This window comes from Fringilla coelebs, assembly GCF_963513975.1.
Source record: "Fringilla coelebs genome assembly, chromosome: 8".
Taxonomy (NCBI): domain Eukaryota; kingdom Metazoa; phylum Chordata; class Aves; order Passeriformes; family Fringillidae; genus Fringilla; species Fringilla coelebs.
In genome coordinates this window covers 4,046,318-4,166,163 of record NC_140066.1, presented here as the reverse complement: position 1 = coordinate 4,166,163, position 119,846 = coordinate 4,046,318, and the positions used below count along the sequence as shown (strand labels likewise).

Here is a 119,846-nt window from a genome sequence, read left to right as displayed (position 1 = left end):
AGACACATGTGTGAGAGCCATTGAGAGGAAGTGAAAAGTTCACCCTGTACAGTACTACGAATGCAAAAACATGTTGTTGGCCGTTCCCTCCTCCCGCTCAGTAAACACTTTATGTAAGGCAGGGAGAACTGGAGGGATCTGTACGGGCAAAAGCCTTCCACGCTCCCCCTCCTCCAAACGCAGGTTTTCCCTGGCAGCTGGAAATTCCCAAACCAACCTATTTCCTGCTTTGCAGATCGGTGGGGCCGCGCCAGCGGTGGATATTTCTCCTTGGGGGTGTGGAAGCCCCACGTCCCCCTCGCCCCGGGGTCCCGGGAGCTCGGGGGGCCGCAGGGGGGAGGGAGCCCGGCCGCTGCCAGAAGAAGTTGACGCGGGGAGGGGAGGGAAAATAAAAAAAAGAGCCGAACAAAGAGCCTCGTTCAGAGCTGCTGTTGGTTTTCCTGTGGGTGCTCGCGGCAGAACGTTATGTACCGGCACAAGGCCCGCTCACACCTCCCCTCCCCGGCTCCTCTCGCCGCTGGCCGGGGCCCCACCGCCGGCCGCGGCGCCAAGGCACGCGCTCGCCTCGCTGCCCGGGCGGAACGCCACCGGGAACGGCCTCTCCCCACGCCGAAGATGCAGCACCCCCAGAAACACCCTCTGCCATCTTTTCCCCCAGAAGCACCCAAGGCCAGACGAGTTTCGCAGCCCACACCCTGCCAAGGACGCGGTGCCGACCCGGCACTCGACCCGGCGCTCGGCATCCCGGCTGCCAAAACCCGGCCGCCGCCCTCGGGGATGCACGTTCCCTGTTCCCTGTTCCTCCGCGCCCGGCTCCTGCAGCTGCTTGTCCCAGGGCCGAGAGACGGGCCCGCAAGGTTTGGCTGTGGCACAGACCTGCCCGGCCAGCAGCACGCCGGGACCTGCCACCGCGTCCCACGCAGCCAAAGCTCACCTGTCAGAGCTGGCTCGGAGGATGCAGGGTCACCCCTCGTGTGCCTGCCACCCCCACCCCACCAGGCACAGGAAAAGCCGTGGCCTCAACCCCTCTGTTACTTGGACACAGAGGATCCCAGCGGTGTGTAAATTTACCTAAGAGCTACTTTTTTGGGAAAAAACATGAACCCGGGGACTCCTCCATAGCAGTAGCCCACGGGGCAGGAATTTGCTCCCCACCGTGCAGGGGCACAGTGCGCACCCGACGTGAGCCAGAGCACTCGCTGAGCCCCTCAGTACATCCCCTCCCTTCCTCCTCCTCCTCTTCCTCCTCCTCCTTCTTCCCAGCCCCCTCCCCCTGCAGCCTGCAAAAGCGCTGAGCTCAGCACATCGCGGGCAGGGGCCCGGCCAAGGACCCTCCCCAGTGCCAGCCGCTCCCCCGGCTCCCGCTTAACCCTTTGCAAAGCCGGGCTGGAAATCAGAACGATGGAGTAAATCTCAGTCCCAGCCGGGGGCAGGCACAGCTGGCTGGGAACAGACTGTCCAGAAAGCCTCAATCTCTGCTCTCCCAGAAAGGACAGCAGGTCAGGGGAAAAGACACGCTGCTCCTCCTCAGAAACCACGCCGGGTTTACTGCCAGCAGCAGGGCCAGGGGAGGGGAAGTGCAGGGATTACCAACACTAAAACTTTGCTTTCCAGCCCAAAACCATTCCTAGAGGCCCTGCTGCAGAGGAGTGGCCTGGATCTCAGCTTCTTTTGGGAAGCAGAAGGAGCTGCCAGCCCCACATTGCCTGCCCTCCCCTCCCCTCCCAGCTGGGTTATTTTATTGCAGGGATCAAAAATTACATTTCCCTTTAAAACTTGCCATCGCACCAGAGCTGCTTGCTCTGCTGCCTACCAGGAGATGTTATGGCAAAGAAAGAAAAATATTTATGCTTGGCTCTAGAATTCCAGCTTATTTTTAGCAAGGCGTCTTCCCTGTGGTCCTTTACCTCTTTTTTTGTTTATTTGCTGCTTCCCCCGTTTTGACCCCCCAAACCAGCAGATCCTCATCTATTTTCAGCCTCAGCCAGACGACGTTCGTACCAATGACTTGGTGGCTGTGGGAAGAAATAACCCACGGGATGCGTTTTGTGAAAAACAGGATCCCAAGCACCATCCCGCTGAGTGTGCAAATATTGGGGTGTGTTTTCAACAGCTGGGGGTTGGGGGATTGTTCATTCTTTTTGTCCCAAAACCCGAAGGAGTATCTCTGCAAGCTGCAGGCGCAAGCCAGGACTTGTTCCCAACTCCCCACACCTCTCCTCTGCTCCCTGGGATGCTACCCACTCCCCCAGGCCGGACTTCCACGCCCAAAATGCAGATGGGTTCAAGCTGTGACCCCTAAAAAGCAGCTGCAGCTGCCGGTGGGGTGCCCAGAGCCCTTTCTGCCCCCTTTGGGTGGCAGGTCACAGGCAGCGGGTGGGGGACCCGTGCCCCGTGCGCTCCGCACCGTGTTTATCGCCGGGCTCTTATCCCTGCGGGCTCGGGAAGGACAGGAGCCAAGATAGGGCCCGGGGTGGCTTCACAGCGTGCTCAGCCCCTCTGATAAAGCCGCAGGCAGCGCAGCGGGAGGACAAACAAAGCCCTTTATCTCCCACTGGGCTCCTTGCGCTCCTCAGGGTCTGCCTTTGGAAAGGTCACGTACGTGGGGACCGGCACGGCCGCGGGGGACACTGCCACACCGGGGGCTCGGCCGTGTCCCGGGCGGGAGCTAGAGACACCAGGGAAGGCAGATGGGGTACCCCAGCCTGGCACTGGGCAGAACCCCATCCCAGATTTAGGGGACCCCAGGGAAGGCAGATGGGGAACCCCAGCCTGGGAGTGAGCAAAACCCCATCCCAGATTTAGGGGACCCCAGGGAAGGCAGATGGGGGTACCCCAGGCTGGCACTCGGCAGAACCCCATCCCAGATTTAGGGGACCCCAGGGAAGGCAGATGGGGAACCCCAGGCTGGCACTCGGCAGAACCCCATCCCAGATTTAGGGGACCCCAGGGAAGGCAGATGGGGAACCCCAGGCTGGCACTCGGCAGAACCCCATCCCAGATTTAGGGGACCCCAGGGAAGGCAGATGGGGGTACCCCAGCCTGGCATTGGGCAGAACCCCATCCCAGCCTGGCAGTGCCCTGCCCCCGCACCCCTTGATCTCCAACAAGTTTCACTCCACCATCCGTTCCTGCCTTAGGGAGCGGGACAAGGCCGGCGAACGGGACCCCGGCACCCCGGTGGGGTTTGTCCCGGAGCGGGGCTGCAGGGCTCCATCCCGGGCCAGGGCAGCAGCATCCTGCCGCGCCGGTGCCACGGCGCAAACAGCCCCTGGAAGCCGGGGCGGATCGAACCCCAATAACCCATGGGGGGACCCTCATCGTTTTCCCGGCCCACGGAGGGCCGGGGACCGCGGGGACACGGCGGGTGTCCCCTTCCCCACCGGAACGTGATGGTATGCCCGAGCGATGGGCTGGCCCCGGGGGTGCGGGGGTGAGCCCGGGCTCGGGAGCGTGCCGGGGGTGCTGTGCGGGGCCGGGGGGTGCGGGGCAGCCCCGGGAGCCCGGGCCGGCCCTGACGCAACCGCGGCTCCCGTTTGCAGCGCCCGGGGCCGCGCCGGCCGCCAGGGGGCGTGGCCCAAGGAGGGGGCGTGGCCTCCCCGCTGTCACCGGGCAGGAGAGACGCCGCGGACGTGCCCCGCGCTCCCATTGGCGGGCGCGGGGAGGGGGGCGTGGCCCGGCGTGCCGCGGCTATATAAGGGCGGGGCGCGGGCGGCGCGGGCAGAGCGGCGGCGGAGCCGGGCCCAAGCGGGTGCTGCTGTGTCCGGAGCCATGCCCGGGCTGTGGGAGCGGCTGGCGGGCGGCGAGCGGGGCCGCCTGGAGACCTCCGACTGCGAGTCTCTGGGCAGCGCCTCCGGCTCGGAGGGAGGTGAGTGCGGGCCCCTCAAGGGCTGGAGGATGGATGAGGGTCCCTGGGCGGAGGGGGTGGCGGTGCCGTGCCAAGCCCCCAAAGCCCTGGATCGGTGTGTCCGGAGCCACCGGCGCACCCCCGGTACACCCCCGAACCCCTACGATCGGAGTCTCGCACCCCGGCGCTGACCCGCCTCTGTCCCCTCCGCAGATGCCGAGTACGCCGAGGGTGTCTCCCTGCCGGACATGGACCTGGAGCTGCTGCACGACCCCGAGGACGAGCTGCTGTGCGCCAGCCTGATGGACGTGGTGCAGGCCACGCTGGGCCGGGCCCCGCTGGGCGCCAAGCGCTGCTGGCGGCTCCTGATGCCGGCCCAGCTGCAGGCGCAGGTGCGGGCGGAGCTGCTGCGCCTGGCGTGCAGCGAACCCTGCGGGCTGCGCGGGGCCCTCCTGGACCTGTGCGTGGAGCACGGCAAGGCCTGCCACGACGTGGGGCACATCGCCGCCGACCCCGGCGTGGTGCCCACCTTCCAGCTCACCCTGGTGCTCCGGCTGGACTCCCGCCTCTGGCCCAAGATCCAGGGACTCTTCGCCTCGGGGCCGGCCTTCGCGCCGCTGAAGCTGAGCACGGGCTTCAGGGTGATGAAGAAGAAGCTGTACAGCTCCGAGCAGCTGCTCATCGAGGAGTGCTGATGAAGAGCCACTTCCCAAGTGCTTCGGAAGAGCCGGGCAGAGCGTGGCGGCTCCTGGCAGCCGCTGTAGTTTAGGTTAGGCTGGAGTAGGGCTGTAGGTGGAAGTAATTGGGGCAGGCCGAGGTCCCCTGGGGCCTGCCCGAGCCGGGACATCCCTGGCGTGGAGCAGCCGGGACATCCCGGGTGGAGGTCGCTTCACGCCGCCGGTGATTGTGGGGTGATCCCGGCGCTCCCGGAGGCGGCAGCGGGGCTGCTGGAGGGGTGCCGGTCTCCCGATGGCTGATCAATCATGCGGGGTTTTTTTGTAAACCAAGATTGTAATCAATGGGGTCTCGGGGGAGGGGGAGTGGCGGCCGAGGGGGGCTGGATCAAAGGCCGAGCCCAGCTGGAATTGCGTCTTTGATCGGGAGAGGGGCCGGAGGGCAGGACCCTGGCCCCGACACTCTGGGGGCACTTCGTTGGTTACAGTTTACACTCATACACTTGATGTTCAAGTGCGAGAATTCCTATGCAATCGTGTCGGGTGGTTTTTTACTTTTCTAATAAAACTTGTCTTGATTGATAAGCTGCCGTCTGTCTCCCTGTTGTCACCTCTGCTGGGGGAGGGATGATGCAACCACTGAAATTCCCAGCTGGCACCCTCGGGAAGCCTTTCCCTGGCAGAGCAGCCCCTGCGGTGGGAGCTGGATGTTTTGGGAATGGTGGGGAGTCCCACTGCACCCACTCCTAATGGGAGCCACGGGGCTGTGACTCAGGGGGCTGAGTCAGGACCCCGAGCCTGCTCCTGCCCTGCCAGGAGCACCCCAACACCCAGCGAGGGGCTGCTGCTCCTCCCTGGGCAGCCCCAGCGGGGAATTGGGGTACAAACCCAGGAGAACGGGCTCAAACCGGGACTGGGGGAGGAGAGGAGGAGGAGGAGGGTCACACCTGCCGGGGGGAGCACGGCCCGGCCCCAAACACACTCTGCAACACCGAGGCCAATTACCCAAACCTGCAATTAGAGGCCTCGGGGAAGAGGCTTTCACTCCAGGATAATTAAGCTGCTTGGCAAGTGAGGAGCCCGTGGAAGGTGTGGGGGGATAAAACCAGCCTGAAAAGCCATTTCCATTCACATGTGAGCTCCTTCTGGCTCAGCCTTGGCTTGTTTGATTTTATTTTTTTTTTTTTAATACCCCTGTGGAGAAACTGTATCACTGTGGACAGACAAACAGCGACTTGTTGATGAGAATCTTTGCCATAAAAACCTTGTTTTTGACATGAATGACCCCATACCTGGAGTGTTGGGAGCAGAGATGCTCACTGGTGTAAATATCACCTGGCAGCAGTCAGGGCTAAGAGCAATGCCTGGCTCGCACAGCTGGAAATGCATGTGTGCAAAGAGGGGAGGATTTCCCCTAAAAAGTTGGGGTTTGGAGCATTTCTCAAAGGATCACATGCTAGAGCATCACCCCTTCACGTGAGGGGCATCCCCTGTGGGTCATCCAGCACAAAGCCACCCCTGGAGCCACGGAGAGGGGTGGAAAGGGAGCTCCAAAGCCCGAGTGAGTTCCCGGGGCAGCCCGGGCTGGAGGCAGAGCTGATCCCAGGGAGGGCGCAGCCGGAGCTTGGTGCTGACAGCAGCAGTGCCGGCCCTGCCGGGGCATCCTGACTCTGGCAGTGTATTTACAGCTCCAGAAACACGTGGGGTTTTAAATAGCCGGCTCCTAAAGGGGTGGCCCTGCTCCTGTGCTGCCAGCAGCAGCGTGACCCCTGCTCGTCACCGCCTCTGGTCACTCTCAGGGAAGGCGAGGGGAGCCTCATCTGATTTTTTAAAAATTATCACACCAAGAAAACAAAAAGAAAACCCCAGCAAAACTCCCAAAAGCCAACACAGAGCAATGGCACAGCCTCTGTGCTGGGGGTGCCAAGCAAATCCTTCTGTGTGGGACCACCCAGTCACAGCCCCAGCTATGAAGGTGAAACTTTGCTTTTATTTATAGCAAAATGGCCTTTCCGTGAGAAATTTGGGGGAGTCTCAAGGTCCCCGGGGTTTGGCAGCTCCCTGGAAGGTGCAGAAGCTTCCAGCCAGGCTGGATCAAATGTCTCCCAAGGCAGGGGTCATGCAGAGGGATATTTTGGGACCTGGGAAGAGCTGGGCTATTTGTGGCACCAGCATCAGCCCAGGGATCCCGGGTGCCAGCAGAGGAAAGGGAGATTTGTGGGGGCATCAGCAGCAATAATGCAAATGAGGGTTTGAATCCCAGGATAGTGCTAAACCCTTATGGTTTTTGCTACCAATAACAATGACTGGGGAAAGAGGAGGGTCTCCTTGGCTCCCTACCTGCCAGAGGAGGATGTTCCTGGAGCACCTGCCCTCCTTTGATGGCTCCCTGCCTTTGGCAGCTGCTCCAATTAAAAGCTTGGGCTAACGAGCTAATGGGCAGCTCAAGCCACCCACACCTGTGGTGAGTGGGCAGGGACCAGCACACCCTGAAATTCAAGAGTGTCTCCCATTGCTCCGGGCTGGGAATGACCCAAAATGCAGCAAAACCACCCCAAAACCCGGGCTGGGGGTGTGCCCTGTGCCGGGAGGGCTGACTCACTGCCAGAGGGGAAATGGCAGGGATGTGACCCTTGGCCTCTGAGAGGAGGGGAACAAAAGGGAAAGGGGAGAAATTCCCACTCTTACCCTCTGAGAGAAGGGGCAAAAGGGGGAAATTCCCACCTAAAGCTTCCAGCACTTTGGTGCATGGGCTGGGGAGGGAAAGAGACCCATCCCAAATCCACCCTGAGGCTGTGGGGCCAGCAGCTGGCAATTTCCAAGCACTGCCAGCAGGAAGGGCACCCAAGGCAGTGTCTCTGCCCAGAACAAAGGCAGCCCAAGTCTTCCTGCCCACCTGATGGGGATGGTGCCCACAGGGCACCTTCCAATGCCAGGATACTGCTGCCAGGCTGGTGGCATCCTAGGCTGAGAATAAGGCTCAGCCAGAGGATGTGGGGCTATGGGGAGGAAGGCCCTTCTGGGACCACCCCAGAACGTGGCTGAAGCAAAGGTGCCCTGCTGGGTGTTCACTGTCACCTTGCCAGGGGCACCACGTCCTCTCCATCCCCTCCCTGTCCTTCCCTCTGCCACCTCAGGGCAGCCCCCACAGGGCCATTGGGATGGCAAAGACCCCAATTCCATCCACCACCGAGGAGCTGCAATACCAGAGCTGGCTGGAGCAGGGAATCCACAGGACACCAACCCAGCTGGAGCCTTTCACATTATAAACATTTATTTATAGATGTACAATTGTATAATTAACTAAATCGAGAGATACAGCCTCTGTGAGCATCCACTGGGATTGATGCCTTCTCCCTCCTTGTGATCCGTGGGTATCTACCAGAAAAAAGAACCTGAAGGTTTTGGCAGGCAGGCTCCAGGCAGGGAATGGCACTGGGCAACACATCCAGCTCCTTCTGTGAGCAGGATTTTGGTTTAACCCCGTCCCCATCATCCCTGTGCCTCTATCGAGCGCCATTTCCAATCCTGAAATTCCACCCAATTTCTTCTGAAGGTGGAAGAACCATTAAAAAAAAAAAGAAATAATAAAACCCCTTAAAATCAGGTCCAAGCCATGGTGGCTGTGGGATAACAGGGCCTGCAGCCAACGGGAGGCTGAGATTCCACAAAATAAATAAACAGCCAAGACAGAGCGCATGGATTCCTAAGGACAACGGGATAAAACCTCCTCTGCCGTGCTCCCAGTTCACTCCCCTGACTGTGCCAGGGGATGGTCTGCACTGGAAATGTCTTTAGACACAAATGAGCTGCAGAGCAGCAAAAAAAAAAAAAATTAAAAAAAAAAATTAAATAATCCAGTTTATTCCATGGGAAGTGGCTCTGCTCAGGCTGGCTTCGCTTCCAAGAGATCGGGAAGAGATCCTCACCTGGAGCAGCCTCACGCTGGTCCTGCCCCTGGTGGGGCAGGCAGGGGGCAGATCAGACCCCCCCTGATCTCCCCCAGCAGAACTTCTTCCAACAGAACACTTGGTTCCTTATGGATCTGTGGCATTTTCCAGCTGTCCTGCAGGAAACACGAGGCGGGGTGTGAGGGCAGGGCCAGGCTGGGTGCCTGGGGGGAGGTGAGGAACCCGAGCACAAATCCTCCCAACAAAGGGCTGTTGGAAAGCCCTCTCTGCACGGAGCACGCTGATTACCAGGCAGAATTCCAGCAGACTCGGCAGAAAAAGGAGTTACATGCACAAATCAACCAAAGACTGACGAGCAAAATCCATCCAGGACAATCCTTCCCCTGGTGAGCGGCTCAGCTGACCCCGGCTCCCGCCGACGCTGCAAATCCCCGGCTCTGCACGGGCTCCCCCCTTCTCTGGGACCCCTGCACCTTTGGGGTTTGGTCTTATCAGAACCCCAAGAGCAGGTGCATGGACGTCTCCATCCACAGAATGTCCTCCCAGGAGCAAAGGACAGCAACTGCAAAGGGATTCCTGTCTTCCAGGCAGGAAAGTGCTGTGGATAGAGACACCCTGAGAAGAGGCCTCCTGCTGCCCTGCTCCCCAGAATGGGCAGAAACCAAAATAATTTAATCATCCAACCCCTGCATAGTTTAAAAGTACAACATATATACAGCTATAAATTAATGTTAAATAGATTATATTTTCTTTTCTTTTTCTTTAGTGTCTTCTTTTATCAACAAAATCCCACTTCTCTCTCCATTGGCAGCAGCAAAGGGTCTCCTTCTGCTTCACGGCTTCTGCAGTTAGTTTGGGTTATTTTACACTCTGTGTGTCTGTTCCAGGGGCTGTGAGATCCTTGTGGGATCCTGGGAGCACGCCAGCAGTGTTGGGAGGGGAGGAGGAAGACAGAGAGCTGGATTTCCTGTCCCAAGCGCTGCCTGTGTCGTCAGAGAGAGGCAGAGAGAAGAAAGAGGGGCAGTTGTGCGTTGCTAATTCTCCAATTCCATTTTTAAGATAAGGTTTGATTCTTTTTGGAATAGCAAAGTCTGTCACCTCGGCCCAGTGCACTTCCCCAAAAGTCTTCGGGCGTTTCAACGCTCTGGGAACAGAAGCGGCAGTGGTGTCAGTCTCCGGCCAGTCTGTGACTCCCCCTGGCTTCCCCACCCCACAGCACAGGCAGCAGCTTTTCCAGGCTCTTTCCAGACCACGGGTGCAGGGAGGGAATTAAAGAAAAGCAGGTAATTAACACCAGAAGAGGCGCAGTCATCCGAAGGAGAGAGCGGGAGGATCATGGTAAGAACGGATCCAAAACCAGGATACACCCAAAGAAAAGCCCAATGTGCCCCAGAGGATTTGCTTTAAAGGCCAAACGTTCAGATGCCGAGGAAAACAACCCCCAAAAGTGCAAATCAAGCAGCTCAACAGCCAGCATCCTCAAGGAGTCCCTGTGAGCCGGAACAGAGTCCATACAACATCTGGAACAAACTTCACCCAGGAGTTTTTCTATAGAAATCCTGTGCTCAAACAATTCTGGGGTAGCGGGATCTGCACATTTCACAGGCAGTACCTGGTAGGCAAAACCAGCCCAAAAATTGATGCAGAAAAAGGACTCCAAACCCTGTGGCAATTTTTTTTCAGTATTTTGGTGCAGTTCTCCCAGCACATCCGCTCTCACATGTGTTATCCGGGCTCTCCTTAGTCCAAGCTCTCCAACCCCCAAATCTTCCAGCCCTCCCCCCCAGCTGCTCTTACTTTGATTGCCAGTTTAACCCAGTCAGTTACTTCTACAACCTGCTGGGAACATTTGCTTTGTTCTCCTTGAATGGGAAGGCAGCAGGAGGGGGGGAACAAGGAACATCTGTTGGGTGGGACTCCATTCCCTGTCACCGCGCTGCTTCACGTGCCAGGGCTAACAGCTTTCCCAGCAAAACAGACAACAAAGCAACCAAAACCAGGGGCTCATTAAAATGTGGGGGCTGGATGCCACAGCGCCTAAGAAACTTCCAACCTCACCAAGGGAATCTGCCCTGTTCCTAGAGGCCAGAGAAAACAGGGAGCCTGGAGAGAGCCGAGGGTGCCGACATGCAAACTAAACCCAATCAATTCCTGATTAAGGAGGGAGCGCCGTCGGAGGGGAGGCTGCGCGCGGGCACCCCGAGGACACTCCTGGAGGGCTGTGTCTCAATCAGGGCTTTCAGTGATAAAAGCACTGGGGTTCCCTGCTCCCGGCTCGTACTTGGGCTGGCACTATCCGTGCAGGGAGGCCTGGACGTCTGACAGTCTGCTACAGCTGGGGGTGCCCATCTTCTGTGCCCGCTGGTACAGGTCCGAGTCCCCGAAGTAGCGTGCCCGGTACAACAAGCCTTCCTCTGCAAAGGGAAAAGCTCAGCGTCAGGAATGCCCTCTGGAAGAGACTCCCCTGCCAGGCCCTGCTCCCCCACAGGCTCTGCTGGGAACGGGAGGCACCTCCAGCTGTCCGAGGTGGAGCAAAGGATGAGGATGAGGATGAGGAAATGCCCCGCGCCCTTCGGGACAGGATGGGCGTAAGAGCTGCTGACAGCTCATCCATCCTGGGAAAAGCCAAGGGAACCCAGTTCCAGTCCCAGGACGTGCACGGGCAGCCCACACAAAGGTTACCCCAGCAGGGCTCGTGAGTTTGGCACTGCCCAGGGATGATCACAGCCCCTCTGGCATTCCAGAGCTGAAATCCTAGCCCAGGCACTGCTCCAAGTGCCGTGACCACCACAGCAGCCAGAGCACACAGGCTGCCCCTGGGCTGCCCTGCTGCCCTCACCCCCCTCTGCTGCCAGGATACCTGACTGGATCATCTGCCTGGGCAGCCCCTGCAGCCCTGGGAGCAGGGGTGGGATGTGGGACCATGACACCATGGGCAGCAGACGTTCCAGCACCGTGCTTGACCGACTGAAATATGACACAGGGCTAGCAGGGATCCCAGAGGTTCTACCTTCCCCCTCCACTGGAAATCAGAGGTATCCTGCTGACATGGCAGAGGAACCTCTGGGGCACAGCTCCTGTCTGACCAGTTCTGCAGCAGCATTAAAAAGCAAAACAAAACAAAAAACCCCCACATACCAGGCCTGTCATGAAGTCATAGACTGGAAAAAACAAAGCCAACGACACAGGAAATGTGCTGGCACCGTGTTAAAGTATAACTTCAGCACAACTTAGTCCTCAGTCATAGACCTTCCAAAGCCAGCCCATGGAGCAGCTGCTGACCCCTCACTACTCACTCTGCTGCTTCTCTCTCCAGCAGTTGTTCCTAAGGTTTGCTATGTAGTCGTCCTCCACGCTCCGCTCCACGTTCTTCAGGTTCGTGCCCGTGTACTCCTCGGCAAAGCTCTCGGACACGTAGTAGGGGACCTTCAAGTGCTCTGTGACCCTCCTGTGTGTGTGACCCACAGACCTGGTGCAGGGACAAGAGCACAGCAGTGTGGAACACGTTTCAAGGGCACAGCAAAGCCCCCAGCTTGGGTGGTGTGATTCCAAAGAGCAGGAAATATCCCTCACCAGCTACCAGCTTGGAGGGCTGGAAGGGAGCAGCATTTCTGGATGAAACCAACCACCAACACGGGGAGAGAGAAGCTGCCAGGCCTCCAGCAAGATGGGCAGAGCTCTGAATACAGACATGACTCCAAGACACATTGTCCAGGGCCTAAACCCACTGAAAATAAAATGTTCCCTGGAATTTTTGTTAAATCATTAAATCTGTGATTTCCTCCATTCGCAAGATGGGACCCGCTCTGTGCCCCGGCCTGCATCAACCAGCACAGAAAGCACTTTCCAGAAGGAAATCTCTTCCTCTCCTGGCCCTGTGGATTTGCATTTCAGACAAAGCCCTGCTCTTGCTCCCCCTGACAGCCCAGCAAACCTAGAGACCCTCCCTAGGGCGTGTGTGTGAGCTGTGACACAGGAGCTGGGCCCAAACGCTGGATTTGCCAGAACGGCTCCACCTGGAGATGTGCCCAAAGTTCCCAATGTGATAAATACCAGCTGCTGCTGCACTGAGAGCCAGCCTGATTCTTGAGCCAGCTATAAACATGAACTCATCCAGCTCACCCTTCAGTCTGTTATCAGAGGATACAGGTGGGATCCCAGGGCTCCTGCATGTTTCACCAAGGCCCAGTGCTGGGTAATTGAATGGAATGAACAGGAGCACAGAGCTCTGCTGGGATTTCTCAAGGCAGAGGTGCAGCCTGGGAAAAGCCAAGTTCACTATTTTCTCTGTCAAGACAGAGCCCTGAGCTCTCCCAAAGCTCATATTCCTCTCCTGGACAAAGAGGGACTACAGAGTGTGCCCCCACAGGGGTGTGAAGCATGAAAATCAGGGCACAAGAAACCTGTCGCCTGCAGTCAGACATGCAATTAAGTCAGGCCAATTCCATGAGGTGTTACTGAACAATAACAATCAGGCCCACAGCCAGGCAGCTCTCCCAGCAGGAAGATCCTTTTTGGAAGAGATTTACAGAGCTAACAGTGGTTCTTTAGGACACCTTCACTATGGAGGAGTGCCATTTAAATCTGTGGGTTCAAAGCTTCTGCTCCCCTGCTCCTGAGCTGAGGCACAGCTTTCCCTTCCCTGCTGGCAGAGGAGCTGGCAGTGAGTGATGCAGCAGCTCCTCCTGCCGGCCCTGCAGCACCTCAAACCAGCTCAAACACCCTGCCTGCTCGGGAGGCCTCTGGCAGGGCTGGATGAGCTCACTTCCCACCCTTGTCCAAATCCAGCCTTGGAAATCGGGTTGCTTGCTGTTACCTGAGTGTGCAGAGACAGGGACAGCACAGGGAGCAGGGAATGGGGCAGCAGAGAAACATCTGGGGCTCAGGGATGGCTTCCTCTGGCAGCTGACAAGGCTGGAAGCAAATCCCTGCCCACTTAAATGCTCCCTCCCTTGTGTGTCTTCTCACCCCACAGATCTTCACCAGTATAAACCCAACTGGTGCATGTGGATAATTCTTAGTTTTACAATGCTAATGCCAGCTGTGGAAATCACAGCTCAACAGCCTTCACCTTCTCAGAAAAACCCTTAACTGTGCCAAAACCATCCCATCTTTGGTCCCAAACCCCAATGCCACAGTCTTTACTCTGAATCTGAAAGCCAAGCTGGGTTTTATAGGATTTAACATCATGCCCCTCCCCTGGAATTGTTCAAGGCCAGGTTAGATGGGGCTTGGAGCAGCCTGGTCTAGTGGGAGGTGTCCATGGCCATGGCAGGGGGTGGAACAGAGTAATTTTAAGGTCCCTTCCAATCCAAAGCCTTCTGGGATTCTGTGATCAATGGCAAACATTGCTACCTGTGAAAACAGGCAGGGACACCAGGCTGCAACCAGGTCTGCCCTCTCTAAATGCACACAAGAACTCACACTGAACATGCACTAAGCCTTTGCCAAGAATGATGCAAGCAGACAGAAATCAAGCCTGTTTTCCCACTCTTTGTTAGCACTGCACAGTGACTAAGAATGAGGACACATTCCATTAGTCACCAGAGGGAGCAGATGGGGGCATTTCCACGGGATCTAGAACAGAACAGTTTCACTTTCACATCCTTGTATCTCACACCTGTTAGAGAACCACAAAGACTTCACTGGCAGCAGGAGCAACAGGGTCAGGAGACAAAGCAAAAAATCCCAAAGGAAGAACAGAGGCAAGATCCCTGCCCCACCACACCCTTCCACAGCCCACCCCCTCCCCATGTGGGTAAGTTGTAGAGGAATGGGTACTAACAGCCTGTGGCTCAAACTGTAGGGTGGGCTGGAGACCATCATCTGGCTGAGAGCTGACACGATGATCAGGATGAGGATGGGCATCAGCTGCACAAACAGCCCCAGGCCGCCCTGAGGGAACAGAAACACACAGTGCAGTGCCACCTGTACAGCTGGACAAGGATCCCATGGCTCCTCCCATCCTCCTTCCCTCCCAGGGCTCCAACACAACCTCCTCTCCTGCTTTTCACAGGAAATGACCCAAACTAGCTGGGGGGAGCCCAGCAGCCCACAGGACAGTGTGACTCTGAAGGTCCAAACTCCCTGGCCCTTCTCTGGATGAGACAAGGGCAGAGGGCACTGCCAGGGAATTCCAAAAGCCTCAACCCCACAGCTCCTTTTTCTAGAGCAAACTAGACTGGTTTCATGGATGGCCTTCTCCCCTTTTCAGTGCTGGACAGATGAAGGTAATTCTCCCTCTCCCTCACCTCCCGAGCTCCCTTCAGTCCCACCTTCAAGCTCTAGATAAAAATATTCAGGAAGTTCTTGTTTGTTATTTTACAATAAAACTGGCTCTGCCCAGACAACAGCCATAATAACCCCGACTCCACCTTTCTGTTTGGGAGGGTGGCAACAACCAGGACTGTTTCACAAGCCAGGCCCAGGAACCAGCTCCCAATGATATGCTGGGAAAACCTCCAGCCTCCCAGATCCCAGGTGTTTTCCACTTACATCCCCCTGGTGCTCCCGCCGGTCCTGCCTCTGGTGGTAGGTGTACCTCATCCTGCCATTGCTGTACACGTGGACATTGCCTGGAGGAAGAAGAAAACTCTTACTCCAAAGTCACAGTGTGGAGGGTGCTGCTGGCTGGCCAAGGAGGGACCACAAAAGGTGGCCATGATCCATGTTTAATCTGTTTACAGGCTGAAACAGGATATTCCTGAGGTGGTTTGAGCCCAGAGTGGGCACAGAGCTCCTCCTGTAAGATTTTGTAGAATTGTATGAAAATTCAGCTTAGAAGTGACCTCAGGAAGTTCAACAACCTCCTGCCCAAAGCAGGGTCAGCTACAGAGAGACAATACCCTGCACAGGCCTTCTCCCTTCTGATGGAATAGATTAAAAGCAGTTACAAACAGAAATAATTCTGGGTTTTTTCCCTGCCAACAAAGCTCTTCCATGTCTTGTTTTAAATGTCAAAGCTGCAGCTGCAAAGGGAGCCAGGCTGAGAGAGCAGCCCTCAATTCTCTCGGGACGGCGAGGAAAGGGAAAAGAGACTGAGCTGAAATAGCAACATGCTGTTTTTGCAGGAGTAGCTTCTTGGCCTCTCTGCCAGGCAGAGTACAAATGCTGCAAAAGGCTTCCAGATGCTTTTGAGCCACTGGTGTTGGTGCTCAGATTCAGACAGGAAAGAGCTACCAGAGTGAATTTTCTTAACTGAAACCAATTTGTTTTTTTTCAAGTTGGTCCACAGGGGTCAAGAAGCCCTGTGTCCACTTCCAGTCAGATATGAATAGAACAAATACAAAGGAGTCTTCCAAAATACCCTTCTCCTGACATGGAATCTGTGTCTTTGGAGCAAGTAAAGGAACATTATTCTTTCCTGCTCCCCAAGCCATGATCAGCACTGTGGACAGACAGGAAACAGATTTATTTTTCAATTCACAAGGTCTAAACTATGCTGTAGAAATACTATTTTCCTTTTTTTTATGGGGCACAGGGGAGAGAAGGAAGTGGCCACTGATCTTGGAGAGCCTGTTCCAGCTGCGTGGTGGAGCAGACAGAGATCAAGAACAAGGCCCAGGTGTTACCACAGCTTGCTCCGATAAGAAGATTTAAATTCCAAAACCACCAGGCAGAAAAGCTTTCCTCAAAACAGGATTATTTTCACAACAACCCTTAAAACAAGTAACTTTTTGTTCTAGCATTTCACCCAACCTAACAGCAGCTGATGTTGCCAGCATGCAAACAAACACCTGAGGCTGGGAAGAAGCCCAGCTCTGATGGCTGCTGAGCTCTCCAAAGATGAACCACTTAAGAAACTCGAGGCCACACCAAACCCAGCTCAGCCTCAAGAACCCCAACTGCACCAAAAGGACGAGCAGGACCACAAGGCAGAAGGTGCTTACTGGAAGGAAAGCCACCCCCAAAGAACATGTTGAAGAGGTCCTCGGGGGAGATGTCGGCCTCGAAGCCGCGGTGGAAGTCGGCGTGGCCGTGGCCGTGGCGGGAGGGGTTGAGCTTCTCGTCGCCGAACTGGTCGTACTGCTTCCTCTTCTCGGGGCTGCTCAGCACGGCATACGCGTTCCCGATGGCTGCGACACACACAGGGAGGAAGCATCAGCTCAGCCTGCTCCTTCCTCCCACCTGCAGCCCTGAAAAGTGCCAGCATTTCCCTTTTTCATCGTGCAGAACAACCCACTCGGCCGCCCCCAGCAACAGGCACCTGGCACGGGGCAAATCCAGGCAGGAGGAAACCACACTGAGTGAAAAATTCCTTAATTCATTCAAATGAGGAAGTGGTGGTATGACTGATAAGGGTTTGGTGCATGGCCCCAGAGAAACCCTTCAGCTGTGTAGGGAAATCAAATTTTAGTTGACAAATTTTATTCAAAAGTGGCATTAAGGGAATTTATTGTCCGAGCCTACAACTGAAACTGCAAAGAATTTAAATACAGGCTAATTCCCTGAAAGGGACTTTAAAACTTTCCATAAAAGCTGCTAAGGAAACATTAGCCAGAAGTTGCATCCATCAGCTAAGAGTTTCAGCACTTCCAGATGCCACATGCAAGGTGCATAATTACAAGGACTGTTAACCAGTGTCTGTGAGGCTGGAAATGTACTGGAACTAAACCCCTGCCAGGTCCCTGGGTCCCTCTCCTTCCAGCCTCAGGAGTTTGAGCCCTTTTCCCAGGACGACTGCCTGCCACCCTCCAGTTTCTGTACTCACCTCTCACCACTGCCCCCTGTACCAAGCCACCCCAGACCTCCCTGTGTCACAAGGACCCAAAATGCCCATGGCAGCAGGTGCCTGGTGTGTAAAAGGCAGGGGCAGAAGGGATGGAAAAGGGGGATAATGTGCCCATTTGGAGGAGATCAGCTCCAAGATTCAACATTTCCCCATGGTCAGATGGAGGTGTACGGTTTCTTCTTGGAGTGGAGATGTGGAGGGCAGAGGATGTAATGTCAATACACCCCTTCTCCTTCTTGGTTATAATTAGTGCACCCAGAGCAAACATTTCTAGAGCCAAGCAGGGAAGCTGGTGGACAAGGAGTGACTCAGAGTGTATCAACCACACAGCTGGAAAGAACAAGGGAAGCAACGACAAGGCAGCGATTCAGGGTTTCTTCACTGTCTGACTTTGTGCTGACAAAGCCCAAGAAATGCCTCATTCCAAAGCAGGATTTTAGCTCCAAGTAGCCAGGCTCAAGGCTTTTTCCAGGAGCAGACAGGCAGTGATGCAGATCTGCCACCAGACAGCCTGCAGCCAGCTGGAACTGTACACTGAGACACGGGCTCAGCACAGCGCCTTATCAGCGGTCACTGGGAAGGCGAATGCCAAGACTTCAGCTAATCCATCAGCATAAGGAAAAATTAACTCATATCCTCACAGCAGGGCACGTTTCCCCCTTCACCCTCTGCAACCAAGCAGGTGGACTTCAGCTCAGCTCAGGGGCTGAAGGACAGGAAGCCATGGAGGCAAGGCCTGGAGGAGATAACCTCGCAGCGGGGGATAAAGGGCACTTTGCTTAACGCTCCACTTCAGGCACGTAACTCCTGCCAAAGCCTTGGGCAAACATCATTATTCAAGATTACAGGTGAGGAAACCTGCCTTTGGCCACTGAGGGATCCAAGGATGAGGTGATAGCTGTGTGCAGATGCCCTTCCATCTGCCCCCCACACCAGCACAGGCTCTCCCAGGTAGCTGGGGGTCAGTCACTATTTGCTAACACTTATCAGGGAAGGATTTAAGTCTTGAAAGGCTTGAACAAACCTTACCCAAGACTTTTACTGCTGAATTTGCGTCTGTGAGGAGCTCACCTGAATACTGTACCAGTGCACTCACAGCAGGCCAACCCTGCTCCCTGCTCCAGCAAAGGGCTCATGCATTTCACTCCCCAAATCAGGCTGCTTTGGGGTGGAAGGTGCCTTGGACAGGGACACCTTCCAATATCCCAGGTTGCTCCAAGCCCTGTCCAACCTGGCCTAGAACACTTCCAGGGAATCCAGGGGCAGCCACAGCTCCTCTGGGCAGCCTGTACCAGAGCCTCAACACTGTCTTGAGTAAAGAATTTCTTTCTAAAAAGTGGCCAGAATCAGATTATTTTTGTGGCTTCCAAACCAGTGCTGTACGACTGGCACCAAGGAGTTCTGTGTTTAGCTCAATGATAATAATCAAACTTCCACAGCTTGCAGGGAAAAATGGGATTATATGTTCCAAGCAATAGCATCTCTCTTGGAAAATTACTCCAATCTTAAGGTATCTCATTACCCAGGAAACATCCCTGCTGCATTTATAGAGAGGATTTGAGAATTGGGCTCTTTGCAGCAGAACCAGAGCTCCCTTTCTGAGTTCTGGCTGGGCTCACTTGTATGGCTGCTGCAGGTCCACCCTAGAAACTTCCACCTGGGATTTCTATCCACCAGTTCCACCCAGAAATGGCTGGGTGTTTCCCAAAATGTTTCTCCTGAGGGGTCTGTGAGCCCTGTGTCTGCCTCTGGTGCTGCACCAGTTAACTGGGTAAATCCTGACAGAAGTCCCTCCTGAGCAGCAAGACAGGAGCTTGGAACAACACACAGGGAAGAGCTGCTGGGAGAAAGAGAAGGAAGGCTTCTCCTTACCCAGCCAACAGAGCTGAGTCCTACCATGCCAACCTGTGCTTATTATTTCAAGCTCATACTTTGGTCATGACACGACCAGCTCTGAAGGGAGACAGCTTCACAAAGAGCAGCTTCATTTCACTCTGCCTGACTCGTGGGGCTGTTTTTAAGAGTTCTCTCAGTGAGAGTTGGGGGCAAACCACAAATCTGGAGCTGGCTTTACCTTTGAATGCCTCTGTGGCCCCTGGTGCATGGTTCTTGTCTGGATGGAACTTCAGGGCCAGTTTCCTGTAGGCCTTTTTCAGATCCTCATCAGAAGCTTCTCTGTTGACTCCCAGAATTTCATAATAATCTTTGCACTGCTTTACCCTGCCAGGGGAGAGGGGAGCAAACAGTGAGTTCCAGGAGTAAAAACCTCTTTGTCCTGAACACTTGTCAGCTCAGAGAGTTTTCAGGCAGCACAGTTTCGGGGTGTTGCTCAGGGATCTGTGGATTACTCAGCCCCTGCTCTCAGAGGGTGACCCAGCACAGAACGAGTCGGGCCAGTGGAGGAGGAAGAGCCTCCCCTCAGACCCACACAGGAATGTGACTGGCAAATAAACTTCACATTCATCACCTCCACGTGTTGGAGGCTGTTTGGGAAGGACTACAGCACCTGAAGGATATTGGCCTTTCCCTCCCCACCTCACTCTCTCCTCAGCTAATTCCCAGATGTAAAACTTGCATCAGCTGAATTCCAGAGAAGGAAGGAGGGAGCAGCCCAGGATGTGCAGCCCATTCTGCCTGGGCACACTCAGCCCAGCCAAGGCTTCAGCTTCTCACATGATGAGACAGAAGCCAGCAGGCTGGGTTTTTGGAGAAGTGGATGACGTAACAAACATTCCTGCAAGTCCCTTGAAGTGGTTCTTGGACAATTCAGGCCGTGCCCATAACCTTAAACAAAGTTTACCCAGTGACTGCACCTGCAGTTCAGTCCTTCAGCTTCCAGGATGGGCAAATGGGAGAAAGGAATGCAGGGAAGCTTGAAACAGGGTTTGGAAAACCAGCAGACCCAGGCCAGCTGCCTACCAGGGTTGCTGGAGCTATAAATCCTCCTGGGCATGCTCTTAACACTATTCCAAATGGTTCAAAGCTGAAATCTTTAAAATACTGTGAAAAGCAGACGGGTACCACGTGATAAAGTCAAACAAATGGCCCAGAGAGCTGTGCACAAACCTCTTCACTGCATCCAGCTGGTCCTGAGTGTAGCCCTTGGGGGCCTCCCCCCCAGCCTCTCCGTTGGCTGATGGGAAATCTCCACTCATTCTCCTGAACTGAGGGTTTGTGGATTCCCTGGGCTGGGACTGGCCATTGGCTGACTGCTCGTTCTTGCTCAGTGACTCAAGCAGAACTGAAACGAGAGAAACCAAAACATAGAGAAGAAAGCACCAAGCTCAAGCTGCCCTTCCAGCTCTCCCATGAAGAGATTCCTCTTCACCTCTGCCACCTTCCCAAGACCCCCCCATCCTTCCCCAGGAAGACCCTCACCTTTCCTCCCATGTAATCTCTCAGCTCCTGTTGCTTCTCACCCAGGTGTGAGGGCCACTCCTGAAGATATTCTGCTTCTCCCAACACACACAAGCTCCATAAAAACCCCAGGACCACCCAGACAGACAGACAGACAGTCCAGGAGCCACAGCAGATCTGCAAAGCAGTGTATCCCTGTCCTTTTCCCCCTTCCATCTCTCCTTGATGGCAGAGCATGTCCAAATTCACCTTCCCTCTTCTTCTCCTCCTTGCAAGGCTCAGGCACTCTCTTCCACCCTCTCCAACACCCAGGCCTGGCCTAACCACCCAGGTGACACAATGGAGGGAGACTCCAAGCATCCTTCCAAGGTGCATTTCCCTGGCAGCTGCACAGCACCATCTTTTAAAATTGCTTTTTAAACCAAGCACCAGACTGATTTCTTCACCCCCATTCGAAAGAACAGGCACACACACTCCAGTGAAACCCAGCCAAGGATATTTACACAGGCCCCACTATCCTGAGCTTGCAGTCCTTTATCCAGAGCCTAGAACTGGGAAGGACGTTCCACCTCCTCCCATGGATTGCACACCACAGACCTTGCACTATGGGCTATCACCTTCTTTAGGCAAGTGCAAACAACACTTGCAGGCCAAGAGATGAGCCAAGATATCCTATCTGGCCCCAGTGCTCAGAGGGGGCAGAAAAATCCACTCAGGAATCCAAAAGCCAATAGAGGATGAGGAATGAAAAGGACAGTGGGCTAAGCAACAGTAACTCTGAGAGTGATGAGCTTTTGGGCCTGGGGGCTTCACAAATTTTAAATTTATTTATTTTAGAAAAGTAAATTCTTCCCTCATTTACATTCCCAATGCTTCAGTGTTCACTGAATTACAGGCTTTGGTTTTGCTCCTTCCAAACCTGGAGCAACCTGCCAGGTGATTTTAAATTTCCCCTCACAAGGATGTTTCCCCACCTACCCCCTTCCTGCTGCTTTGGGCTTTGTTCCCTACAGCTTACCAGGAGATTTTGATCCTAGAACACTTTGGGTGGGAAGAGATCTCAAAGCCCATCCATTCCCACCCCTGCCATGGGCAGGGACTCCTTCCACCATTCCAGGATCTCCAAGCCCCAAAGTCCAGCCTGGCCTTGGGCACTGCCAGGGATCCAGGGGCAGCCCCAGCTGCTCTGGGCACCCTGTGCCAGCGCCTGCCCACCCTGCCAGGGAACAATTCCTAATTCCCAATATCCCATCCAGCCCTGCCCTCTGGCACTGGGAAGCCATTCCCCTTGTCCTGCCACTCCACTCCTGATGAAATCCCTCTCCAATTTTCTCGTAGCCCCTTCAGGCCCTGGAAGGAGCTGTGATGTCTCCACACACCCTTCTCTGCCAACTCAGTTCCACCCCAGCACGTGGATGGAGCACTTTTCCTCCCTTATTAGCCAACATTTGCCCAACTTCCCATAAATCTCCCCCAACTCCCCCTGAAGGGTGACCAGAGTGTGACAGTGCCTCAGCCAACGTGCCCTGACACAGGAGATTTTTGCTGCAATCCCCTTGCAAAACCCTTCCCTGATCCCAGAAAGCCCAGCCAGGGTCAGCTTGCTGAGCATTGCCAAACCCTGGGGAACTCCTGGGGAAGAGATTTAGAGATTTCCCAGGAGCTCCTCAGAGGCTGGGGGACCACCAGAGGATCTCTGGCAGCATTTCCCAACCCACAGCCAGCAGGACACGGAGCAAAGGGTCCTTGGATGAGAAACCTGGTTGGGACTGGCCACAAATGAGCACGCTGTGTTTAACATTAACCCTCCCTGCTGGCTCTGCCTTCCTCCAAAAGTCACTTTTCCTACCCAGTCATTTCACCAGAGCAGAAATTCCAGAGGAAAGGGAGGGGAGGAAAACCACAGCACAGCACAGGCTGTGTTTGAGGCAGAGGGAAGAGGCCTGGAGCAACCAAAAAGAGGATTACAGGAAGCCTTGGGGCAAACAAGCTGCAAAGCTCAGCCAAAGAATCCAAACCCAGATGAGGTCAAAGAAAAAAAAAAAAAAAGAAAAATTAAAGCTACAGCTCTTTATATAATATTCTGCCATGTAAGAACATTCAGGGAAAGAACTGAATTTGGCTGCTTTCACCAACCACTTCCCATATGACTTAGAGCTTCCAGGAAATGATGGAAACAAACGAAAACCTGGCAGAAAGTCTCGGGGAGGATTGTTTTGTTACACGTGTGAGAGCGTGGGCTCAGCCACAGCCTGTCTGTCTGTCTGTCTGCAAACAGCAGGAACAGGACAGGGAGAGGAGGAATATGATGGAAACAGGAGGAACAGCAAGAGGAGAGGAGGAGGAATGAAGGGAGGAAAGGAGGAAGGATGAAGAAGAGAGGATGGGGAGGAATGAGGAGGAATAGGAGGAGAGAAGGAACACGAGGGGGAATGCAGGAACAGGGAGGAGAGGAAAGGGAGAGGGAGGGGAGGAATGAGAGGAGGAGGAGAAAAACAGGAAGAGGAGAGGAACAGGAGGAGGAAGAAAAGAACAGAAGGAGGAGAGGGACAGAAACAGGAGGAGAGGAGGAATAGGAAAGGAGGAATATAAGGAGAGACAAACAGGCAAAGTGTAATAGGAAAAGGAGTAGAGGAATAGGAAAGGAGGAATCGGAGGAGGAAAACGGCTTTTCACAGCTCCCCGAGAACTTCTCCCTCTCCTTGCCAAGCTCCTTCCCTCCCCTCAGCGGGTGTTGTGCCCGGCTCAGGGGTCCCACGGCAGCGCGGAGCCGGTCCCCCTTCCCAGCACCCTCCTCACTGGGGGCCCCCGCTAAAGACAGAGGCCGCGGCCCGTCGGTACCCGGTCCCGGCCCAGCAGTACCCGGTCCCGGCCGGTACCGCAGCCCGAGACCCCCGGACGCGCCCCGGGCCCCCCGATGAACTCGCTTTCCCGGCGTGCCCCGCGCGCACCGCGCAGGCGCCGTGAGGGTGAGAGGTCAGGCCCGGCGGCGGCCGCGCAGGCCGCGCTCCCCCGGGCCCCCCGCCGCGCCCCCGGCCCGGCGCTCACCGCGGACCCGCTGCGAGGGGTACAAGCGCTGCGCCTTCTCCAGGAAGCGGCGGGCCTTGTCGGGCTGGTTGGCTTTGATGGCGGCCAGCGCAATACCAATGCACCGCTCCGCCTCGTCCCGGTTCGACTCCATGGCGGCGGCGGCCGGGCGGGGGGGCGGAGGGGCGGGGCCGGGCGCGGACGGATGACGTCACGGAGCCCTGCCCTCAGGCGGGCGGGCCCGGCGGAGGCTCCGGGACTCCGGGGGGACAGGCGGGGATTCACCGGCGGGCGAGAGCTGGGGGGCCCCAGGCGGCCCCCAGCAGGGCAGGAGGCGTCAGAGGGCACCCCGGGACCCTGCTCGCGGAGGGGGTTGGGAAGGGGAGGGTTATTAAGAAGCCCTCGAGGAATTCTCTCAGGTGAGAGCCTCCTCCTCCTGCTCGAGTTCTGCCCTTGGAACAGGTCCTGGCTGCAGGCCCGGCACGGGCTGAGGGGCGCCCTGAGGAGGGATGAGGCTGTTCGGGTGTGGGAACACAGGACATCCCTCTGGCTGCCCTGGGGGAATCCAGACCCTGGCGAGGGGCTCAGAGACCTTGGCACGGGGTCAAAGACACCTGTGCCTTCCATTTTAGCCCATGGAAACAATTCCCAACTCTGTGTGAGGAGTTACAAGCCACAAGGGTTTGAGTAGAATGATAGTGAATTTGTCACAGGGTGAAAAAGTAGAATTTTGGGGATTTAGAATGGGGGTTCAAAAGGCAAGGTGGAGGAATCTGGGTGTGTCCTGTCCTTCTCCTTGTCCTCCATCTTCTGCTGGGATGGTGACACTTCTGGATTGGTTTAGGGTAGAGACAGACTGTCTAACATAGGTGATGGGTATTGGAAAACCATTGTAAATAAAGTACAGGTTGTTTGTAGTATAAAAAACTAACACCATCCCAAGGGCAGGCAGTGTGCCAGAACCCAACCTGCTGGACAGACCTCAGCAGGTCAGAGAAAGAATGTGATAGATAAGAGAAAATAAACAACCTTGAAAAGCAGAGCTGAGCAATCTCAACTTCTTTTTTAGTCGCGGGGCTGGGAAAAAAGACTTTTTAATACCTCAGGAGCCATTTCAGCAACACAAACCCCGAGATTCGGGGCTGTGTCACATTGTTTCACATTCAGTCACAGCAGGGATGGCAGGAACAACCTTGGTTCCAAAGAATAATTCAGAGACAGGTGACAGATCGCTGGAGGCTGGCCGTGGGGAGCAGGCAGGAGAGAGGGAGGAAGGGCCAGACCAGCACTCCCACCTTGGACTGCGGGTGTGAGGTGTGTGACAGCACGGGGAGCCACACCCAAACCACCCCAAAACAGCCCGGGAAACGAGGGGGAGAGGAAGAGAGCTCTGGCTGATCAGGATCAATATCCCTGTATGAACCACAGAGTCCCACAATGGTTTGGGTGGGAAGGGACCTTAAAGCCCATCCAGTGCCACCCCCTGCCATGGGCAGGGACACCTTCCACTGTCCCAGGCTGCTCCAAGCCCCAAAGTGCAGCCTGGCCTTGGGCACTGCCAGGGATCCAGGGGCAGCCACAGCTGCTCTGGGCACCCTGTGCCAGGGCCTGCCCACCCTGCCAGGGAACAATTCCTCATTCCCAATATCCCATCCCTCCCTGCCCTCTGGCACTGGGAACCCATTTTCCCTTGTCCTGGCACATGAGGCCTTTGTCAATATTCCCTCTCTGTTTCTTGCCACCTCCTTCAGGCACTGGAAGGCCACAGTGGGGTCACCCTGGAGTTTCCCTCCAGGCTGAACAATCCCAGCTCTCCCAGCCTTTCCTCACAGCAGAGCTGCTCCATCCCTCTGATCACCTTGGTGGCTTCCCCCGGACTCTCCAGCAGCTCCACGTTCTTCCTGTGCTGGGGACAGAAAACACTCCAGGAGCGACTGATCCCCTTTGTCTTTCCAGCTCTGGAAATTCATGGAGGTTCCCCCCCCTCCCAAACCACCCCATGTTCAGTGCCTCAGCCCCAGCCCTGGGGGAGGATGTGGAGCAATGGACAGACAGAGCCAGGCTGCAGGGAGGAACATCTTTACAAGGTATTTTACAGGGGACAGCACCCAGCAAACCACACCTGCCAGCCCTTCCCAGTACAATTCCCCCATTCAGGAAACCAGTTAGGGAGCTCCTGTGCAAGGCAGGAAGGGCAGGAGAGCAGCACTGCTTCCAGCTGCCCTTCTGCAGCAGGTGCAGCACGGGGCTTTTGGCTGGCTGAAATCCTGGCCTGGGATCCAGGAAATCCAGGAATTGCCTGGCGTTTCTGAGGAGCAGTCTGAGAATCAAAAGACCCCCACCATGCCATTTTCCATAGCATTAAATAAAGGTGATTTGGGGCCCAGCTCTGGAGCAGGGCACATCATGCCACAGAGGTGGTGCCAGTAAAAGTCCTTTCCTTGTTCCTGAGAGAGAGGAAGATGAAGGAGCCAGCAGCAAGCAAATTCAGCAGGTGTGGATTTTTAACTTGGATTGACAAAACCCTCTTGGCACAGCCAGCCTGGCCTCTCCAGAGCCTTCTGCCCCCTTGCTGTGCCCAGGGGCTGATCCAGGGAATGGGGGTGCTCCTTCCCAACCCCACTACTGCTGCTTGGGAGCTGTGAAGTCCCAGGCTGTCTCCTGGGCACACTTCCACATGGCCCTCATGAGCCGTGTGAAGCCCATGTCCTTGGGCTTCTCCAGGCCTCGCATCAGGCGCTGCTTCATGATGGCAACAAACTCCTTGTTGCTCAGCTCCCCATTCCCTGCAAAAAGGAGGAAAATTAATCAGAGACCCACCAGCAACTTCCTTGAAACGATAGCTTTAAAGGGTAGCAGCCATGAGTGTTCTTTCCTGCAGAAACACAGCTCACATCTGGCTCCCACCTCCCAAAATATCCTGCTGAGCAAAGGTTCCCGAGCCACAGAGTTTAAATCCCAACCCCATGGATGCTTGCAGGAGGCAGAAAAGCAAATGCAAACTAAATGTCCCTGTCCCCCCAGGAAACACTGCTTTAAGTGGTTTAGGAAATTGTGGGTGCACAAATTATTCTAATGGAGTAGAAGGGAAGATTTGTTGATCTGATGAATGAGGTTATGCATAATGCAGCCACTGGGCAGAAAAATTCCAGCCAACTATCAAAGGTTGAGCAAAATTCCCTCCAGTGCTGCAGGTTTTTAATGTCTGTAAACACTGATGGAGTGAAAACAACAAAATAATAATAATAAAAAGACATCTGTGCCTGCTTTCTCACTTGTTTTCTTCCTTGTGGGACTCCTCTGGCAACCAGAGTCTTTCCCCCTAAAGATTTGCTATCAAAATATTTAGGAGATTCTCCTCTGAGAGAAGGCAAACAGGGAATATTTGGTTACACTTCAGCTCACTCTAATCTCCAGCCTGATCATCTGGCATGAAGATTGTATCACAACAGTGGTACTGAAGCACAGGGGAATATAAAACAGGAGATGTGACCTTAGGGAGGTGCAAAGGAGCAGGCAGGGCTGAAACCAAGAGGGACAACAAGGAATAAACGAATTAAATACATTTTTAAATGTTCATACTTATGCAGCAGTGCTGCCACTCAGAGCTGCCAGATGCTGGTGACTGTGCTGGAGAAGCAGGGTGCCAGCCAGCACTCTGATTTTGGCTTGGCAGTTTTGGGCAAATGCAGAATTTCCTTCTTTCCAAGTCAGAATTGCTGTCACCTGGCAAAGACTCCAGTAACTCCCGTTAAATCAAGCCAGGAGTGCTTCAGTGTGACAACAACTACCCTGGGGCACTCCCAGCCTCTGCAAAGCCAGCTTCCCAGCAGGGCACAGAGTTGCTATTAATTAATTAAAAATTAAGCTGACATTTGTCTAGGACTTTGGAGATAAAGCCCCAGCCCGGCTCATTTCCAACACTGGAGCACAACAGTTCATCCTGTCAGACCAACTGGAGTTCTCTGGGTGGGGGAAAAGGAGCAAAGTGTGCACACCAATCTGTGCTCCAACATCCACATCTCACAGGGTGGCTACCATTGGATACCCTTCCCAAAAGGGCAGGGGCAATGTGGGAAATGGATTTGTGGAGAATTCTCAAAGCCTGACAGAAGGTTTACATAATGTGTGCATCTGTATGCAAACTGAGATAAGAAATGCTGACTTAGAAATGCCACGGAGCAGGACAGACATTGTGGAGAGAGAAATGGAACCAGAAACAAGTTTCAAAGGATGGCTTTGCAAAAAAGACTGGATACTTTGGAGAATTAGAGCTATGAAAGATGCATTGTAGTGGGAATCATGAGGGGTAATTTTAGATGATTTAAGGCATGTCACAGTCATATTTTCTGGAAAAATCCTTTCACCCAGGATTTTGCTCCTGGGAAGCTGAGAAGCCTCAGAGAAGAAGGAAAACAATAATTATCTGATTTGCTTCTTCTGTGTTTTGCTGCTTTGGAATGTGTTTGGACATTGTTTATCAACAGGTGGTTGTTTCATTGGTTCATGTGAATTGTTTTGATTTATTGGCCAATCAGTGCCAAGCTGTGTTGAGGCTCTGGAAAGAGTCAGGAGTTTTCATTATTATCTTTTTAGCCTTCTGTCTGTATCCTTTCTGTATTCTTTAGTATAGGTTAGTATAGCATTCTTTAATATAATATAGTATCATAAAATAATAAATTGTCCTTCTAAGAACATGGAGTCAGGTTCCTCATTCCTCCCTGCCACGGGGCACCCCACAAATACAATAAAGGCATTTACAGCATGGTGTGGCTAAAGCTGATAGGCCAAGAAACACTTATCATGTAATTAGGAAATAGTTGGCTTCTGACTGTGGTGGTGTGAATTATAACATCGGTACTGTCTCACCCTACCCATGAGACTGAAAATGGAGTAAAAGTTTTTAAATCACCTCTCAGCTGGGGAAGAAAAGGGGCAGAAAAGGCATAATCTGACAGGGGATCACCCCAGCCCCATGGGCACAGAGCCCTGTCCCAGGTTTCCCCCTGGGCTCTCTCCCAGCCTGGCTGAGCTGCCGCTCACTCACCGTCGCAGTCGAAGAGCGCGAACACCACGTCGCACACGTGGTCTGACAGCTCCACCTTGGCCACTGTCCTGGCCACCTGCTGCATGGTCACTGCAACACAGGGAGGGCACAGGGTCACACAGGGGCACAGCATGTGCCAACCACAGCAGGACACTCCTGCTCCTCCCTGGAAACCGGCCTTTGTGTCTTCAGAGAGGCTGCACTGAGCTTGATCAGCGGGGCAGCTCCTCCTGACAGCATTCCAAGGAATGCTATCCTGTCACAGATATATTTCATGAAAAATCTTTTTGCTAGGAACTTTTCTCCTAAGAAGCTGAGAAGCTTCAGTTTCTCCATGTTTTGCTGCCTTAGAATGTGATTTGGAGAACTGCTCACCCAGCATGTGAAATTGTTTCTACTTGATGACCAATCACAGTCCAGCTGTGTTGAGACTCTAGTCAGTCACAAGACTTTATTATCATTCCACTCCTTTCTTTGCTAACCTTCTGATGAAATCCTTTCTTCTTTCTTTAGTATAGTTTTATTATATCATTTTATTTTAATATAATATGTATCATAAAATAATAAATCATGGAGTCAAGATTCTCATCTCTCACATCATCCTGAGACCCCTGTGAACACCACCACATTATCCAGCATTCAATTCTATCAAGCAGGGAATTCCAAAAACTGCTTTTCCTTTGCAACCCAGTAACTACACAACAAACTCCCCCACCCTCCTGCAGGGAGCAGACCAGATTAACCTTGCAATAAAATAAAGAGTTGTAAGGAATTATTTCCCTTTTCTCCCCAGACTGGCAGCAGAGAAGCGAGCAGGAGTTTTATTCCCCACTTTTAGAAAAGGGCAATCCATGCAGCTATCAATCTGGCAGGGTGAGGCAGTTGATTCTGCTGCACAAATGGGAAAGAAAAAGCCTCCTCACTAGATGTGAGTGTATTTGAAGTTAAATTGCTTCTCTACAAAGCCTGACCCAAGGAAATGCCATCCACAGCAACTGGGATCAATGTTTAGCTGTGGAGCAAGGGAAAAGAGGGAAGTGGTGCATCACAAAACCAGACTGAAACCACAAACAGTCTCTGCTTTCCTCCACAGCATCCTTCTGGGCTTCTGTACCCCCAGTCCTTCAGGAATTTTGGAGAGTAAAGTGTGTCAGAAAGGAAGAAATAATCATCCAATACATACTGTAACTGGATTAATTACAAATGGCATAAAATATTTCTAATGGGATTTTTTCATTGATGCTTACATTACTGGTACCTTCCACCCTGTTTCTGCTCCCCTGAGTGCAATGTGGGGTTTTCTGAGAGGAATTCACAGCCACCATCGGGTCCTTTTCCCCATAAAACCTCTCCTTTTACTAAATAATGCAGGAGAAAATTGAAATGATGCATTGTATATATGTAAAATATACATAATCTCAAGTAGGACCCCGCTTTTCCTACATAATTATTCTTTTTGAGTGAAATTCCTTTTCTCCATGAGTGATGTAGCTCCCAGTCAGCAATTATTACTTTGTACTTCCTCAGACACCAAATTTCATTTAATTTGTGTTGCAAAACTTCTCTTGAGGTGCTTCACCTTGATGCCATCCTCCCCTCCTGGTGCCCTATGGCTGTAGCCTTACATGTAAACAAAAAAAAAGTTGGAATGATTTCTTCATCACAGAGTTCCAGAAAGGTTTGGGTGGGAAGGGGCCTTAGAGCTCATCCAGTGCCACCCCTGCCATGGCAGGGACACCTTCCACTGTCCCAGGCTGCTCCAAGCCCCAGAGTCCAGCCTGGCCTTGGGCACTGCCAGGGATCCAGGGGCAGCCCCAGCTGCTCTGGGCACCCTGTGCCAGGGCCTGCCCACCCTACCAGGGAACAATTCCTCCCTAACACCAAATCAAAATCTCCCCTTTCAATTTAAAACCATTGCCCCCTGTCCTAATTCCTTTAATTACAAGTCATGTTTTTCTGCTGAGATTTCCCCACTCCTTCCATCCCTGCAGGGAGTCTCCTGATCCCTCCCCCTCCTGTTTATTTTTCACAGCCACAGTTTTCCCAGCTGGAACTTGTACTCATGGCCAGCAGTTCCTGCTTCCTCTCTTATTGATCCAACTGCACAAGTGTCAGCTCCATCCCATTGTCCTTGCTTGATGCCAGAATACTCCACAGGGGCTGCATGACTGTGCTGTGCTGGTTTTTAAGGGATCAAAAGGAAGAGGGAAAGAGGCTCTGCTTTCACATCCACACACATGCTCCAGAGCACAAGGTAGCTCAGGAAGGCAAATAAAATTGAAGCAAATCTGCTGGAATAATTTCTTTACCATGAAATGAAATAGGTGCTGTCTGGGGAGCATCTCTTAAAGCCTGTCCAGGTTTGGAGTTCTGGGATAAAAATTCTCCTGGATTGCATATCAACAAAAATGAATTCTACATTTCTATCTTGAAAAGCTTCTAAAATTTCATGCACTGGTATCTCCCACAGGTTCCTTTAATGAGCCATCTGAGTGATTTTATGCAAGTTTAGAGTCTGACACAGTTATCCTTTTTTTCCACTCTGATTCCCAGAAGTGCACCATGAGCAATGCCTCACCGAGTGTTGCAAACGGGACTCCAGGCCAGGGCCTCACCAGATGGCAAACTTCAATTTTTCCCTCCAACTTGGGATTAATCACACATGTGGCCAAAAGAATGGACAGCTGGGCAGCTGCCTTTGTTTTCCAAATGGCACTTGGGGTGATGGGAGCAGAGCTCCCTGCCCTGGGCCATTCCAGGATGTTTGGGCTCCCAGAAATCAGCCTCACGTTGGTGCCCACGTTTCATTTCAGGGCTCCCAGTTGGGAAATGTTGGATGCTCTCACTGGCAGCATAGCTACCAAAATCTATTTAGCTTTTTACAAATCATTTGTATGAGTACCTGCTGGAACAGCCATCCAGAAAGAGATGGATAAACCTTGTGCAATCCTGTGTGCACAGCACATTTTCCTTGCTCTTCTCAAACTGCAGCCCTGCAGAAGCTGGTTTGACATCAAAGGCAGCATGACACAAAGTCATGGAGATCAGGGAGAAAAAAGCAGAGCTGTTGGTGCAATACCCACAGCCAGAAATAAGGAAAGAAAGGAGATTCCTTGGAGACACCCCAAAGCTGACTGCAGGGGGCCCAGGGTGAGCAGCTGCAGGGGATCCTGTTGGACACCAGGGTCCCAGAGCCCCCTCCCAGCTCCCAGCACTGCCCTTACTGCAGGGGAGCACTCCAGGCTGTGCTTCCAGGGGGGCTGACTTCTGCCACCCCTCTCCAAGGCAGAAGGAAGCAAGCAGCAATTCCATGGCTGCATTCCAGCTCACCTCTGCCCCTTCCTGACTCCCTGGCCACTCTGCAGCCATTTCAAGCAGCATTATTTTAATCAAGTGATTTTCCAGGGGCTCTCTGGGGCTCCAGCCCTGCTCCAAGCCATGGATCAGCAGTGGGCTCAGCTGTCTGGCTGTGCTTTGGCCCATCCATGCCTTGCCCCAAAGCCCACAGGAGTTATCCCACAGCTTTCTGCTGGCTGCACACAGTGCCAGGAAAAGTGCAATTCACACCCTCCTAAAAGGGGAATAAGCTCCAAATTCAGGTCCTGTCCTGCTTCCAGCTGTGAGCCCAGGCTGGGGGAAGTGTCCTAAGGAATGCTTGTGATTTAGGAGAATGACAGCTATTATGGTGCTGGGAAAATGAAAGATGGGCTAACAAATAATCTGGGTGTTTTTAAATGGGTCATTAAAATACAGGTTTATGATCCTTTTTAGAAGAAGTAGCAACTTTAATTCAGCACAGAAAACAGGCTGTCAGGCTCTGGCTGTTTGGTAGCAGCCATTTTTTCCCCTCTGAAATTTTAAACAGCCCTTTAAAAATCATAATAATGTTTGCTGCATTGTTAACAGCAAATTATTGCACATTCCAACATCTTCCAAGTCCCCATCCCAGTGTAATTTTTAGTTTGTTAGTTTGTAAGCAGCAACCTTGTGTGACAGCTTCACTTTTGGGAGGGCACACCCCATTTATGGTTTATTTAAATCTGATCCCTGCCCAAGGAAGGTTCCCTTAGCCCAGCCAAGCACTCCCAGCTCAGTGGCTGCACAAGCTCATTAATGGCACATAATTAAACAGCAATCACACTGATTTACCAACTGCACACAGACCTAAATTCTGTGAAGATGTATATTCCATGACAGGATAAATGGTAATTTCCTGTAGCACGGAGTAAATTTGATTTGCTGGGCTGTCACCTCCCCTGGGGTGCTACAGAAAGGGCTCAGAGCAGCAGCAGCAGCACACCCAGACTTGGTATTTTACTTTTAAATAAAAGGAAATCCTATCAGGTTTTTTGAAGTCTTAAGGTAATGATGATCTAAACCAAAGAGTACAGATGATTTCCCTCCAAAAAAATTTAAGATGAGAAGGGCTGCTGACACACACAAGAAGAGATGTGACACGTTTTGTTTCCCTCTGTAATTCCACTGTCCCCAAACCTATTAATGCCTTAATATTCCCACAACAGCAGCAGTTGGAAGAGCTGACTTCCAAAATGTTTAATTCTGCAGCTGCCTACATGAATCAGCTTTACCTTTGTAGCAGACAAGAGTTTCCACTTAGCCTAAAAATCTTTTAATGAGTTTGCCATCTTTATTTTATATCCTCGGTCTGTCTAAAAAAAAAAAAATCCCTCTTAAAAAAACCCAAAGACCAAAGCACTTGTGACAGATCCTGGCAGCAGAGTAGGACTTTGGTTTGAAACATATTTTGGGGATTTTTTGCCTCTTTTTTTTTTAATCAGTGTGTCAGATCTAAGAACAAACCTGAGACAGACCAGCTGAGAAAAGGAAACAGGATGAGAAGGAGAAGGATATGGATTGGTCTGATCAATAACCCACATTATTACCAAGGTCCCCAGGCAACACCAGCTCTGAGGTTTGTTCAGCCCACTCCTCTGGACTGTGGCTTATCTGAAATAGAGCCTCTGCACAGAGCTCTGAAGGTGTCTGCCATTGCTTGGCTTCCCAATCAGAAATGCAGCATCCAGCCCTTATTTCTAGGCAAAGTCTATGATTTTTGAGCAAAGCTGAAACAAAACAAGGGTGGAGCAGTTCCTACCCCCAGTCCCACTGCTGCTGTGCCTCTGCCATGGGATCAGAGAGCTCCACAGAAGATAACTCTGCCAGAATTCTTTTACACTCATTTGTATAAGGAGGAAAAAAGGTCACTTCAGAAGATGGGGATGAAGAAGAAACAGTGGTGTCCCTGTGGCACACTCATTAGGTCACCTTGGAAAGGTCCCTCTGAAGGTACCACCACGAAATCCACTGCCTTCTCATCCATTCAGGCTACACATGCCAGCCTTTCTTCTCCCTGTGCCTAAAACTGTGGGAGTACAAAACCTGAAATCCCTCTTTATCCATGGATGTAGTGAGCTAATCACCTCATTCCAGGGAGGAACTGCAATTTGGGTACATTTTTAACCTGTCAGCCTGGCCTTGTCTGACATCTTCCCAACTCCAAAGCCACAGCATGAGTTGTGCTGCCTCAGGCTTTCAGCACCTGAACACCCCACAGGTTTCAGTACCTTTATCAAGAGAAGCTCCAGCCATGTGGTAGAAGCTCAAAGCTGTGTCCACATCATTTATGTTCTTCAGAAAGGTGAAGAAGTTCTCCACCTCCTCAAAAGTCAGCCCCTAGGACAGAGAAAAGACACTCACATGGTGATGGGAAAAGGAGTCATGGACACTCCTGGAAATGACACAGTGACTCACTGGCCCAAAGCTGCAGCCAGAAGAGAATTCATCTGCACACTCCAAAACCTCAGCCTTGGCACCTGAGGATGTTCTGGTTGTGATCTGTACTTTTGTTCCCCTCCTGGCCCCACCAGTCCCACAAAGGGAAGGCACTGAAAACCATTTCCCAGGTGAGCAGACCTCAGATGCAGGAGACCACTGCAAACATTGATACATTGAATAAATTGATAAATTTATTTGAAGCCTGCACACTTGGACTGTTTGATATTGCCACTGCATGTTGGAACCCTGGTTACTGAGAATTTCAGCCTTTCTGTGCTGACAGACACTGACCCCCAAGAAAACACTACATTTAACTTGAAGCCATAGAAAAGGCTTCCAAAATTAAATGATAAAACTAAGATTATAGGTGTGCAGTTTGAATAAAAGTGTGTAATATCACATAGCAAAAACTTACAGTTGAAGATTTTAAAATAGAGTAATATATATAAAGCAAGATAAAAATTTTAGAGCAGAAGCTAGTCCTTTTTCTTCACCTTCTTCTTCATGAGTTTAAGTAATATTGTGCAATTAGATAAAAAAGTCTGCATTGCAAGTCACAAGTAGTTAGTTATTGAGTTGAAAGTAAAAACAATTTCAGTGTCATTTCTTAATTAAACAGTTTATCCTTAAAAGACCTTGTAGAGAGAGCTACATCTCCATTTTGCAATTTGTTAGTGAAGTGCTGTAGAACTCAGGGTTTATGAGACTGTAACATAAATAAGAACTAATAAACATCTGAATCCAAACAAGAAATACCATCTCATACATTTAATCCCAACCCTAACAAAAAAAAAAGATAAAAATTCAACAAGCCCATGCACTGTAAGGTCTCTCCCAAGAGATCCAGGGATGCCTGGGGGAATCCAGGTCTTCCCCAGTGTGGCAGAAGGTGACACTAAAGCACAGAAGTGTCCCAGTTTGCTTTGCTGCTGGTGCAGGATCCCTGTCTGCTCCACCTACCTGGGCCAGGTGAGCATGTGCTCAGTGAGAGCTGGCAGCCACACTCTGGGACAGCCATGGAAAAACATCCTGAGATCTCCAGGAGAAGAACTGCTGATGAGCACAGCTCTGAACCACACCTGGTGACACTGACTGAATCACCCTGTGCAGCTCCAGCACCACCACAGCACTGCTGGGGATGCCTTGGGAAGGCTGAGCTAGACCAGAGGCCAGACAGAGTTAAAGAATAAAGCAGGGATTTATTAAAAGGATCTCCTCCATGGATCCACCTTGGGCAGCACAAGAGCCCAGCCAGGGCTGCACCCAGGATGGACCAAAATGGTCCCAAAATGCACAACCAGTCATGGGGTCTGTCCTGGAGTTAATTGTCCAATTCCAGCTTTAGGTTATGAAGTCCCATCCTTGTTTTTCTCTCCCCAGCCCACGGGGTTTGTGCTCTTGGGGCTGAGATTTGGGTCATTTGTCCTTGGTGCCCAGCTGGAGCAGGAATTGTTTTGTCTCCCTGCTCTGTACAGAGAGCTCACCATCCCTTCATGTGAAGCTCAGACCCACACACTAAAGCAGCACAGAATGTGAAAAATAGAAAAGCTCAAACCTGAGGCATCACTGGGACAAGAGCTGGAGCCTCCAACTCCAGCAGAGCCATGGCAGAGAGCCAAGGGAGGAGGTGAATCATCACCACAGTAAAAACCACTCAGACTCCCTCTGTGGGACACATAAATCAGCTTGTCAAGAGAGTTCAGCTTCAGGCTCCTCCTATCCTGCCTGGCACGACAGATTAATAGAGCAAGATATTAAAAATCCAAACTGCAGAACACAGCCCAGCTCTACAACCTGGATGTGTTCAGCAGGTACTGTCAAATATAAATTTAAATAATCTGCTGTAAGTCTGCTCAAACAACTTCTAATCAGGGAAGAAGGCACCAATCTTTCAAAAGAAAAAGAACCTTTTTAAGGTCTTTCCAAACAGACATTTGCTGCTTGTTCCTGTCTTTGCTGTAAGGGAGTATGTGGGCCTGCACTGATGATCTGTGTGTGCACTGACACATGCAACAGCAGCTTTGTCAGCCCTGGACTCAGGGATCTGGGCCAAAAAGGATGAGATGGCAAAATGGGAGAGCACATGTGGACAACAGAGCTGCCTAAAGAGAGAAATCCCTGGTGACTCTGCAGGGAGCTTTCCTTGAACGTCTGCCTGCTCCTCTTCCTGAGGGGAACACTAAGATGCACAACAGAATTAAATTAAATACTGTCCTAGGGAAAAAAATAATCCAATAAATCAGGTACTTCTGCAGGAAGCAATGCAAAGATCCCCCTGTTTTGTACAATGGTTCTACAAGAGAAAACATCTTTGCAATTATCATGATGCCCAGAGCAGGGCACTGGGAGTGTGGAAAACCTGGAGGAACCATGAGGTGGTTCCAGCCAGCAGAAGACATTGTCCTGTGACCTGCCTGTGTTAGGAGCAAAGAGCCATAAACCTGGTATTTTCCTGGAATTCCCAAAATGTGGGAACTCAGCGCACTTCTCCTGAGGGCCAGAGCTACCGAGAGAACCCTTGGGGAGCTCGGGAGCCTTGGGATGTTGCAAAAAGTACCTGGTGGCTCAACTTTGACCCTGCAAGAGATGTTCCACCTATATGTGGGGACATAAGAATCACTGGCGTGTAAAAGATATAGAAATAGAACATTTATAAGCTTAAGCACAGTTTTTAAGATTTGGTACAGGGGGGTTGGAAAAGAACAAGATGGAGGGAGTTAGGGCCTGCCACATGGCTTTTCCTCCTTCTTCTTGTCTTCCATTTTCCGGGTGACGTAGGTATTTTTGATAGGTTTATAGTAAAGGTACACTTAGTAATAAAAATTATAAGTATTGGAGACAAAAGATAAATATAGTCTACGTAAACTTTGTTATAAAAGGAGGTGGCCGCCCTGTGGGCGGTCAGAGTGCCTTTGGCTGCCTTGCTGGTCAGACCCCGGCTGGGCAGAAAGAAAATTTTTGTAGATAAGAAATAATAAACAACCTTGAAGACCGAACCTGAGAGTCCAGCCTTGTTTTTTGGAGCCCGAAAAGCGAGCCCATCTCACCCTTGTCTGGGCAGAGACAAATAACAGCCCGAACCCGGACACCAAAATGGCATTTGCCAAGGCCAAGCAGCACTGCTGTCTGTGCATAATGGAGCCCTGTTTGGAATCCTGGAATGGCTTGGGTGGGAAGGGACCTCAGAGCCCATCCCATGGGCAGGGACACCTTCCACTATCCCAGGATGCCCCCAGCCCCACCCAACCTGGCCTTTGTGCTCCTTTCCCCAGCTGAAAACACAAAGCCAGTGACACAAGTGTACCCTACAAATCGTGGCTTTCACATGGACAAAACCCCTGTAGCAAGAATACCATCAGTGAAATTTCCTATTTGTTTGAGGAATCCTATAGGTGAGGCTGGCATCAACATTAACTCTGCTATCAAAATAAAATAAAAATCAGAGACTGGGACAGCCTCAGGCAAGCCAACAGATGAATGATCACATCCTTCAAGGCATTTGTAGCTCCAGCTGTTAATTGACAATCAGCTGAATCCCTTCATCACCCAAGTAATCCTCACAAAACATAAACAGGGAGATTCCAGAAGCACTTAACCTGCTTGTAACACAACATCTCCTGCAAAAATGAGGGCTTTTCACCTGGGAAGCCAGGTTCAGCCAGGAATCCCACCTCACTGCCACCCCCTGCTAACACCCCAGGCAGCACATGTGGGAGATGACATGAATCACTGCTTTCTGAAGAGACAGCTTGGTTTTCCAGCAGTTAGGGGGGCATAAACCAAATAATACATTGTGAATATTGCTGATGACTCAGGTCCTTCTTAGCAGGAGAAAAGCAGCTGTGTAAGTACAACTTGGGGAGGACACTCATAAGCAATGTTAGACAAAACAGAGTGTGGCAGCTCTGCTGAACAGGCAAAGTTCACCTACCCAGGGTAAGATGGGATTTCTCCTCAAGAAAAAGAAAAATAATGAAAGCAGATTAGCAGTTAATAGAAGAAAACTTATCACTCTCAAAAGCAGGAATGCAGAATAACAGCCTTGGAAAACAGCTGAAGATTAGATTAAACTCAGAGGTTTATTGTTTTGGAGGCTGCCAGGGTTGCCTTGTGCAGTCAAGGTAATTGCATCAGACAAAGAAGACAAGGTTTGGCAGATTCCATAAGAAAGCTCTCTCAAAAGAACTGCACTTCCAAGGGAAAGCCTTGCTGGGTGAGTCTGGGACAGTTTCTGGGCATTTCATCCTCACCAGTGTAAGCAATCATGAATTTTTCACTAATTCTATTCCTTACAAATAAAATATTTTCTTTTTTTTGTCCTATTGCCCATTTTCTCTCCTTGAAAGTCCTTGCAATAAAGGAAGATAAAGATTTGCTCTGAATCTGGCTGGCTGTAAATAGAAAGACAATCTGGCTGATTTGGGGATGAGGAATAAGGTAAGAACAAGAAGTTCTTCCTCTGGCACAGATGTCAGTGTCTTGGCTTACACATGAAAGGAAGAAAACATCTGCTGTAGGAAACCTTCCAAAATAAATTCCTTTGCCTCTTTTCTCACACAGCCAGCTACTGTTCAGTAATATCTACACACACACACACATATATATATATATATATATAAAAACCCAAAAATCACAGCAAAAGAATCAACAATTTGCCAACTTCAAAAGCAGAGCTGATATTTTTCTATTAGATGCATATTGCATTTAAGCACTTCTTCCTGGAGAAATCAAATGATTCCTGTTAATGCAGGAATCCCATTAAGGAACAAAAAAAGCTGCAGACCCTGGTCAGAACTTGTGTTTTATAACACACTTGGCACCTAAACCAGTTAAGAAATAAACTCTGGTTCTGATGTTAGAAGAAAGCAGCTCTAAAACAGCCAGCCAAAGACTTTCCATCCATTCTCACTTTGATGAATTGCTTGTTTATATCCCAGTTAATAAAAGAACATTCTGGCTTAATAAAAGAACATCCATTACAGGGGCAGATGTAAAATTCTAATGCTCAATAATTTCTCAGCCCATACTTGCCTTACCTGATAAAGCACATCTTGTGGTATGGCTATCTTATTCCAAGGACTCTCACTGAATTAATGAGTGTAGGGTCTGCAAACTTACTCCTCTCTAAATTGGGAGTAATTTTTCCCAGAAGTTAATAACTAAATAATAAACTGCCTGCTCACAGCAGCTAATGAATCCAAGGTCGAGCCAGGAACTGGGAGCACAGATTCAGTGTTCGTCCTGGCTCCAGACCCAGGGTGCCATTCAGCAAATTGAATTTTTAAAATTACAGCATCTGTTTTCATAAGGAACAAACCTACAGCCTGCACTGGACACCAACCACTGCACTCCCAGCTCTTCCTTCTCTCCCAGCTCTCCCTTCTCTCCACCACAGCTCAACACGGAGCGGACGCTTTTCCAAAGAGGACGGGGATTGCTTAACTCATTTCTCAGCCCAGCCTGGGGCTGGTTAAATTTTTCCCCAATTTTCCATGAATGCCGCTGACCTCTCCATCCTGGAAGTGCTTCTTGAGCTGCTTGAGCATGACAGTGAGCTTCTTGGACTGCACCCCGCTGTAAGCCAGCAGCATGCTCCCGAACTGCCGCTCCGTGATCCGCCCGTCCACCGGGTCGTGCCGCTCGAACTGCGAGGGAAGGGAACAGGGAGGTGAGAACCAGGAACAGCATAAAGCTCCACCTCAGGTGGGAAGCATAAAAAAGGCACCACAAAGAATTAACATTGCAGGAAACACTGGTGAAGGAGAAGGGCTGATGGGTTCCAGGATTGTCTCTCTGCATTCGGCCTCTGTGCAATTCCTTGGACAGCTCTTGGGAGAAGCCTCTGTTGGAGTCCTGCATGCTGAGAATTTCAGACTTTCTCTACTAACAGACTCTAACCCCAAGAGAACACTGCATCTCACAGAATTCACAGCCACAGGGCTGGAAGAGACCTTCCAACCCAGCCCCAACACCTCAGCTAAACCCTGGCACCCAGTGCCACACCCAGTCTATTTTAAACACACCCAGGGATGGTGACTCCACCTCCCTGGGCAGAACATTCCAGAACTTTATCACTCTTTCTGTAAAAAACCTCTTCCTGATATCCAACCTATATTTCCTCTGGTACAGCTTGAGGCTGTGTCCTCTGGTTCTGTGGGAAAGAGCCCAACCCCAGCTGAGCACAGCCACCTTTCAGGTGAGTTTTCATTTCACCTGAGGCTGTAGAGAAAGCTCCCAAAATTGAGTGATAGCACTAAGATTATGAGTGTGTAGTTTAATTAGAAGTGGGTAATATCACAGAGTAGAAAACTCAGAATTTAAAATTTTAAAATATAACAATATATGACAATATAACAAAATAAAAAATATAACAATATATAACAATAACAAAATAAAAGTTTTAAGACAGTAGCTAGTTGTTCTTCACCTTCTTCATAAGTTTAAATAGTATTTTATAATTAAACAATAAAGCTTGCATTGCAGACTTTAAGTAACTAGTTATTAAATTAAAAGTAAAAATAATTTGTCATTTCTTAATTAAACAGTTTAGCCTTAAAAAACCTTATATAAAAAAGTTAAACATTTTATGACTTATTAATAAAATAATATAAACTCACAACTTATAAATAAAAATAATGAACATCTAAAGCTAAATACAAAATACCACCTCAAGCACTTCAATCCCAGTCCCAAACAAAAGTAAAACAAAAACAAACACTTAAAAAACCAAACCCCAAAACCCAACATTTAATGGTGCCCCAGTGTGAGGCTACCTATTGAGGTCAGTATCTCCCTGAAGAAAGAGAGATAACGTGCAGCTGTGAGTTGGAAAGAAAAAATCCCCAGGGAAAAGCAAGAAGAAAAAAGGAAGAAAAACCTTCAGAAATCCCTCCCAGCTTTGTCCCACAGGACTGGGCTAATGAGTGGCTGCTCTGGGTTAATAAACCAAAGAGAAGTCTTGCAAAGTTTTTCTAATTTTACTCTTCTCTGCTCCAAGGCCAGTGTCCCAGCAAGGAAAGGTTAATGGATGTTTCCAGATTCTCCTTCCCCAAGTTCTCCTCATCCTCAGACCCTTCCAGTCCCTGACTCTGACAAATGCTGCTGTGAGGCTCCTGCAGAACTTCCAAAAAGCCCTTTCTAGAAGGGCAGAGAAGGTTTTCTCCACTCATCCATCTCTCCTGCAGTGGTTTGTCTCCTGGGTTCCATTCCCCAGCTTGGGAAGGTGCTGGGTGGGAGCACCAGCTCTGAATAATGGGGATTTCATCCTTTCCTCTTCCCCCACCTCTGTGACTCTGCCAGCATCAACATTAGACTTCACCCAGCTTCACACATCTCAGCACTTGGGATCCCTTATTTGGGCTAGATTACATCCCTCCAAATTTACCAGGAAACACAAGACCAACACTCCAGCTGAGCACAAGGCAGAAGATGACATTTAACAACAAAATTAATTCATGGGGAACAACTTGGTACCAGTGACTGACATTCTGCTGCCTGCTGAGTTGACCATTCCAACCTCAGCTGCTCTTCAGTGCTAATGAATTTTTAATTATTACCATATCAACCAGATTGTGGCTGCTTTTCCCAGTGGGAAACCAAGGGATTCCTGCTAAGTGGAGCACCAAGGCTGGAGGGATTTGGATGGGTGACTCTGGCAGGAGGCAGATCCCAAATGGAGAAATTCTGCTCCTCAGCCCCCTTGTACTTTCACCTGAGTGGCCCACACAGTTTTGGGGGGGAAATGGTGATTTTTACTGATCCAGGCTTTGGGGATCACTCATGATGCAAAACGTGGGCCTCTCCCATTCTCCTGTGCTGGGGAAAGGAGAGGGGAAACTCATTTCTGGAAATGTTCTTCATTAAAAAGCAGAAGCAGTAGTTTCTGCCATGCCTGAAGAATGCAAAGAAAATGCCCCTGGGACAAAAAAAAAATTTGCCATCAGTGCTGCTTGTGAAGCTTTCTTCTGCTGTAACATTCCTAATTTCATCCCCAAAGACACAAATCAGCATTTTTCTACCAACAGCCTTAAAATACCCCAGCTTTTAGCAGAGCTTTAGGTAGAATCTTTAATTAAAGGCTAGGAAATGTGTCCAAACAGCTCAGATCAACCTCCTAAGTGGTGACTATGCCTAGAAAATCTCAAGTTGGTGCCTAAAAGCCCATCAGCCCCTCTCCCCCTGCCCTGCATTGGGCAGCTCCATGGGGTAACACAAGCAAGCACAGCTCCCTGCAGATGGGGAAATAAAGAACCAGCTCCTTGCAAGTTTTTTGGAACTAAACTTTGAGATTGTGGTCAGTTTTGGACCAGGAAGGAAAAATTTAAATACTTTTCATTTTTCTACTGATACATGACACAACTTAACAAGAAATAAAAATAGCCTGGAAACTATGGAATTGATGCTGCTTATTATTTATCTCATTTTAAAATGAACACCTCTAACATTAAACCAGAACACACAGATGCCCACTGTCATGTACAGTGGTGCTCACTGCAAAGGTCAGCCCAGAAAGGGGCTGGGAAGTGAGAGCTGGTGCACATCCAGTTCCCAAATTCCAATAGAACCACCACTGAAGTGAGCAAAAGCAACAGCATCACAGTCAGGGACAAAGAAAGTTCAAATCTTGCCTCCAAGCTGCTGTCAGATGCATTTAAATTTATTACAGAAGGGATAAGCAGGCCATGTCATTTAAAGAGAAATTTCAGGCAGTGAATTCTGTTTATTTTTTCTGCTATGCCAGAGATTGTGTTGATCCATAAAAAAATTTGGCTCCAATGGATTTGTGAGTGGAAACTCATTGATTCTTGATGAAAGAAAAGCCCCAGCTACCCCTGACACCCCCTTTCCTGGGAGCAGAGGTACATCCATGCTCCTCTACCCTCTGGAATGCCTTCTAGCCAAGCACAACTCAGCACTTGGAAATGAAGGAGGGTGCAAAGCCTACAGGAATTTTTCTTTCAGTACTCAATACACAGCCTACAAACAGTTTTAAGTGTTAAAATCCTCTGGGTATTTAAAAAAAGCAGGAAAAATAGTGCCCATTCCCAGGTAATCCCAATTATCTGCCCTCAGGCACATGATGATACTGCACAGGTTATTTTTGTGTTCACTGGGAGGGAAATAACCCCACACCCTCCAGGGAGGGGCTGCAGGGCACAGCACACTGGGGCTCATTCCAGCTACCAAGCCCTCTGACAGCCTTCTGCCCTTTATGGATCTTAAAGAAGGAAAAGCAGGGCCAAAGCAGAGCTCAGCTGGCATTATCCAGGGGGGATGGAGCAGCTCCTGCACCCACCAGGACAAACAGAGGACAGGGGGATCCTCCCCCAGCCCAAAATCAAGCACACAATCAGGCAGCAAGTCCAAAACCTGCAGAGCAGCTTCCACTGGCAGCCACTTGGTGCCAGCAGTGGATTCTGCATCTGCAGCAGGCAAGGAGAAGGGGGTAGAATGCTGGCCAATGTTCTTCCTGCAGGCCAGGACACCTGAGGTGCTGAAGAAATTAGCTTGAAATATAAAAAGGCTTGAAAGAATTTTGAAATTCATTCCGAGCCAACGGGACGTGAAAGGAAATCCGAGGAGTTTATGGAACAGCTCAGCAGGACAGGAGGGAATGGCTTCAAACAAAAGAGGGGAGGTTTAGCTGGGATATTGGGCAGGAATTGTTCCCTGGCAGGGTGGGCAGGCCCTGGCACAGGGTGCCCAGAGCAGCTGTGGCTGCCCCTGGATCCCTGGCAGTGCCCAAGGCCAGGCTGGACGGGGCTGGGAGCAGCCTGGGATGGTGGGAGGTGTCCCTGCCCATGGCAGGGGTGGAATGAGCTGAGCTTTAAGATCCCTTCCAACCCAGGCCATTCTGGAATCCTGTGGGAGGGGAAGAAGGCAGCAGAAATGGGGTGCAGCCCTTGACTTCACCAGCTTTGCTGGCCCAGTCCCAGCAGTCAATCCAAATACACAGCAGGGTACTCCCTGATTTTTATTTTTTTTGTTATTTAAAAGACTGCCCTTAACCTTTCACACATGTTAAATAGTCCCAAACTCCCCCCTCCAAACCTGACAGGATGAGCACATTCCTGCTCCTCTAGAAGATGAAATTCAAACAACCCCACTCTCCTTCCTTCTGAGAGAAAAGCTTTCTCACATGAGGAGAGCAGAGGACAAAGAAGCAATTTCCCTGCTTCTACATCTCCTTAATTGCACAACTTTGTGGAAAGGCAATACAAAGAGCCATCATAAAACAACAGACCCATAATATCTTTTCTTCCTTGCTTCAGTGTTTTTTAACTCCACTAACTCAATCCATCTTCCCCTGCAGGAAATCAAATCCCAGGCTCTGAGGAGCATCCAGCCCAAAGCAACTCAGAGATACCACCATGAGAAGCATCCTGGTGGAAAAACAAAACCTGCTGGAAGTTCCTAAATGCAGACATTGGTTTCCTTCCTTCTCTCCTACTGCCAGCAAGGCTCACCAGTGGGAAATGAAGCAGCTCTCATGGCTTCAGAAAAAGGCCAAGTTTGGGTACCACACATTTCTCAGGGAAAGGTTTCTCTTCCCACCTGACTCTCTTTCCTCCTCAATACATTTGTCATAATCAATAGTGTTAATAGGAGAAGATTCTACCTAAAACTCCAGGGCTAAAATCTGTAGAGAATTTTCAAACTTTGACAGAAGGTTTACATAGTGTGCATTTGTATGTAAACTTTGAGATAAGAAATGCTGACTTAGAAATGTCATGGAATAGGACAGACATTGTTGAGGGAGAAATGGAACCAGAAATAAGTTTTAAAGGATGGCTTTGTAAATTAGATTAGATACTTTGCAGAAATAGAACTGTGAAAGATGCATTGTAGTAGGACTTCTGAGGGGTAATTTTAGATGATTGGTTTGAAGGTATTTATGGCATGGTGTGGTAAAAGTTGATAGGTTAAGAAATATTTATAATGTATTGTAATTAGAAAATAGTTGGCTTTTAATTGTGATGATGTGAATCATAACATCTGTATTGTTTTACTCTTCACATAAGACTGAAAATAAAATAAAAGCTTTTAAAACATTTCTTGGTTGTTTTATTTCTGAGTTCTCAGTTGCCCCATCTCTGTGTCAAAAAATCCAACAAATATCCTCTCAAACCAGAGAAGGGGAGTTGAAAAAACTGCTTCAAAAAGGAGGAGCAGTGTTTTGTGATTGCTGCCACCAGACCCCTGCTCTGCTGCTGGGGAGGGGACACCAAAGCCCCTGAGAGGGCTCAGCAGCACCAGACAAGCACAAATGGATGGCAAAACTTCCCATGGAAAAGTGGGATAAATTGATTATGCCCCTCCTTCCTAAGCTGGCAGGTTTGTGCTGGACACACACTGGTGGCTTTTGTCTCTTGCTTTGTTTGCTGAAGAAGAAAATGGCTGAAATAACCTCCAGGCCCCTGCACTTGGCACAGGCACAGCTTTGGGATCCACCAAATCCCATCGGTGCAGGAGGGAACACCCAGCTGGAACTGGAGCCAGCACCATGAAAACACAGCTCAGACTTTTCCTAAAGCAAGTCCAAGAGGATATACTTCCTATCCTCTTCAAACACTCACATTAGCTAAATATCCAGCTGTATTTTAGCAGGCTCCTAAATTTCTAGGAAGGTTTCCCCTAAAAGCCAATCAAACAGATGATGCATTCCCTACAACCTCAAAGCAAGGATCTAAAATAAATAAATGTATGTGTGTCACATTCCTAATTGAGACAGCAAAGAGAAATACATCTTCAAGGACATTTGGATGGGGAGAGAAGAGTTGAGGGATGATCTCTGAGCTTCTTTGTGCAGGTTAAAAAAACTATCCATGGGAAAAATCTTGCTAATATTAATTCTATCAGGTTTAGGGGTAGTGGGAGAAGGTGACCTGCTCCCAGAGCTGCTCTGTGCATAATAAGGAATCAAAAGGGTCTGGGAAATAATGATCTGTAGGGTAATATTCAGATTCATAATATATGACCCTTTAAAGTGGTATTTGCTCAAAGCTTTATTTGACAGGCTGTAATACATTATTTATCTGCAAACTACTGCAGCACTGGCTCTGTTTACTGTTCTGGAGAAGGAGGCTGCCAGGATCTCTTGTCAAGTTGCATATACAACTATGACAAGAAGAAAAAGAAAGGGGAAAACACTATATATCTCCCTAAATCCCAGCAACCTCGTCCATCCAAAAAAATTTAATGTATTTGTGAGTAAGCTGAAGTGTTTGCACAGGCACTGAATTGCTGCCAGAAAAAAAAAACAGAAAGAGAAAAGTTTCTAAAGGCTTTTTGTTTGGGAAGATTGAAGATTTAAAATACTAATTTTTTTGGGGGGGGATAATTATGCTGAAAGGTTTCTTCTGTGGACATGGATCTAAAGCACTGGGGTTTGCAAGATCAAGCTCAGCCTGCTCTGGACACAGCCCCTGGCTGTAATTACTGCATGATTTGGTAAAACCCACTCAAAGACACAGCTCTAAAGATGTTCAGAGCTGCCAAAGCAGGAGGAATGAAAATGGGCAGGAGGAAATGTCAAACCCAGCCTGGACCATTTCTTCTTTTTTACCTTAAAAAATAATAAAGAAATGAAAGAAATGGGAGCTATTTTCACATGAGAAAAATCCAATCTTCCAAACGCTCTCCCTGCTCACACTTTCCCCCCTCTGCCTAAGTGAATATGTAGCAGCCAGGTTAAAAATGTCCATCTGTCAGCAGCAGTGCAATCCCAGCAGAGCTGATGTTGGAGAGAAGCTTTGGAGATTTCATTGACCTTGGCAAGCCACTGCTGCCTGCAAGGGGGAAAAATTCATTCCCATCACCAGCCACTTGTTCCGCTTTAATGAGCAATTAAAAAAAGGTTATGTAAAGATGGCTGCACCTGAACTTCAGCCCCATGAATGAAAAGATCTTCCTGCAGGCTCTGAGCAGATCAGTGTTTTGAAATTCAGTGCAGTGAGGGAATGACAGGAAGGAAACCTGAAGAAAAGGAATCAGTAATGCTAAGGCAAAAGGACATGGCTGATAAATTAGAGGGATGCAGAGGGGGAAGAGCTGAGCAATCTCCTCCCGTGCCTGCTCTCCAGAGCTGGCTCTGCTGCTGCCATCCCTGCCCTTGACAATGCCCCTGGTACCATGGAACACAGCAGGTTTTCTGTCCTGCATGCTCCCTGAATAAGAGGAAAGTTCAGAAGCAGAACAAACTGCCAACCCTCCTGCAGGAAAACACACAGGACAGCAGAGCTGCAAGAACCCGAGTGAAGCCATTACTCTGAAAAATCCCAATATCTAAGTCTCCATGGAACTGCTGTACACAGTTTTATTAAGAAATACAGCTCCCTCACTGCCTGTTAAGAGTTCACACTGTTTTCTGCTTGACCTTGGTGTTCAATTCTCCAAGAAGTACAAGTTTGCAGGAGTTTAATTCAGCCTAGCAGGGAAAAAGGTCCTGCTTCCATGTTCTTCCTACATCAGCAAAAGCAAAGCCAGGGCTGAAGCACAGCCAGCAATGTGTGGAGCTGCAGAACAGCTCTGAATTCAGAGCCTGAAAGGGGAGAAGGAACAAAAGGACTGAGGTGTTTGTTCAGAAAGAGGAGGCACAAGTCAGATACCTGCTACAAAAACATGTTCACACAGCCATTCCCAACCTCTTGCCCACCAACTTTTGCTGCTCCCTGCTGTTGGCTAACTTGATTGTGCACACATAGACAAGAGCATCTATGCTGAATAGCTTCTATCTCCTAATTTGTGGACTCTGATACAAACCTCCACACACTCCTGTGGCAAGGTAATGAATGCAAAGAGCACTCCTGGGATTTTATTTGCAGGGGTCCCACACAAAGCTCTGCTGCACTGCAGGAGCTCAGCAGTGGATTTACACACCCCTCATAAACCAAAGGAGCCTGTTGGTACAGAGCAAAGCCTTCCACTGTTGCTAATGATGCAATAAATAGAAATTCCAATAAAACCCTCCACAGCTTCCCCTGCAGAGCCACTGCATCAACCACACTGAAGTCACCTGCTTCTAACACAAGCAAGGCAGCTCTCTCCCCAGGTGGGTGCCCCATGAAGCATCCATCCCAAACAAGAGGATGCCACAGCTGCTCCTCTGTGTCCCAGCCATGCTCACAAGCAGCTGCAGCACATGCACTGTCACACACACCCTGCCAGCCTCACTGGCACACTCCTGGACCACTGGATATTTTGGTGACCAGTGACAGGACCCCACAGGGAACAGCCTGGAGAAGTTTGGGCTGGATATTGGGCAAAGGTTCTTCCCCCAAGAGTGGTCAGGCACTGAACAGGCTCCCATTGTCCCAAGGCTGCCAGAGCTCCAGGAGTGTTTGGATAATGTTCTCAGGCACAGGGTGGGATTGCTGGGGTGTCCTGGGCAGGGCTCCATGATCCTTGTGGGTCCCTTCCCTCTCAGGACATTCTGTGATTTTACAGCTGACATGCAGTTGCTCAGTATGCTCTTCTAATCCTGAGGACCCCAAAATCACCCCACAGACTCTTTCAGAGTGAGGCACTGGGAGGGTTTGATTTCTCTGGCATGAGTTTCCTGACTTGGGCTAGGGAGGAATCAGTTAGGAACAGCATTTATGACATTTGACTGAGGCACAAAGGCCAGCTTTTGGTAACTCCCCTGTGACAGTGGAACCCCACCCACCAGCATTCCCCCTACTTCATGGAAAAAGGGACAGGAATTCAACCTGCCTTGGATTTCAACTAAACTCTCCCTGGTGCACACTTAGGCATTTCATTACCTGCTCTGCTGTCCCTGATTGATGAAAATGACTTGCCTCAGACTCCTTTATGGTGACTCCTCGTGTTTACTGAGACAGTTATCTCTCCCTTCTGTCCTTCCTTTAAGCTGCACATACCATGGCCTCATAACTTATCCCTAGCCTCAGATTTTTTTTCCATACTAATGTTCCACTCTGAATTCTCCCCAAGTCTTTGGCTGACACTGGACAAGAACTGAATGCCAGCTTTTCCCCAAACCTGAGGTGGTGCAGTCAACCTGAAAGCTGCATGTGACCCTTTCCACTCCCATGCCAAGACAAAAGCAGGCTGCCAGCTCTGAATGCTGTCAAAACCAGGATGAGCTGTCCAAATCACTTCCACTGCCTGCCCAGAAATCCCCAGATTTCACCACACCTATGCTGGACTGTGCCTCCTTAACTACAGAGCCCCCTGATGTGAAACTATTCACACTGGTTGGGTGATCCCACTTTTAACTGGACATGTCCCACAATTCTGTCACTCAGCACACTTTCATGGCTATCCATCAAAGGCAGGACATCAGCCTCACTTCTGTTCCCTCAACTCCTACCAGGGAAATGCAGAAGAAGGAATATGTAGGTCTGCAGGTTCTCCTGGTAATAACTCCCCTCTCCTTGGCACTAAATCCATCATGGCTCTGTCCACCTCTGACTTTAGTAAGTACTTCTGGAGGGCAAAAGCCTCCATATCCAGATCCTCTTTTCCCCCAGAGCTGTTTAAAGGTTATTAGTTATCAACACACCTTTTATCTAGTCAGGGCCTGACAACAGTGGCACAGACACATCACTCATCCTCTGGGATAAACAGAGCACTCATGGGGCACACTTTAGGCTTTCTGTATTTAGCCATCAGCCCATCCTCCTCCTCTCCTTCCCCTGCAGCCAGGCCAGGAAATCACTAACAAAGAGCACAAACAACTTTTGTACATTAATTGCCCTACTGAAGAAGCAATTCCACTAGTGCTGGTTTGGCTTTTCAGATGTAAGGATAACATGAAGGAAGAGAAATCAAATCTGGAATTAAAGCAGGAGTTCTAGATATCCAGGATATGGATACAGAACTGACAGAACCGTGTAAGTACACAAAATCCATTGCAGGATTGCTGAAAAGGCAGAATTCATAAGGAAAAAGGGAAAACATGACATTCCCCATCATTGTTCCCATGGGGCTGGGTCAATGCTGAGGCTGAAGGGAAAGGATCAGCAGGTAAAGGACAACACAGCTGATCATGACAGAGACTGTCATAAAGGTGACTTAAAACCAAACAAAAATGTCTTGTCTAAGTTCAACAGCAAACTGACCTCTAAAAAGTCTGAGTTTTGGGCCCTTCCTTACTAAGCTCAGCCAATCTGACACTGTCAGACTTCATTTTTCAGGTTACTCAAAACAATTTACTTAAGTTACTCATTTTCCCCCTAAATGACTGCAGCAGAAACAAAGATATGTGACCCATTACTGCAAGCTTTGCTGCTGTTAACAAATCACTGAAAAGCTCTATTCCTCTGCCAGCCTATATAAAAACCAAGGCAGAATCCCAAAAAATCTTGAGTAAGCTGGTAACAACAGAGCACTTTTTAATACCTGCTACAGGATTATTTGGATACTAACTATTCCAACACTGGGACTCAGAAAGGCACTTACAGATTGAAGTTATTACCATAAAACCCAATTCTGAAACCAAAGTATTTGTTTAGACAGGCCTGAGATCCCAAAGGATTTAGGACTTTCTAATGAGCTGTGGGTAGATGGAAGAGCATCCAGCACCCCTTCTTCATAAAAACCAAAGCAGGCACTAACTGTATTGGCACTGGCCATGAAAAGAGGAGTTTCTAGGGTAAAGAGGTTACTCCCACATCACCTGTCACAGAACAGACACAGAAAATAAGGAATTTTCCAGATGACCACAGTGATGTCTTGGCACCTTTGCCATATTCTTCTTTAATCCCCTTTTACTTTGCTTGGAAGACTTTTTTTTCTTGGGAGGGACATTGGGGCATCCTAAATTCTTGGGTAAGAGGAAAAATATGGAGATTAAATCAGTGCTAGCAGCAGGTTTTGGGGTGCCTTGCAGGAGTGCCAAAGAAAAGGAGAACAAAGGGATCACACATCTCTTCTATGTGCACTTCCAGAATCCTAAAAAGCTTTAGGCTGGAAGAGCCCCAAAGGCTGGCTGGGACTCCTTTTGGTCCACAGGAATATCTGGGACAGGCATTAACAAGCAGAAATAGCATAAACAATGATGTCAAGTCCTATTCATCTTCCAGACTCACAGAGATCTTCCACTCAAAAACCAAAAAAAGAGCCCAACAGCACCCATCCCAAGGGGACATGTGAGAGCTGCAGAGCCCCCAGACAAACTTGTCACTGTTTGTCAAAGTAAGCCACAAGAAAAAAAGGACTTTTGGCTGTAGGACCTTGCCAGGAGCCCCATTTGCTGGGCTGGTTCCTGTGGCTCAGCCTTAGCTAAGCAGGGCCACCCCATAGCCCAAAAAACTGACCACAGTTTTCTCCAAGCAGGCAAACTCCAAAATGTTGAAATAAGGCATTGAAACTTCCCCTCTACCTCTGGCTGTGGTTACTTTCCTCATCCTTCCCTTCCTGCAACTGAGTTGACAGCTGAGTTTTCAGAAAATGATGGAAAAGATACTTGCATAAAAAAGGAAATAAAAGCAGAAGAGAAGAAGAAAACACCAGGCCATGGTTACTTAAAGCTGCTATCAACACTTCAGCCATAAGGAACATTGAAATGTTCAGGGCTTTGTTTGAGTTAATTCCTCTGTGAGAGTTTCTGCTGAATCCTAGCAAGAAATAAGCATGGATATTTTGATTAAAAAAAAAAAAAAAGAACCAAAAACAGTAAGAGGAAGATAAAGTGGGTTCAGATGGTCAGAAACTATTGTTCCACCTTCAGTCAGCAGAAAACAGCTCAAGTGTTTGAACTGCAGAAATGCCTGGATCCTGAGCTGAAGGGAAAAAGCTTTAAAAGAAAGTTCTTTCTTAAAGCAGCTTTCTTTCAGATGAGACAAATCCAGCATCCCAGCTGGAGAACAGAGGCTCTGGGCCACTCAGGGGCTGCACCAGCCCCAGGAGATTCTTCAGACCTGCATTTCCCCAAGGATTCCCCCAGAGCTGTGAACATGAACAAAAACTGGGTTTCAACTCAACATCCCAGCTTCAGACCATGCTCCACTTTTACTGAGCCAGCAGAGGATGAGCAGATGAGGGAAGTAGAGCTCAGCAGAGCACCACTTCTCACATTTTCCTGATTTACATGGGTCAGGGTAAACCCCTCTCTTCTCAAGAGACATCTCCTCTCTGAATCGCTGTGCTTTTCAAGCAGTGAGGTCATTAGGGCACTCCCTGGGAAAGGAGCAACACAAACCCACCAGACACTCTGTGAAAAGCTCCTTAAGTGTGAACAAACACCTCAAATGTGAAGCAAGGAGGAAAGGTGGGAGATCAAGTCAAAAGACATAAAAGCTGAAGAGGAGAGCAGCCACGTTGCATAATGCTGGGGACAGAAATAGGCCTAAATTTTGCCTAAATCAATGAGAGCTAGGAACAGGAAAATCAGGGCTTCAGTAGCATGAACTCAATGAAAAGTTAAGTTTGACAGAACAGAACCACCAGTGTTTCAGTGGAAATGAGTATCAGCCTGGTGCTGTGCTCGAGGCTGCTGGCAGGGAGTCAGCAATGATGCCTTCATGATATTTGATAACTTACCCAGACAGAAATATCTTTTATTGTCCCTAGTTATAAATAACTTGTTAGAAAAGCAACTACTATTAGCCAGGAAGATGCACAATTGACTGAAATCATCAAGAACTAAATTAGAACTAATAGAAGAACAAGCATCATGAAACTGAAAAGAAAAATCCCCATTGCCTCTTAATGAGGAGCTGTGGAGGCACAGGGTCAGGAACACTTCAGTGCCCACCCCTGGAGTGAACAGGGCAGGGGAAAATCAGGGCACAGAAAAATCTCTGCTTCTCTTGCCTTTACATTCAAGTTACACCTGATGGTTCTTCACCTTAAAAAGTATTTTATTCCTTTCAATTTGCAGAGGCACTGAGGAGCTGACCCAGTTCACAAAGAACATTGTCTTCAGGCAGCCAATTCCCCCTGCAAAGGCAGGGCCACACCACCTGCTTTAATGGCCAGGAAATGAAGGCAGTGAACCAGGCAATTGCTTCCACAAAAATTAAATAATCAGTCCTTGGGTCAGTTTCTTACTTGGATTTGTAAATTCCAAATAAAAAAGGGAATAAATTCAGTTTTAAATTGCAATGACTGACTTGTTAAGAACTTAAGAAAATGCTGATCACAGAACCTGAGCATGTGAGCAATAATACACCAGACTGAAGTGACAGAGCTCTGAATACTGTTATCCTCACAGCCTGGGAGACATCTTCTTGTGCACAAATCCTGATTTCCAATGCAAATAAAAGCCTGGCTTTGCTCAAGCCAGGGTGAACCCTGCAGCCTGATGCAGTGATGGGCACCATTTCCAACTGAGTCAGCTCTAGCTGGGAGCTGAGACAGACCAACAAGTCCCCTGTTGCTGTCCTCCTTTGGTTTTATACAAAAGAACCAAATTTTGAAGGGTGATGCTTAAATTCAGGTTATGTGACTAGGAGCAGGAGGCTGAGAGCTGCTGTTAAAACTCAGGGTAATGCAACTTAAAAAGGAGACTAAATTCAGAAGAAATGGACAAGATTTCTCATAAAACATCCAGGAGTGAACAGAGGTCACATAATAGAGACCACAAATTTAGGAGGATTCAAACAAGCCTTGAACACTTTCCCAGCAGAAACATTCCTAATAGTGAAACAAACAGAAAAGGTGGAGACAAAAGCAGAGATGAAGTGAGGTACTTTTGGGCTTCCCCAGATGAAGGAGGAATGAAGGAATCTGTCCCCATGTTCTTAGAAGGCTAATTTATTATTTTATGTTACTATATTATATAAAAGAATACTATACTAAAGAATAGAGAAAGGATACAGACAGAAGGCTAAAAAGATAATAATGAAAACTCCTGATTCTCTCCAGAGTCCTGACACAGCCTGTGATTGGTCATTAAGTTAAAGCAATTCACATGAAACCAATCAAACAATGACCAGTTGGTAAACAATGTCCAAACCACATTCCAAAGCAGCAAAACACAGGAGAAGCAATCAGATAAGAATTGTTTTCCTTTTTCTCTGAGGCTTCTCAGCTTCCCAGGAGATAAATTCTGGCAAAGGGATTTTTCAGAAAATATGATGGTGACAATGAAGAGTTTTGGGAACGTTACAAATCCTGGTCCTTTAGGGCCCAGCTCACTGATTAGGACTGAGACCAACCTTCCTCAGCAAGGCAGCAACAGGCCACTCACAAATTCTTTTGTTTTTCCCTTAAATCATCTCCATCAGCAGACCTAAGGCAACAGGCAAGCTTTTAGAAGGACACACACCCAGGATGTACCAAGAGCAGCCACCAACAAATACTGGAGACGTTCCTTGGGTAGTGCCACAGGCACTGAAATGCTCACCAGGAATTTAACAGCTTGGATCTGCAAGTCACAGCTGTAGAAATTCCCCCTGTACCCTTCTCAGTCTCTTGCTCCTCCTCCAGAAGCCCCACTGTGAAAAATGTGTATTTTCTGATTGGCTTTTCCCAAATATTCAAATGAATATTGTATGTGTTATGTTAGAAAGTGATGCTGTATTAATTCTCTTAAGTAGTGTGGTAAATACAGTTTTAGGTTATACCATAATGTTAAAATAGAAACTATGCTATGTAAAATACTTTTTTTAAAGAAAGGACTTGCACTGAGCTAGCAGCCACAAGACACCTAAATCTTTCAGAGAAAGAGAATTTATTGCTCCATTATCAGAAGAAATGAACTTCTTCCCGCCTTGCTCAGCCCTGAAGACTCAGTCAGGACTCAGAGGAAGAAGCTGACACTGCCCAGCCAGAATCCTGTGTGTGAATGGAATTGATGCATCATGGATGAGCTGTATGAATGTGCAACAGGCTGCTGCTTTTAAGGGTTAATCCTCTGTTAACGTGGGGCCTTTTTTGGGCTTATTTTGCCCAGAAAAGGTACCCAGACATCCCTAACTCTTTGTTTTTATTATCTTGTATTGTCCTAATCCTAATTGCCCAAATTATTATAACTCTAACTATATTGCTATTTTTATAACCATTTTATGATCATTAAACTTTTAAAATTTAAAAAACCCCCAAGGAGTGGCGTTTTTCACACCCACCCTAAGCACAACCCATGCTGCACTGCCCTCCCCTGGACAAAAAAAACCCATTCCAAACCTCAAGTTTCAGAATGTCGTGCTGCAGCTTGCGCTGGAAGTCCAGGAAGTGGGAGATGGTGAGCTTCCCCTTCAGGTCAGCCCCGAAGAAGTAGGTGGTGAGGGCGGAGTTGAAGCCGGTCTTGAGGGTGTTGCCGGTGGTGGAGCGGTCGCGGTGCCGCATGCCCATGCTGGTCTGGGAGCGGATGATGCTCTGCACCTAAAAACCACAGGGAGGATGGCACCATCAAAACCATATCAGCCAAGTGCCTGTGTCATCCTTTGTGGGGGTACCAGTAGGTTTCTCAGGGTCTGGATTGAAGGTACTTGAGACAGCAGTTCATGTTTGGACTCAGGTGTTGAGTATTTCCTATCAGTAAAGCAGTCTCACTGCTGTGAGTTTGGGGGCTGTGGTCACCAATTGTTGTGGTGTTGTGGGTCCCCAAGATGAGGTGAGAGATGAGAATCTAACTCAGAGTTCTTAGAAGGCTGATCTATTCTATTCTATTCTATTCTATTCTATTCTATTCTATTCTATTCTATTCTATTCTATTCTATTCTATTCTATTCTATTCTATTCTATTCTATTCTATTCTATTCTATTCTATTCATACTAAAGAGAGAAAGGAGACATCCAAAGGCTAGCCAGGAATGAACAAGAAAAACTCGTGACACACTCAGAGAGTCTGACACAGCTGGCTGGGATTGGTCATTAAGTAAAAACAATTCACATGGAACCAATCAAGGATGCACCTGTTGGTAAGAAACCTCCAAAGCACATTCCCAGCAATCAGATAATTATTGTTTACATTTCTTTTCTGAGGCTTCTCAGCTTCTCAGGAGAAAAATCCTGGTGAAGAGATTTTTCATAAAATATCACAGTGACAGGCAGCTTTTCATTAGAAGGCACAAAATGGCCAACGGTCCTTGGTACAAGGACTTTTAAGACTAAACTATCCAATTAAGAACTGACACCTGGATTATTTTCCCTTTTAACCCAATAACTGATCCCCAAAAAGCTGCAATGGGGACTTTTCTGCCCAATTACAAAATGCCACCCAAACCCAGGAAGAAGGAGGAAGAAGCAGCATGAAGAAGAAGCCCAGGATGACACCCTGTGCCCTCCATCCTGCTTCCATCCACAACACACTAAAAATCCCAAACCCGAAACTTCTCACCAAGGGATGCACCCACACTGCTCTCTAGAATCTAATGCACACTTTTGTGGGTTCCAGTCTATTCTGGAGTTTAGGAAACTTTCTCCATGGATGAGGGTCAGAGTCAGTGCTCCCCTGGGGGACAGGGCACCTCAGAGCAGACAGAAATATTCCTGGTGCCCTGGGTTTGCACAATCCTTCTTTCTTTTCCTCTTAAAACAATTCTCAGGAGACACAATAATTCAAAAACTTGGCTGAATTTAAGAGAGTCACAGAATTATTTGGGCTGGAAGCAACCTTAAAGACCACCTAGTTCCAAAACCCTTCCATGGGCAGGGACACTTTCCACTAGATCAGCTTGCTCCAAGCCCTGTCCAGCCTGGCCTTGAACAGCCCTAAGGATGAGGAGTCCACAACCTCTCTGGCCAACCTAGGCTTTGGCTTTTTCAGTCCATTTTAAAGAAAGAAGAGAATCAAGCGCTTAAAATGAGTTTTAGGAAACAATTCAGCCAATTTGCAGATAAACATTCTAGTGATGATCCTACCCCTGGTCAGCACAGCAGCTTCTTCCCAGCAAAATCCCAGGAGGTGGGGAAGCTGCAGCAATCACAGAATCCCTGGGTTGGAAGTGACCTCCAAGATCATGGAGTCCAACCCAGCCCCAACACCTCAACTGAACCCTGGTACCCAGTGCCACATCCAGGCTTTTCTTAAACACATCCAGGGATTGTGGGGAAGAAAAAACTTTTCAAATGTTTTAGAGCTTCCACTCCTTTACTGCCCATCCTTGTGAGCTCACAGCACCCCCAGTTTGCTCACAACACATTTCTTCCCACTTATGCACAAATCCTGGGGTTTTCAACCCAAGGGCACCCTCTCCCTGCTGCTCTCTGCCACAGCTGGAAGTTCCTCCATCCCTGGGGCTGTGCCACCCACCACAAAAGAGTCTTCAAAAGAACTTCCCTACCCCATAAAAGATGCCAAAACGTTGACCTTGAAGGATGTGACAGCCTGAAAATTCAAGAGTGTGTTACTTTAAGGGTTCTGTGCAAATTTAAAGGGGCAGCCAAGCCAAATGCAGCCATGTCCTCTCTCCTCTCTCAAGAATCTCACTAAACTACCAAGTGGACCTGAGTGATAATTGCTGGGATATGAGAAGCCAGGCTTATTCTCTGTGTAGTAACTTACCTCTTCCAACAAGGCAGCAAAAGGATTCATATTAAGGACAAGAAGTTTGAAAAAGGAGAGAAAAAAAAAGCCATCTGACAGCCCAGGCTTCCCAAAGCTCCAGCAAACACCACTGCTTTGCCATCAGCCTCTTGCTGACAAAAGTTGGAAAGGAAGAAGAAAAGCAGCTGCCAAGAGCTCCAGCTGTCACAAGGATGCCAGAACCTCATTATTGTGGCATTCAGTGTGTTCAACTTTTTCCTGATGAGAGAAGTGAGTGCTGGAACAGCCCCAAAGGGGATGCTCTAGAGAAAAACACCACACTATTGCTGCTGGGTTCACCTTGCTGGAAACCTGCATCCCAACCAGACACTGCTGGCTGTTCTTCCTATACAAGGAAAATCAACTAGAGGAGAAAATCAAGAGGAAAAAAAAGTACAGAAATGAGGTTTTGAGGCTTTTTGGTCACTCTGATGTGAGGAAGGATGTGGGGTGACCTAATTGTGGCCTTCCAGTGCCTGAAGGGAGGCTGCAAGAAACATGGAGAGAGACTATTCACAAGGGTAATGGCTTTGCACTGAAAGAGAGGAGCTTTAGACTACATATTAAGAGGAAATTCTTCTCTGTGTGGGTGGTGAGGCCATGGCACAGGTTGCCCAGAGAAGCTGTTGCTGCCTCATTCCTGGAAGTGTTCAAGGACAAGCTGGACAGAACCTGGAACAACCTGGGATAGAGGAAGGTGTCCCTGCCCATGGCAGGGGGGTTGGATTGAGATGATCTTTAAGGTCCTTTCCAACCCAAACTATTCAGGAATTCTCTGATTTTTGCACTGCAAATAGCAACTCCTCAGTTTGCTTTGTGCTTCACTGTTAACTGTGAGCTCTGCATGCAGCACAGTTTGGAGACAAATATTTATAAACTGTCTGAAGCAAGGCAATTTAAGGCCAGCTTGGAAAACTGCCCCTGTTTCTACAAGAGTGTTTACCACAGTGCAGACTGCTCCACAGAGCAGCTTTTCCTGGCTGTTATTTATGTGGAATCCCATGGCTCTCTTTGCCTCTCATCTGTAACAAGTGTTGGACAGGTTAAAAATCCACCTGTGGGCACTGGAGCCAAAATGATTTCAGCAGTCCCTGTTTTGGGTAATCCTTTCAGTGCCCAGAAAGGCAGGCACCACTGCAAGGAGCTGCCCTCACCCACAGCTCATCAATCGTGCAAGGACGTGGAGCTCTGAGATGCTCCACTCTTTTTTGTTCCTATTTCAACCTGTTTGTCATGTTTCATCTTTTGTACCAGATGAGGGGAAAAAAAAAAATTAAAATAGTTAAAGACTCAAAGAAAAATCACCAGTAACACTGCATGCAAGTTTTCTACTTTTCAGCCAGCTTTTCTTTAAAAAAAGAGGAGTAAACTAACAATTGACATGCCAAAGGATGAAGAATTGAAGGCAATACTGATGCAGGCACCACATTATTCAGGACTAAGCACTAACCACGTGCCTCAGCTGGATAAAAAACCTGAAATTCTTTAGCAAGGCCTGAAGAAATGAAATGGTTTTTTATGGGGTGGTTAAAGCCTCCAGCTAAGTCACATATGAGCTAAATTACTGAAGTAATTTTCTTTTCCTGATGAAGTTTTCAAACATCAGTCAGAAGAGGGACCTGCTGTTGGCTGTCTCCAAATACAAGGTGTGAGGGAGGAGTAGGAAGTTCATTCCCACGTGCTCACAGCCAGCAGGGATGGAATGATGCTTCCCTGGTGGTCCTTTTCTTCCCCCTCTTCTTCCACCCATTCTCCCCAAAATGATGTTGTTCTTTTAAAGTGCTGCATAATCCCCTGAGAGGGTCAATTCCAGCTGCTTCTGCCAGGTAAGATGAACAGGACAGAGCTGCAAACCCTGCCATCCTTCATGCTCTTCCTGAGGCATTTCCATAAGGAGTGAAAAAGAGGATTTATCATATAAACAATTGTTTGTAATGTTAGATGTTTGCATAATGAGATATATGTGCCTCCCTCTGGAACTGTGTTTGTTCTTGCAGCAAATCAGTATCTTCACAGATATCTTCTCACTTTCCAAAACAGCTCCTTCATCCTCTGACTCTCAGCCTTCACCCAAATATTCTGATGCTAACCAGGAACTTTATTCCTTTCTGTACAAGCAGTGACACAGGTAACCAGCTTAACAAAAATACCTTCCCCTTCCTAAGGATATTTATGTGACTTAATGCATGCATAACTTCCCCTGGCCTACTGGATGATTTGAAATAATTGAATTCAATTTTGTACCCTCATCTTCATAGCAATTAGGAAACATTCATCTTGTAGAAATGTTCCTTTTTCATGTTAGGTGGCTCTAATAAAAAAGCCAAACTGACACCTGAGTTAGCACCTTGGCATCGCTGCATTTTTAGTAGGAGGTTAATCGTTCTCTGCTTTTCTTAAATTCATCTATCTCCATAATTGATTTCATTCTAGAACACTGCAACTACCATAAATCACCTTTTGGACTGTTCAATATGATCACATAGCTGCAGGGCAGTGCCATCTCCATGCAGACAGAAAGAACAACAGTGATTTTTACTTGGGGAAAGGAAGGAACATGAACAAAACCCCAAGTTTACATTTCAGGCTGTCAAGTGAAGTGATGTCAGACTGCAGATCAACACACTCCACTCTCCTCAGAGTCCAAAGTGTGCATCTAAAACCCTGCACTCACCCAGAATATTCCATGGCTCTGGAGCAAGGTCGTGATGATGACATCATACACACAGGTAATAATTTAGGGAGCATGACAGCAAAAGTTTAGAAAGGGAAGGTAATTCAACAGACCTCCTTTGCCACTAGTTTTTCCCATTTATAGCAAGTGCCCCAAGCACAACCTTGTAGAGACTCCTCTGCAGTTAATTACTCATGGAGCCAAGTCATGAGTAAGAATCTGTCCCTGGATTCTCCAGGGCTGCTTTGTTCTTGGGTAGCACTTGGTAAATGCATTTAAATTTCCTTTTATGAATAGCACACACTGGTGATTCAGGATGTGATTTCAGGGTGTTTATAAGTTCCCAATATCTTAAGGCTAGAAATAGGCAAGAAAAATCACACCCTTCTGCCTGGGGAGGGCAAATCTTTTCCCCACTGACAGCTCAAGCCTTCAATCTATTCTCACTCAGACACAACCATAAATCACTGCCTATAGGAAGAGCTCACCAGTATCAGACATGAAGACTAAACTCATTAAAAAACCTGCAGCCAAGTCCCTGTTGATGAAGCCTTGTAAGAAGTAGAGGACTAATGAAAATATGCTCTCAATAACACGTTTTTGGATTACACTGGAATAAGTGGATAAATTCTCCTTTGAAGCAGACTTACCTTGGCTATTCTCTGAAGACAAAATTAAGGAATGCAGCAGAAGCTGTGAAGGCAGTAGGATCAAAATCCCACTTTATCAGTACAGTGAAAAAAGGTTCTTTGTCTATCTTGAAAGTGACTTTTTGTAAGGAAAATGTTTCAGAATCATAGAATGGTTTGGGTTGGAAGGCACCTTAAAGCTCATCTGCTTCCACCCCTTGCCACAGGCAGGGACACTTTCCACCAGACCAGGTTGCTCCAAAGCCCACACAGCCTGGCCTTGAATGTTGGTGACAAAGTCACAGAAAACCTGAGTTTGTCCTGCTGGTTGAATGCAACATTTTCTCTTGACACATGCAGTTTAAAGAAACAAACAGCAGCACTGAAGCAGCAGAGCAGAGCACAGAAAGGAAAGGTGCAAACCAACACAAAGCACAAAAATGAAGGCAGTACCATCACAGAGGGATGCTGTGCTCATGGCTCAGATGCCACAGAATTGACTGTTCAACTTGCCTGCTCAAACTCCTCCATGTCCACCTCGCCGTCACCGTTCAGATCAAACATCTTAAAGGCAATTTCAAAATTCCTCTGGGGAGCTACATGAAAAACCCAACAAAACACAAAAAGCAGTTAACAAAGATACAAAAGCTCAATTAAAAAAGGGCACAAGTTCTGAATTACTTTATCCAAAAGCAATTTTGCCTAATTCTTGTCATTTTAGTAAGGAAATGCAGGTTGTGGGAACCTCTAGCTATGAGCTTCGTGGTCCTCCTTTTACCAAAGGTCTTGACAAGGAGTTGCAAGGAGGAGATATTTCTGGAACATTTATTCTATTTACAGGTGGAAAAAGCTGGAAAGCAAGATGCCATCTGGTATTTCTAATGACAGTTACCAGAAAGTGAAGCTGCAGCAAGAACTCCAGCCTGTTCCATGCAGCTGAACACCAGTTTGGCCAGAGGATGTTCCCCAGGCACTGCACTCTCTGTGCTTCCCATGGGTGAGGAGCAGACCTGGAATCTGGGCACTTCTCAGCTCTTGCCTCCCTGTACAAATTTAAACAAATCATGCCCAGCCTGTCTGAGCCCAGTCATGACACTGAGATGAGGTGTGGGCTGGAGCTCACGAGCTGAGACGCCACTGTACCTTATTTTTCATTGCATTTAGTCTGTGCTGTCACGGTTTATTTAGTCAGAACTGCAAAAGCATCACTTCCCAGCCAACCACGCTCTTTTCCCTGCATCCCACCCCAGAATTTCAGTACATTTCCATTCTGGGCTCTGGAACCCATCACTGTTTGAAGCTACAATGCAGTGCCACAATTTTTTCCCAAATTAAGTTAATATATGAGGATTTATCACGCTCAGCTGCTTTCAAATACACACCTCCTACAGGATTTGTGGTGTTTGCTGGGATTTCTAGGGAATCCTCTAGGTTAAAACTAATGCTAGGGCTGTCATCTTAAGTGATCAGTTAAAACTTAGCTGCTTTTTTCATTTCCCAGATCTAATGTAGATCACTGCTGAGGTTCAGCCCTCTTTAGGCTCATCTGTGCAATCAACTTTTAATATTTTCAGTGGATGCTCAGGGTATAATGAGTTTTTGCATCCACTCTTTTGTGGGAAGGCACTTCCCAAATGGGGGTGGGAGTGGGGAGACAAAGAGGAATCACTCAGACAAAAGGAAATGAATATGGAATTAACTGAACTGGATTTTGGATGTCTGTTACAGCTCCAGTTCAAAACTTTCACGTTGTGTTTTCTCCTTGCTGTAATAACAACTTGCACTTTATCAGGAAAAGATTCAGCAGACAGGTTAATGAGACCCCTTTTCCCAAACACTTTGTGCCTAAAATAGATGAATAAAGGCACTGGGGCTGATGGCAGGGACAGCCTGTCAGGACCTGCTTGATATCCCCAGCACACGTGGTGCTGCTCTTATCAACCCTGCACTTCCAATTTCCCCCCCTGCCAATCCCTCGAGCTTGGAATTCCAGACACCACGTGCAGGAGCAGCCTCTCCTGTGACCACAGCCACGTGGTGGATCATCCCCTCTTCCAGCCCCATCCCTGCTGGGCCTCCACACAGCTCCTCCCTCCTGCCTGCTGGGAGGGGAGACCTTCACTGGCTGTCCCTCATTAACTCAGTGTTAATTGACCTGGGGACAGCCAGTCCCCAGCACCACCTTCATAATCTCTCCAATGATACATCAAATTTAAGGGATTAAGCCTCCTCTGTATCCATTCAGTGTCTCCAGTGATTAATTCCCCATTTTCTTGAAGAGCAACAAGCTTCCAAATACCCCCTTAACATTTCAAGAACATGTGCAATGTTATTCAATTTAATTGCAAGCACTGCATGAGAGCCTGGAGGCAATTTCTTCTTATTAGCCCCAAAATTTGGCACCAGGGAAATGGTGTTTCCTCTGTGAGGAAGAGGAGGAACAGCCAAAACTCTCATCTAGTTGCAAGATTGCAGAAAAAGAGCAGTCAACACTCATTTCTTACCCCATTTTCTCTACCAGGACATAATAATATTCATTTAAAGATTGGGAAATTTGTTATTCCTTGTGAAAAACTGTCACAGGTTGGGTTTCCCCACCCCACTTTTTAAAGAAATATATAATACCACATCCCATTTGTGCAGACACATAGTGAGCAGAGTAAAATACTCACTTGTCCCCTACAAGGGCCATTTCCCTCCTTTCCCATCTCTAACCACACATTTCCATGAGTAATGTATCAAAGCCCCAAAGGAGAACAACACCTCCAAAATTTAAATGAGCAGTTCAGCATCAAAAATCTGCAGGCTCAGTATTTTCTAAAGGCAGGGAAGGGGGGCTTTAAATTGGCAAATTCAATTACTTCACTCCTTCAGCTAATAAATGGCATGGCTGCTTTCTTCCTTTGATCTACATATCCAGCTCCAATTACCTGTAATGACACTTCCATCCAAACAATGTGACCCTGAGCCAGGGGAACCAGAGGGCACCCAAGACAATTAGCTCATCCCACTCCTGCTCAGGAAGGAATGTTCATTAGAAATGTACACCCCTGATGTCCAGGACTGGATTTATGGGGCTTGGCTCAGATGATTTTTGCCTCTTCCCTTGGCTTGTGATGCTCCTGGCCAGGATTTATGTGGGAAGAGCTGCCCCTAGAGCTGCCTGCCTTGCCCATAACCTCAGCCTGCATTTCCCTTCCTCTTCCTGCACTTACATCCCTCAAACTTATAAACCATGAAAGCAGCAGACACCAGATTGCCCAGCTAAATGTAGCCTTTCCCTCCCTCTTTTATTTTGCCCCCCAATTTTACCATTCCCAACTGCAGCATCTCTAAATTTCCCCCCACTGCCTCCTTAATTAAGATGCCTCCAAACAAACCCAATATTCCTCAGGCAATGGTTTCCAAAGCCATTTAAAGGACTGTTTGGTTCTCACATGGCCTAATGCCTGTCTTGATAAGGGAAAACCACCTCTGGATTTCCCCCAAGTGCTCTGCTGCATTGCCAGCTCTCTCTGATTGTGTGAGCTGTCTCCTCACCATCCTTTTTTACATTATTAAAAATAGAGACTGTTTCATTGCAACTGATTTCCCTTGGGCAATGAGGCAGAAGCTGTTTCTTCAGGTTTTTTTTTTTAGCTTTATTTCTATCTTTAGATGTTCAGGAGGATCCTCCAAATCATTAACATGGAATGGTTTGGGTTGGAAGGGACCTTAAAAATCACCTAATCCCTTCCATTAGGCCAACATGAGTGAAAGAAAACATGCTACTGAAGCCCACTCCACTATCAGTGAACTCCTAGCTTAGAGATATATGGAAAGACCCACATATATAGACCCAGACATATGGAAAGATCTGGTTAAAATCATCCTTCAGATCCATAATTCCAACAGCTCTCCATGCCAAGTTGCTTTTTCAACTAACCCAGGATTTAGTGCAAAGGGCAATTAACACTTTTCTTGATTCACTTGTTCCAATCAAATATTTGGGGACAGAAAGAGAGCAAATAAAGCAGAAACCAAACACAGGAATGGTGGGGGGATGAGTGTCCTCCACCAGCAAACAAATAACAAGCAGCACTGACCACATGGAAAAAACCCACTTGGATCCAGCAGGGTAAAGCCCCTGGGAAGCCCTGAAGGATGAGATGAGTTGATTAGGCATCTTTAGGCCAATTATGCCATTTTAAACTATTTTCAATTATTCAATGGACCAATTTGCAGCACTCAATTGCTCTTTACAGCCCTGTGCTCTCAGCAGAAGCAATGCACTCTGAAAGACATTAAAAGCTCACTGATGAGAAAGGCCACATTTCCTTGGGTTTGTGCTTATTTGGGATCTTCTCTTTCCCAAAAAACTCAACATTCCACACTTGGAGACACCTCTCAGTCTCTTTCCCTCTGACTTCCAGCAGAGGAATTGTATTTTAAGAAAACCAAAGTCTTAACACACTTTTGGAGAATACCCATTGCTCCCTCCTCATGGAGCTGGGAATTCCTTTGCCAAAACAGGGTGATTTTTGGTGATGTTACTTAGAGGAAGTTAAACTTCTGGCTACTCCTTAGAAAACACTGGAATATCTTGTTTTTTGGTGAGAATTTATACACAAAGCAGCTCATGGCTCCCAAGGCTTAATAACTCCCCAAGCAACTCCAGTGTGGGAAGAAGGATCAAGAACTCAGCTGGGAAAAATCAATCATTTGGAGTTAAATATCCAATGGTTGCTTCTTTTCCATTTATCCCAAAATGAAGAAAAATAGATGTGCAAAGGCCACAGTATCCTGAAAGTGAATCAATCCCAAATTAACACAATCCTGAAGCACAGACAGCTATCCATAGAGTACAGATGGTTGAGCCCCAGCTGCAGTAAATATAGGGAAAAAAAAACCATTAAACTTAATGTTGCAGATATTTGCCTTTCATTATTATTCCACCATTTCAGAAAATGAATCCAAATCGCACCAAGTTGGGTTTTTTAATGTTAATCAACCCAGAAATGTAAGTAACAGGCAGCTAAAAAACTGAGCCCACAGCACTGAGCCACAATATCATCAGGTCTAGAGGAAAAATGGGTTATTTCTGCCCACAAAGAAGGATCAGAATTAACTCTGAAATAATGCATGTGCGTCAACTTGGGATACCAAATGTGGAATACCAGTCCAAATGTGGAAACAACACCAATTTATTCTTTTAATGCCCAGCTCTCCTCAGTACCTGTTAATGAAGGCAGAATTAGTGTGCCTTGACAATGGACCCCATTTGCTGGGAAACTGCAGTCACTGGCCATGGAAAAGTTCTTTTTCTCCTTCCTCCATTTGTTTTGCAAGTCCCAAAGCAAAAAACTCTTTGGTCAGGGAAGCCATGTCTTTGTTTTCCTATAACATTCAAAGGATCCAAGGGAAATTCCATCAGAATTTGCTCATCTTTCTACCTCTGCCCCAAAACACAAGGAGCAACAGAAACCGTGGAGTTTCCTCAAAGCCCCTCAGCCCTCATTGCCTTTGACAGAAGGCTGACTTTCTGAGGCAGCTAAAAGCCATTTTATTGGTTGTTTTAAAAGAAAAACTTCCCAGAAATACAGCAAGAGAGGAGAACAAACAGTGCTGGAGCGAGAAATGGCTCGTAAATAAGATATGGTGACAGACTCATTTTCTGAGCAATGTGCAAACAGCTGCCTGAGAGCAACATGAAATGAAGCCTCCAGCCCTCTCTCCTCCCCTCACTCCCCATTTCACAGAACTCAGCTGGAGGGAGCTTCAGGTCAAGCTGCAAAGACAACTGAAGTGAGGAGTTTGGGGATGCAAAACGACACAGAGCCCTCGGGGCTTCTTGTTTGCCAAGGCTCTCATTGACCAGTTTGGAATCCAATGGGCCAAAGCAGAGCATGATGGATCTCTCCCCATCATCCTCCCTCCTGCCTCCCACCCCAGAGCCAATCTCCCACTCCCCCTTTTGATCACCCTGCTTAGTGCTCAATATGCCACCTTCCTTTCCCAATAATTATTTGCTTTTATCTCTTTGGTGTGATCTACAGCTCCACCTTGTCCAGACACTTCCTTAATGTTTGGGTTATTTAAACAACACAGGGAGAAAACCAATATTGAACTTTCACATTTAAGATTTACTTCCCTCAATCTATTTTATTTATTTATTTCTAGGGAAAAGAACCCTAGAATCAGGAACTACTGGATTCCTGCAAGGCAATGTTCACTGATCAGAGAGTAAACCAGTGGGGTGCAACAGTGAGTTTTCTATTTAGCCACAGGGTAAGGGCTTGGTTGGGAGTTTATTTTACAAAAGCAAAGGCTTTAAAAATGAAACCCAAACTCTTCATCTGGGGAATCACTGTTTAACAGGAGCTCCAGAGACATCCCTCCATCTTCAGTAATCATTTAGCAAATTCCCCAAATGTCTAAAAGTCAGCCTTAAAGCTCCAGAATTTCTTTCCTCCTTTTCTTTTTTTTTTTTTTTTAATTTTTCTTTTTGCAAACCTTACCCTCAAAGGCCCAGTTTGGCTCCTCAAAGCCAGCTCTGTCTCCTCATTAATCTAACTCCCCTGTAATTGTGGACACACTCAGGAGCCCAAGAACAAGAGGAATAAAACCCTGTCCCTCCCTCACAGCCTCCAAAACAAGGCTGGCTGCTCCTCCAACACAAGGCGGTCCTTTTATTTTCTTTTATTCTCACAACAAACAAGTTAAAGCAAAGCAAGAACAATTTCTCTTACTGCTGCCTGTGGAAGCACATGAAATTAATTCTGTGCCCTGTGTACTTGATTAGGGGGTTGTTCACCACCAGCACAACCATAAAAACAACGGCAAGAGTGTTTTCCAAACCACACTCAGTAATGTGATAGCAGAGGTTTGAGAGTTCATTGTCATCTGTGGAGGCTGAGATGAAAAGCCCTCATTACACAAGTGAATACCTGAGATCATTTTGGCACAGCCCAGATGAGTGTAAGAAAGGAACTGGAAAGGTCTTAAGAGCCAGTTCGGAGACTCAGTCAAATAAAAAAAAAAAAAACCAAATTAAAGTCATAAAACAAATTCCCTGGCTTGAACCAGCTTTATCTCTCTGTTTGTTTTCACAACATGAAGGTCACACACAAGTCTGCCCCCGCCAGGTCCATCTGACAACAAACAAGACCTTGAGCGTTGCTGCTTCCCAGGAATAGATCCTCAGCTAATGAAGAGCTGCCTCTTGTGTCTCCTGTTACAACATGCAAGAACATGGGGGGAGAATAAAGCACCTGTTGCTGTGACAAAGCATCAGGGATTAACCCAGCTGACTCTCTGAAAGGCACTGGGCAGGCAGCAGTGGGCTCTGCAGGTAACAGGGAAGCATCCAGTTTTCTAATTTCACAAATCAGGTCAGCATGGAATAGATACTTACAAGATTAGATGGCCAAGTTTTCTCTTTTTAAATCTGAAAATAAAATGTCTCAAGTTTATTTGGACAGTGGTTTATTCTCCCTTACCCCACATTTTCTAAGGGGGCTGAGAAACTGCCATTGACTTTCCTGTTTATGACAAGCACCTTCCAAGCAGTCAGAGAAGCTCTGCAAATGAGGTTTTGAGCTTGACTTCCACGTAAAGAAAGTCTAGAAATGCCATCTGACATTATCAAAGGCTTCAGTTTCACTGGTTCTTGCCAGCAAAGCAAACTTCTCAGTGCTGGCACTTGGAGTGCAGATGACTTTGCTGGAACAGATTAGCAGATGATGGAAATATCCCAAATGCAAGTCAAGGGCAGCAGGGTGAAAAGACAGAAGGTATCTAATGATACTGCTTGAAATGTAAACAGCTTAACATCCCTCCTCATTGGATTCCATCACTCACAAATCCGAGCTCACCCAAGTGAAAATACAGCTGGAAAAGGGAGTTTGGAGAGGTGAGAAACCAGTGAAAGTCTGGAGAGCTGTGTTCATCCAAATCCAAGAGAATATCACATGAACACAGCTCAAGAACACATCTCCATTTACAGATCTGAACAGCAGGTCAAGTGACTCATTAAAAAAAAATTTGTCACATTTCAAAATGAGAAATAAATCTTCAGAAGTCATCAATCTGCTTGTCTTCCCAAAGTGCTGGAAGCTCAGGCTAAACCAGATCAAGCAACAGCAATTGCTCAGCTCGAGTTGCAGGCAATCAAGAAGGCCTTTTAGGGAAATGCATTACTTGTGAAGCCTGAAAAGTTGAAAAAAGCAGGAATTGCAGGGGAAATCCCTGTGTACTTACTGGAAAGGACCGTGGTGAGGAAGATGTAGTCGGAGAAGGAGATGAGGCCGCATTCTCCGAGCGCGTAGAAGATGCTGTCCTCGTCAGCAAACTTCTCCCTCTCCTGGGACAACTTCTGGTCATCCACCCCAGGCACACCCCAAAGAGAGCACAGGAAGCACCAGGTTAAACACAGAAATGGGTGGCTTGATTTGTATCCTCAGCACCAACAAGCCATTCCATGGACACACACACCCCTACTATCTCCATCTATATCCGGTGGACCTTTTCCAGCCTTTGGATCTGATCAGAAAAGCTCTGCAAAGATCAGTACTTCCCCATCCCAAACAGGAAAAGGAATTGCATGGGATTCCTTTGTTGGTTCAGGCCAGCTGAAATAAACATAAATAAAACTATGGCCAGTTTTCTTAATATCTTTGAGATTAGTGGTAAAAAATTCAGACTTTAATACAGGATTCAAAGAGGAAATTGTATTGCACTGACAGCTTTTTTGTTAGACTCTATTGTAGAAAGGAGCCAAGAAAGGACTATTTGACATGAATATAAAGTCTGATCAAAGTTATCCAAACTGTGTGTGAGCACACAGGGAGGACCAGCCCTGAAACCAAACTCCATCTCCCTCTTGCTCCGGTTCTTTTCCATTTATCAGCTCACAATATCTTACTAAGCTAAAAATCTGAGTCCCTTTGATCTGCAGAACCCCCAAAGGCTGCAAAGGATCCATAAAACTGTTAGGGAATCCACACTGGTGACCCACTTTAAGGACACAGCAGGAGGAGGCACACACAGAGGAGAATTCAATCAATACACAGGAGAGTAGGGGTGGGTGAGGTTATTCCATGGAAACCAGGCCATGCAAGCACACACAGGCATGGTGAAAGCAAGGCTGGATTTAGGAATGGTTTTAGGAAAAAAAACCACCAACAAACACCACCACAAGAGGGTCCAGCTACACAACTGTCCCCCAGCGTTACCTCAGTCTAGCGGAGATCCCATCATATACAAGATAAAGGAAAGAAAACTGGTTAACCAACAATAAAACAAGCAGGCAAAACATCACATCAAGTTGAATGGTTAGGCTTGCCAAGAGCAAGGAAAGTTTGGAGCAACCAGGTGGTTGCTGTGACTGGAAGCCTATGGAGATATCCCAGCAAGTGTTAGCTCATAGCTTCTCCACTGTCTGCAGCTGATGTCTCTCATCCACCTCAAGTTTTTGGGTTTTTAAATTTTTTTGAGAGAGAACTCACCATTGTATGTGATTGCAGAGTGGGGATGAGCTCAGCTAATAATTTAGATGAAAATTTAACCTGTATCTGGCTTGGAAACCACAAGAAAAGAGACAAAAACAATCACATAGATCACAAAAAACCCACAGTTTCCAGGGAAAAAGACTTCAGTTCTATTGATCACATAAAATTGTTCTCAGTAACTCTGCCTTTACCACCTGGAGAGCACCAGGAATTTAATAAGAAGTGAGTCACTACCAGCAGACAACAGGCTAATGGCCTTCATTTGATGCAAGATAACAGCCATTTATGATTATGGGATACCAGGTTGAAATATCATTTCCTTAAAAGATGGTTTTGCTTCCATTTCCATCAAGGAGGATCCAAAGCAAAAATAACATTGATGCTGATGTGAAGAACAAACATCTGGTTTTCCTTTGAACCAGAGGCAGGATGCAGCTCCCTGTGACTGCTGCTGGAGGTGCTGCCAGCAGCATCTCACCTGCTCCTGTGATTTATTGCCTCTCCCTCTGATTGCCTCTCCTGGGCAGCATTGATCATAATCTAGCTATTGGCATCTTGCTTGAAGAATCCCATGAAAAAGTTCCAGAAGGTGGTTTATTAATTTTTATGGGTTTCTTTGCTGCACTTAAAATTCATAGGCAGCATCAAACAGCTCAAAATATTCCTCATAAGAGGAAAGCACATCCACAGATTAACAATAAAAGAGGATATTAAGTTAGCTGGTCTCTGAAATATAAAGACAGATGGGAGAGAAAAGCATTTACCCATTTGCACCTTCCTTTGAACAAACATAGTAAAAAAATAAAAGTTATTTATATTAAAACCAGCATCTACTTGTCATTAACCCAGGGAGCACAAGCTGTAACTACAGTGCTCAGCTGCCTGTAGCTTGTGGAAAAGGGAATTCCTCCCCCTGATTTTAAGAGAAAACAACTGCCCTGATCAATCAGATTTTCAGGTTCCCAGCAGTAGAACAGAAGCTTTAAAGATTTCCCAGCTCTCCCATTCATTTTCCTCTGTCTCAGTGAGAAGCTGTGTGTTTGATTGCTTTCCATGAACTTTGTGGGAAGCTCACCCCACTATGGGGAAGGCTCAAAGCATCCTTTTCCCAGCAGCTGTTCCCCACCACCAAACATTGCTGCAAGGAATTATATCTAACCTCCAGGAAAAAATAATATAAAATAAATCAATCTACCTATTTCACAAGGCACAGTGTGGGCTCTTGTCACCCCTCAAAGCTCAAGGTGACTGACCCAAAGTCAGCCCTCACTAACACCTCAAACCACCCTTTCCCACACCCACCTTCCTTCCAGCACACTCCCATTCAGCCAGAGAGGTGATGCTTGCCATCAGAACACCCAGGGAAAAAAAACCCCTTTCCAAACCTCCACCTTCTTTTAGAGACAAGTCATCTCCACAAAGGAATTATCCACACCCTTTTGCATCTGAGCACAAGGTAATCCTCAAAGTGTTCAGTTAAAACAGTCAAATGTCTTCCACTTAACATTTTTTTTTCATGTTAAATCCACTCCCCAACCCAGAGCAATTGCTTAAGATCATTCAGCACACCCCAAAAACCCCATTTAAATCCGAGCATTCACAGGTGAGCAAGCCATGGGGAACACTTTACAATTATGATGTATTTTTTAATCAAGCAGTAGATTCATATTTAACAAGCACACAGACGAGCAGACATCCAAATTAACATGTAAAAGGAAAAAGAAATCCAAATATCTCCCTGCTTTTGGCACAAGCATGGCTGTGTAAGTTCAGTGAGAAGCCACCAGTCCAGTCTCAGTGGAACAAAACTTGTGACAGGTGTACAGGCAGATTCTCTTACAGTTCCAGACACTGATGACAGGTCAAAAAACTGACTCAAATTCAGGATACAGAGCTTGTTTTGCCCTTCCCAACTCAAGCTCCAAGCTCAATCAGCACCAAGATGTGGCTGAACAGATCAATGCAGTGACCAAGCTTCCCCAGGCCCACGTGCTAGAGGAAAAGGTCGTGTGCTGCATGCAGGCAACTCCCCAGAGTTCTTGATGTACAGGCTGGCTGCAAAGCACCCAAATATCCATCACAAACTTCACATATTCCACCCCAAAATTCATCTGCTGCTGGAGCCTCCCTTGAGGGCACAGTACAGCTTCCAACAAGGATTGGTGGAAAAACCCAACAGAATCCTTATGTTCCTCACCAAATATTACCTTTAGTTTGGATTTTCAAATGGTTTTCTCAGGGTTGGGTGAGGAGTGAAACATGGTAATACTGAATTATGCAAATCTGAAAAATAAAGGTGTGTTTTTGCACATGGAGGGATGCCTTCTCTGCAGAGGCAGAGATGGACACATGGTGCTGGTGCTCCCACTCCTAATGCAGGACTAGAAAAGCCTGACCACCTAAAAATCCTGGCAGCTCCACTTCAGCTGGCATTCCAGAAACTAGAGCATTTAATTGAGGAAGAACACATTCTTGGGAAATCCCTCAGAGCTGCCAGTTTGGGTTTCCATCTGGAGAAGGAAAGGACATTTTGGGCATCTTTCTTCCTGTAACTTACATTTCAACACCACATTTGCACTTCCATGAACCAAAGCTTCAGGAATTTATCAGCCCAATGTGACCACGTATGCCTTCCAAATCAACAATAAAATAAACATCCATGAGAGATAATGGGTGTTTCTCCAGAACCAGGAAGCAATTCTGTCAATTAGCAAGGGATTTTAGGTGAAGAATAAACCACCTTTTATTGACAAACATCATTGTACTTGGTTTGTTCCTTTTGAACAGAAACATTTTCAGGTGACCATTATTGTATTGAGCAAATAAAAACCCATGAGTGTAGAGTGAAGTCACCTGGATGCCAAGAAATTCTCTTTCAGTCCAAATTGACCATCTTCAGTTACTATTATTATTATTATTATTATTTAAAACAAGACATCTAATAATGTGTTTCTTTCTTTTCTATTAATGCATTTCTTTCTTTCTTTTCTATTAATGCATTTCTTTCTTTCTTTTCTATTAATGCATTTCTTTCATGGTTAAGTGTAGGCATGTAGGAAAAGAAGCCTTATTTGCCAGCAGGACAAGTGTGGATTATTGCAGTTTTCCAAAGCAGGGCTGTTGAAAATTCAGGGAAATAAATACTAAGAGACTTGGTAACAGACAAGGGAAAACCCTTAAAAAATTCCAGTGCAAACCAGCTTGCTGTGGTAATTAAAAATATGAATGCTTTCAACTCTGCATCAAAACACTCAACTGAAAAAAGGAGGATTTTAAACTTTGCTCATTTTTTTAAGATTTAAACCTTAAAGAGTCAAAGCCATGCATCTAGAGATTTCAGGTACCTCACTTTAAGAAAACTGAATAAAGAAATAAAAAGGCATTCAGGATTAGATTTAAAAATTGAGCCTTTCAGCCCACATTTTCAGAAGTCCTTTAGGAGAAAAAGAAATAGGAGCAGTCCCTCTGCACTATGAAATATGGACAAAAATGGGACTTGAGGGATTTAAGAGTTTTTTAAGTCAGTTCCATAATGTGGATGCAAAATAAGTAATCTTAAATGCACCGCCTGGCTTTTTTACATCACTTTTTCTACATCATTAAATAAGAAAAAAAGTGTTTGAGGCTGTGATGGAAACAGCACAAGGACCTTTTGAAACTCAAACTCTTTTAGCTCCCATTATCTGGAGCCACTAGGAATGATAATTTGCTATGAAGCCTGCACACCAACACAGGCAAACACAAACAGGTTCTCCATGGCAAACTGTGGTGGCTGAGTGCTGACCTAAGAAAATGCTGAAAATTTACTGCTGGCAGATAATACTGCATAATTGGCAGATAATACCTTTCAAGAGTATATTTTAATCAAGAGGTTTTAAAAACCTCTTTGATTTTGGGGGATTATTTTATCTGTGTATCTACAGAAGGGCACAAAAATACAGAGCTGGACATGGGTGAGGCTGTCCTGGATGTTCTTTCACTCCAAATTTGAGCACATGCAGAGAATGAAAACCTGGGCAGCAATTCTTACTGCAGGTGGATTCCTGTGACTGGAAAGAGAAATCTGCATTCCCTCCCTTCCAGCAAGGCTGTAAATATTCCAACCACCTCTCAAACAAAGGGCACCTGAAATGCAAGGCCAGCATTCTGTACAACCCAGAAAAATAACAACACAGACTCTTCCAACCCTTGGCAGGCAGCAGAGCCACTCATGCAAGGGAGAAACCCCTGCAGGAAAAGCAAATAGGAAATGCCTTGGAAAAGGGACAGTCTACACTTGTGCTCCCCTCAGCCCTCTGCAAGGTAATGAAATCACAATCTGCAGGAGCACTGGGGCATTTTGCATTGAAATTTAATAGGGAGGATTGAAATTAGGCTCCTTGATGGCCCATATCTAGCTTCTAAAATGAGCTGAGTTTTGCCACCTTTGAATTTAAATGGTTGTTTATGTCTCTGAAGGAAATTGGGATGCTGCTCTCCCTCATCTCAGCCTGCATGACCAAGATGAACTCATTGTGTTGCTCCTCCTCTCAGGCAGAAATCCCAGTGTGAAAGCACACAAGGAGAAAAACAATAATTCTCTATAAAAAGTGATTATTAAACATTAGCTCAGTTGATGAAGTTAGGGCGGTCCACTTGGTACTCACCACCAAAATCTTGTCAATTCTCTTTCCCTCTCTCAGCACTTTTTTTTTCTTCACCTGCCTCTCCCATCCAGATTTTACCTCCTTTTATAGCCAAGTGAGTTCAAGCATCTCCTAAAGCACTCCCTGCCACCCTCTCCTTCCATACTAACACCATGTCACCCAAGGACAGAGTTCTCAGAGCTTTGTTTTGTGTCTCTCAAGTATTAAGCATTAAGCTAACACGAGCAAAACTATCAAAGAAATTAAAGCCAGAAATACTCCAGAATCCATTTTTGATTCAAAGACTGCCTACACCCACTGAGGGCTTATTACCAAGTTGTTTATTTTTCCTTAACTTTCTCTGTGGATTTCATTAAGGTCACAAAGCTACAGGGCAAACTTGAAGTGCTTAGAGATATTTTCCTCTTTACTTACTAATATTGAATGAACTCCCCTTTGGTTTCTAGTACTTTTTCCTACTAAATATTTTAAGAACTACAATAACTAAATATCTACTACCTAACATATTCTTCAATACAGTTCACTCTACATAATTCTGTAACTTGAAAAACTCAATTTTGCAAATGTAGCCTTTCCCAAACCTACACACCTTCAAATAGATGACATTTCCCCAAAGCATTTGGCCAGGGAATCAAACTAACTTGGTGGCCTCAAGGGGAAAACACTATTTTCCAACAGAGCCAGCTCTATCACAGTCTCATTGAGCTGCAAAATAAGACAGAGGCCTCAGAGGACTCTGTGAAACCAGGAGGGCAGGGAGACACAGATCTGAGCTTTGCTCAAGGCAGTTGCTGTTAATAGAGCCAGGTATTAATGGTTACCCTGAGGACTGTTCTCTCCACAAGCCAAACTCAGGTGTTCTGAAATAAATTCTGCAGGCTGAGGATCAAGGAGAGCACTCAGGAGTATTTATGAGAGGAGCAGGGGGAAGAGGTGAGTGTACACTGTCCCTTTCACATGAAAAGTGCATTTTATGAGGTCTGAAGCACAAACTAATCAAAGCACATGCTGTCTGCTTTGTACCTGCCAGAAATCCTGGTGGGAGAGGAGAGGGTTAGAAAAGGGAAGAAAATGAGGGAATGCTTGGTTACACCAAAAAAACCCCACAGACCAGAATTAGAATAAAGACAAGTATCAGAGATATTAGCAGCTGGAAGAAACACCTGCAAGGTACCTGGAAACCAGAACAAAAGAGGACAAAAAACAACCAGAGGATTTTAGTAGGAGCCCTGTGGAAAAAAGCAACAGAATTAGGGATACACAAAAGATAACAGCAAACAGAGCTTTGTCAAAGGCAAAATACACCACAAATGTTTGGTAGAGGAGTTAGGAAGGAAGACACTTGTTCTGTACCTAAAGCAGCCCAGGGGCCCACAGGGATGTTTGTGCACTGTGTTAGAAGCAATTAAGAATTTTCTTTGACAAAATCCAGTTTTATTAGAAACAAACCAAGGAAAGAATTTGCACATTTCTGTGTCCACACAGTTCCCAGCAAACAGAGAAACATCAGAACTAACTGAAGCAGACAGGAGGGTCAAGTTTGGCTGGGAAGGGAAAGCCACCAAGCAAGGAAACCAACGAAATGTGGACAGGGTGTCAGCAAAGAAAGCCAAGAAGATAAAAACCTCCTCAGCTCAGCTTTGCTGGTTATCTGCAAGAAACTGCATCTCTGCTTGCTTCCACAAAGCCACAGGCAAGGATTTTGTCTCACCACTTCCTTACAACCCTTTTAGGGATGGCAGAGGAATGTTCACACAGAGCAGTGTAAGGTTATTATCCATGTAAGAAGGTGCCTCCTGGTTATTATGCAAATACTACCTGTGCTGAGATCAGAGTGTGCAGGGATTTAAAAGCAGGGAATCTGAAGTTGGACAGTGACATTTCCCATGGATTATGGACCAGAATGGCTAAACACTTCAAGGTGTCTCCAAGCAAACCATAACCCAGCCTCACCAGCTCCAGTTGGGGACACTGGGGACACATTCATTTCAAACTCTGTCACAACAGATGCTGGCAAGACCTCAGACAGTTGGATTTAGAGGACTCCTCACCATTTAACCTGGAGAACACATCAAGTGCCCTCCAAATGCACCTGCACTTTATGCTGCTCTTTACTGAATTGTGATACTGGCTTTTGGCAAGGCAACATTTAGAGTTGCAGCCTTTGAATTAAGGTTTCAGAGGCACTTAAACCTCCAGGGAGCTCAGAGCTGTGACCCAGTGTTTGGGTCCTGAATGACAGCAGGATTTTAGGCTTGCCTCACTTTCTGAAAGTTTGGGTCTATGGCAGCTTATCAAACTCCAGTGGGAGCATCATGCTCCAGACAAAGCCCATCCACAGAGCAAAGGATCCCAGAAATTCCAGCTAATAAATCAAGGCTCCTTTCCTTCCCACTCTTTCAAACCTGTGAGCAAGACCCTCCAATCCACCAGAAAAGGATGGTGCATCTACTCCCAGTCTTCTCCTTGGGGATCTTCCCTGAGTACTTTTTTCAACTCCTCTTCTCCTGAGATGTTCTTTAAATCACCTGGAAAGAAATCTGCCCCCTGAGCTGACTCCCAGCAAGTGTTCTTTAATGGACACACACCTTCAGGTCAGGACAGCTGAAGATACTCATTGCATTGGTCCATGATATGACCCTGCATTAGCCAGTGCAAGTGAATTCTAGAGATGTTTTACTGGCACTTAGAGGCACCATTTGAAGTATTTTCATTGTCCTTCACCTTGCTTGGCATTACTTTATGGCATGCCCAAACATCTAGAGAAGTAAACATAAATGCTGGCAGGAAATACTTAAGTCATAAATTTAATTAGAGGGCACTGAAAGCCTCTCTAATTATTTACTGCAGGAGGGGAAGCTGTTGCTGGTAGCTCGAAGGCTCTTGCTCTTATTGAGCAGCAGCAAGGAATTCTCCCCACAGGAGAAAAAAGAGCAAGTCAAGTGTATCCTAATTAAACTAATAAGCCATCTAGAGTAGGGCTTTTTCCTAAATAGGCCAGAGGACTCTTCAAAGCACTCCAGCTCACCTTCACCTTTCCACCAGGCTGCACTGGAAGCTCAGCTGGGGGACACCTGGGAGCTCCCGTGCTGCCTCACCAGGGTGGTGACAAGGTGGAGCTCACAATTCAGAGCAATAACATGAACAGCAATGTTTCTTTGGTTTTTTTTTTGAGAGATGAAGCTTGTCAATCATTAATGCATAAGCCAAAAAAATAAACAGAGCACGAGAAAAGAAAATTTTTAACAAACTCTGCACGACAACTTACGTAATGTTAATGAAGCTTATGCCAGGATAGATGTGCTAAGAAATCTCTACTACTTAGTGAGAGCATATTCATCACTAAAACATGAGTTATTTCTCCTACAGATGGGTTAAAAATGCATTTGCTTTCCCACTGCCAAATGCAAGAGGGAAGAGACAGTGGAAACACAGCAGACAGACAATCATGGTCTGGGCACCTCCACACCCTGAGAGTGTTTCTGTTCTCACATCAGCCTTTTGCTCAGGCTCCATATGAAATGTCTACAAGCTGATTAATACCTTCTTTCTACTCTGAATGAATAGTAATCAATGCCTCTTTTCCCTTACTTTTATTTGCTTGCTTCCCAAGGGAAGAAACCACCACTCTTAGACAAAAATGGAGCCACAGGTTGCCTCCCTGTACACACTCAGCCCAAAAGCATGAGCCTGTGCTGGCACACACATCTGACCAAAGGTTTGTGCTGGCTGAGTGTCTCCAGGGTTTTTGGTCTTGCATGAGTGAAGAAAAAGCATTTAGGCTCATATTACAGGAGCATTGTTGCCATTAATAAGGCAGTAACATCTACCTCCCTCTCCAGTAATTCCATAAATTATCAGGAGGAAGAAGGAGGGGCAGGAAGAGGGGAAAAAAGTGGATTTTATCTTCTCACCCTGGCATTCAGTCACATGCCCAGCAAGCTGGCTCAGAAACCCAACAAAAGCACAATACAGAGGCACTTCACTCCCCAAAATCCTTTGGCAAGATCAGTCCTGATCACCCCACAACGGCCAGTTTGCTGTTTTGATGGCAGCTTAGCCTAAATAAAATGGGTTCTGTGAAAGGAGCAGGATTTTCCAGTGAGCAGGCCTATTTTTGACTTCCCCAATTCCCATTACCTCTGTGTAACATCCATAAGGATGCTCAGGGGAACAGTGATGACCCTCTACCCCTTCTGCCTGAGCCCAGCAGCTCCTCCAGCACACAAAGGCAAATCCCCTCCAAGCAGAGGCTGCTTTGATAATCCAAGAGGAATGTGTGGCTGGAACCAGGCATGGAGGAAGAGATGCAAAAGAGATTTTTCACTATGCAAGTGAAACCCAGAATGTGTGAGGTCAGCTCTGCAGCACCTCAGTTGTGCTTGGCTGAGTAAAAACAGTGTTATTTTTTTAAACTGGAACCCAAAGCAAGCAACAACATGAGAACAAGTTGCTGTCAGATCAATCTACTGTCAGCTTCCTTCATTACCAAGGGAGAGCCAAGGCCAGCTCATTTTATCCTCTCCTCAAATTATTTCTCACCTGGACATTACCACTGCCCAAATAGCCACAGCCAGATGTAGCCAGTCCCAAGGCGTCTTTAAGCAGACAGCCAAGCAAACAAGAACCTCTATTTCTTCATTTTCAGAGTACACTACTTCCAGGTTGTTATTAGGCTGTGGAAAAATCAGGTCCCAGGAGAAGAAAATAATAAAGCAAAGGCCACTGCAGTCCCCTAAATCTGCTGCCTCACTTTCAGGCAATCAAACCACAGCACGGAGACATCCAAGTGCAACAGCAACATCTGTAAGTTATATACAAATATAAAAAGCTATTTCAGTCCACTACAGGTCAGAGCCCTCGGTGCTGAGGGGCAAAGGAACAGAAAATTGAGTTCAAAGGATGTGCCTTTGGATCCAGTGTGCTGGGAACTGCCTGCAGAGCGCTCAGGAGCAGGAGAGTGATTAGCAAAAATAGTGTGGGACTCAGCACTTCTTCCCTACAAACAAATCCTGTTTATGTAAAGCCTAAGGGATGAGGGTGATAGCTTGACAAGATAAAATGATGAAAGTGAGTGAATGCAAAACAGACTGTCATGAAACCACAGAGAAAAACACCGGGTATTTTGCAAAGAATATACATCCTTCCTTTGGTTGGGTTGTTTTTTTAATCACAAAAAGGAGACATCACGTTTGTGGCAGGGGGGAAAAGAAAACAGGTGTTCATGACACGCTTTGGAGCTTTATGGATCAAAACTAAGTGCCAAAATCCACCTCCCTGTTGTCTGTTTTCCAGCAAAGCCCTGCTCTGCTGCCTGGGTAACCAGCACACTCGTCCAGTGCTCATGACAGGGACCCCAGGTATTTGATCATCTTGTTGTTACCTGTGCCTGCTAAACACAGACCAGGGAACTGCACATGTTCAGCCCACACTGGGTTTATATAAAGCTCTAAATTCCTTTTTTTCCCCCAGTGTTGAAGCTTTCTGGAAATGCCTGACACTGTGCCAGGTGCACCCTGCAGCAATGGGGGGGGGGGGAAGAGATGCTGATGTCCCTTTGAAAGCTTCATTTTCAGATGGTGCAGATGAAAATGCTGCTAAAAGCTGGAGGACAGGATGGAAAATTAACTAACCTGCAGTCATCTGCATCAAGGAGTCCATCTGAGCTGCCAGTCCTGGGGCAGAGCTGCCTTTACCTCCCCACAGTGGGATTTACAGTGTGGATAATTAGGTCTGTGGATAATTAGGTCTGTGCTGTCCACAACAAGTGGGATGCTACGTGGCTCCCCTTTCACAGGGAGACAAAACTAGATCAGAATTAAGATTTTTACCAACACCTCTCATGACAGCACAAATGCCCAGAACAGTGCAGTGCTGCAGGAAGAACCTGGGCTCAAAAGGGGAGAAAGGCTGTTCAATAGGGGGGAAATATCTGGGTGGGACACAAAAAGACCCACAAGAGCATCTCCTTCCTTTAGGAATCTGGAGATGAGAATGGAAGGAAAAAGTCCAGTGAGTTTTCCCTGAAATGATTTAAGTTGTGGGGCTCTCAGAAAGAAGCAGCAAAGAAATGTGATTACAACCCATGATTTCCCAGCCCACCAGCATAGAGGAAGTGGAAATATTTTGTCTGTAAACATTAAAATAAGGTCAATTTACAGAAACAATCTTTCTGTCATTACAGAAAAAGCACTGCAATGCTACTGAAAACCAAAATGCTCAGAAGAGAATACTTGACACACTTCATTTAACTTACACCCTCACAAAGGTAATAACTGAAGGATTCTAGGTCAAAAAAGCCATTAAATAAAATACATTTAGCAATGCAATGTGCTCACCTTCCCATCATAGCGTTTCACTATGAACTGGTCCAGGCCCAGGTCTGCAAGAGAAAAAAAAATACTTACAGAAAAGAAAGCTTTCATGGCACAGAATGAAACATTTCTTGTGTTTTCTGTTTCAGAGGACTGGAAAGTAAAATGCACAGTCTGAGTAACATGTGTAGAAAACATAAGGACAGGAGGAAAATTTTGTTTGGTTTTGTACATTTTGTACTTTGTATTTTGAACACAAAAAGCCAACAAACTCATGGAATCAGAGAAGAAAACCTCCTTCTACAGCAGGGCCAGCAAGAGCTCAGCACCTCTCAAGAGCCTGTAATACCCTCCCCAAAGCAGATCTCTGCACTATTACCAGGCAAACATTTCACCTGTGACTCTTGATGCTTTTAATAACACCTTTTAAATGGGAAAAAAAAAAAAAAGACTTGTTCTCATAGTTAATTGGGATGTCCCCAAGCCAATCCAAAGCCTGTTCATATCTGAGTATAAAATAAATAGATTTTAAAGGAGATAAATTGTGGATGCATTTGTAAGAAGTGGAGTTCTTTAGCTGGATTGGAAACAGGCAAGAAGAGAGACTGTTTATATCAATAAAGTCTCTGATACCTTTCCCAAAATGTTTATTTATTCTGAAGAGGGGAAAAAGAACATCCCAGCCTTAGCTGAGTTAAGGCACAAAGCTCTCATCCAACCCACAATGCCCAGCAGGCTGCACCTAACACCAGTGACTGCATGTATAAGCAAGATGACAAAAAAAATTCAGGAAGATTAATTATCTGAGCTTTGCAAGCCAAAGTGAGGAAGATGCATCCTGAGAAGAGATTAAGCAGAACTCAAGTTGAGTATTTCCAGTAAAACTCAGGAGAGCAGAGGCTGATTTTTGGTGCTCTGAGAAATAAAACCTTCTGGAGAGCGACGTCCCGTGCATCTTCTGCCACTGTTTATGGTAATTAGCACATTCTCATTTCAATTTTAATTAGAAAATAAGATGGAAAAACCAAAAGAAAGCCTTCCCCATGCTTGCTGCATCACCTGCTTTTGAAAGAGGATAATGAAACTCTTCCTGCCTGCTGGAAAGTATCATGGCATTGTGCAGAAAATGGAATTATTCATTGCTCCAGGGTGACCCCCGTGCCTTTGTCACCCAAAGCAGCTCCAACTCCTCTGCCACCAATTTCAAAGGTCAAGGCAATTGTCACAGGGCTTTCTGCAATTGTGACAATTCCAGCCAGAAAGCACCTTCTCAATATTTCATGGGCCTGATAATAATGCAAATTGCATATTCATACACTTTTTCAGACTTTAATCTTCTGCATTTTGTCCTTCTCCAAGCTGTGGGTATAAACGCAGCAAGTATTAGTGCATTTAGAGGTGGGATTTGTCTGATAAATGTAATTATTTTATTACAGACACTTTGTGTGGTCAGAGCTCACCCTGACCATCCATCTGGATGGTGACTTAAGCTGAGCTTATGTGTCATAATAAAGTCATTTCTCAGGGACACCTCCTTTTCCCATGCCAGGAAATGCTGCTGAAAGACAGATCCCTGACAGCCTGACATTATACATGTACTCATGGAAAGCCAAAAAAAGGACATGGGTTAAAAATAGCAAGTGAAAGTATGTCTTAATGGCACCTCCTGCAAGTGGACACTGGGAGAGTACAGAGGTTTCAATAGAGAGCCAAAATTAATGGATGATTGTGTAGAGAACAGCAAGAAAAGATGAGCTGGTAACTGTCATTTTATATAGAAATACCACATGTTTCTAAATAATTATAATAAATATTTATGTCATAAATAAATATGGAAATGAAAGCTCCTGGGCTGTCCCAGCAGTGGTGTGGGCACAGGCCCAGGGCAGTGACTGTCCCCTGGGCTGGCCCTGCTCAGGGACCTCCAGGGCTGTGTCCAGTTCTGGGTCCCCAATCCAGGAAGGACCTGGAGGGGCTGGAGCGTGTCCAGGGCAGGGAATGGAGCCCCAGGAGGGGCTGAGGGAGCTGGGAAGGGGCTCAGCCTGGAGCAAAGGAGGCTCAGGGGGGACCTTGTGGCTCTGCACAGCTCCTGCCAGGAGGGGACAGCCAGGGGGGGTCGGGCTGTGCTGCCAGGGAACAGGGACAGGACAAGGGGAAAGGGGCTCCAGCTGGGCCAAGGGAGGTTTAGGTTGGATATCAGGAAAAGTTCTTCCACCAAAAGGGTGGTCAAGCACTGGCACAGCTGCCCAGGGCACTGGTGATGTCACCATCCCTGGAGAGATTTAAAAGCCATGTAGATGTGGCACTTGGGGACATGATTTAGTGGTGGCCTTGGCAGTGCTGGGCCAATGGTTGACCTCAATCTCAAAATCTTTTCCAAGCCAGGTGATTCCACAGTTGTACTGCACACACAAGCACATTGGCTTCCACCAGTGTTCTACAGGGTCACCCTCCCAGCCATGCACAACCATGTCCCCTCTCCTCTGCTGCATTAATTAAGCTGCACACTTCAATTCCTCTGTGAAATTCCCCTTACATTGGTCCTGAGAGAAGCAGCCAATTTAAAAGCTGAAAAGAGGCATTTATGTTCAATTCATACACTTTTACTCTATACATTTTCCTTTTCCCAGGATAGTTTTATTTTCTTTTTTAGGGACTTAGCTGCCTCTTTTTCTACAAGCCTTTAAACCTGACAAAAGGAAACCAACAAAGAGGGCCTGGGGTCTTTCTTTAAATTAGATAAAAACTCCAAGAAGCTGCAATAGGAATTCAGCATTTGTGTGGGAACACTGCATGGATGAGGACAATCCCAGAGAACAAGGGAAGGGAAGAATGGCAGTTACTGCACCTCTGCTTTTCAAAAGGCAGAGTGTTGTTAAAGCCACCACAGGATTGTCCCTAAGTGCCACACTCCCAAGACAAACAGCCCCTGGCTGGGCTTTGTTGCTGAGCTGCAGGAACATGGGCTAATAGGCATGTTGAACCAGGAAAAAAAGAGCTTTTCCACCTTTCACTGAGGAGCAGGGGTTGACAAAGCATTCTCCCAGAAGTGGAAGAAAGGATTTCCTCAAGAGAGGCAGCAATGAAAGCCAGGAGTCATTTCAGGAAGATACCTGGCTGCCTAAAGCTTTCCTGGGACACATTCCATGGCTAGTCTGGATTGCAGTGATCACCCAGAGCTTCACTCGTTGTTTCTCTTGAACAAACCCAGAGTTTGCACCATGACCTGCCCCAAAACACACTTTTATTTACCTGAGACCCTGCACAACCCCTCAGCTTTCCTTACACATCCCTTCTGCTCCTGCAGCCAAGGGCTCTGCACCAGCCCCTCACTGCCAGCAGCATTTCAGTGACCTGCAATGATTTCCCAGTCAGCTTCCCTGGAATGTTGAACTATCCCTGTTTATTACTCCTACAAATCCTGATGCCACCTACCATGAGCCCCAAATAAACAGCAGCACTGCCATGGAGTATCTAAACACACAGCCCCACTAGAAATGTTATTTCAGAGTAGACTGACACCATTTACTCACCAATACCAGGGATATAGGCTGCCACTTTTATTCATGTGATGGTACTTTCACAGCACTCTAAAAATAAGAATGATTCAATATAAAGCAAAAATTGCTTAACTCTCACTGCCTGCCACAATGGGGAAAAGAGGGTGTTCAACAGCAGAACCATACTCCCTGCATTTACTTCTCTCATTTTGGAGAAAGGAATGAATTTTCATGGAGAAGGAATGAATTATGTTAAGGAAAAAAACCACAGAATAACTTGTTCTTGCTCTTGTTCAGCAATAGCCAAATCTAAAATCAAATGCTTATTATATTCCTATTGATTAACAAAAACATTCTTTCCATGGATTTTCTCAAAGCCAGCTAATTACCACACTTGATAAATATGCAGTCAATTACTAAGCTCTTCATGTTATCTTGTAAAAATAAATCCATAGGCAGTAGGTTATAGACTGCAGTTCTAAAAAACATTTTAAAAATGAGCTTCCAGGAGAAGGACAATTATATTATGCCAAGAACACAGTTGAGATCAATTAGAAACCACCATGATTTCCTCTGGGACACCAGCAGCTTCTCACTGATGGAAAAACCTTTTCAATTCCTTCCAAGTCTTGATATCCTTGTCAGATTTTTCACATTATTTGGGTAACATTCACTCACGATCTGCTTTTTTTCCCCCACTCCTTAATATATAACATGGACTCCTTTATTGCCAGCAGATGAATAAAAGGGCTAATTATGAAGACTGAAAAGCCTGCTAACTGTGCTTGTGATATGCCACATTATGGCAGGAGAAAATGCTGGAGCAAGCTTTCCCCTCCAGAGCTGTAATCCAGCTTCTGATTGTTGTATTCAGAGTATTTCCCCTCTGAATCTAAAATGGAATCTGCAAGCAAACAATGAGCTGCCTGAGGCTTCTCAGGGGACAACAGCCTCGTGCTCAGGTTCAATTCCAGGACTGCTTTGCTCCAGGAAGGAAGGATCAAGGGACTTGGTTCTCATCTATCTCCTCCTGCTCCAACAAGGCAGTCAGTCTCCCTGTGAGACAAGCACTCCTAACACACCTGCTCAGCCACACCAACCTGGCACATGCCCTCCTTCATGTAACTTTCAGCACATAAGCACACAGGTAAATGCATCCCTTGCTCCTCCCTGGCTCTTTTCCTGGGGTCTCATAACAGGCATGACAGGATAAAAGATGATTCTTGCCCAGGCATTGTGGATTTCCACAAAAAAAGAGCCCCCCCTTGGTCAGGAGACAGCCAGAGTTACCTCTCACTCACATCCTTGCTCTGAAGAGCAGGGAAGAGTAGAGAGTCAATTCCCAGAAGGACTGGAATCCCAGAATCTCTGGCTTCCTTCTAGGTCTTAAATATCCCAGCTGACCACTTTGTGTAACTTCAGGGATCTGTACCAGCCCAGGGAGTTCTTCCCTCCTCATTACATGAGTGCTTGTCTCAGCTCCTGCCTGATGGTTGTACAGGAGATCAGATCCATATTTCATAAACTTTAATCAAAATTACAAATAATCACTCCTGCATTGTACCACCTCAGAGGCCAGCTTGTGCTCAGCTCCTCATGCAGCTCAGACATGGAAAACAAACCATTTCTACCAGGAGGAGCAAGCTGCACACTGATGCAGCACCAGCAATCAGCTCTGTCCTTCACAGCTCCTCTCCTCTGTCAGCACCCCCTGCACAGAGCCTGCAGAGCCCCAGCTGCTGCTTCTGCCAGGCTTTCAGCAGCATCTTTGGGGTCTCTTGCACTCACACAAAACAAACAACCCAGCCAAAACACCTTCCAAGAGTTCAGATATGTGATTTGCTGCTCTTTATGTGGTGAAGCTAGAAATGCATCTTTCCTCTGGCAGGAGTCTGGGATAACCAGCCAGGTGAATACAGGATTGGTTTGGGAAGAACCTGCTTTCATTACAACATGCTGGGATGAGACAGAAGGAGTATTTTTTACTTCTTTCAGTGTTTATTGCAAAAGCCATAGGAAAGCTGAGCATGACACAGCTCCTTGTTAGTCCAGGATGCTCCAAAATACTCACTTGCCTCAGGAAAATGATCAGTGCAGAATGGGCCCAGACAAACTTGGGGAAATGAAGGGAGAGACAGTATTTTATTTTCAGCTGGTTTGGGACTGGGGTTCCCAGGAAACAGCCATCCCTTCCCATCCACTCTCAGAGCAAACTTAACCTCACAAGTATGAGAGGACATAAGAGAAAAAAAATAATACAGGACTGCAGGGAGCAGAAATCACCACCCACGCTTCTCCTGGCACTTGAACTTTCCAGATAGCACAGAAAGGAATTTTTTTTTTAAACAGCTTTCAAGTTTAATGCCATTCTTTGGCTTCTTTTGACAAACCATCCCAAGCTCAGCAAGCTCATGTCATTACTTAAGCACAGCTTGCCTGGCTGGGAGTGCTGTGGCAGGAAGTTTGAACCAGAGAAAGCAATCTGTAGGAGCTGAGGAACTGGCATTCATTTTCCCCAAGCTAGCAAAACACAGGCCAAAATTAAGCTGACACTTTATTGACAATAAATCAAACTTTCCCCTATGTAATCCATAAAAATGTATCAGGTACACAATACCTTCACAGAGGATGAGCAGTTTAAAAATAAATACAACAGGGACTCACTTACTCCAGATCACTTCTATTCCTCAGTGTTTTCTCTCCATAAAACAGCAGAGGCATTTACAAGAAGTTACTCCCTGAAATGATGACCTGCAGCTTGAGCACACTGAAGGATTACAGAGATTTCCCAGGAACACACCAGGCTGCATCAGAAGCCCAAGGAAGGCCTTGGGATGAAGGCAGGATGCTCCAGCCCCAGTGGAAGGCACACCCAAGTTGTGACTCAGGATGGAAACAGCCCCAGCATTTCCCAACTAACCTGTAACCTAAATTATCCTATGAGTCAAAAGCACCAGCAGGGTGTGAAGTACAGAACTCATCTGGCCAGCAGGTAGCACTCTTTGTTTTCAATTTCTGGTCTGAAAACCAGACTATCTTCCTTTTATTTTTTACTACCAGCTTTAAAAACATTTCAGAACAAGGTTATGGCTGGTTTGACTTTATTGTAGCAATAAGTGTTTTACTCTTCTGCTGTTCATTATGTGTTAAAAAACCCCATTTACTGTGATTGTGATGATGTACAGAGCTGGTAAAGAACAACCACCCTAGAGCAGCTCCATCTAGAAGCAAATCCACAGAATTTCCCTACGTGTTCTGGAGACAGATTTTTCAACTCAACAAAATCCAAGATGCCTATCCTTCCTGCCCTACCTGCTGAGGGGCAGCCCAAGCTCAGCTTCCAGCCCATTCCACTTGCTAAAAACACCTAAAACCACCTTCTCCCCTGCCAAGGTGCTGTGTGTCACTGACTGGCAGCATTTGCAGTCACCATGGCTTCATGGGGCCACCTCAACAGCCAGGGTAACAAAGGGAATACAATGGGAAGTGAGTGGCTAAGACTGAGGAATTATTATTTCCCATTAGTCACCTCTGCTTGTCTCTGAGGGAGGTGTTTGCTCAGCATTCTTCCACCTATTTGCTGTACACACCCTAAAATGCGCCAAGCACGTGGAAGATCTAAAAGAAGAATCAGATCTGTTGAAGTGAAACACAGGATGTTTCCAGTTTTTCAGCTTCCAGACAGGTGCTACTGCTTTTCCAAGCACCAATTCAAGGAGTTTGAGATAGACAAGATGGTAACCTACAGCCATTAATCCCCATGGAAACTACAGCCATTTCCAGGGAAAAGGGAAATTTAGGATGGAAACCTAAATATCAATTCACCTACATGCTTTAAACACTAATGCCAGGGTTATTTTTTTCTTCCCTCCTGCACACACTTCATATTGTTATTTTCTAAGCACAAGGGTACACAGTATTTCATTAGCAGCTGTCATCTAAGATATCAAAACAGTTTCACAATTTGGACATAAACCCCACACAAATATTTAACATTTAGGGGCTGAAGTTCTTCATAAATGTCTGCAGAGACAAGGGAAGTTTTAATTTGACAAAAACCTGTTTCATTCTTTGAGATATAATGTGGGAGACCAAAAAACATGATCTCCCACATCAAAATGATTCTCTAAATGGAGACCCCAAACATGAATCTCTAAATGGAGACAAAAATGTCTAAATTGCAGACAAAAGCCTCCTGCACTAAATATTCAGGACACAGCTTTCCAGACAAGAGCAAGGTGTTTCTCTCCCACTTTTTGATTGTCAAAACCTCCCCAGCTACCACAAGTGTTTGTTTGCAACCCACAGGGAATTTGAAGATGACAGAGATGAGCCCTATCCTGACCAGCAGCATCACATGGGGCTGCCTCAACCCCTTTGGAACCACTTAGGTTGGAAAAGACCCCCAAGATCATCGACTCCAGCCTTTATTGCTGATGTTTTCCTTGCCAAAGCAACCTCCTTTTGTAGGTTTAGGAAGTGTTTCAGTTAAAGGTAATATTTCCCTATTAAATGTAGGAGAAAGGCATCCCACCTGCTCTCAGAGCTCACACCAGCCAGCTCTGCTACACTGCAACAGCATTTTGGGAAACATGAAAGGACTCAGGCTAATTTTGGGCTTGGAGCAGGACACCTTCAGGAGATGCTTCCTGGCCCTGGCAATCAGAACTGGGAAGTTTACAGAGGAGGTGAGCAGAGCCTGAGGAGTATCAGCTCCCCTCCAGCACTCACTCTCTGGCTGCTTCTCGTTGGGGGTGATGGATCTCACGAAGTCCTGCGGGGTCATGAACACCTCGGACTCGCCGTGCTCGTTGATGACCTTCAGCGTGGCAAAATACCTGAAGATTTTGTCTGGTGTGGAGTAGGCTCTGATCCTGTTCTCATATTCCATCACCTGGAAATGAAATTCAGGGAGCATGAGACGTGCACTATCCCTGCCCCAGGCTGATTCTCAGTCCTCAAAGAGATTTGCCACAGGGCAAGTTGCATGCAGCAACACAACTCTGGACTCTTCTGGCACTGCTCCTTTCAAAAACCCTTTGAACACCCAGGAAAATTGGACACATCACGTCCCAGGATTAAGAACAAACACTAAAAATCTTTATTATGAATAAATTTAGACTCCTTATGGTGGCAGAAGAAAAACAAATTCACAAAATCCCTGAAGGTGCTTTAAAAACATGAGCATAAGAAAACACACTGGCATCACATTTGTGAATCTAAAGCAGCCCAACATTTTAACCACAGTGCTGAAGGGTTTGATTTGTGATTAATATATGAAGTAAATAGTCTTGGAAGGCTGGGAGAAACCTTTACTTTCAAGCAGAGTCTTGGAAAAAATCACTTGGAGCCGCAGCTGGTTGCTCAGTCACCCAAGCTCATTTTTTCCTCTTTTCTATCACATTGGCAGAATTCCCCAGAAACTCAGTCCTCCCCACCAATCTGCTTCTTCCTAACCCTGCCAGCAGTGATTTTTTTTTTTTTTTGGTACCTAGAATCAGTTTCCCCTCAAACAGCTGGAATTAATCAAAGACAACAGACAGCTTTTCTAAACAAAATCCCAACACAAGGCCACAAGGGTGGAAAAAGGCACAGACACCTACACTTCATCATGTATTAGCACAGAAAACTTTCCTCCTTACTTCAGCTTTTTATTCCTGCATTATATGCTGTGTTTAACAGTCCATAATGTACTTGAAACCTGCAGCTGGCCAAGAGCCACAGGAGGAAAAAATCCCCACCAATGATGTGCTGCAAGAGAACAGGCAAGATCAAGGGTACTGCCAAGGCAGCTGTACATCATTCCTGGCTTTGGTCCTGGCTCAGCCTTGTCCTTAAATTCCTCAACAACTTCCTTAGCCTGATGTTTATCAGACAGAAAACACCCTCTCTAGTTTTTCTTACTTCTAGGATTAAAAAAAAAAAGTCAAATGTTTCAAATCCCCCAAGCCAGGCCTTGGTAAAGCAAAGCCTCTCTCCTCTTGATTTGCCCCAGATGACATTCCCTGGAATGACAATACCTAAAGCATTCTCCCCATTCCTCTCTGCATCACCACAGCTTTTCCAGAATTCACATGTCCTTCCATCAACCACTACAGGGAGTTCACTCCCTCCTGCAGGAGAAAGCTTTTTTTCCCTAGGGCCTTTGCACTTCTAATCAGCAAACCTAATCCCACTTTTATTACTTCAGTCCACAAGGTTCTGCATAGCTAAGGGCACTGGAATGAGGAAAATTGCTTTATTGCCAAGCTCCAAGTAAAAGATGACACCCACTTTTCCACCTCTTTCTGGCTTTGTCTACTGCTCCCACCTGGCAGGAGGCAGCTCCTTCTGCCAAAGTGATCTTTTCACTTCTGGGTGCAGGCCATATCTCACTCCTGCCTGACCTGATCCCAGGAATGACACCCCACCCAGCTTAATCAGCCAGAAACAGCTCAGTATTTTTACCTTCAAGGAAGACAAATAAAACAAGGACAGTTTTGGATGAAACCCCAGACTGGAGCCAAGAGCAGACACCACAGACCATGACCAGATCCCTCCATCCATGGCAACCCTTCCACACAGCCTGCTTTCTAGCTAAAAACACCTCATTAACCAAATTTTCCAAGCCTGTGAAAAAATTTCTTGCAAGGCACTATCAATTGCTTTCCCTCAACCCAGCTGGGCACAACTCAACAACCTCACTGCTGCACCAGAGACAGGAGTCCTGACATTCTGCCAGTAAAACCATGTTTCATTTTACCCCACTTGACTTCATACCCACAATGGCTCTTCCCTCTACATCTGTTTTAAGCCCCTGCTAAGATGCTGCTCTCAGGCTTGTTGTTTTCAGGTCCTTTTCTCCTCATGTTTAGAATATTTAGAGTATTACTTCCACAGCAACAAGAGCTTACTAACAACACGGGCTCAAAAGCACATCTCCTGCCTCATCTTACAGCACAAAAATGCACAACCTGGACCAAAAGAGTAGAATCTAAACTGCTTTTTAGCATCTCACAGGCTGCTCTCATCACAACTGAAATCTCACTTCTTCCACAAACTTCCCTACAAGAAAGGAACAAATGCAGCCACACTTCTTCCCTTTTGCCTGCAGCTGAACTCACAATTACATCATTCTTGGTAATGAGCTAATCAGCTGGCAAAAACTGACAAATGTTGCAGCCCATCCCTGTGGCTGCAAGGCTGGGTGCAACACGAAGCCAGGTCAAGAAGGGAGCAGCCAAGATGCTGCAAATGGGGAAAACTTCACTTATTTGGGCCTGGGTGCTGAACATCAAGTGGATGCTAAGAAGGGTGGCCTGATCCCTTCTTTGGGTGCAGACAACCATTTGTGAGGGGTTTTTGCACTGCTTCAAAGCCACCTGGACTGAAAATCATGCCAGGCAATTGTCTCCTCTCCTGACCTCTCACCTTCCCCTAGTACAAACCAGTCCTTGATGCAAGGAAGGCCAGTCAAAATTCTCATCCTGCCTGCAGAAATGCAGCCTCACGTGATCAGGCACCTCCAGAAAGATGATATGACCCAAAGGGAAAAATCCCTTTTTTGCATTTATCAGTAGAGCATGTACTGGAGGAGAAAGACAAGTAAGTAATCCCTGTTGCTCTACAAGAGTGAAGGTGCTGTTGAGACTGTCAATGTTTATGCTAAGCCTCAGGTTAGAAGAAAAAAAACCTAAATCCTATGCTGACATGAAAATAAAGCTCTAAATTAACATCTCAAGGCACAGAGCATCACCAGGGCCTCCCTGACTATGCAGCAGCACACATCTTTACAGGGGAAATTAATTAGGACTCATTTTCTTCGTGCTTCCTCCTGTGACACACACCCAAATGAAGGCTCAGCACGAGGAACATCCCAAGGCAAGATACCTGCAGGACCCAAACACTGCCAGTACATCTTGATAAGTCAGCCCTGCTGCTGCATGAAAACACTTTTAGCAAGTTAATTAACACATCAGCCTGCCCCCATCCTGTATTACAGCTCATTAGCCTTCAAACTATATTGAGGCACTCAAGTCATTTTTTTTTTCCTTTTCTGCCCTACATATCCACTGCACAGACAACACTTTCCTGGGAACCATCCACACACAATCCCAGCACCTGAGAGCGCTTTATGTTTCACCTTCCCCCTCTCACTGGATCACTATCTAAAACAGCAATGTCAAACTTAATTTACTGCTTCACCACTAATCATCACCTTCATTAAAAGCAACATTAGGATAACAAACAAGTGTTAAACACTTCCAATTAGGCTTAATTTTTTCACAAGGAAAATCCCACGCTATTTTCAATTAATTATGGGAAGAGCTGGGAAGAGTTTTTACTGTGGGTGGTGCAGATAGAAGAGTCAAGAATTCCCGAGGTGCTACACAGTTAGGGGAGCAGCACATCCTGGGAGCAGCCCTGATTCTGAGTCGGGAGCAGGGCACACCTTCCCCTGTCATCTGAGCTGGCCACATTCAAACAGCTCCCGGGGTGACTCACTGCAGCACTGCTGACCAAACAGGGAGCAGGCACCTGGGACAATACCTGGCACATCCTGCTTTTAAAGGAGCTTTTGTAATAATTGGCATTCAGGCCACACAAGGTACATGCTGTCTGGAGGCTGCAGAGAAAAGGCTCGTGTTGGCACAAAGATGGTGAGGGCTGTCCCCAGGGAAACTGCTGCTCCTGAGCTCCAGCTGCTGGAGAAGGCACACTGGGATGAGAAGGGATCCAGGCCACACACTGTTCCCGTCTTTTGGGCACACCTGGCTTGTGTCTCGTTTGGAAATCATGGCCATATTCCTCCCTGCCTAGTTGGGGAAGGAAAGAGCTGGTCAACACAGGCACATCTCAAACAACTGGAACAACAATCCTTGCATGTAAAAAAACTTGCTGTGGCTTCCCCAGCAGCAGCCACGTCAGACAAAAATCAATCTTTGCACTCACTGTATTCAAAAGTAAGAGTGTGGGGGGAGGTGGACTGTGGTTTGCTCTTTGCAACCTGCCTCCATCTGCTAACACTGGAAAAAACCAATAACCTGCTTTTCTTGAGTGGTACTGGCAAGAGCTGAAGTTGTCAGAGCACCTGACACCCAGCTGCCATGAAAATTAGCAGCTTCCAAGAACCCACATTCCTGGACAATTCTGAATATCTCAGCACAGTATCTCACTACATACCTTCACTGAGCTGCCACCAACAGGTCACAACAGGAGAGAGTCTGGAACCCAAATACCATGAAGCACTTGAAATCTTAAGTTGTGTAATCTTTTCTGACCAGGAACCAAAATGATTCAGCAGCTCTAAAGGAAACAGCTCTTAATTTTTCATGAGAAGCTGTTAAGCCACTATATGACTACCCACAATTTAACAGCTAATGAGATGCAACCTCCAGAATACAGGCTTAAAAATAAGTATCAGAAGCAAGTCATAACAAAATGGGAGTCTTCACAATTTCTTTCTCCTCTTTGGTGCTGCAAAGATATTACATCATCCAACACAGCCCCATAAAACTGACATCCAGATGGGCTTAAAAAATAAAATACTGCTGTCTGCCAGTTCCCAGTTAGAGTGCTCTGTCAGATCAAATTACACATCCTTTAATAACAGTGGTTTCAGATAGTGCCAAACCAGTTGTCAGTTCTGAGGTGCCCAAAGCTCCTGGAACTCCCCAAGAGTGAAGGCAGATCACAAGCCAACAATAGAGTTTATTAATCAAGTTTTCCTCCTCTTGAAAATGTGTCTGATCTGAAAATGAAATAGCCAGAAGCATCGAGAGAGAGCCAGGACTCACCAAGAAGGGGGACTTAGCCTGTGCTTCAGCAAGTATATTTGCACAGAATAATGAAATGAAGAATTAAAGTACACCTTTCCTACAACCCTCCCTTCCACATTCACCCTCTAAGTCTTCCTACATGCACTGGATGGACTCAAAGACACACATGCTGAATATCCCAGATGGTTTAAAAGCTTTGGCCACAATTCCCTGCTTTGCATGCATCATCCTCACAGCCATCAGTGCAGGAGCCTTGATTATCTTGGACATGTAAGTGGAGGTGGAAAAGACGTCTCCATTTCAGAGGCTCAGTGTACTGTGCCTTCCAAACACACAAATTTCAACCTGCAGAAACCCATGGCAACATGCTGAGAAAGTAGGCTCCCAAAAGAGTGAGGTGCCTTAGAAAATACAGACAGGTACAGAGCAAGTTTTCCCTCTTGCAAGACGTCCCAGTCTGGTACCTTGCGGTCCCTGAACCCGGAGCGCTTCTTCTTCTTCCCCTCCGCCGGCGCCTCCTCATCGCCTGAGGCCACTGCCCTCCTGCCCTCACTGCTGCTGCTGCTGCTCTCCTCCTCCTCCTCCTGCTGCTTCATCTTCTCCCCTGGCTCTGCCCTCGGGCCGTGTCTGACAGAGTCTTCTGCATAGGCCCTGTACCAGGGAAAAGAAAACGCTCGGTTAGGAAGTGACTGAGGGGTGCCACAAAATGGTCCTGCCCGGCTCCATTGGTTACAGTCCAGTGGGGAGGGCTGCAAAGCAAAAGCAAAGAAGTGACCAGTCCCCTTGGAATTCAGTGTGCTTTCCCCTGTTGTAATCAAATTCCCACCCCACATCAAAACCCAGACTAATGGCCACAGTAAGTTTTCCCAGTCCAAATCACTCAGTGAATTATGACACCCTCTCCCAAAAACCAGACATGCATGAAACACTGGGAGAAAGGCATATCATACCTCCCCTAGCACTAAATTCCACCTCTGCTTCCCCAAAAAGATGTATTAAGTGACAGAAATGTGTTTTACCATCAGCACTGCAGGATTCAGGATGAACAACCTTTTTGTTTCAGCTCAGCTGATTTATTTTCTATCTCCAGCAGCTGACAAGCTGTTTTATCCCCTTCTTCCACCAATGACTCTTCTAAACACCAGTGCTGCAGGATTTGTGACAACAGAACTGGAGCTGTTTGCCCTCAAGGTGCAAATAAAACTCTGGCAGAGCCCAGGACCTGTTTTGCCTTGCTGTTCAAATACAAAGATCTTCAGTCAATTCTGTCCATAGACCAAGACTCCGCACTTCAAATCACTCAGAATCAGGAGCAAATCACAGAACTTCAACTGGCAATGGGATGATTAAATAAAAAGCAGGATAAATCCCTAAGCCAAACAATGCTCTGGCTTTCCCAAGCTTTCCTTGTAAAGCAGTTTAGAATCAGACAGAGCTCAGACCACATTAACATCAGTGAAATGATAATCTCCGAGGATCCGTTAACGTGTCACAAGCAACAAAGCCAACGGTTTGACAAAATTATTTCTCTTTCTAAAGGACTCAAACAGCTCAGGGAAACATCCCAGCCTGCCCATAATTTAAGTAAATCTGCCTTTACTTTGCATTCCTGGTGATTTATTTTGGACTAATCACAGGGTATGGAGCTTACACACAGGTGCTGCTCCTTGGCCACTCTGGTATTGCCTGGAACTATGAATGTGGTCATTTACAGCTGTGTGAGCTTGTTTTAAAAAGGCTGCCTCGGGAGAAAAACAAAAACAAACCAGGATTTTTGAAGTCTCCCAAGCTCTAAACAAAAGGCTACACATACTTCATCCTACCAGTTTCCTGGAAAACACAGATGTGCTGTGTAATACTAACAGAAGAGAGCCTGTGTGTGTCTCCCCAGGAATCACAGAATCATGGAATGGTTTGGGTTGGAAGGGGCCTTAAAGATCCTCTCCTTCCAACCCCCTGCCACGGGCAGGGACACCTTCCACAGCTTGCAGCAATCTCAGCACAACAGCTTCCAAGAAGGAGCAATGAGGGTAAGTGATCCATCAATTAATTTAAATGCTACCAAAATAAAAGACAACTCTCTCCTTATCAGCATCCAATCATTCACTGACAGCACAGAACAAGACAGATGGGAATGGGCTAAAGAACTGCAAACTCCACAGTACTGGTGGGAAGAAGACACTTTATCATTTATGGAATGGTTTGGGTTGGAAGGGATTAGCTCAGACAGGGATTCAGAGATTTCTAGTCCACAGTGGGACAGAACACAGCCCCATTACAGGGGTCTGATGCAATAAAATACACAAGTGTTCAGTGAAGAGCAGTATTAATCCTGCCTTTTTACATTAAAATGGAGCTTTACACACTGTTCTAAAAAGGCCCTGTGTCTCAATTTGCCAATATATATTTGTGAGTCTTACAGCAAAGCACCATCCTTATGACCTCCACTGAACCAAACTTTCAGAGACAGGATCCAAACCTGGGTCCTCCACAAGGATCCCAAGGCAGGGAAGCTCTTTCCTCTGAATAGTCCTGCAGCTGATCTCTCTTGGAGAGCACAAAGTCCATGCTGGCACCTGTCCTGAAGCCTTTCCTGAAAGTTTAATCAGCACTGGCACACCCTTGAGGAGCTGTGGGTTTGGCTGGAAAATGCAGCTGCCAGCTGAGGCTACACCAGCAGCAGTGACATGGAAAGCCCTTGTGCAGGCAGGACACCCATCTTAAGTAGCTCTGAGAGAACCTCTTGGGAAAAGGGACAGAAAAGCAATAGGAAATCAATTGCTTATCTCCACAACTAAGGTGTTCCATAGGAAACATGCTGGAGAATAGCTGTATCAGGAAAGATTTACTCCTGTAGTGCTTGACTGACAGCTAGCAGACCAGGGAAGGAGAGATGAAATTGAAAAATCAAACTTTTTTAGCACATCCCACACATTCCTTCAATCCATCAGGCTGTCAAGTCAGTTGCTCCAGTGATACAGATGGAGGCTGTTTGAATACAGTCAGCTTTTCCCTCCCTCTGGTTTATCCAGGTAATTAACTCTGCTCCACACTCAGATCACCATCCCAGCATCCAGGAAAATGAGCTGAGGAGAAAGGCAGAGTCTGTAGGCTACTTCTCAAGCAAGGTTTTAACAGCTATTCCTGAACAAACCACTGAAGGAGCAGCTCTCTATGTGCACCTTCTCTGTGTATTTTACCACCCTCTGCTGAAATCCTTGGCTTCCAACAATTGCAACTTCCATACTCAGCCCACATAAAAAAAGCCTTTCAGTGCAGATGTCAGAGTATGGCTAGAGGAAAAAAAAGCCCATGGCTTCAGAAATATCCACCCTGCTGGACTTCCCTCAGCAAGTGAAGACTCTCTCTTCTTCTCCCCTGTTTGACGAGGCTGACTTTCCAATGAAATTCCTGGTGCAGCAGCTTCTGCACAAAAAAGGAAATGAAAATACAAAGCCTCCCTTCACTGTGTGCCAAGACCAGCACCAGCCTTTCCCTACAGAGTGCCTGCCCTGGATCCTGAACCCTACTGCCATGCTTCAACCATTCTGATCTCTTCAGACTTTTTTCCCCTCCAGTGAACTGAATTTGAATCAAAGACTACTTCCCACCCACTTAGCAATATCTCCTTTGAATCCTTGGAGAAAGCCAACAATCAAGTGTAAGATTAGATTCCTCATCCTCCCCAAAAACACTGAACTACCAGAGGCCTGCAATGATAAATTCTCTCTCAGGGAACCATTCTTTAAGAGAGCCAAACACATGCAGCCATGGGATATCCATGCAGGAAGGATGCTGGGGCTCACACTGGGCATTGGCACAACACTCCAAGTTCTTCCAATGATTCACAACCCCTCACTTGAAAGTATTTTTCTTTTTTGAGTGACAGAAGCAGAACAGCATGAAAAAAAAAAATCACAAAACTTTGTGCCAGAGATAACAGTGCTCAGTTATTCTAATCCTGAAGGCAGTAGCAAAATATTCAGCTATCAGTTGCTGCTCAGTGTCAGAAGAAAATGTAAGAGATGGGCACCCAGGAGTCAGCAAAGATGCTGTCAGCAACCCAGAGGGAGGAGGGAGGAATCCTGCCTGACACACATGTTCCTCAGCTGACTAAGAGTTGCCATCCTCCCTGTATGAAAACATCTGGGGACATCCCAGTGAGGCTTAAAAGCCACTTAAGACTTCAGGTCTTTCATGCTGTAATGCAAAATCAAGTTAGGACTTGACATTCATAAAAACAGGCAGGCTCCAGGGATCAGGAGAACTTTCAGCAAGGAGCTCTGGCCCATCCTCAGCTCAACCATAGTCAGCACCTAAATTAGTTACCTGAAACTTTAATGAGGAATTCACCAGAAAGGATGAAGAGCCACAATCCAATTTTTCAGGGTGTTGGCCACATTCACAGGGCTCTTTACTACTCTGCTTCCCTCCTCATCTCTCACATACTCAACACCAACATAAATTGGCACAATGAATTTGTGGCAAGAACTTCACAAAGGCAGTCACCCTAATGCTGTGGTGTCCTGACATTACCCCAATATCCTTGTGAGCATAAATCTGGTATTTCTTAATGCAGGAGATGCTGCTTTCATTTCCAAACAGAGTGGGGTACAGGGTTGTGCCCCCAGGATCTGATCCTTTCCTTCCCCAATGTCCATGGAGAAAAAAACCTCAGCATTCAGCCAAAAGCCACTGGAGAGAACACAGAGTTCTTTCAAGAGACCACTCCCAGACCAATGTGTCCTGAAGTCTTAGGAAAAAACCCTCAGCACAGCAACCCCAAGGAGAGTCTGCTGAGTGTGTCACCTCTCACAAAGAATTTAAAAAAGCATAAAATCACAAAATGGTTTGTGTTGGAAGGGACCTTAAAGATCAGCTCATTCCATCCCCCCAACACGTAAGCACATGAGGGCTCTAAAAATAAGCTCACATGAATAATACCTCCAATTTTTCATCTTTTCCCCCATACATTAGGTTAAGTTGTACCTGACACATCTATAGCTATAAAACAGGTTTCTGCCCTCTTGACTATGATTTATGTGGTTTCCTTTGTTTTAATACAAGAGAGATTTTGAAGTCTGTTTCAGCTGGCATAAGATATTTCCAGCAATTCTCCCATTAAAAATGTATTCTAAGCAAATTACTCTAAAGCCCTCAGGACACTGCTGCAAAAAATCAGAGTTATAGAATCCCAAAACAGTTTGATTTGGAAGGAACCTTAAAGCCCCTCCAGTGCCACCCCCTGCCATGGGCAGGGACACCTCCCACTAGCCCACATTGCTCCAAGCCCTGTCCAGCCTGGCCTTGAACACATCCAAGCAGCCACAGCTTCTCTGGGCACCCTGTGCCAGGGCCTGCCCACCCTCACAGAGAACAATTTTTTCCCCAATATCTAAACTAATCTTGCCCTCTGGCAGAGGGAAGCTATTCCCCCTTGTCCTGTCACTCCAGACCCTTGTCCACAGTCCCCCTCCAGCTCTCCTAGAGCCCTGTTAGGCCCTGGAAAAGGCTCCAAGTTCCCCACCCCAATCCTTGTCCTTTCCAGGTGAGCACCCCCAGCTCTCCCAGCCTCTCCAGAGCAGAGAGGCTCCAGCCCTGGAGCAGCTCCTTGGCCTCCTCTGGGTTGGCTCCAACAAGGTCCATGTCTGAGGCAGCAATTTCCAGAGCAACACAGGTGTCTGACCCTTATTCTTACCACTAATTTATTCAGAGAAGGATGAGAAAAGGATCATTAACTAAGTATTTTCAGTCTGTCAGGAAGAGCACTGGTAAGACTCTGCTTACAGAGGTCACTCTATGCCCCCAAAGGTACCTTTGCTCCCTTCCTTCACTCAATGTTAGACTGATTAACAAGCTTCAGCACCAAAATGCCAATTTAAGGGCTCTCAGAGGCCCACAGATTCAGCCAAGAAGGTTTGTGACATGAAGAACAGATCTGCAGCCATTTCCTAACACTCCAAATGGGTACCAGGAACTTGAAAGTACAAGTTTTACACCAGGATCAGTAACAGAATATTTTTTACAAACATTAAGCTTGCCACAAACTGTGAGATTTAGTACCTCTCATATATTAGTGCCTCATTTAGAATAGCCAATGACTGCACCAAGATTAATTTCAATTAATTCAGTTCATTATGCCAATGCCCAGATACTTAATTGCTTCTCTTGCCAGCTGGAAATCCTCAGTTTAAGTTATTGCTGAGAAAGGGTAAACTTCATTAGTCTTCTAAGCTCAGCTATTTGCACTGCTCAAGTATTCCTTGCCACAGGAAAACTGAGCAGCATGAGCTACTCCTGTTGTATAATAATTTAGAGGAGATGCATTCCCCAAAAGCAGGCAGCAGGACTTCCAGAGGGCAGGGAAGACAACAAGACCATCACTTACCTGCAGTGGACCAAACAAAGATCCCACCAACCCACCTCCCATCTTAGGAAAACACAATTAAATCTACCTTGCATCATGCAACCAGAGGATTTTTCCATCCAAATCTTTTCACTCCTTGATTTCTTCTCTACCTTTGTGTGAGCTTTCTTACCCCAGCACTGGCTTCTGCTGCTGCTCAGAGCACACCCTGCAGAATCCACCTGAAATATACTGGTTTCAGGCTGTACCTGAGAATTCCTGTCTTTCTTCACACCACCATCATCATCATCTACTTATCTAGCCCAAGAAACTTAAATTTTCCAACTGCTTCTAGATCTGGCCTAGTGCCTTAACTGTAAAGAAATATTTACATATTTATCTCTTAGTACTAATTAATTACACTTACTGCTACTTCCTGTACTAACTCAGGACACACCTGCCTGAGTAACTGAGGATGTCATTACAAACATTCTGTACTCACCTGCTCTCAAACTCTACTGATCACCTAATATCCATTTTCAGAAAGACAAAGGAAATTTACACTTCATCCCTTATTTCTTTAAACAAGGCTAAAATGCCCACTTGAAAGTCCATTTAAAACTTCCACAGATGTCACTGTGAAAAATTTTCTACATCAAACATATCAGTTTTGTTCCTTGTTTTATTCAGCAGCTTTATGCCAAGTAATTAAATTAATATTGTAAGCTTGGGTGCACTTTTATTTTACAGCTGCTGACATTGAGGATTTATTTCATGGCTCAGATAGGAAAGGAATACTTGAAAGTCTGTACAATTCTATTTAGTGCTTTATAAATTTATAAAAGATGAAGGAGACAGAGCAAGGAAAGGCAAAACAAGTAATAACAGCAAGTCAGCCTCTCCAGATTGATGAGAGCTGAGTCTCACTGACTGATTTCTATCAGTGCTCTCAGCTGAGGAAGGTGCCCAAGGGCCTCCAAGGAACAGCAAAGTACTCCAGGAGCCAAAAATCCCTCCCTGACCCAGCACTCCACAAAGCACAAGCACCATCCTCCTGATAAAAGCAACACCAGCACTGCAAATGTAGCTGGTTTGAAAAGCAGAGGAACCTGCTACAGAAGGGAGATATTAACTCCATGACTCTGGGACAGCTTTACATAGGACATGATGTCCTACTGACCTTCTGATCATGTTGAGGATAAGGTTTGAGGTGGAAAAACCCCACTCTCTTCCCTGCTGGAAAAGGGGAGTTATCCTGGCCATTCCCTCAGAGGCACTGACTGCATCAGTGCAGATCATTACCAAAATGCAGCACAAAATGACACTGGGCTGGATCACAGTGTTCTTCCTCCACTAAGCTCTCCTCTTAGCAGAGAGCCAGCTTTGACAGCTCTAAGGCACAGCCAGAACAATTCCCATCACCTTTCTCCCACTGCACTAAAACTAAAGCCTTCTAGCCACAGGTGAGCAGGAAGTCAGCAACAAATCACCTGAGTATTAGAATGAAAAGAACACAGGCTTTCAGCAAATACTTTATTTTTAGACTCTAATTGCAGCCATGTGCTTGAGTGACACTGCTGGTGCCAAACTGCTGGAAGAGAAGAGAGTCCCTATTTTACTTCAGACATGGCACAGCTCCAGGGTTCAGTGAGAGTCACCTCAGGAAAGCCCAAACATCCCCTTTCACCTCAGTTACAGGAAAGAGCTTTGAGCCTCAGAACCCACGAGGTGTCCTAAGGCTCTGACCCTGAAAATGCACATAAACCCTGTGTGCTGCTACCTTCCCACTCAAAGACAGACTGTCCCCTTCTGCTTCTCTGCTGCATTCTATACATCAAGCAGCCAGCACACCACACAAAAAAAAAGAGAGGAGCAAACCCCGCCCAGATGTGCTGTTTCAAACAGAAGTTGTGAAAGTGAAGGTTTCTCTCTTCACACCACCACAAACCACCAGGCAGGGAGGAAAGGAGGCAGGAAACCGCATCAAAGAGCACATGTGAGGCAACGCCTCACCCCAGCTCTGCAGCATCCCTGAGCACTGCCAGCAGCAGAGCAGCTCCTCAGGGAATCACCCCCAGCCATTCACAGAATCACTCAGGGAATCACCCCCAGCCATCCACAGAATCACTCAGGGAATCACCCCCAGCCATCCACAGAAACACTCAGGGAATCACCCCCAGCCATCCACAGAAACACTCAGGGAATCACCCCCAGCCATTCACAGAAACACTCAGGGAATCACCCCCAGCCATTCACAGAATCACTCAGGGAATCACCCCCAGCCATTCACAGAATCACTCAGGGAATCACCCCCAGCCATTCACAGAATCTCTGGGTTGGGTTGTAAGAGACCTCCAGAATCATTGAGTCCAACCCAGCTCCAACACCTCAACTAAACCCTGGCACCCAGTGCCACATCCAGGCTTCTTTTAAACACATCCAGGGATGGTGACTCCACCACCTCTCCGGGCAGACCATTCCAGTACTTTATCACCCTTTCTGTAAAAAATTTTAATATCCAACCTATATTTCCCTTGGTGCAGCTTGAAACTGTGTCTTCTTGTTCTGTCAGTGCTGCCTGGGGAAAGAGCCCAACCCCAGCTGAGCACAGCCACCTTTCAGAAGCTGTACAGAGTGATAAGGGCACCCCTGAGTCTCCTTTTCTCCAGGCTGAGCACCCCCAGCTCCCTCAGTGCTTCCTCACAGGGTTTGTGTTCCCAGCCCCTCTCCAGCCTTCCTTCCATGCAGCAGCAGCAGGACAAGCAGGAGCATCACAGGTACTTACCAGGGGCAGGAAAGAATTTAGAAATGCACGTATTACCTCTGCCAGAGGAATCTGGCACTGGCTGTGGCCGCAGAGGTCCCGAGGAAAGCCGCCACCAGGAGCCTACGCCGGGTACCGGGGTGCGGGGCTGTGCCATGGGAACGCCGCGCCACCGCCGCCAGCCCCGCGGCCGCGGGCAGGAAGCGCAGCCGGAACATCCTGCGGAACGAGAGCGCTGCTTTAGCACAACAACAGAGCTGCCAAGTGCTGCCTGTCCTACAGCAGGGAAAGCTTCACAGAATAACTCACGGGTGTTCGTTACCTGTTCTGAAAGAGGCACATGTTAGGAAAATTAATCCACAAACACCAGAAGTTTCTGTCCAAAAAGGAGACAGAGGAGCCCTTTTACTTTATTCCAATAAAGGCAGAGGCCATGGGGCATCCCCTGGGCTCCCTCCAGTTTTTGGAGGATGCAGCCTCCTTTTTATCCCAATTTCCCAGCCACATTTCCCTTCTCTCTTTCCCCATCTCTGAGGTACTTGAGAGGTGCAGACTTCCTGATACCAAAGATTCCCCTCTAATGCATAACCCTCCCTTTTAAATTTTAATTCTTATGGAACTTAGGGGTTTTTCTTCCCCGTTGTTTCTTTCATCTTTCAATGCCTAATTTCATTTCTCAGCAAACCTAAAGTATATTTGTAAAAGCAAATCTCTTTTTCCATTCATCAATCAGTGGAATCCTTCCCCACTGTTTCTTTTATCTCCCAGTGCTGGTTTTATCTCCCAGCAGACCCACAGCCTGTTTGGAAAGACAAATCTGCCATTCCTCTCACACATAATCCACATAATAAACAGGTTAAATACCTGTGAGTGTTAGGTATTGGCACACACCTGGCTGTCACATCCAGCTGCTAATCAGAGTTATTCCAACTCCTCAGCCTTGTCCCAAAACCCTCCTCAAGAGGGAATCTCACCTTGACTGTGAGGCTGTGGACTCCCCATCCCTGCAAATGTTCAAGGCCAGGCTGCATGAGTCCTGGAGCAACCTGGTTTAATGAAAGAGTCCCTGCCCTGCAAGGGGTTGGAACTGGATGATCTTAAAGGTCCCTACCAACCCAAACCATTCCATGACTCCATGAAATATTTTCAGCCCATCTCTCCATTTCCAAGGCATGGAAGACAGCAGTAGGCCTGATAAGCAACCACAGCAGAAAAGAGACATTTGGCCAGAAGCAAAGTCACAGCTGGATTTTAAAAGGCAAATTTAGCCAAATAAAAAGCAAATCTATCAAACAAATCCCAACCCAGGCATTTAAATTTTTCCTAAGAAATTCCTACTGTTCTTAAATCCCTTTTTTTAGCTAGCCTGGAGCAAAACATTTATATGCAACTGTAAGTACAGGGCAAGTTACAAAGTGTCAAAACTTATAAAATACAATCCATAGCCCATTACATGTCCAACAGAACAGAGACAAATGGGAAAGCAGAGCTACAAATCTAAACATAATTACAAAAGAGAAAAAGGAACCACAGAAACACCACCTCATCACACACCAGCTGCAGGAGGCAAAGCAATTTTGGTGGCTCACAGGATTGAAGGCACAGGGTAAATGCTGCCTTTGAAAAGAAAATTTGCTGCATGTTCTTGTGAAATAAAGGTTTCATTTCTGAGGTAAATGCAATTTTTTCATTCACAAGGTCATCTTTAAAATTTGGAACAGAATGGTAAAGGAATTCCCAAAAAAAACCCACAGAGCAGAGAAGCAGCAGCCTAATTTTTCCTTTTATTCCCCATTCTTGCCATTCTACTCACATATTCCCAGGCAGTGAATAACCACAGAATACAAAAATAAAGCCACAACTCTTGTTTTCTATTTGCTTCTGCAACACAGGATGCCACCACAGCATTCTGCTAAACCATTCACTTCCAGAAATGAGGATCCTGGGACCTGTCTGTGCAAGCACCTCTCAGGTGTGTGGTGTGTTAGGCCATTCCCACTGCAGAGTGGGAATCAGTGCCACTTGCTGCAGGTCAGGGTTCCACAACAGAGGGATGCAGAATTTGGGATGGGAACAGAGGAGGAGGGAAGGAAGACACATCAAATATTCAACAGATAATTCTGAGGGCTGGAGCTCAGTATCTTTTAAGGCAAGAGGTGGTGGAAAAGACCCTGAAGACTTCATCACACAGCAAAAAAAACAATAAAAAATTGTTAACAAATCTTTTAACAGTGGGGTTTTTCCTAGCAGATTAAGACTTTTGTCTTAAGACAAGGGAGGTGGGATGGAGCACAAGAGATGGTGGAGGTGGCAAAGCCACAAGCTGCTTGTCCATCCCCACCCTGGTTTATGGGCAAACACCACAAATTTCAGGGCTCACAGTGAATCCATCCAAACAGCATCCATTTGATATTCATCTGTACTCCCACTAAAATTGGCATTATGGCTTTGTTTATTCCTTTTCAAATAAACAGGTTTAAAATTCAAATGTTAATAGAATACAGGCAGCTAACAGCATTGATCCCCCAATCCTCTCCAGCTCTGAACAACGAGATGCTTATGAAAAACAACTCTGATTTCAAATTTAAAATTATTTCCACTCTACACAAACCTGATGTTCCTATTTGGTCTCCAGGGATGAATTTCTGTTCCATGCAGAGGAAAATCTGCATGCGTTCCTTTCCCCAAGAACCCTTTCTAGGGTTGCCCATCCAAATTACAGCTTTATATTCCTAACATGTATTGGATAAGGGAAATATTGCCGTATCATTTAATCAACCAAAATGAAAATTAGGCCCCACAGCATTTACTTGGGAGCTTGAAGAGATTTTTTACAATATTTCTGATTGTTGGCTTTAGTACTGCATAAATGTTTACTCTGCCTGAGCCTTGAGAAACACTAAATTATCTGCCTTGTCCAAGCAAGCTCCATCCTTGATTCTGCTGGGATGTTTACCCAGAGTGTTCACTTGGTAGCAACTGCCTGAGAGAGCTGAAAGCAGCCAGTTCTCACAATCACCCCAAAATAAAGAGCATCCTTATCTCAGAGCAATTAAAAAATCCTTCTGGAAGCTGAATTTTCCATCTGCAAGTTCTACAGTCTCTCACAATTTCCTTTTTTAAAATCAAAAGTGCCATGATATTTGATATATTTGGTTAACAACTCCAGGCACTGAAGTCAAGATCACTTGAGAAAGCTGATGCTCACTTTTTGAAAGATTAAAAATAAGCATCTTGTCCTGTGCAGCAACATAAAGCTCAACACCACAGTTTGCAGTAGGGCAAGGAATAAAACTGAGATCAAGATAAAACTCCCATCAACTGATGTGATTACAGCTTACAATAAGAAACAATCCCAAATCCTGAATTATTTACTATAATAAATTTTTTTAATAGGATATAACAAAGCAGCCCAGAGGGAAAAAAAAAACCAACAAACAACCCACATTTTATGTTTGCTTATTTTTATTACTTTGGAGTTATCATGATGCTCTAGCACTACAGCTACAAGGAAATCTGTAAACTGCATTTATGTTTCCAAGAGATAAGCCAAGCTTACCTTAAATTCTTGCTCAGAACAGCCCTGTAGTTACTCTGAGAGGCTGAATCAATATCTTTGGACAAATGAAACAGTTGGGGCTTTTTTTTTCCAGAACAGAATGACCCATCTACTTTTGTTTATGCCACAATTCATAGGTGCTCAACAGAGAGACTCCACTTCCAACCCAAAACAGGGATCATTCAAACTGAGACCATCCAGGCCAGGTAAAAAGAAGAAATGCAACATTCTTTCACCAGTTACATCAGTTCTGGCTTGATGTGGGTATTTGATTTCTCCAGACAATGACCTTCTGTCTGTCAATCTGCTCTCCAAGGAAACTGAGACAAGCTGTCCACCCCTGGCCTTTCCAAGCCCTAGATTTTCCCAATGCAGATAAGAATTGGAAGATCCCAACTCTTGCATCCTTTTTCTGATACCAAAATGAGAGAACAAAAAGAATTGCTCCTGTTTTTCCACCCCCTAATTAGCCCATGATTCCAAGACTGAAAGCACTAAGCAGCTCAGCCTGAGGAAAAGGGACCTGCCACACTTGGGTACCCCCCAGCACTGAACTTTCTGTAGATCTTTTGGGGATCCAGAGCAGATAAAACTTGAAGCAGCATTTTGATGTCAAAGCTGGCCTTGGCAGCACAAGCACATAAGAGGGAGAACAGTAATTCAATAAGCCAGGGGGTGTTTAATTTTTCATCAGAGAAGGGGGTCACAGGCACTTATTTGAACAATTTTACTATGGCATGGTAAGCCCATGAATTAGTGCAGAATTGTAAATTTAAATATATTGCTATGCAGGGAGATCTTCTGAAAAAAAAAATGTATTCAGGAGGCACTATTTAGGCATAAAAACTCCTGCAGAGACTGGCTGAGATGGAGTCACTAAGAACTCAAAGAGCTTTCTGGAGCTGTGTGTTTATTAAAAAGCCAAGTTAGACGTTGCCAGAGCACATCAAGACATCCTGACCCAACAGATGCTGTAGGAAAATTCCTCACCTGTTCCCATCTCAGCCCCTGACTGTCAATTATCCCTCAGCCCTGCTCACTGAAGCCAGAGCCAACAGCAGATGAGTGAGGGTAACAGCTCCCAGCTCTCCTGCCTCCATCTTCTTGAGAGGACTGGGAAGAGGGGAAGGAAAAATTAAAATGAGGAAAAAAACACAACAAATCCAATGGAAAAGAAAAGTCAAGATGCAAGGGAAAGGGTGAAGCAATCAGGAGAGAAGTTTCACCATTAACACTGAGATTCATAAACTAGCAGGAAAGAAAACCTCACAGCTTCAACCTGCCTCCACCAAAATCAGTTATGACTTCTCCTTCCCAGAGAGCTGGGGCTGTCCCTGGATCCCTGGCAGTGCCCAAGGCCAGGCTGGATGGGGCTTGGAGCCACCTGGGACAGTGGAAGGTGTCCCTGCCCATGGCAGGGGTGGCACTGGATGGGCTTTAAGGTCCTTCCCAATGGGAACCATTCTGTTATTCCATGAAATTTGTATAAGAATAACTCCTGAAAGGGTTATTGCCAGGTAATCCAGCTAAGGAAACACCTGGATCCCCTCCTTCTCTCATTTCCAAGACAGACCCAACAGCTCCTGCTCTTTTCCTCTCCAAATTCTCAGCTTACCGAGCACAATTTTGAGAGAAAAGATTTCACACCTTACTGAAGTTATTAGCCTACCAAGACACATAAATCAGTTTTGGGAAAATGAAATCTAGCAGCAAAAGTAATTTGTCCTCAGGTAGGAGATTGGGGCAATATTTGACCACATTAATTTTGCTGGAGAGGAACCACATTTGTTTCAGAGCACGATTCAAATTGATGTTGAGTCTACCAAGTATCAATCAATGCAGAAACCTCAGCCACAGCCCAGCAATTTCTTTTTAACTGTCATTGCAGTAAAGTTCCAGTTCCAACTCTTCCTAAAATCCTCAGCTCTGGAAATGACCAATCCCCAACTCCACAGCTCTGTAACTACACCCAGCGTGGCTCAGGGATGATCAGTGACATCCCTCCCCTCATGAGCTGCTTTATTCTGCCAAATAATTGTACTGATTTTCAGGGCTAAGAAGAGAAGAAGATGCATTGCAAACACACAAGCTTTTAGATTTAACTTTAAAAAAGCATTTTTAGAAATTGCAACTGGATTATTTATAAGGATGTAGGAGAGTAGCTGGCTTGGGCTTTCCTTGAAGGGGAGACAGGAGTGTTTACATCCTGGGGAAAGACTAAACTGGCAGAAGAAACTTTGCAAACTCAACAGCAACCCCAAATTTCACCTGTGAGCTGAGTGGCCAGAGGATCTGAGAGCAGATGGATGCAGACACCAGAAAGCACAGTTTGGAGACACAAATGAAAAATGAGTGTATCCAAACAGAGTAAACTGGGCCCATCTGTTGCAGCAGCACTGAAAATAGCACCTCCAGCAAGGCTCCACTATTTCCTTGCTACTTCAGACTGTCAGACTCCAGCAATGCACTGCAGGTTTCTAGGAGGCAGCTATAAACTTGCACAGAAACAAATGTCAAATCCTGCTTTTTCCTGGTTCAAGCTTCCCTTCCCCCACTCAAAATGCAGCACATTCCTTGAACTTTTCTACCTAGAAAACATTACAGTAAACCCCAGCCATGAAAAGCTCCCTAAAAACACCTCCAGAGATGTCAGAGGTAATTTAGAAGAGCTGTAAAAATAAAAACCAACCAAAAATCTTCTCACCCCTTATTGAGGATAAGAATCCTGCTTCACAAGCTACTTCTACCCTACTCAGAAGTGTGAAATTTTCTTTTTCCAGCTGCTATTCTCAAATAATCAGGCTGCCTTTGCAAACCAGCCACAGAGCACAGGTATTTCCACAGTGACTCATGGAGCAAAGGATCATCAAAGAACTGCTGGCAGAAGGGGAGAAAACATAACATGTCTGCCTTTTCCTATAAAAAGTTACAGCCAGCAGGAATGCATCTGCTTAATGGCCTGACTCATTTAACTTGCCTTGCACAATCTGTGGCCACAGGGCATGATTTCCCTGAGAATTCCTAACTTTTCCACAGAATGGAGAGATTCTCCTTGAAGCTCCATCCAACAGCAATCCACCTGCCTGTACCTCACAAGAAACAAAAAGTATCTCAGAGCAGTGACATTTGAGAAATGCTTACGGCCCATTGGGCTCTAAGAAAACCAGTGCTAACTCCTAATGGATAAACATGAAAAATTAATTCTGAAAGAGAAAAATTTAGAGCAAAGCAAAAGGCTCCCTAGACTAACAAGGTGGCAGGTTTGAGTTACCTGCAGATACAATTCCAGCTCCAGAAAGAGACAAAGGTTTTTTGAAGGGTGACAGACAGTGGATTGTCTCAGAATTTGATATGGTGAAGTCTGAACTCCTCTGTGACAAGGAGGAAAAAGATGTGAACCCCCCCAAGAAACCTTAATATCACAATTCTCCTTGGCTGAAGTTGCCTTTTAAACAGAAACATCTTCTACAGCCACATCTTCAAGAAAATGTTTCTTCCTGGCCAAAGAGTCATGCTTTGGTGGCTTTCTTTTCTATACAAAGAAAATTTAAATTAAAAACTTACTGAAACAAACAAAAAATTCACAGCACCTGTGTTTCATTTACCAGATGGAGATCATTTGGGAAATCAGGAGAAGAGTACAGCATTGCTTTCCCCCCAAATAGGAAAAGCAGGTCTGAATCACTGCAGCTGCTTTTCTAGCAACACATTGTTGGATCAGCTTGAGCTTCAAAGAGGAGAAAAGAAGATGGATAAGCCAGGCTAGTGCCTTGTGCTTTTAGAACACAGCCTGAGGGCTCAGTTTCAGCAGGAAAAAGCCAGCAGCAAACACTGGGCTCCATCCAAGATGGGCAGGCAGACACACCTTAGGTACCTGGCTGTATCACAACTGAGATTTTTGTGACAAAAACCCCACTTGCTTTTCTAGCTCCTGAAGCAAAAATGCCAGAGGTGGGAAGTTTGCACCAAACAAAAGAAAAGACAGAGATTCAAGTGGTGGTACAGAACACAGCTGGTCCATACAGACACTGGGGCTGGTGTCTGTCTGCATCACAGACAGGCCATGAATTCTGCAGCCACACGGATTCCCTGGGCTCATGTTTCAAGCACAGATCAACTGCAACTTTCCTTGTCTCAAACCACGACCTTCTTTCTTGTTGTCTACATGAGGATCTCAGATTCCAAGTCACAGAGCTAAAGAAAGAGAAACTGTGGTGTTGTGAGTTCTTCAGGATGAGGTGAGAGATGAGAATTTGACTTTATGTTCTCAGAATGTTGATTTATTATTTTATTATTTTATATTCAAAGAAATGATATACTAAACAATACTAAAGAAAGGGAAAGGATGCATCAGAAGGCTAAACAAGAATGATAATGAAAGCTTGTAACTGACTCAGAGTCCCACACAGCTGATGGTGATTGGTCATTATTAAAAACAATTCACAAGGAGCCAATCAAAGATGCACCTGTTGGTAAATGATTTCTAAACTACATTCCCAAACAATCAGATAATTACTGTTTTCATTCTTTTCTGAGGCCTCTCAGCTTCCCAGGAGAAGAAATACTGGTGAAGGGATTTTTCAGACAATGTCATGGTGACAAGAAACAACTAGGAATTTTAGCTTGAAAGACCTTGGAGACCCAGGAAAAAAACCCCAACCCAAACCTTGTGCTAGCCTGAGAACAAAATTCCAAGATACAACCATCAGTGCTTTGGTGCTTCCAACCTTGTCCTGCCCTACAGCCAAGGAGGTCTTCACATGGCGGGACTACAATTAAAAGCTGCTCTCAAGAGAGGTTAAATGCAGAATGCACAGAAGCAATCTCATAGCAAGTGTCCCTGGGGATAAACAAGTCACTGTACTCACAGGGCAGCAGACAAACAGAACCCAGAATTTACTACCCAAGGACTTCTCAGGTAAGTGCACAGAAACCACAGTAAAACAATTCACGATCTAACAGTCTGGTTTTCCTCTTTTAAAGTATCTTAAATCTAAAACTAAGAGGTGAGGCTGCCACAGGCTTTGGATGATGTGTGCTTAGGGAGACAAAGTGCCTCAGGCTCTAGTCTCTTTCTGCTACGAGTCTGAGTATTTTTTGCTTGAAGTGTCAAATGCATCACCCTAAAGATAAATATTCATCCTCAGCCTCTCAGTACCAACAAAAGAGATGGAGAATGATTTTGGACAAGGACATGGAGCAAAAGGACAAGGGAGAATGGCTTCCTACTGCCAGAGGGCAGGGTTAGGTGGGATATTGGGCAGGAATTGTTCCCTGGCAGGGTGGGCAGGCCCTGGCACAGGGTGCCCAGAGCAGCTGTGGCTGCCCCTGGATCCCTGGCAGTGCCCAAGGCCAGGCTGGACGGGGCTTGGAGCAGCCTGGGATAGTGGAAGGTGTCCCTGCCCATGGCAGGCGTGGAACTGGATGATTGTTAATTGCCTTTCCATGATTCTGTGTTTAAGAGGGAGCTACACCATTTGCACCATGCTTTGCTTAGAACAATTCAGTTTAAAAAAGAAAGGCAATATTCATCTCAAAGGTGTACAACACCCAAAGACCCTGGGTAACTGTTTCCTGCTAAATTATCCCAAACAACATGATCCCACCTGAAGTGACATCTCCACCAAGACACCTTTTCAGTGGCACCCCTTCAACGTCCCAACAGGAAATCACAGCACTTGGGATTTATATCATTAAGGTTATTTTTATTGTTGTGCCCAAGCACCCTCAGTCCCACTGCACTGAGCTGAGTTAAAATATTGGGCCCCAATATGTCAACTGGGAACTTGGGAAGAAACAACCAAGTATTTCCATATCCCAGCTCACTTCACAAAGTGTTACTGCAGCAATTGCAACATCATGAAACAATGTGTTTTTATAACAATAATATGATTGCTACAGAACTTGTTTTGCTCAAGAATATAAAAATGGTTATTGCCACAATTGAGACTAAACAAGCTGATGGCTCCCTCAACTATCACCTGAAAAAAATAACATTTCTGAGATGCTGCATCAAATGATCAGCAAGTCTTGCAGCCTGAGCACAACGGGACCATCTCTCCTCAAACTCTGCCTTGAGCTTACCCAGGAACCTGCAGGGAGAAGTGACACAGCCACCAGTGACACCCAGAGCACTCCAGAGGGTCCCCAGCAGGCAGACAGTACCGATGGAATCAAGGCCCATCATTCTTTTTCCTCCAGGGCAAGGCATTTCAGCTTCCTTGGTTCAGGAAGCATTAGGGAATACCACAAAAGCTGCTGAAGGAAATGGGTCCATACTGGGAGAACAAGCCACTTCCACAAGGAAATAAAGAGGGGTTACATGAGCTTAAGATTCACTGTAAACACCTTCCACCATCCCAGACTGCTCCAAGCCCCATCCAGCCTGGCCTTGGGCACTTCCAGGGATCCAGGGGCAGCCACAGCTGCTCTGGGCAGCCTCCCAGGGAAGGATTTCTTCCCAATATCCCATCTAACCCTGCCCTCTGGCAATGAGAGGCCATTAAATGCTCTGTTGCTCCAGATGGACAAACACATAGTTTAAGTAACTTTTATTAGTTTTTGTTGTATTTTTGTTGGGGCTTTTTTTATACCTCCCAATGTTCAGACACATTTTTAGTGACCACTTGAGGTTTTTTGGGTGTTGGGAGTTTTTTGACATTTTATGAAAGTGATGGAACAGCTGAGGTCAGCTTGACAGAAAACTCCAGGCAGACAAACGTCTCCCAGGGCTCAGTGTGCTCAAGCACTTGCACTAGGAAAGTCAGCACAACTTTGCACACTGCAAAAAAAGGCAACTCATCCACCTACAGCTTTGAGAGAAGCCCTAAGAGGACTCTCCAGGACAAAAATAATTCTAAAGAAGGTATATTAATCAGCCAAATGATGAATTCACCAGTTGAAGCACCTGAGAGCAGGGAGTTGCACAGCCCAGCACTCAGCAACACCATCCTCACCTGTAGTGTATTTGCTCCCAGTTTGCAGGTCAAGCGGTCACAGGGAACACAGGGAAGTATTTCTCAGCTGGGGCCTGTTCTAGAAACCAGAAAGAAACAATAAAGATCATAACTTTGTGCTGCACCCAATTTCCCTCCTGGCAGTCATGCCCTGCAGTGCTCACACATATCGACCTCAGGAAATGCATCTCAGACTGAGCCAAAAAAAGCCAGGAGGAGGAGGAGGAAAATGGTCAACAGCTGAATGAAGGAATTAAAGATAAGCCAGGCCTTTAATTCAAGCCCCAGCTGGCAATGAGGATTCTAAAAAAAGAAACCTCCAAAATTCCTGCCTGAATTGACCTGCCCACCCCCCTAGACCCAACTAAACACAGCCAGGTTTACCATCTTTCCCAAGCAGCTCATTAAACTACAGGCAAGTACAGAACACATAAATCACATTGTGATAAACATCAGGCATTTCTATGCTCTGAGCAGTACATTAACTCAAATTCACCCTAAAGGTTTTCCGACACGAACTGCACATCAAACACAGCCGAGGCCATTCAGCGCAGTTAAAGCTTTAAGGAACCTCTATCAAGAGAAAGCGGTTTGACGTGAGCTCTAACACACGGCCGTAACTCACACAGCCCGGGCAGCGATCCTACAACAGCAAGAAAAGCGACCCAAGCCCGGCTGCTCGCACGGTGGGAGCTGCCCACATCTCCCTGCAGGGCCCCTCGGTGCTGAACCCCGGCGGGACCTTTCTTTCCTCCGAGCGCCGCCGCCACAGAGCCCCAGCCCCGCGGGGACATTTCCCGGGGGGAAGGCACAGCGTCACTGCGGGACGGGGGATGGAGCAGCCAGAACCACACGGCATCCCGAGCCCCGTGTGCCCCGGAAAAACTGATTGTCCCGGGCAGCAGCTCTGTCTTAGCCCCAGGCCCCGGGACCCAGCCCCCCTCACTCCCGGGGCCTTGGAGTCCCTCAGCTCGGGAGGCAGCGAGGCAGGACCCTCGTATTCCCGGGGCCTGCGAGTCCCCCGAGACCCGGGAACCTCTGCACAGCCCCCGGGACTCCCCTCAGACCTCTGGCCTAAGCAGACCCCACATTCCGGCTGCCCCGAGACCCGTAAATCCCAGCTCAGCCCCCAGGCTCCCCTCAGACCTCTAGCCTAAGCAGACCCCACATTCCGACTGCCCCGAGTCCCGTAAACCCCAGCTCAGCCCCCAGGTTCCCCTCAGACCTCTGGCCTAAGCAGACCCCACGTTCCGGAGCCTTGAACTTCCCCGTACCTTGGGAACACCCCCTCCCCGCCCAGTTCCGGGCTCTGACACGCACTCAGCCCGGGCCCCTATCACTCCCAAGGCCGGGAGCACCGCAACCCCGGCACCGTGGGCTTCCCCAGCCCTGAGCCGTCCCCTCCCCGCCACCTCAGGACCCCGCTCACCTCAGCCCCGCCGCCGCTCCCGCCGCCCCGCCCGCCGCGCGCGCTTCCGGGGGCGGTGCGTAGGGCGTGGTCTGAGTGGATCTGGGCGTGGTTTGCCCTGTGGTGGGCGTGGCCTGGGCGCCGTGAGGGGCGCGGGGATCGCTGCGGGTTTTGGGGGGTCCGTGCGTGTGTTGGGGTTCAGAAACCTCTTTGTGTAGGTCAAGAGAGGCTTTTATACAGCGTGCGGTGAGTGTTCCTACGGGTCCTGTGTGTAGGGGCTGAGGGGATTGGGTATAGGGCCTTGAAGAGTGTGTGTGGGGCCTCAGGGGCTTAAACGTACTTGAAGGCCTGTGTATAGAGTCCCAGGGGTCCATATATACATGAGTGTATTATATATATATACACACATATTTGTATATATAGGTATATGTGTATGTGTGTATATGTGTGCATACATATATGGGCTCTGTGAGGTCTGTATATAAGGTCTGAGGGGCCCACCTATCTCTAGGTATATAGGTAGTCTGAAAGCTCTGTATGTAAGGTCTGAGAGGCCCACATAGATAGATAGAAGCTCTGGAAGGCCTGTGTATAGGTTCTGAGGGGCCCATATATATATAAGGGGCCCATATATAAGTTCTGTATATAGTATCTCAGGGGCCCAGATAGACAGATTGACAGAGGCTCTGAAAGGCCTGTAGATAGGATCTGAGGAGCCTATATACATATATTATAGTTTATATATACATATATATATATATATTCTGAAAGCTCTGTATATAGGGTCTCAGTGGTCCATACCTATATAGGCCTGTATACAGTGTACAAGGAGCATATTTATAGGTCCTGAATGGCCTGTCTGTAGGGTCTGAGGGACTTATGTACAGGTCCTGAAAGGCTTCTATAGAGTGTCTCTATAGGTCCTGGTTAGCAGGGCTGAAGGGCTTGTGTATAGGGCCTGGAAGAGTGATATATGGGGTCTCAGGGGCTTTTATATATCTATATAATAATAGAATGTTAAGGAGTTGGAAGGGATCCTAAAGATCATCTCGTCCCTGTGGACAGGGACATCTTCCACCATCCCAGGGTGCTCCAAGCCCTGTCCAGCCTTGCCTTGGGCACTGCCAGGGATCCAGGGACAGCCCCAGCTGCTCTGGGCACCCTGTGCCAGGGCCTGCCCACCCACAGAGGAAGGAATTCCTTCCTTCTCCAGGGCTCTGGGTAGGTGTGGCAGCAGCTGTGGCCGTGCCCAGGAATGGGATGGCAGCAGGAAGGGAAAGTGAGAAAGGCACGCCTGGGTCATGTGCACCTCGGCACGCAGATCAGAGGGAGGACTCACTGCTGAGGAGGCTAATTTTAGCTATTTTAATTTTAGTTGCTTCCAGATGCCTCTTGGGCTGGCTCTCCTCAGTCTTTAATGTACCCACCCATTAAAAAACACATTTTCCAGAGGCATAAATAGACAGTGATTGCTCTTGAGGAATCCAGGAGGCCGCTGAATCCTGACACTGCCCTCCCAGTGTCACTGGGGATTTTTAGGATGAACCTTTTGGCCCGGCTTAAGGGGATCCCAGAGGCTTAGAGGGGCCAATATGTGGCTGAGGTCTGGCCATCTCCAGCTCCCAAAAAGGAGTGGGAGAAGCAGCCAGCAAACACTGGCATGTTTGGGTAGCTCAGGTCTGAGTTGGGATGAGACAGGGATTGCCATCCTGCCCAGTCCAGGGCAATTTCCCCCTGCTGTCCTGTTGCTCCATGAGAAGCTGGGCAGTGCTCAGCTTGCAGAGGGTGGCCAACACCATTCCTTTATTGGCAAGTAGACTCTGCCCCCCATCTCAGGGCTGTGCTGTTTTATCTGCAGTAACCTGGAAACACCAATGTTTCTTTTAAATAAAAGGACATAAAAAGCCCTTGGACCTGGGATCCTCCTGAATTTCCTCCTCCACCCATGCCTAATGCACCTGCAGGATTTTGCATCAATCTCCAGGTGTCCAATTCTGCTGTATCACAGCCCTGGACATCTGTAGGGGCAAAATTGGCTAATCCAAAAATTAGTGAAATTAAGGAATCTGTGGACTAAAAGATCATTTAGGTCTTTTTCTTCCTAGCTGATTTATTTAATCCAGGAATTTTGGGGCATGGGCAGGTTTTCCAAAGTGATGGCTTTGCTATGGCTTATCCCACACTCACTTTCTCTTACATCAGTGTTTTATTTGCAGGAGGGAACAATCCATGCCTCTCTCAGCAGTGTCAGGATGGTTGATGAGGGTTTGAAGCTCAGGTTTTCCACCTTCCCACCACAATAATATTAATTGCAAACTCTGGTGTGCTTTTCTCCAGCCATTCTTCTCAGGAGCAGCTTTCCAATATTCAGCCAGCTGTAATTATGAGCACCAGGAGAAAGCCTTGTTAAATACATTATTTTATTTAGGTTTTCCAAGAGTGGAAGATGCTTCTAGCAGGAGCTATTTGACATGAAATGACAGGGTTTCATTTTGGTGCCAATATCCTCACCCCTCTCTCTCCCTACACCCTGGGGAGCCGTTCCCTGCTGGCTCGTTTAATTGCCTGGGGTATTGATCTCAGGGCTCACATTTAATTCCCATTTTTTGTGCTTTGTAATGAGTGCCCACACACTCAGCACGGGTTTGCTAATGAATTTTTGGTCTTTCTGCTGCCCTCAGCCTTTGCTCAAAGCCCATCTTCCCCCACCTCTGTCAAACATTCCCTGGAAACGTGCAAACTCTGCCAAAAACTTTTACTTTCGGTCATTCCCAGCTCCTCTTTAATGATAAATATTTAAAGGCAGAGTGTGAATGGCTGCAGGAGTAGGGAACAGGAGAGAGCTGGGGCAGGGTCTGCTTGCTGTGCCCATCCCTGTCCCCCCTCAGAGCTGCTGGCACTCATCCCTCTAGAAAAGCCCATGAGGAAGAGAGCACAGGCTCATCCTAAGCGTGTCTGTGCTCCCCCAGGCAAAAAGAAGATTTGGGGTGGGTAGTTCTTGGGGAGAAGAGGTGGCTCTGCCCCAAGGGACCTTCCCCTTCCTGGGCCTTCCTTCCTGCCCCTTCCCAGCCTTTCTAATCTTTTCAGCTCACCCAGGCTGCCTTAAGCACAGTTTTGCCATTTTTGGGATTTGAATCCCACTGTGCTGGGATGCTGGGAGCTGCCCCAGGGAGAGGCTGATGTTGCAGAGAAGGAAACCCTGGCTGTGGTCCATGAGGTGACTCCTTTGCTGAGATGTGTGTGGGAACATCTTCCACTGTGGAGTCATCACTGAGGGCTTTGCTACTCGAAATCCTTGTTCTGAAGCATTTTTCCTTTTGCCATCAGTTTTCAACATGACGGGAGAGGGAAACACAGCAAGCAGGGATCAAGCAAAGACTCTGTCTGGTCTGAGCAATGAGCTGCTGCTGCAATTTTTCTCCTTGGTTTTCCAAGAAAATGCAAATAATCATTGAAATGCTAAATGTGGGCAGTTGGAAAGACAGTGGGTTAATCCTTCCAGAAGGACACAGTTGAGGCTTCCACCTCTTCCCAGCCAACAGAGAAAGAAGGGAAAGCTCATGCCTGCAGGAAAAATCCAGCCTGAAATGAGGATTGAGGTGGAGCATTTCTCAGGGACAAACTCCAAAACGACATTGCTTGGAGGAAAGCTGAGAACAACCCATCAGGACTTGTGGAAGGCAGCACTGGAAGGAGGTGGGCATGGAAAAAGGAGTGTTGTGATGGTGTGGGTGATGCTGAAGCACATCTGTGTCATCCCATGACTTGGTCGTGCTCCTCCCTGTATTTTTAGAAACACAGAGGGATAAATAACAGGAATTCAGAAAGGAGCTGCCATCGGTGTTGTAGTAACTCCCAGGCCAGAGGAAAAAGTCTAAGTAATCCAGGTACATCCTCTTCCAAAAGAAAGCTGAGCACAGATTGCTTATTTAGCTTAAGTGCTGAAAGGTCTGTGCTGGCAGCCCAGCCCACTATGTCTG

General features: G+C 47.0%; 3 protein-coding genes across 6 annotated transcripts; 1 reads left to right on the top strand and 2 right to left on the bottom strand.

Moving 5' to 3' along the window:
- Positions 1 to 2,552: 2,552 nt before the first annotated feature.
- On the top strand, positions 2,553 to 5,106 carry DDIT4 (DNA damage inducible transcript 4). The gene is made up of 2 exons (XM_084209885.1): positions 2,553 to 3,868; positions 4,061 to 5,106. Exons 1-2 carry the CDS (start codon positions 3,409 to 3,411, stop codon positions 4,540 to 4,542), a joined length of 942 nt encoding a protein of 313 aa, XP_084066011.1. The 5' UTR covers positions 2,553 to 3,408; the 3' UTR covers positions 4,543 to 5,106.
- Positions 5,107 to 7,774: 2,668 nt separating this feature from the next.
- DNAJB12 (DnaJ heat shock protein family (Hsp40) member B12) lies at positions 7,775 to 23,713 on the bottom strand. Of its 3 annotated transcripts, none has more exons than XM_084210424.1 (9): positions 23,569 to 23,713; positions 20,230 to 20,404; positions 19,238 to 19,383; positions 16,322 to 16,507; positions 14,928 to 15,007; positions 14,218 to 14,327; positions 11,729 to 11,901; positions 10,714 to 10,846; positions 7,775 to 9,672 (listed from the first exon to the last, which is right to left on the bottom strand). In XM_084210424.1, the coding sequence occupies exons 1-8, from the start codon at positions 23,699 to 23,701 to the stop codon at positions 10,725 to 10,727; spliced, it is 1,125 nt and encodes a 374-aa protein (XP_084066550.1). In that variant the 5' UTR covers positions 23,702 to 23,713; the 3' UTR covers positions 7,775 to 9,672; positions 10,714 to 10,724. The 3 variants fall into 3 exon arrangements, with proteins under 3 accessions (XP_084066550.1, XP_084066551.1, XP_084066549.1); XM_084210425.1 differs by having other exon boundaries at positions 7,775 to 9,576; XM_084210423.1 differs by having other exon boundaries at positions 7,775 to 10,846.
- A 1,881-nt stretch (positions 23,714 to 25,594) lies between these two features.
- Positions 25,595 to 115,950, bottom strand: MICU1 (mitochondrial calcium uptake 1). Of its 2 annotated transcripts, none has more exons than XM_084210837.1 (13): positions 115,888 to 115,950; positions 114,459 to 114,537; positions 104,001 to 104,162; positions 95,298 to 95,484; positions 89,807 to 89,969; positions 81,600 to 81,643; positions 69,366 to 69,480; positions 61,641 to 61,723; positions 55,481 to 55,678; positions 39,898 to 40,035; positions 34,180 to 34,288; positions 28,595 to 28,684; positions 25,595 to 26,333 (listed from the first exon to the last, which is right to left on the bottom strand). In XM_084210837.1, the coding sequence occupies exons 3-13, from the start codon at positions 104,159 to 104,161 to the stop codon at positions 26,170 to 26,172; spliced, it is 1,452 nt and encodes a 483-aa protein (XP_084066963.1). In that variant the 5' UTR covers position 104,162; positions 114,459 to 114,537; positions 115,888 to 115,950; the 3' UTR covers positions 25,595 to 26,169. The 2 variants fall into 2 exon arrangements, with proteins under 2 accessions (XP_084066963.1, XP_084066964.1); XM_084210838.1 differs by having other exon boundaries at positions 69,366 to 69,477.
- Positions 115,951 to 119,846: the final 3,896 nt, after the last annotated feature.

What these genes read in the sequence shown, in the direction of transcription:
- DDIT4 (XM_084209885.1), top strand. Translation starts at nt 3,409, where the DNA reads ATGGGCTGGCCCCGGGGGTGCGGGGGTGAGCCCGGGCTCGGGAGCGTG. An exon ending in CGCCTCCGGCTCGGAGGGAG is followed by an intron (nt 3,869 to 4,060) that starts GTGAGTGCGGGC and finishes TCCCCTCCGCAG; the next exon opens with ATGCCGAGTACGCCGAGGGT.
- MICU1 (XM_084210837.1), bottom strand. Translation starts at nt 104,161, where the DNA reads ATGTTCCGGCTGCGCTTCCTGCCCGCGGCCGCGGGGCTGGCGGCGGTG. An exon ending in TGAAACGCTATGATGGGAAG is followed by an intron (nt 69,481 to 81,599) that starts GTGAGCACATTG and finishes GTGGATGACCAG; the next exon opens with AAGTTGTCCCAGGAGAGGGA. An exon ending in CCTCACCACGGTCCTTTCCA is followed by an intron (nt 61,724 to 69,365) that starts GTAAGTACACAG and finishes TTTTTCATGTAG; the next exon opens with CTCCCCAGAGGAATTTTGAA.
- DNAJB12 (XM_084210423.1), bottom strand. Translation starts at nt 23,701, where the DNA reads ATGGAGTCGAACCGGGACGAGGCGGAGCGGTGCATTGGTATTGCGCTG. An exon ending in TGGGGGTGGCTTTCCTTCCA is followed by an intron (nt 15,008 to 16,321) that starts GTAAGCACCTTC and finishes TTCTTCCTCCAG; the next exon opens with GCAATGTCCACGTGTACAGC. An exon ending in GGCGGGAGCACCAGGGGGAT is followed by an intron (nt 14,328 to 14,927) that starts GTAAGTGGAAAA and finishes CTGTTCCCTCAG; the next exon opens with GGCGGCCTGGGGCTGTTTGT.